Raw genomic sequence first — 144,179 nt, forward strand, 5'->3', positions numbered from 1 at the left:
ATAATAATATTTTTTCAGATCGATTTGATTACTTTCTTTTCCCTCGTGGATTGTTTCTTCCGTTTGAGCGGCTGCTCGGAGCTGTAACCTTGATGAGAAGCCTGTGTTGCTGCTGCTCCTGCGGTCTCCTCCTCCGTCTCCTCCGTCTCCTCTCCTCGCTCGACAGCGTGGATTCCCAGCGGCTTCCATAGGACCGCGGCCACGCTTGGATTTTAAACCGCGACCGGATTTCACTTCGCCTCACGGATTAAACCAGTAAAGGAACGGAGGAAAGAGATGCTCCTCTCCAAACTCAACTCGTTCGCCCATATTTCTGCCGTGGACATGCCTGCGAAAATCCAGCTCCAAGTTCATCAAGGTTAGCGGGCGGATTTTCTGGTGTGCTTCAGTCGGCGGATGTGATAGCCTAGCCTAGCCTAGCATAGCCGAGCCGAGCGAGCTAACTGGCTAACGGACAAGGGCGGCGGGGAATGCCGGCTGGCTGGCTTGCTTTATTTATTTATTTATTTAATTATTTATATTTTCCATGTTATTTAGCTATCTTCATTTACTCATATTTATTTCCCTGCTTGTGATTTTCTTTCCAGTGAAGGAGAAGGAGCCGTTTGAGAAGGTCTACCAGGTCGGCTCGGTGTTGGGAAGCGGCGGGTTCGGCACTGTTTACGCCGGCTTGCGGTTAGCCGACGGCGCGCCGGTAGGTTACTTGCTAGCTAGCTTCAACATTTACGAATTATTTTGCTTCGTCGGGGTATCCGCGCACTTAATGTATTCGCTACCGTGAGATTTTGTTCGCTTCTATCCGATCCAGTCGTGTTTTGAGCGTTTAAGTGGACTGTGGAGTTGTACAGCTGTCTAATGTTTCTACCTCCGCTGTTCCAGGTCGCTATCAAGCATGTGGCGAAGGACCGTGTGACTGAATGGGGGGAATTGGTAAGCTTGCCCTGAAGTTTTGTCCCAGTGCAAGTTGTTTTGGTCCTGGTTTATCGTGGCTAATCTGTATTTTGACCCTCTTCAGCCGAGTGGAGCCCGCGTCCCGATGGAGGTCGTCCTCCTCAAGAAGGTGAGCACCGGCTTCAGGGGTGTGATCAAGATGCTGGACTGGTACGAGCGTCCGGACAGCTTCATCATCGTGATGGAAAGGCCGGAGAGCGCTAAAGACCTCTTCGACTTCATCACGGAGAAAGGCGCCCTGCCCGAGGAGCTTGCCCGCAGCTTTTTCCGCCAGGTCCTGGAGGCGGTCCGGCACTGCCACAGCAGCGGCGTCGTGCACCGAGACATCAAGGACGAGAACATCCTGATTGACCTCCGGAGCGGGGAGCTCAAGCTCATCGACTTTGGGTCCGGAGCCCTGCTCAAGGACACCGTGTACACCGACTTCGACGGTAAGAGCCTACGCATTTCTGTGGCTCATATGTAATTAGCTTGCTTATTACCTGGGCTAGACTGGAGGGGGGTGGGGGGGTGCCTTCCCAAATCTATCTATCTATCTATCTATTTATCTATCAATCCCCATATTCCCCCTCCTGTAAAATCTACTGGTTCAGATCCAGTTTGGTTCCGATTTGATGCCTCAGTGGGGTTGACCTTCAAGCTTGGAAGTGAGGAGCTTATTGATTGTGGGAATTAATGTTTACAAACAAATGACGCGTGATTTGGGGCTATCTTGCTATTTTTCCGGGCAAACTGACAGGCATTTGTTTTCGTGGGAAGAATTGACAGGCAACAAACCCGTATTTGTAGTGGGTTGTGGTGCCTAGGCTCGGTGGGGAGGGTGCTGGAGCTTTGTTGTCATTCTTTGGCGCCCCTTGTGGCCACAAGCGGGAGTGTTACAACTCAAAGTTTGTAAACACAAGTCACATGGCAACCAGTCTGCACACACACACACTCGCTCACACACACACACCCCTACCTACTGTCACGCTACTGAGCACATGACCGCACAGATTAACTGAGCTGAACTGTGCTATAGTGATATTTTGTAAACACAGCCATACAACTCTTCCTGCCCCACCTACTTTCTTTTATTAGGGTTTATCCTTTTCAGAGGACTCCAAGCCCCAGATTTCAGTTAATGCTCTGATGTTAAATGTAACTTGTGGTTTTTATTTGATCTCCAGACCAAATCTTAGTCTTGTGCTTTTTTTTTTTCTCTCTCTCTCTCCTGTAGGTACACGTGTGTACAGTCCTCCAGAGTGGATCAAATACCATCGGTACCACGGAAGATCAGCGACCGTGTGGTCTCTGGGAATCCTGCTGTACGACATGGTTTGCGGGGACATCCCCTTTGAGCAGGACGAGGAGATCGTCCGTGGTCAGGTGCTGTTCAGGCGCAGGATCTCAGCAGGTGAGGCCTTTTTTTTTTTTTTTTTTTTTTTTTTTTTTTTTTGGAGGATGCAGTGGCTACTCCACTGGTTGACTAACATTAATCATTTTAGTGGCTTTGATCACTTTGGCTCACAGTTGTCTTGTCTTGGCTCTTTTACAGAATGCCAGCAGCTCATTAAATGGTGTCTGTCCCTGCGGCCTGCCGACCGGCCCTCTTTCGAAGACCTGATCAATCACCCGTGGATGCAGAGCACAAGCACAACGCCCCCTACTGATGGAGCAGAGATCCGGCTGCACAGTCTGAGCCATGAGTCCGCTGCCTTCACCCCGGTCGCAGTGTGCAAATGACTCTCGCGCAAATGACAACGCACTACATCAGTTAGCCTTGCGGCTGCCCTCTGGACTGAGCAGGGCAGAAAACGAACATTTTAATAATGTGAAATGTAAGGGTTTTTAAGCAAAGGCAGCTGCTAATTGGTGGGACAGGCGAGCATGGGCTGTGAGCCTGTATCTCTGCGACGGGACAACTGACGTTCCCGTCCAGAGACTTCTTGCCTGTCCTCCTGGAGAAGGTCAGGCCCAGGACCCCAGTCTGGCCCTGCAGGAACTGATCAACTCTCCGGGGGTAGAAACCGAAGGTCCGGCCAAGGGTCACCTCTGCAAACTTGAAGCGGTTCTTGTGATGAAGAGAAAAGGCATGCCTGTGAACAGACTGAAAGAAAGTAGCTTTCCTCCTCGGGCTGTGTTGGAGGCAGTTTGGGAGGAGCTATTGTTTAGTGCCTTCTGTATGAGTTGCGGAAATATACTTGAATTAAGTAATAGCCACTGTACCACTCTGCTCCTTAACCAGATGTCATTTCTCTCTTGCTTCCATCTCTCCTGCATGCTGTGGCTTTCCGCCCAGTGTCGCGGAGAGTAACCAAAACAACCTCAGAAAACCTGTGCAGAACGACGGTCTTACCTCCTTTTTCTTTCTGTCTCTAATTCTGTCACATACTGACTCGGTAACCTTCACAGCCACTCATTTGTCACAGATGCACACAGCAATGCAAGTACAGCACGAAAATTACTACTTTTTTTGTGAATACTGTAAATATTGTCTAATGACTCTAAATTCCAAGACAAGGCCTATGTAAATAATATTTATTTGAATGTCTTGAAAGAAGATCGAAGTGGAATTATTTATTTATTTATGGCGAAGCAATTTTGTTCAGCATTCTCATTCCACATTGAAGGGCCCACAACCTATTTAAATATTTTTACCATATTTAAGGCCATTTTGAGCAGATGTGTACATATGTAAATAAACTTTATAAGCACTTCCTTTTTTTTTTTTTTTTTTTTTTTCTCCTCAAAAGCATGGAGTTCTGAGAAGTCTACTGATCCCTACTTTTTTGTTTTGGGTTTTTTTTTTTTTTTTTTTTTTTTTTTTTTTCCTCCCCATCAAAAAGATGAGTCTGCTGTGCATTGTTTAGAGGAATGTAATTGTTACCAACAAACATCTACATGCTCTTTTGGAGTTAACCTCTAGTTGCATGGCTGCAGCTTGAATTGGTTGTTTATGGTTTAGCAAATGTAAATTATGTTTTTGGATTTTTTTTTTTTTTTTTTTTTTTACACAATTCCAATAAATATTTTTTTAAACAATGAATTTTTGTCTCTGGGTTTGAATCTTCATGGGGGGAGGAGCTGTCCGCTTCTGTAAAAGGGTGGGATATTCTTTAAAGGGGGGGGGGGTGGAAAAACTCCTAAATACCCTTGATTTCAGAAGAAACAATGAATGTGCAGGTGTCCCAATACTTTTGTCAAGTGTCTTTCTGGTCTTGAATCCAGTGGAGCAACCTAAGGTTGCAGTGGAGCATGTCCGTGGCTTGTCTACCTTATAAGCAGGTAGATCAGGGATGTCCAGGTCTGGTCTCACCTGAGTCAGCTCAGTCCAGTTTAAACAGGCTGCACAAATCTCCTAAATATGCTGGACTTCAGCCCGTCAGGACTGGAATGGGTCACCCCTGAGGTAGATGGACTATAATATGCTGTTGATGCCTTCTCAGTTGTTAAGAAGGTCTTCTCTCCATCATGTATCGTGACTTTCAGAGCTGATTCACATTGCAAAATGTGAGGCATCCTGTTAGTCTACACAGACATTAAGCAGATGTCGGGGATGATGGTGCAACATGGTAACAGATTGGAATAGTATTAACTCTAAATCCAGCTACCTAGCTTTGATTTGGCTCTTATCTGCTTATCTTGATAGAAGTGTATGTATAATCCCCCACTGATTATACCATGGGGGTCCAAACCTCTGATGTTGGTCTTCTAACAGTAACAAATATCAGCCTGGATTCATGCTGGGACGCTTGTGATGCAGTTAAAGCCTCTGGGCTCAACAAAATGCACTCATCAGACCTCTGTGTGAACGGTTTGGGCAGGGTCTTAATATTCGAATGAACTTGCATGACTGACAGGCCTCTATCACTGGTGACCTATCTATACCTCTCTCTATATCTCTCTCCATATATCACTCTAATTCACTTCACAGATCTTTAGGGTTTTTCTGAGGTCAGCCAATACTTACACACAAGCTCGAGTCCCACATGCCCCGTCGTCCCTCCTGTCCAGCACCCATCACCTGTCTGCTTTGGCAGCCGGCCACATGCCGTGTCAGTAGGGCAGGGAATGGGCAGCAGATCCCTCCAGCTACTACACTGCGTCGTTCCTCCCATCAGACATAAGGAGCGACCGGGCACATGGGGCAGCCATTCCCCCAGTCATGACTGGAGCTTTAGCTTTAGCTGGCATTAACCTGACCCACCTTTAGGGCCACCCATTATAAAGTATAGTAAAGGTGCATGTATTAGGTCACTGTTCTATGTACAGTGAAATGTGTCCTCCGCATTTAACCCATCTGTGGTAGTGAACACACACACACACACTAATGAACTAGGGGCAGTGAGCACACACACCCAGAGCAGTGGGCAGCCAACTCCAGCGCCCGGGGAGCAGAGAGGGTGAAGGGCCTTGCTCAAGGGCCCAACAGTGGCAGCTTGCCGAGCCACTATACACGGAGAGGAGAGCAATAGTGGTGAAATTTAGCAGATGTTTATTAGACTTTAGGAAGGAAGACCTTTATAAGACATACTTGGTACATTTACACTGGGGGTCCTGAGGGGCCAAATTAACTTCATCAGACAGATCATTCAGATTTAGGTTCCCAGGGGCTTTAATATATACTGTATATCATAAAGGAGATATACTGTCCTATATCGCATGGTAGATTTAGTCTTTCTACTAGATTTTGGGTTTGCATTGCAGTCAGGATTTGATTGCATTCAGTGACAATAGCATTAGTGAGGTCAGGCTGTTGAATGATCACCACCCCACCACATCTCCAAGTCCCCAACTCGTTCAATAAGCCCACCAGAGAACACAGTTCTTCCACTGCTTCACAGCTCAATGCTAGTGGCCTTATACCCCTCTAGCCCACACGTGACATTAGGCATGGAGTCAACAGGTTCTATTGTATTGGCAATACTTCTCTACAGGGACTAGACAAGCTGTATGTGTTTGTCAGCAATGCGTGCAACCTAAAGTAGCTGAATGCATTCATTAGAAGGGGTGTCCACAAACATTTGGACACATAGTGGATATATGCATAAATATGGCCATATATCAAATTTCTGGATTGACTGAATTTTTAGCCTGGTTATAAAATCAGATGGGTTTTATCCATCAAGGCCACCTCCAGCGAGATATTTTTATGTGTGTGTGTGTGTGTGTCACAAGGTTACTGCTACAGCTAGTGTAAGGGTGGGCGATCTGAACTGTATGAAATCTGAAGCTCTATCTGCTGCCAAGGCTCTTGCTTACGGAAAGAAATCAGCGTGACTTCTGATCTGGTATTTTTGACATCACAGTACAAGTCAGAGCCGTCCTACGCGTCCGGGAAGGCTCTGGTCTTTTGCTTCACGTGCTATGAGCTACACTCAAAAAATATATAGTTGCCAAATAGAACCGAAAATAGTTCCCTGGAGTGAAACTACAGACCAGCCTGTAGCGTTTTTCAGCTAAGCAGAGATTAGATTGGGTTTTAGTGCAGAAAGGGGAACCACTTCAGTCCACCACAGTGTCAAAGTGCTCATGTTAGCAGTGCATGTGTTAGCCTGCGCCACAAGTTCAATATTTACTGTGAGAACTGCACTCCGCCTCACGCGAGCGGCTGACTTTTGCTGTGTACGGCGAGATCCCTGCCACTGGGATCGTGTCCATAAGAATGCCCTTTCCCAGTAACATTTCCCAGTGAAAGGAATGGCGAAAACAAGGCTGATCAAATGAAGAGTGTTTGACTGACCCAGGCTCAGTTTCTCTAGGTGTTAAGATCATTAACATCCAGCTGTTTTAGCCTTGGAGCTGCCATGCAAAAGTAAGGTCTGCTTGCTTGGTCTACTTCAGAACGTTTGGTCAAGTAGTTTTGAGCCTGGCGTGGTCCAGAGCACTGATCTCTTGTCCTCCTGAAATCTGTGGTCTGAGGTTCGCTTCAGGTGGTTTCTGGTGAGGTCCGGTATCTGCTCCCTGTGTTGCGGGTGGGGGCTTTGTAGGAGATGGGGTGGAGGGTGGTGTCAGTAATAGGCCCTGTCTTACCTTCACGTCTGCAGTTTTGCCTCTCTATGCTCATCCATGTGTCCTCTGTCTCCTCCTCGTTTCCCATCTTATTGTATCCAGTTGTTCTCAGTATCTAGCTCCGCCCCTCTTGTTATTGTTGCCAGGTGTTCATTGTTCTGTCTCCAACTCTCTGTAGCTCTTTGTTTTGGTCAGTCCTTGTCGAGTCTTGTGCTTGACAGCCACACGCCCTCACGGACAGGCCTGTTGCCGCTTTGCCATCAGCAGCTGAAGTCAGATAGAGCACAATTGGCTGAGCTCTCTCAGGGTGTATAGATGGCACTCTCTCTCCTCATCACTCTTAATGCGATGTTGGCTGGTAAATCCATAGTTTCCTAGTGTCCAGACCATTGCTAGTGATAGGGGGAGATTCAAAGGGTACTAAAGTGGGATATTTAAAAAAAAATCACATTTGGTGTAAATAGGCCTGGTGGTGACAGCCCTGGAAGCTTGAGGTATGAGGAGCAGGGGAATCTAAGAATAGCACTCTTCTGACTGCACTAATGCAGTTACTAAAACCAGTCACCAGTCTTTTCTTTTCGCTAAAGAGGGGGTTCGCCTAGGGCACAATACAAGCTAGAACCGCCACTGTGGGGAGACGTCATGGAAGCCTCCGCTGCCTTTGATTTCTGCGCTCTTAGCCATGTCTCAGTCTAATCAGATGCTTGTCATTCTTTATATGGCAATGCTTCATAGTCATTTCCTTTTTAAATTTTTTTTTGAATAGTTGATACCGAGGTGGTCAGCGAGAGGCGGCTCTCATGACAGCAGACAGGTCGAGCCTGTCATGCAAACTGGTTTTCTGAAATGAGAGTCAAATAGGAGCGTAGGTTTTGCATGGCTGGGCTCCGTGACAGATCCTCTGCGGCTACTGAGAGACAGCATGTGAATGCTGAATCATAGCAGTTACATAATCACCACCACAAGACAGTTTGTGCTGGCAGAAGTCTCTGGAGGGTCTTTCAGTCGGTGCATCTGATTCTCTTACTCAACCGTTTATGAATGCACGTGAAATGGAAAGCTTTTAATGTGCTCATCGCAGAATTCACTGCACATGTCAAGCTGGAGATGCTAAACCAGCAATGGAAAATCAACCTGTGTCGCATTAGAGTTAGAGCAAGTCGATCAGGAACACTCTGGCATTGCACAACCGAATGTGGCTCTGCTGCATCTGCGTCCCAACAGTCCTACAGAAAACCTGTAGACTCGGAATTCACCTAGAATAGAAGCAACAGGCAGGTGCTTCCCATTAGCTTCTGTTATGTGCGAAATTGTTGTCTGCAGTAATTCACTGCAGGCTGCAGAGGCTTCTGTTTTGCAAAAGAAATTACATTCATTACAATAAGCATTTTCACGTTGTCGTACTTCCAGAGCGGAGAAATTCAGCTCCAAGGACCCAACATGGAGGAAATGCTAATGGACCTGTGTCTAAGCACGGCCATTTCTTCACCACTGGCTCTAAATACACCAATATAAAGAGAGAGTGCACACACAGGCAGTCTGGAGACTGTATTATCATCTTCCTGTGATTTTACTCTGTATTGATGGCGAGTTAGCCAGCATGCTAATTGCTGCATCACCACGTCTGGCACACAAATCGACCCCTGCCCCGACCTCTACACTTACGAATACAGTTCCGGCCTAAAACTCAGTGTGCCGCACTGTACTGTATTGTCTGTGGTCACCAAATTAGACAGCACACTAATCTCTGCATCACCAAGTCTGGCACACAAATCACCCACTGCCCCGACCAAGGTACTTAGCTATCGCTGCTGTCCAATGAAAACCATGTATTTCCATTTTTGTAGTTTTTTAGTTTTCTCATTGGTTTGAACCCTGTGGCTGCTTCTGTACACTGCGTAAATAATTCACGATGAATGGACCAATAGAAATGCTCTACATTACGTGGAAGAAACTCTTATTTTACATTGACTTCCATTCAAAGTTAGGATCATTTTTGCCTTCTCCTGTAAAGTCACCATTTTGGAGATACAAGGATATGCAGTTCTGTTCAAAAACTCATTGTGCCGTACTGTACTGTGGCCATAATGGCTTAATTATTAATTGCTTTTGTACTTCATTGTTTGTGGTCACTAAGTTAGCTAGCATGGTAATTGCTAAGTTAGCACCTCTGCTTAGCAAAGCTGAACCCTTAGCTACCTTAAGTTTACACTGAAACACCAGCTGCTTCTGTGCTGTGGTGAGTGTGTATGAGGGCCTGGCATGTATGGGATGGTATGGTAGGCCCGTTACCCAGCCTGCAAATGGCTTTGGTAGCTCTAAGCTCAGCACAGATCCACACAGAGATCCAACCATGGCAGTTTTACACTTTTTTTGCTTTGCTTTGACTGGAAGTGAAACTCCCTGCCCTCGTCCAAATCAAGCTGGTATTGGATGTGATTGTTTACTTGGTGGTTTTACTCTTTGTCGCTGGCAAGTTGGCTAATGTTAGTGAGTTTTTAGTACCCAGACTTGTGGTTCAGCCAAAGATGTCAAAAGTATTCACATTCATGGGTTTAAAAGACTTCTATAGAAGTTGAAGTATCAACTTATGCTTTTTACTCCAGTAAAAGTGTAAAAGTACTGGTTTCAAAGGTACAAAAGTAAAAGTAATGGAAGGAAAACAAAGGCCAGAAGCTTAGGCCGCACCACAGAGGCCTACAGTGCACTACCCCCCTCCCCAAAAACCCATTTCTCTAAAAGCTGTAATGACCATAATGTTCTATTAAAATGTTGATGTTGAAAAATGTTGGGCTGCACTAGGCTCCTGTTTCAGCTGCAGATCTGCCCATTGAAAATGAAGCATTTCAGTAATATCAGCTCTATTAAAGGAGCGTCTCTGTGCTCTACTGAGCATTAACATGAGCTTCATGGAGGAAAATATGAGGAGTCGTTGTCTAGAAGTTCTGTAAAGCTGCAGAAAGTCAGACTTCAGAGGCGTGTGATCAATAAGCTTTATTGGAATGTAAATGTGGGGCTCAGTCGGGACGTCTCACTGCAGCTCTCTTGAGTCTCTGCCACGGACACAGTCTTCATACTAGACTACAGACGTCTGCTGTGAGCTCGCTGGAGAGTGACGTGATGAGTGCAGGTGTGATGGATCGCTTACAAACCAATAGGGAGTCAGAATGGAGTCTGTTTATACTTCTCATCCAATCACGATCAGACTCACACTTTCTGGATGGTGCGATTTATCTGGAGAGGGCTTTGTTTTGTTTTTTGTTTTTTAACGATGACAAGCTGGAATGAAAACAAATAAAATGAAATAGAAGTAACAAGGCTATAGTAGAAAGTTTCTAGCTCCGCCCCTCTTGTTATTGTTACCAGTTGTTCATTGTTCTGTCTGCAACTCTCTGTAGCTCTTTGTTTCAGTCAGTCTTTGTCGAGATAATTGGGTGAAAATGTAAGAAGTAGAAGTAAAAAGTCGGCTGAGAAATAAATAATTACTCCAGGTAACAGTAAAGTATTTGTACTTTGTTACTTGACACTTCTGGGTTCAGCCCCAGGCATGCTTATTTCTCAAGGCGATGTGAACGGCGAATGTCTAGTGTGACCACAGCTTTAGGTTGCAAAGTGCTGGCTGGACAAGTTCAGTGACAAACCTATGCCTGTTTTTATCGTCGCCTTTACATGGTAGACAAGTTCCTCAGCCTCTGATCGGTCACAGCCGACAGTAACAAGCAAGTTGTTCTGCCATATGGGTTTTTCACATATCCTACTTTTCTCTGTTAACTGCTTTTTACTACTGAGTAAAGTTTTACTGCAGTGCAGTGGAGATCAGACGTCTCTGTGTGAATGTGCCAGCTTGAGACTTTTGGTTTCCGTTCCGTCCTGTGCTCTCTCACCCTCCTCACAACACTGGAAACTCCAGCTGGGGCTCCACACACACTTCTTCATCTCAAGGAACAGCTTCTTCTTTTGAGCAATCTTGCCGTCTTCTCTCCCCACACGTAAAATGCTGTATAAGTGTTCATGAATGTATACAGTAATTTACAGTTCTGTGCAAAAGTGTTTATCATCTCAGTACAACACTGATATTAGAATAAACACTAATAATAACATTCCTACAGAAAGTGCTGGTGGTGGTTCTCCATCACTGTGTTCATCATTAGAACATCTCCAAAGTTCTCCTCTCTCATGGAGTCTAGTATTATTCAGAGTTCTCCTCAAATCAACACCTGGTTTGGTGGTAAATCAGGGCTTAATGATGGTAAATCAGGTGAGCTGCTGCTGCTGCTGCTGTTGATGATGATGATGGAGTTGAACACATCCTCCACGCTGTGCTGGCTGGACTGGGGGGCGTCCAGGAGAAACCTGGAGGAACCGAGCTCTGTTCTTCAGACTAGCTCACCAACAAGATCTCACTACTTTCTTCAGAATGAGAAGCTCTTGTTTCTCCTTTTTCACTGATTATTATTTATTACTATTCATTACTTATTGCTAATACCTCTTCCAAACAGTTGCTATGTGGTTACTAGGGTGAACCTGTTTGGTGCTTGGTGGTTGCTATGGTATTCCAGGTGGTTGCTATTGTATTGCAAGGCGGTAGCTGTAGTGTTGCTATGTGGTCACTATGGTGTTGCTAGATGATTGCTCTGGATTTGCTAACTGGTTGCTATGGTGTTGTTAGCAGGCTGCTATGATATCCCAGGTGGTTGCTATGGCATTGCTTAAGTGGTTTCTAAAGTATCCCAGATGATTGGAATGACATTGCTAAATGATTGCTCTGGTTTTGCTAACTGGTTGCTATGGTGTGGTTAGCAAGCTGCTATGGTATCCCAGGTGGTTGCTATGGCGTTGCTTAAGTGGTTTCTAAAGTATCCCAGATGATTGGAATGGCATTGCTAGATGATTGCTCTGGTTTTGCTAACTAATTGCTATGGTGTGGTTAGCAAGCTGCTATGGTATCCCAGGTGGTTGCTATGGTGTTGCTAAGTGGTTGTTAGGTGGGTGTTATAATGTTGCAAGGTGAGAGAAATGCTTGTAAGTAATGTGCTTAAGTGCCTAAAACACACACATATGTACATGTACATCAAAGTAATGACTCATCCACGCACACACACACACACACACACACACACACACACACACTCACTCACTCACTGCAGACTAACAGGTTTCAGATGCGTCAGGCGGCAATCAAAAGGGTCCTGCCCAAATTCTGCAGTTGTGCGTCATCCCTCCAGACATATTTCATCTGTCACTGAAAAATGATGGACATTTGCTTCTGAAGCACACTCTGCTTTTCCTAAAGTGCCACAGTGGCACAACATGTTCTGCCAATGTTGGTCCCTGGGAATGTAAGCAATGAACTCAGTGACATCCGCACACACACACGCACACACACACACACACACACACACACACACATATGCAGGTGTGGTGCTGTTTTGGCACATGGCACTCCCATGTAATTAGTCCCATTGAGCCTCATTGTCTGCTCGAGTCTACTATCAGTGCTCCATGTACTTGGCAAGGTCATCAGGCACCACTACCTGATTAAGCTGTCCTTCATGCATGTGTGTGTGTTTGTGTGTTAGAGAGAGAGAGAGAACCTTCTACCAGTACTTTTACAGGCAGTTGCTAAGCTGTTGCTATGTGGTTACTAGAGTGAAACGGTTGCTTGGTGGTTGCTGTGGTATTTCAAGGTGCTAGATGGTCACTGCATTGTAGTATTGCAAAGTTTGCACTATGGTGTTGCTAAGTGGTTTCTAATGTATTCCAGTTGAAACGAATGGCATTGCTAGATGGTTGCTATGGTAACCCAGGTGGTTGCTAAGTGGTTGTTTGATGGGTGCTGTAGTGTTGCAACCTGTTTTCTACAGTATCCCTGGTGACTGGTATGGCATTACTAGATGGTTGCTGTGGTGTTGCTAACTGGTTGCTATGATGTTAGGAGATTGCTATGGTGTCCCAGGTGGTTGCTATGGTGCTGCTAAGTGGTTGCTAGATGAGTGTTATGGTGTTGCAAGGTGGCTGCTATGGCGTTGCTTAGTGGTGGCTAGGGACTTTATGGGTGGCTGCTAGGCAGTTGCAATGGTATCCCAGGTGGTAGCATTGGTGTCACAGATGTTGTCTAGTGTGTTGCCAAGTAGTTACTTCGGTACTCCATGTGGTTGTCTGGGTGTCACTATTGGGAAGGTGCCCAAGCCTTCGCACCCCATTCGTTCCTAAGGGGGAAAAATAGAGAAGGTCAATTGCTCTATTGGTTCTAGCATGTACACTACATGTCCAAATGTTTGTGGACGCCCCTTCTAAAAAATGCCTTTTGCTACTTTTAGTTGCACCAATTACTGACATAGATGTACACATGCACACACACACACACACACAGTTTGTCTAGTCCCTGTAGATAAGTACTGCCAATAGATTAGGACTCTCTGGAGCAGATAAACATGAATCCATTGGCACCAAGAATAATACCAGGTGTGCACTAGAGGGGCACAAAGCCCCCCAGCATTGGGCTGTGGAGCAGTGGAAGAACTGTGTTCTCTGAAACGATGATGGTGTTCCATCTAATACTTTCAGGATGAGTTGGGGAGTTGGTAATTATGAGGTGGGGTGGTGATCATCCAACATCCTGACCTCACTAACTCTCTTGTCTCTGAATGCAATCAAATCCTCACAGCAATGCTCCTCCTCAATCTTGTAGAAATCCTTCTTTCCTGGACAGTAGAGACAGTTGCTCCAACACAAGCAGGATCATCCCTTTTTGTAATACCCTTGATTTGTGGAGAACCTATGAATGAGCAGGTGTCCCAATACTTTTGTCACAATAGGGTATGCAGCACTATAGTAGGCTTTATATCCTTAAATGGCCACAGTGTGAATAGTGAAGCTTAATGGTCATGTTCTCACTTAAACACAGGGAACAGAAATCCTACTTCTTGATGCTCTGGCTACTTGTTAAAGGGGAATTGTGTTTGTTTATGTTTATGTGTGTGTGTACGTATGTGTGTGTGTGTGAATGCTAAGAGCATCGTGAGAAAGTGCTCAGCGATTGCTTCCTGGCCGCTCTTGTGGGGTTTCCCGGGCTGTGTGATGCTAGGAGGAACGGAATGTGTTTCTGAGGCTGACCCTGGCTCTCCCTCCGTCTCTACCTGCTAACACTCTTCCGCCCAGAACCAATCGGCCCTTTGTGAGTACACACAAATACACACACACACACACACACACACACACATTCACATCCCACCCCCACCCCCAACCTCCTTTGCATTCCTTAGTCTGTGACTCAGTCGCTCCTTTCTCAGCGGTGCGCTGCACTGACCGTGGATCAGTCGTTAAAGCTAAAGGTCATTTCTCTCTCACTTGTCAGTGAACTGTCTGGCGTGGGCCACCGCTGACTCCGGATCAGATCCCCGGAATGAAGGTCTTCACTCTCGGAGAGTTGGAGAGCGGGCAAACATGAGCCGCTGCTGATCGCGGGTCAGTCCCAGAGTCTAAAGGTCACCTCTCTCTCAGGCTGAGTCGCAGACTGAGCGCTTTCTTAGTGTACCGGACTTGTTAAGCGTGAGTGAGATGTTCACACTGGGAATGGGACTGGGATGCTGATGATCCCATGAAATAGTGAGCTGCCATACACTGCCGAGGTCACGTCATTATTACTCTGTAGTCCACATTACGCTCAAATCTGAGCTAGGGTGGCCTGGGTATACATGGAAGACCACTGTAGTGGGATGTTGTGGTCAGTGGGGGCTTCAAGTAGGCCTAAGCAGGCAATTTTAGATGTTTACAGACTTCTGCAGTACCTGCTTCTGATGCCCCTTTGCATGCAGGTACAGTAGGTGCATGTGTGTCAGTGCTGCGGAAGGTGATCGTCAGTAGGCCTTAGCTAGTGCTAGTTTATCTTTACCAGCTTGGAAACTAGGCATGTCTGGTTGTAACCACCTTTACCACTAACCTGAAATCAGATTTTTTGGCCTTAATGTGACACGGATCTCATTTTTTCAGGGCTGTGTGGACTTGTCAAATCCAACCATTTTTAAATAAGGTTCTTCAGAGTCACAATCTTACGTTTCAAGTTTCAGGTTTATTAGTCATTTGCACAACATGTCAGGACATTTATGCATTGAAATGCTTGTGGTGAGGCTCAGGTTGATGTTCTACAGGAGGACAAAACTATATACATACTAAACATATTAAAATAAAGTTATATAAAAAAATTATATTAAATAAATACAAAATACACAAAATACAGAATATACAAAGACAGGAGGGATCAGTAGGAATTCTCTGATATGTACATTTATGAGACAGGTATAGTCTGAGAGAGAGTGGAGCTAAATATAAATATATGTATGTTTATGTCTATTCCTGTTGTATAAAGTGACTTAGTGATGTTGTCCATAGCAGTGATATATCGAGTATTAATAATAAAGTGTCCAGGAACCTGATGGCTTGTGGGTAGAAACTGTTCATTAGCCGGTTTGTTCTGGCCTGGATGCTGCTGTACCTCCTGCCTGATGGCAGTAAGGTGAACAGGCCATGTGCTGGGTGGCTATAGTCCAACCGGACTGTATACGTAGTCCTAGATCGAATACGTATTCAATTTGTGGGAATGCAACAATTATAGGAGCAGTCAGATCGGATTCCTGTGCCTTTTTGCCTGTATGCATGTGCTTAGTGCTGCCGTCATCAGCCAGCATCGGCAGCACGGCACAACAACATTGGCCCCTAAGCATCCAAATAGTTCTTTGAGTTGTCTTGGTTAGGAAATCTGATCTAATTTGTCATTTCCGCAGTAATTCTGCTATATATAGCGAAAAGGAATGATGCCAGTACACCTGGATAATTTCATAAAAACTGGAATATCTAATGAGACCAACCATAAACACAAAATAGGAGAAAACTCAGCAGCTTTTTGACTATTCAGTCACGATTCACCTACTTATACACCTGCGTTTAACTGGACACTATGCGTCCCCTTTAAAACCCACACTGTAGGTAGTAACAGCGTCTAGTGTAGGAGTATGCATGGTCTGTGAATTGAGACGCAGGGTCACTCTCAAGTGGACGGGGTTAGTGAGGACAGAGGGAGTGGTCGTCTCACACGCATTCCTCTGCCTTCTCAACGGGAGGCCACGGAAGACAATATCTCGCCCTGCCACGGCAAACACACCACTGTTGACAAACCCTCGTGATTCATCTACTCAGTAAACACCAGTGTGGCAACAGTCAAGTTTGGCCTCTGATGAGCCTCTGGAAGAGTCTGAAGGGTGCCGCCCACCTCACCCCCTCCCAGTGGGATTAGTCATTACTGTGTGAGTGACTTGAGAACTCCCGCCGTGTGTGTTCCCATGGAGCTTCAAGGGCCTGAACCCGGCCGAGAGGAAATGAGGATGGCACCCAGAAATAAACACATCGCGCATAACGTCTCCAGTGTGGAATTAACACTCGCAGCGTGGAATTAACACTCGCAGTGCCGGGTGTAATTTAGTCATGTGCAGTTCTGAGTATAATATATGAATATGTGTGCATAATTTAGCTCGAACCCTTGATTTTTTCAACTTTTGCACGACCCAACCGACAACAAGAGACTATTATTCTGAAAGGTTTTGGAAAAAGAGTGGGCATGACATTGCACTGGGGAAGACCCCCAAATGACCTTCAGGGTGCAATGGCAAGGCCAGTAGCTCTTTAACTGTAAATATATTTGAGGTTAAGCTGCTTCAGTTTACCATGTGAGGTGGTATGACCCCAGGAAACCAATGAAAAGGTGTCATTGTTGTACTACTGACTTATAAAAGACAATGGTTGTATACAGGTGTCCAAGTCCAAAGGCTAAAGGCTAATTCCTGCTAATGTCAGTCTGAATAATACTTAATACTCAATAAATGGATTCAATGGCATCTTTCATATGTTTTGAATGCTTGTCAGCAGTCAGTGTGCTTGTCTGGTCTGTGTGGGTGTTCATCCCAGGTCTGATCACTCTAGTGGTCACTTCGCTCCACTCAGAACGTGCCGTCCACAAAGAACAGAGATTTTATGCACAAGCTGAGCATCTACCTCCGCATACCTGTCCCTCAAAAAGAAAAAAATTGGAGCTAAACACAAATCAGAAGAGAAAGCAGCTGGTCAGACTCCAGAAAGTCCAACCTGGGACAGCAAGAGGGTCTGGTGCTAGGCTAAAATCTAACCTAGCTATACTATTTTGAGCTGTTTGAGCTAATTACATACTGAGCTGAGAGGACGTGTAAGTCTCCGGATTAAGAATGGAGTCGGACTGACGGACTGCGGCGCTACATAATTTTCTCAGTTAAAACCTGCTCTCGTTTCTGTACAAATGTGTGAAAATCAGGCTGACAGATCAAAGCTCTGTTGTCATGGTTGCAGACCAAACAAATAAGGATCAAGTACGATCAGTACGAACTTCACAGAGAGACTTTAAGTAGCCGTTTTTTTTTTAAGTTTTTAAGTTTTTTAAGCCACATCCTGGTCTTTTCATGTCCGCAGAGAACCGAGAACTATAGCTTCCCTCGCTAATGAGCGCTCGTGTGGAGGAGAGAGGTTCAGGAGAGTAAAGCAGAGAAAAGAAAGAGTTTCTTGCCCTGTTTCTCGAGCACAGAAGGCAAAAATGTGTCAGGCTTGGTGCGAAGGTTCAACTACGTTAAAAATCACCTCCGTTTTCGACGTCCAAAAACATTGTTTTGGTTACAGTGTCGACGCTATGCTTTGCCATGCGGCTCCTGTGAGTCGCTGCCGTAACCAGCCAATAGACCAGTCAATAAAGCGAAGATCACGAGCCAATGATAAAGTAGTAACTTAATTTTTTTCACTCAGCAGGGTGAGCAAAAGATTTTGTGCACAAACTGAACATCTACCTCCACACACACTCACACACCTGTCCTGAAGCCCCTCTCCCCCAGTCGCCTTCCCATCTGCCCCTCCTCCTGCCGCTTTCCCGTAAAGCCCGGCTTCACTTCCTCATTCCTCCTTGTGTGGTGTGTCCCACACAGACATGCAAGTGCTTGCTTTTGCTTCCCCTTCTCCACAAACACACACACACACACACATATAACACACACACACACACACATTCCTCACAGGTGGCCTCTTAACACAAATTACACCCGGCATGTGTCCACATTCATTCATGACCTGCAGAAACGTTTCAATTCCTCTTCAGGCGAAAACAGGAATTTACGAGAGCTTCAACATCGTCCTCCTGTTTCAGGCCGAGCAAAATAAGCCAACTGCTCTACAAACCTCTGTTTACCGTGAACGCATTTTCAGCTCATCTCCTTTCTGACCAGCAGTTTACTATTGCATTTAAAAACAACCGTCCAGCTCAGTCATCATGGGCTTACTGCTGTTATTACTATTTCTACTACTGGTAGTAGTACTGAGACTGTAAATATACATGTAAATGTACTACTACATCTACTACTGCTACTATTGCTACTACAACAACTACTACTACTACTATTGCAACGCTACTACTGATACTATTACTACATCTACTACTGCTACTATTGCTACTACAACAACAACTACTACTACTATTGCAACGCTACTACTGATACTATTACTACATCTACTACTGCTACTATTGCTACTACAACAACAACTACTACTACTACTATTGCAATGCTACTACTGCTACTATTACTACATCTACTACTGCTACTATTACTACATCTATGACTGCTACTATTGCTACTACAACAACTACTACTACTACTACTATTGCAATGCTACTACTGCTACTATTACTACATCTATGACAGCTGCTACTGCTACTATTGCTGATACTACTACTACTATATCTACTACTACTACTATTGCTGATACTACTACTACTACTACTATATCTACTACTACTACTGCTACTATTGTAGCAGTAGTGGGGCAGTGGTGGCTCAGCGGTTAGAGCGCCGGGATATCGATAACAGAGTTGTGGGTTCGATTCCCGGGCTCGGCAAGCTGCCACTGTTGGGCCCTTGAGCAAGGCCCTTTACCCTCTCTGCTCCCCAGGCGCTGGAGTTGGCTGCCCACCGCTCTGGGTGTGTGTGTGTACTCACTGCCCCTAACACATGTGTGTGTGTGAGTGTGTGTTCACTACCAGATGGGTTAAATGCGGAGGACACATTTCGCTGTACAGTGTACAGTGACAAATATGTGCACCTTTACCTATATTGCTGATACTACTACTACTACTACATCTACTACTGCTACTACTACTACTACATCTACTACTACTACTGCTACTATTGATGATACTACTACTACTACTATATCTACTACTACTACTGCTACTATTGCTGATACTACTACTACTACTACATCTACTACTACTACTGCTACTATTGCTGATACTACTACTACAACTATATCTACTACTACTACTGCTACTATTGCTACTACTACTACTATATCTACTACTACTGCTACTATTGATGATACTACTACTACTACTATATCTACTACTACTACTGCTACTATTGCTGATACTACTACTACTACTACATCTACTACTACTACTGCTACTATTGCTGATACTACTACTACTACTATATCTACTACTACTACTGCTACTATTGCTACTACTACTATTACATCTACTACTACTGCTACTATTGCTGATACTACTACTACTACTACATCTACTACTACTACTGCTACTATTGCTGATACTACTACTACTACTATATCTACTACTACTACTGCTACTATTGCTACTACTACTACTATATCTACTACTACTACTGCTACTATTGCTGATACTACTACTACTACTATATCTACTACTACTACTGCTACTATTGCTGATACTACTACTACAACTATATCTACTACTACTACTGCTACTATTGCTACTACTACTACTACATCTACTACTACTACTGCTACTATTGATGATACTACTACTACTACATTTACTACTACTACTGCTACTATTGCTACATCTATTACTGTTACTACTACTATTACTGCTACTATTGCTACTACTACTACTACATTTGCTACTACTACTGCTACTATTGCTACTACCACTACTACTACTACATCTACTACTACTACTGCTACTATTGCTACTACTATTTCTACTACATCTACTACTACTATTACTACTATTACTACTTCTACTATTACTGCTGCTACTACTACTACGTCTACTACTACTATTACTGCGGCTAATATTACTACTACTTCTACTGCTTCTATTACTATTTTAACCGCTACATCTACTGCAACTGCTACTACTACTACTGATGCTACTTCCACTGTTACTACTACTGCTACTGCTACTACTGTTAGTGGTAGATGTACTGCTACTAGTAGAAGTCTGGTCTTTACCACTACCACCACTACTCCTACTACTACTACTACTACTCCTACTGCTACCGCCACTGCTCCTACTACTCCTACTGCTACCACTACTTCTACTACCACCACTACTCCTACTGCTACCACCACTACTCCTTCTACTCCTACTACTCCTACTGCTACCGCCACTGCTCCTACTACTCCTACTGCTACCACCACTACTTCTACTACCACCACTACTCCTACTACTCCTACTGCTACCACCACTACTCTTACTACTACTACTACTAATCCTACTGCTACCGCCACTGCTCCTACTACTCCTACTGCTACCACCACTACTCTTACTACTACTACTACTACTCCTACTGCTACCGCCACTACTCCTTCTACTCCTACTGCTACCACCACTACTTCTGCTACCACCACTACTCCTACTACTCCTACCACCACTACTCCTACTACTCCTACTGCTACCACCACTACTTCTACTACCACCACTACTCCTACTACTACTACTGCTACCACCACTACTCCTACTACGCCTACTGCTACCACCACTACTCCTACTACTCCTACTGCTACCACCACTACTTCTACTACCACCACTACTCCTACTACTCCAACTGCTACCACCACTACTCCTCCTACTACTACTACTACTCCTACTGCTACCGCCACTGCTCCTACTACTCCTACTGCTACCACCACTACTCCTACTACCACCACTACTCCTACTGCTACCACCACTACTTCTACTACCATCACTACTCCTACTGCTACCACCACTACTTCTACTACTCCTGCTGCTACCACCACTACTCCTACTACTGCTACTACTACTCCTACTGCTACCACCACTACGTCTACTACTACTCCTACTACTACTACTACTTCTACAACTACTACTACTACTACTTTTCATACTGCTACTACTGCTACTATTAATTTTCCAAACTAAAAAAAGATTATTTGAATACAGGCAGTAGTCCAGGCAGAGTTCCAATAAAAGCAAAAACACTGAAATGTATTTATATGATAAACTAAAGACATGTTCTCAATTACTTCTTAAAAAGTGTACCGGACGCCAATGAAATATTGCACAAATCAGAAGCACAATTTATCTTTTTTTTTTATTTAATTCAGAAGTATAAAGTTACTGCGTTGCTTAACTGATGAAATACAATATTAATTCAAAGAAACATCCCACTACAACCAACAGTGCTTTGTGCAGCTGACAAAAGCAAGTAATAATAACAGTAATAAAAATGCTTCTGCTCATGTTTTGACCTTTGTACATCCGGGTCATGCAGAGTTCCCCCGTGTGTGGCACCATGGAAAAGTTCAGCTCATTTCTAGACAGAGCTCGAGTGTATGAGGAGAAGCTGATGGTAAAAAAGCCTCATTTCATAACGAAGCAGAACTTGAGTAAGCGAAGTGTCCTGTGCCTCACTTCCCTTACGGTCAGTGAGGGCACTGGCGAGTATTTAAGGAGGGGACTTCCTCTCTGTCCTCATATGTTCTATTTTGAATTATTGACACATTACTGTGCAACTGTGGAACGACTCAGAGCGAGGAAGGAGGAGCTGTAATCCAAAAATCCAGGTCAGCGCTTGCCTGAAACCCAGAGGACACTGTCTTTGTTTGTAAACAAAAACACCTGTGCCCGCCCTGCTGTTGCACAAACTGACCTTAATAGCTTTCTGAGGTTGGGAGGATGCAGGCTGGTGGAAATTTTGTAAATCGATGACCCTTATTCTGCACAATTGGTGTGTTTTGCTTCACAATATAAGCTATAAAAGCACACAGAGGCCCAAAATTGACACACTGATCCAGATCCAATCGTTGTTACTGTGTCAACAAGAACATTTGATTGTTTTCTGAAAAACGTCCCGTGTTATAGTTTTAATGCTATCAGTTTGGGGACAGCTTGTGATTTTAGAGTTTATTTACAGTTAAGAAAAAAAGTGTGAATGTTTTGTTAGCATGAAACTAATGCTTTTGCTAAAGCTTTCGGTGTGCAGGGTTTAGCTTAATCACTTAGCTTGGTATAAAAGCTTGGTACCTAAATAAAGACTTGACAGTTTTCATTATTGCTAAATGCTTATATTAAAACTCTTTTGGCCCAAAGCTGTAGAGGTCATTCTGCCAGCAGAACAAAAAAATTACCTTAATATTAATTTATTATTTAATAAATATCATAATCAAACAAAAAATGAGAACTCTTGTGGAAATGGGTTCAACAAAGACAGCTGTGCCAACTCTGAAACCTTCTTAAAATGGGGAAAAGGCCAATAAAGGTGTCTTCACTTCACTCTACTACAGTTACTGCTACTACTACTACCATAACTACTATATTTGCTACTAATTACTACTACTACGACTATTACTACCACCATTACTACTATTACTCTAACTATTACTACTTTTGCTATTATTAATACGACTAACGCTTCTAATACTACTACTATTACTACTACTACTACATTACAATTACTATTACTACTCATATTACTACTACACTCATTACTACTACTATAGCTGCTGCTGCTACTACTATTATAACTCTTACTGTTACTACATTTTCTACTACTATAACTAATAATGCTACTAATGCTACTGCTACTACTGCTAGCGAACTGCACAACTCAGCAACGGGACACAGAGAGGACAGAAACACTATCTGTGCCAGGCTAGGCAAGGCAAAACTAAGCTATGCCGCTCTTGTAAGTGGTTTCTGTGAAGCCAATAAAAGCAGAGAGTAGTGTGTCTAATTCTGAGGCAAAATAACGGGGTGGTAATTGGGCGTACCAATTTCCAAAGATTTCCAAGAATTTGGAATAGCACATCTTGTCCCCTTCAACACATGAAATCAGCCACGCCTTTTTTTTTAACTGCCGCTGATGCAGCATTACTAGGTAGCCAGCAAGCTCCCCAGCTCTGATACAACAGCTAACAGACACCTGTGCTAAGCAACATCGCTCTAGGAGTGATGTGGGGAGGAAGTGCCATCAACACACCACTGATAGAGCAAGGCCAATTGTGCACTCTGAGACTCCGGCTGCTGATGGCAAACAGCGATCCTTGAATCATAGTGGCAGAGTGTTCGGATCCCCTGTCTGCCACCAATCTTTACATGTAACCATTAATTCAAAATCAATAGTGTGTTTTTAAGAACCGATACAGTGCGATACAATGATACAAACATAAGCTCAGGATACTTCAATATATCAATATTTTCTTACACCTCTAGTACTAACATACCAATACTACTGTACCTTACACACTGCTGCGTGTCCATACACTCATAGGTCAGTGAACATGTGGCCAGCACAGAGCGGATGTGTCAGACGCACGCTAGTGTAATAAACCGCACCATAAAAACCCTGACCCATAAAAACATAAACAGAGAAAACCTAACAACCTTTGGCCAAGACGACTGTCCGCCGGACACCCGAGTGCTGAACTTTAAGCCTGCTTCTCTTTGAAGTGTGAGTGGGACTGGAGTGGACATATGTCCACATGATTCTGTTCAGAGTCTGTGTGTGTGCCTCTGTGTGTGTGAGAGAGTGTATATATGTATGCATGTGTGTTCATATGATTCAGTCTGGAATGTATGCTGGGCATGTGTGTGTGTGTGTGTGTGTTCAGTTCAAATGTGTGTCTATGAGAATGTCTGCAGTTGTGTTGGTGTATAGGCCTGTTCATAAACCATGAGTGAGTGAGTGGGTGAGTGAGTGTGTGTACACGTGATTCAGTTCAAAATGTGTATGTATGTATGTGTGTGTGTGTGTGTGTGTGTTCTTCGGGGAAGGTGTGTCATCTTAATCTCCGATTAGTCACAGCATTAGCAGCTGCATTCCACATGCCCACACAGAGATTTTGCAGGATATGGAGGACTGTGTCAAAGGGCAGGTTAAGCAGTTTAGGGTGTCACACATACCTTACTTGGTCTTCAGAATTTTCAGATTGGTGAAAAACCAAAATCGCAGGTGTGAAAGACCGCCCCCCCCTCCTGGCCCAGCAATTGACCAAAAATGGAGTTATGTAATAACTAAAGGTTTAGGAGAAGGACCACACCCAAACTCCCCCTCTCCATTACTATGCACACTATAAACCCGCCCCTCTCCCCTCTCCTTCTCATGATGAAATTCACACCCCATCACCACCCCTGCTCCTCCTGATGGTCCAAATTATGCTCAACCAAAGGGGTGCTGGCTTTTCTTGGCCAGCTTGAAGCCCCTCAGAACTCCAGCCCTTCCTTGCCTCAACCAAGCGAGCAGGGTCCATACTTCATAAAATGTGTATGACCAAAAGTAGGTGGTCTCGGACTGGATCAAACTGAGCCGTGGTTGGGTTTGTTTGGACGCTTAGACTGAAGAACAGGAGAAGAAAAAGAACTGGCAAATTGCCAACATGCAGACATCCTCACACGGCCTTCTGCAAACCAATCATTGTCCAGAAGGAGATTACGTACCAATGTAGGTGACGATGACGACTTATAGATATATCATACAGAGTTAAACTGCAGTGTGAAACCAAAACTGACCGGATCAAACGGATACAACGTAATAAAACCATGAACCTTCTTCATCTGGACCTTCGTCCAAACTTTCAGACGCCCATCAAACACGTAGCTCACAGCTGCAGACAAAACCCCTGCGATAAACCTCTGCGCTTGGGTCCCTGCACCTCGGAGCGAGAGCTGTAATGGGCTCAGATCAGACAGTTTTTGTCAATACCATTAACAGACAGGGCAGACACTCTGAGAATGGTTGCTGCCCCCCCTCCCCTCTCAAATCCTGTCTGAACACACTGAGTACACACACTCGCAGGGTTTAACCAGCAATAATGTAATGACTGTCCAGCCATGTTCATTCGCTTGTCAATCAGGGCTTGGCTGTGTGTGTTCTCATAACATAAATGACATTTTGCATAAGGCCAAAACACCAGGCAGCAGCATTTTTGAGTTTCTTACAGGCCTTCAGATCTGTAATGATTTCTGAGGCCTATAACTAGCATGGTTCCAGGTTTCTCCTGGACGCCCCAGTCCAGCCAGCACAGCGTGGATTTGTGCGGATCAGTACCATCACCAGCTCACCTGATTAAACATCATGAAGCAAAGTGGACGAGTGCATTTCAACTCTGTTATATAAGAACAGCACACTATTAAAGTGTCAGTTCTAGCACTAGCAGTTCTAGTGAGCAGCACTGTCATCTCACATGTAGCAGAAAAACTGCAGCCTCAGTTTTCTGTTCTTGTCGGACAGAAGTGGAACCCATTTAATCAAATCAAATCAAATAGATTTGTATAGCGCTTTTTACAAGTGCCGTTGTCACAAAGCAGCTCCACAGAATCAGAAATCAGTAATAAGACAAGAAATCAACAACATAATAAGACATGAAAACCTAAGACCCCTAGTGATCAGCCAGAGGCGACAGTGGTGAGGGAAAACTCCCTCAGAGCTGGAGGAAGAAACCTTGGGAGGAACCAAGACTCACAAGGGGGACCCGACCCATCCTCCTCTGGTGTTCCTCATACTGCTTAGGTGTGCAACATAATCATAATATGATAATTACAATAATCATGATACAGTATAAATGAATATAATCATAGTAGTGATGTAAGAGTCGCGAGAGTAATGGTGGTAATGGTGGTAATAATAAGAATAGTAGCAGATAGCTAAAGTCCATGTAAATTTCAATATAGTCATTAGGCAGGTAGCAGTAGGTAGTGGGCAGCTGGTCTGACATGGGTGGTAGATGAGCCTAGTGGTCAGTCTGGTGGGTGGCAGCTGGTCTGACACAGGTAAAGGGGACCCCCAGCGGTCAATATTCTACTGGCGGTCAGTCTTAGTTTTTTTTTTAAGACCTCATAATTCAGACCGTATAAACCCACAGGTGTTGTAGTAATAGTCTTATCTCTTATCTTTGCGTCATTCTGTAGTCAACGCCATGCCCATATTAGGAATTCCACGTCTGGTCTGGAAACTGGATTCTGTATGACAGAAATGAAAGGAATTTTCACTTTCACACCCTGGGGTGAACAAAGGTGTTCAAAACTCGATTAGTTCGTCCTTTGTACGTTTTTCTCTGCGGGTGCCATTGGTTACTCTGAGTTATGAGGTCTTAAATGAGATTATACACAAATTCTGCTACATGTGAGCTAACAGTGCTGCTCAGTGAACTGGCGTTCTAAGATCGGCAACCTCAATAAAACACCCCAAACAAAACAGCAAGCTTTCTCGAAGGAGGTTAGTTCTTATATAAAAGAGTTGAAATGCAGCCGTCCACTTAGTTACAGTGTCGTTTCAGTGTGCAGGGGGGTTAGCCTGCTTGTAGCATGGAGGTAACAATCTTTATATACAGTATATCCCAGTATATTTACAATAGATGCATTACATTTACATGTGTGGCATTTGGCTGATACATTTGGCTAGACATAAAGGTGGTTCAAATGGTTCTTTGGGTGAAACCATAGAAGAACCACTTTTGATTTCATAAAGAACCATGTTTATAATAGAGATTTGAGGGTGTGGTGAATTGAAGGTTGTTTAGACCTTTAAACATATATGTATGTTCTTTATTAGGGATGTACCAGTACTAGGATTGGATATCAGTCCCGATACTAACAAAATTAGCTGGATCAGGTACCGGATAATTAGTCTAATCCAAAGGGCCGATCCATTCATGGCACCTCCGGTATTCTAGGCTTCACAACCCAGGATCAGAGTAACCTACAGACATCATACACGGATCACAGCAGCAAACAGCAAGACTCCTCTATCCCCTATCTAACCAGTATGGTGCCCTCGACCTGTCATCAGCTATCAGCGAGTAATCCAGAGCATCTTCCATTTAAGCAGAGCTGGGAAGGGAGGAGCTGCTCGCTCCTCTTTAGTCTCATAGACTTCAAATTTCAGAAGAAGTCCTGAGCCCAGACAGCACTGTGCCGAGGTCCAGCACAGTTATTGATTATAGTGACCAATAAACAGAAACTGGTTTAATTTATATCTGTGTTTGTTTGTTATAGGTTGTTTTAAGTTAGTAAAGTAATGTTTACGTCAATCCTGATGCCTTTAGTCTCTCGCAGATGGTCAGGTATATGGTTTATTAAATCAATAACGGTATCGTATTGATATCAGCAGATATGCAAAGTTCCTGTATCGGTATCTGTAACAGAAAAATATGGATCGGTGCATCCCTAGTCTTTATGGAATCAAATGGCACTATATGGTTCTTAAATGGCATCATTTCAATAACCCCCTTTATGTTTAAGAGTGTATTATTAGGAGTCAAGGATCCAAGGGCCCATCTTTTTAGTGTAGCGTGGCAGGCTTGCCCAACTAGGGAAATAAACTCTAGTCTGCCACAGGGAGGGCAGTGTTGTTGCCCCACTACACTACACCAAATGTTTACCACAGATTATCTCATTCATTTCTATTACACAGAAGTCCCAGATTAGAGCTTCTAATATGGGCGTGACGCTGATTATTGCATGACGACTCGGCTTCAGACATCTATTGTTAAGTTGGGGAATAAACAATAGAGTCAATTTCTGGAAACACACACACACAAGGAAAACTGTCCAATATAGTTGTTTTCCAGATACAGCTAAGCAAGCTTTCTCATTGGTTAGGCCTTCAGGAGCTGAACAGAAGACACACCAGTACAGATTAACCTCTAATATAATTGAAAAGGGACCATGGAATCAGCAATCGTGGTTTTATTTCTAGTGTAAGGGACAGATTCTGAGGGGGAAAACCTCACCTTATGGATTCTGGAAGGTCTAAATATAGTACGTCACTGACTGTGAATATGAGTGGCAGCCTACAAGCTAAAATATACATTAATATCTGTTACAAATCTTCCAAATTAATATGCAATGCCTCAGACAAGCTACCAACTTTTGTGTTTACCATATGATGCCCATGTGCACCAGTGCTAGCTTGGCGCTAACATACTATTAGAAATCCCATATGGATGCTAAAAGAATTTAGCATTATTGTACAGCTTCTCCAGTACCTGCCAATGGAATAGGACTATCTGGAGCACCTAAACATGAAGCTGCTGACACCATGGTTAATGCCAAGCATGGGCTAGAGGGGTATATTCTCTATATTCTTTTGGGATGAGTTGGAGAGTTGGGGATGAAATGGGGTGGTGACCATCCTACCCCACTAACTCTGAATGCAATCAAATCCTCACAGCAATGCTCCCAAATCTGTACTCTGGACAGTACAGACAGTTATTTCAACAAAAGTAGGATAAACTAATTTTTAAGTCTCTTGATGTCAAAGGAAACTAGGAATGAGCAGGTGTCCCAATACTTTTGTCTATATAGTATCTGGTTGTTGTTGGTCCTATGGTGTTCTCGCGCCATTGGGGTGAGAGTGTGTGTGTGTGTGTGTTTGGGGGGGGGGGGGGGGGTAAACAGTCCGTGTGTAAGGAAGGCGAGGAGAGGAGAATGCTCTGTCTACCCCTCGCGGGCAGAGCGCTTCCATCATGACCCACTTCCTCTCGGAGTGACCTGCTTCCCGCGCTTCCTCCCTGAGCCGCAGCACTCTGAAATCTGGGCCGCTTGTGTAATCCGGGCACCTGTGGGCACAGAACCTGCCCAAAAGCTTAGCCAGGCCTCTCCCTGCCAGGCCGAGCCTCTGACTATCCTTCCCTCCCCCTTCTGCGGCCCGTGGGCGGTTGAGCCGGAGACTGCATGTCCTTGGCGTGGAGATGCTGTATTAGCGCTCCGTATGGAGGAGGATGTCTATGTGTCAGACCTTGAGTTATAACAGGATGCCTCTATCTCTGAGCAGACTAGAGCTGCCATTCAGGAGTGCTCATTCATTTAACTGCACTGAATAGATGAATGAGTCTCTACATGACGTCTCCACTCACATTGTGGACATAGTTCTCTTTCGGGTTTAGCGTTTTAGCAGAGCTTTGGACATAATACATGGTCAATAGGTCTACGGGCCTATAGGCATAGTCTGTGTGTATATTAAGGTAAAGGCAGGACCCTCATTCTGAAATTCTCTAGGTCACTCTATTAACTTTTGCCCATCACCCTTTGTTGTAATCTTGCGGTCAATAAAGAACTGATCATTTGAGAATACTGTATAAACCTTATACCTTCATTTGCTTCATGGTGTGTTGAGTGACTTGAGTAACAGAATAGGCAATATTTTACATAGTATTATCATATCCTAACCAAAATAGGATATTAAATGCGTACACATTTACATTTACATTTACATACTTACCCAGAGCGACTTACAAGGTAACTCGTATTACAGAGGTGGCCCAATGTAGTGTTAGGAGTCTGGCCCAAGGACTCTTATTGGTGTAGCGCAGCACAGTCACCCAGACCGGGAATCAACCCCAGTCTTCCATGTGGTGTGGTAGCTCACTGGCAGGTAGTGGTGTTATCTATTGCGCCACACCAACCACTAATATACTGACACTGGGTAAGGCCTCCCTATGCTTGGCATAGATTCCATGAGATTCTGGTCCACGTTGACATAATTCCTGCAATTCTCCTGTTGTACCACATCCCAAAGCGGCCTATTGGGTTCCAGTCTATTGGACTCAGATCCAAGACCACTGTAGAGCACTGTATGACTTTTGCTTTGTGACCTGGTGCATTATCATGCTGGAAGTAGCTGTTAAAAGATGGGTCAATTGTGGTCATGAAGCAACAACACATGGTCAGCAACAATACTCAGATAGGTGGTGGCCTTCAAGTGATGATTCATTAGTAGTAAAGGGCCCAGAGTGTGCCAAAAACATTCCCCACACCAATACACCACCACCACCACCTCCACTATCCGAGGACAAGTGACACAAAGCAGGTTGGGTTCAGGGTTCAGAGTGCCTAAGCAGGAACTGAGATTCATCAGACCAGGCCAAGTTTCTCCAGTCTTCAACAGCCCAGTTTTGGTGAGCCACGGCAGACTCACTCAGCTTTCTGTTCTTGGCTGAGAGAAGTGGAAATCCAACAAGGTCCTCTGCTGTTGAAGCCCAACCATGGTTAACTGGGTTACAGTAGCCTTGCTGTCAGTCTGGCCATTCTCAGTTGACCTCTTTCAAAAACAAGGTGTTTCTGTCTGCAGATCTGCCGCTCGCTGGCTCACTGTGTTTTCTTTAGTACACAGTTCTGAGAAAACTCTAGAGACTGTTGTGCTGAAAATCCCAGGAGATCTGCAGTTCTAAAAATACGCACACAAGCCTGTCTGGCACCTACAATTATGCCACCCACCATCATTGTGATCACATTTTCTCCCATTCTCTCTGATTGTGGATGTTACCTAAAGCTGCATGATTTTGAATGCATTATACTGCAGCAACGTAATTGGCTGATTTTCAGAAATGAGAAGTCCAGATATACAGGCCTTCCTGATCAACTGATTATATATATATATAGGACTCTATATATATATCTCATTTTTGAAAATCAGCCAATTACATTATGCAGTATAATGCATTCAAAATCATGTAGCTTTAGGTAACATCCACAAACAGAGAGAATTTGTATATATTTGTATATTTGAATATATATATATATTCATGTGTGTATGTGTTCTAAAGAGTGGGTTTGGCTGTCTCAAATAATTAATAATTAAGTAATAAGTAATAGTAATTAGCTCAAATTATGGCAAATTTGGTAAAAATTGGATGAAAAAAGACACTTTGATGGCTGTTCGATTGGATCAGAGCAAAAGTGCTACAGGAAAGGATCCATGGAGGTCATACTTCACAATTTACAGGACTTACAGGACCTTCTGCTAATGTCTTGCTGCCATATACCATAGGACAGAGACCTTCAGAGGTGGTTGTGGAGTTCATGGAGTCCTCTAATGGTCAGATCCACGGCTGTGGTGGCACAAGGGGGCCTACTCAATATTGTTGCACTGGCAATAAACTTCCTAAAATGACTTAATATCTATGAATGCAGTGAGGAATATCAGCTATACACAGTCTACTTATGAGATGCTTTCACTTTCGCATGTCAGTCGCAGCACATTCTGTACACATGACTCGTCCCTACACTGTTTTGGTAACATTTCCAAAGAAATCCCAGCGAAAACATCAACTGCCACCATTCCAATTCATCCATCGCCTGTATTGGAGTGTTTACTCCTTTTGGTCCACTTCTCTGTATGGAGAAAGGTAAGGTCAGTGCAGTCCAGGGAGGTTGTTTTCCAGGCCTTCCTGTCCAGGCTTGCTGACAAAAGCAGTCAAAGTTGAGTTTTTGATCCCCCCCTCCCTCCTTCCTCCAGGAATGTGTCCACTCCACACACACACACACACACACACACACACACACACAGAGAGAGAACATGCACTGGGCTGAAACACAAGCACAAACACAAACACCATGGGGGAATTAGCAGGAAAAGAAAGAAACATTCCAGACATGCTTGAGCCTCGTGAAGGACACACACACACACACATGGCCTTGTGCCCCCACCTTCCTCCAGGCACACACAAACACATAGCACCCCCAGGCCTGAGCACATGCATCCATTGAGAGATAATCTGGGAGGGGGGCTCATTAACAGCCGAGGCTCAGAATGAAACAGTGGGGAAAATGCACCCTAGACTCTCTAGGAATTCACTCATGCAGGAGGTCCCGTCTGTCCGAGAAGAGGAACCCGGTTTGGTAAAAACAGTGCTGGCTCATCCCGCTGAGTCCTTCCCATCAGTGGAGCGCGAGTGAGCTGCATCAGCTTATCAGTTAGAGACCAGAGTGGTGGATAACAGTAAATGTATTGTGTAAGAGCTGTTCCTGTGAAGAGTGCTTTAGAATAACAATAGCACAGCTAAAGCCCTCTGGGTCAACGCTCTCTCTCTCTCTCTCTCTCTCTCTCTCTCTCTCTAAGAGTCATTAGCTTTATTTCTAGGAAATCCTGCTTCCTAATGTTCCATTACAGTTCACCGGACATGTTTCCCCAACAGCTCTTCAGCTCTTCCCTCTCTGAATGGAATGTTTTGTCTCTTAATTTCTTGCTATTATTGATTTCATTATTGCAGCACTACGGCCCTACGTACCCCCCTTCACCCCACCCAACCACCACTTACTATGTGCTCAAGGTGTGAGCACATAATTGGCCTATTCACACTTAGCCCCCGAGGCTTGACAAGCTTTAAAGGTGCCCTAGAATCAAAACAAAACTGTAGTTATTTATCTATCTATATATCAGCCATAACATTAACACCACTGACAGGTGAAGTGGATCACACTGATTATCTGGCTCCAATGGCACATGTCAAGGGGTGGGAGCTACATCAGGCAGCAGGTGAACACTCACCTACGTTACATTTGAGGTCTCTCGCAGACGCTCTTCTCTCGCTGTTTATTCGGAAAATACCTTTAGCTAGTTTTTATTGGCCAGGATCCAGAAGATCCCTCTGAGCTTAGACACAACTAAATACAGAAGTCGATATGGAGACCACGATACTGGACAAGCGAGCGACTCTGCCGTTCGGGCACCCAGCCGAAGTCCGTTCCACCACTTCGGTGCCGGGTCAGACAAAAAGCCTGGACGCTTCTCATCCGTGGATCTTAAAGGATGGCGGGTCGAGCCGAGCCGTACTTGAAGCTCGAAGGGCTCTTGGTGAAGATCGTCTTTTGACCATCGCCATCCAGTATGAAAGGGCTGGTCCAGTCTTAGCTTTGTAGGCCAGAGTCAGGGGTTTGCATCAGGAGCTGAACATGGCTGAACTTAGAACCAACTTGTGAGGGCTGGATGACTGGACTGGGTCAGAACATCTCCAAAACATCAGGCAGGACTTGTGGAGGTGTTCCTGGGTTATGCAGTGTTCAGTACTTCAGTACCAGTCATCCAGAGACAAGGTCATGGGTGCCCAGGATCAAGGCTCACTGATGCTCATGGAGGCCCCACCGTACAAGAGGCTCATTTATGCTCAACGTTGAATACAGATCCGGAGTCTTCTGTCCGTACTCTGAAAGCTTGCAGATTCTTTGTACTGACACTTTTGGCTTTGTAGGGTTTTATACTTTTGGTTTTATATCTGATGCGGGCTGCTACAGGAAGCAGCCAGGATAAGATAAGATAATCCTTTATTAGTCCCGCAGTGGGGAAATTCACAAGTGACATGGGGGAACTTTGGAGGGCTAAGTTGAGCTGCTGCAGCGGCCTGATGGCACACATAGGAAGAGCGGCCTGGAGTGAGCTGCAGTAGTCAAGTCTTGAGATGACGAGAGACTGAAAAGCACCTGCGTGGCCTCATTAGAGGGAAATGGTTGAACTCTCTGAAAGCGCCAGGTTTGCAGTGTGAGCCGAGAAGGTTAACCGGTCTGCTTCTGCAGAGGCAGTGGTTAAGGAGTTCTCAAAGGACATTAGGAGATCACCGTAAAGACCTGTAGCTCTTCACAACCCTCCTGTTATGTACACTAACTACTCCACCCAGATAACCCTGCCTCCATTCACTTTAGTTCATTTGTCTAATCAGTTTGGACCAATTTTGTGGACAGCGGCAAACATTCGAATGCCCTGCAACTGAAGACCAGTGTTAGGATGCCATGTGTTAGAGCAGGGGAAATACTAGCAGCCATAGACTGGATGGAGAACACTGATATACAGCACCACACACCACCGGCTTTAGTGTTTTTCTGCAAAGCCTGTGCTGCCATCTAGTGTTAAATTGCTGAACTACATCCACATCAGTTTCATTGTCAGGGATTGTCCTTTTTACCCTCCTGCTCCTGTACTGTCCAAAAGTAAGGTACAGCAATAATTCCCAGGTGACACTGACCCATATTTAACCATGTTTTTCATAAACATTATATTTAGCTTAATTAGAATAAATATAATGAAAAATCCCCCCTTCCAAATCATGCTTTACTTATCATAATTCACAATTTCCCCAAAATTGACCTTAATTTTGGTCTAAATTCAATATTTTCACTCTTTAAAGCCTCTGTTGTCACTACTGGATTAAACTGACCAGATTAGTATGTTTGCAATTTAGACATACAGATACCGATCAGCCATAACATTAATACCACCACTGTTTCTACACTCATACTTACTACTTACCGTATAGGAGCACCCTGTAGGTCTAAAATTCCCGTATCCATCAGTTTCTGTGCTTACTTTGTTAGTTAGCCTCCTTTCACCCTGCGCTTCAACGATCAGGACCTCACAGGACTGACCACCACAGGTAGCAGGTAGGTAGTATTTGGGTGGTGTGTCATTCTCGAGTGGATCAGATACAGCAGTGCTGCTGGAGTTTTTAAACCCCTCAGCATCACTGCTGGACTAAGAACACAGCTGTTTTACATTGGAACCACAAACCCATGAAAACAGACCGTAACATCTGACCCTATCTAAAACTACCACTGAAACGCTCGGTTTTACCAGCGGGAGAACCGCTTGCCTTACTGTGTTTTCACACCAGCGCTGAAGACCACATTCAGAGCCGAGTAGAGGCTAACGCTAATGCTAACACACACATGCTATTCACCTTATTTTGCAATGGCAGCTTTCATGAAAACGGCCACATCGAACAGCAGCTTTCAGCGTATTTGAGGTCTGACGGATCATTAAATAGCTCACCATGCTAGTTTCACATGCCAGCATGCAGAGCAGCGCTAACTTTCAACTAGCATTCAAACACAACACGAAAAGATCGACTGCTACAGGGCACCATATCCAATGAAGAGGACCTGCGTCTGTGGTTGAAGGCGCTGAATTTAAAACACCCACCCAAACCTTCATACATCTGCTCGTACCGTTTTTGTGGAGGGGAAACCAACACCAGAACTAATAGGTAAGTCGTTAGCCTAAGCGCTAACCTACCTCAGAGCCTACAAACAAACCGAGCTGCCCACGTCACCGGAGCTCCACAAAATGGTAAGATCGGACGTATGGACGTTCGGGTGGGTGAATGTTCTTTAGCTAACACAGGCTAAAGGAACTAGCTCGATAGCGGATAGCAAGTGCGCAATAGCTAGCTAGCTTTACCTGTTGGTAGCAGCTTGATATGCCAGCTTAGCAACAACAATATTATATCGTTAAACTTGCGTTTAATAAATAACGTTAAATAGCGACATTTTATCCAGATAAAAGTGTCTCAGTACTGATCAGTAAATATCTTTCAATAATTTTAATCTGGCGTATAAGTATGACAGCCCAAATATGCCCCCCCCCATTGTTTAACGCAAAGATAGGAAGCTATAAACCCAAATGACAGCAAATTCACCCACTATAAACTATAAACTATGGTTATTTCACACCAATAATCGACAGACAACAACAGATATCAGTCCAGAGTGTGTACCACTACACACACACACACACACACACATAGGGGGTGATTAGACTGCAGTGTTGCAAAGAAGCTGCGAGCTGATTGGTCAGGGAGGAGAGTCAGACTGGATTATTAGATATTAAACACTATAAAACGTATTAGTTATTTTAGGAAAAGTCTCGACTAAACTAAATCAGTCAGTCCAGAATGTCTGATTATAGTGATTTTACTGAACCGATTAATCAGCAGCTCGTCTGATCTAAACTGTGGGGCTGGTTTATTTATATAAGCACAAAGATCGGATCGGTATCGGCTGATACTCATAGGATTAAGAGACTCGGATTTGGTCGGGGGCCAAAATACTGGATCAGGACATGTCTAGCCTCAACACAGCACATATTTAAACAAACCACAGGATTTACCCCAAAGTCCATGTATGAAGAGTTCTAAGGGGGCATTGCTCATTATTCCAGACCATAATTCCAGATAACGGATGTCCAACAGGGTATGGAGCCAGTGATGTGTGGATAGGGTATGATGGGGTAACCAACATTGGACGATTGCTTTTTTTTTTTTTTTTTGGTGCAGTTAAGCTAGCCAGTCATGTTTTCTGGGGTCCTTCCATGATGTAGCATCTTAGGGCATCATTGAGCAGATGAGGTTCAGGGACCATGGGGAGGTACAACCTAATCAGACACGAGATAGATTCAACTACCTCCTCCCAAAGGCCGTAGACTTGTGGGCAGTCCCATATTATAAACCTAAATGTCCCAGAGCCGGCCCAAGGCATACTGGAATTGTGTGGCCGCTTAGGGCCCCAAAGCCACCAGGGGGCCCCAAAGAGCACCAAGATATCATGCTAAAAAATACATATTTTAAAAATATCATTGAATAATAAAACAAAATGGTATTACATGGTTAAAGATGATTTTTATATTAATTTAAATTTTGTTTTTTTGTATCATAGTTGGCACCCTAATACTAGGTTAATCAATTCCTGCTGTTGGCTGCTGCAACTGTTGGGCAAATGCAGGACAATATGAGCCTCTTGGGTGGTGGATAAAGGCCCCGGCGCGTCAGCGTATTGCACAATATCTCTCTCCCTATGAAATGAGGAAGCATCTGGTGCTGAGGTGGTGGTATATGGGGCCCCAAATGAACATCTGCTTAAGGCTTGGGCCGGCCCTGAAATGTCCTCAAAGTCCTGTATGAGCAGAACGTGCAGTGGGGGTGTAGGACTTTAGGACCCATTAAGTGACCCATTAAGTGCCCTGGATGTCAGACAAGCTCTACTTGTGTGAGCTTTTAACATCTTAATGTTTAATTGATTTTGGAAATTTGGAAAGTCTTTCATTCTAATTTCCAGCCACAAGGGGGCAGCAGGACGTTTATTTATTTGTAGAAGCTTTTCATTTGGGTTCATCTCAATGACTGTGCCATTTACTGTATCTACAGATCTACAGAGTCCCAAGCAGGGTCATCAGACAGCTAAACGCCAGGGACAAAAGTATTGGGACACCTCAGAAACAATCTTTGTTTCTTCCAAAATCAAGCATCATGAAAAGATTTGTATCGCGCTTCAGTTGGAGTAACTGTCTCTGTCTTTTGCAGCATTGCTGTGAGGATTTGATTGCATTCAGTGACAAGAGCATTAGTCAGGTCAGATTGTTGAATGATCACCACCCCACTTCATTCCCAGCTCCCCAACTCATGGAGCACCACCATTATTCCAGATATCACAGTTCCACTGCCCCACAGCTCAATGCTGGGGGGCTTTATGGCCTTCCAGCTCACACCAATAGAAGAAAGCTCTTGCTCCCATAGGTGTTCAACTGCCAACTGCTCAACAGCATGGTCTAAAAAGGATGGAACGTCTCTGCAGTACTTACACTATATACACATGTCCAAATGTTTGTGGACACCCCTTACAATCAATGCATTCCCGAGTATGAGCACACACACACACACACACACACACACACACATTCTAGTCCCTGTAGACTAGTTTTACCAATAGAGTAGGACTCTCTGGAGTCTCATGAACCTATTGGCACCATGCTGCCTAATGCCAGGCGTGGCCTACAGAGGGGTATAAAGCCCCCCAGCATTGAGCTGTGGAGCAGTGGAACAACGGTCAGTGCTCCAACGGAATGACGGTCAGTGCTCCATCCAGTACTTTTGGGATGAGTTGTGGGTCCAGTTTCCAGGTCTCCAACTAATTTAGAAGCCATTTTAACATTTTAACTTGTCTTAATACACATTTTTATGGTGACAAAATGATTTTGTACATTTTTATTATTGTTAAAAACATAAAAAAAATGACACATGAATGAAATATGACAAACAATATCTCTCTGTGTACTGTAAACATATCTAATTTGCCTGATGTATCATTTTGTTTACATGAAAAACAACTAAATCCAGTGTCAGTGCATGAATCAGCAAAGACAGACAGACAGACAGACAGACAGACAGACAGACTTCGTAAGACTCATTTCTTCTCCTTTTGGAGACGATTTTATCAAGAAGAAAAAAACGTAACTTTTCAGGTAAAGGTGAAATGTGTCCTCCGCATTTAACCCATCTGTGGTAGTGAACACACACACACACACACACACACACACACACACACTAGTGAACTAGGGGCAGTGAGTACACACACACCCAGAGCGGTGGGCAGCCAACTCCAGCGCCCGGGGAGCAGAGAGGGTAAAGGGTCTTGCTCAAGGGCCCAACAGTGGCAGCTTGCTGAGCCCGGGAATCGAACCCACAACCCTGTTATCGATAGCCCGTCGCTCTAACCGCTGAGTCCAGATAAGTCATTTCGGGTCATTTCTATTGGTCCGTTCATCATGAATTTCTGACGCAATCTAAAAAACAACTGTCAGGATTCACATTGTGTCACAAATGGCAGAAATGAACATGCAAGGTTTCATGTGATCCTGAGAATGAGTCCCACAGGGTTCAGTTTTGGGACCTATGAAACTGATAAACGGTTAATTTGGACAGTAACGCAAGCCTTTGTTACCAGTGTCAGTGCATGAATCACACCAGAAGCCACGTCGAAACAACGTTTATTAATTATTTATTCATACTTCTCACGCATAGGTTACAACACCTCACCTGAACCTCCTAACATCCTACCTGCCCGCTTACACCTGCTGGAGTCCACAGCTCAGCACATCCGCGCATGCCCCGCCTCCTATTACAATCCCGCCTCTTCCATTGGCTGCTCTCACTGCACCTGTTTGACACTTCATCCAATCACATTGGCGGAGGACCGTCCCAAGATGGCGGCGTCCATCGCGAAGTAGCATTCTCTCACTTTCTGCTGATAAAACCAGAGAAACTCGCCGCTTTAAACGCGGTAAACCGCCTCAAAACGCAGAAGGACCGCACGATAAAGCCGGGGGGAGGTTAAATCGCTGGAGTCTGATGTGTGTCTCCGGCTGAGGGTGGGCTTCCGTGTGTTTTCAGAGCACAGCTCGGGGCTCTCCAGCCATGGCCACCGAAAACAAACTTCAGTTCTGGAGGAGGAACACGAAGGGTCCCGGAAGGTGAGCAGAGTCTGTTCACACGGTTTATTATTAATGTGTAACTCTAGTTTTCCTGTCCAAGTCATCCAGCCCTGGTGGAGACTGAGCACCAGACTGGGTGGTCTGCCCCTCTGCCTGTTCAGTCTGAGCCTGACATGCAGCTGACATAGAGGGGTGTTCATAAGAGCTGCATGAGGAGAAGCTCAAGTGGAAACATGACCTCAAGCCCTGTGCAGAGCCTACTTTGCAAGCTGAGGTGGAGAGGATAGGCAGACACATGCTCAGGTGGTGGTGGTGGTGGTGGTGGTGGTGGTGTTTCAGTGGAGGACAGACCCCAGTAGAAGTAGAAGCAGTGTTGGACCTTGTCCAGGGGTGAAACGTCTCTATATACTACTGCGGTTGGTCTCATTTCTTCTCCTTTTGGAGATGATTTTATCAAGAAGAAAAAAACGTAACTTAACTTTTCAGGTAAAGGTGAAATGTGTCCTCCGCATTTAACCCATCTGTGGTAGTGAACACACACACACACACACACTAGTGAACTAGGGGCAGTGAGTACACACACACCCAGAGCGGTGGGCAGCCAACTCCAGCGCCCGGGGAGCAGAGAGGGTAAAGGGTCTTGCTCAAGGGCCCAACAGTGGCAGCTTGCCGAGCCCGGGAATCGAACCCACAACCCTGTTATCGACAGCCCGTCGCTCTAACCGCTGAGTCCAGATAAGTCATTTCGGGTCATTTCTATTGGTCCGTTCATCATGAATTTCTGACGCAATCGAAAAAACAACTGTCAGGATTCACATTGTGTCACAAATGGTAGAAATGAACATGCAAGGTTTCATGTGATCCTGAAAATGAGTCCCACAGGGTTCAGTTTTGGGACCTATGAAACTGATAAATGGTTAATTTGGACAGTAACATAAGCCTTTGTTACAAAACTGTGGGCTTAAATTCGGTGTACGTATGTTAGTGTTGCAAATACTATACTGTCCAATACTGGCACTTGCACACAGTGTCGGGATAGAGAGCATTGATACCATGAAGCTTACTGATGCCCTACTTTTATTACTGTATTTATTTGTTTGTTTATTTATTTATTTATTTATTTTAAATGTTGAACAAGTAATAGCCAGTCATAAATATTTATCATTTATCATTTTATCATTTGTTATCTATCGTTATTCAGACATTTAATGGAATTTTTGCATTTACAACACTTTGTTTTAGTTTATTTATTTATTTATTTTGCTTCTGAAAAACCAAAAGTTGAGTTTCTGAAGCACTTTTTGTTTCTAAACTGGCTTAAACTTTTTTCACTGCTCTGAAACTTGAGTTATTAACCCCAGTTAAAAGCTGGTTGGTCGAGTTTAGCAAGAATAATCTTTTAAAGATTATGCTTTTACTACTTACAATTCTTTTTGCATTGTGGCAATTAAAATGTTTTCATAGCTCTGAAACTTTTCAGATGTTCAGTCCAAGATAGAACCCTGTGGGACTCCACAAGATGGTGTCACTGTCACCCAAAAACCTTGTATCCTTCTGACTTATAACTTATAAACTAATCTGAATCTGGCAGTTCTTCACATTGTGTGAAACTGTCATGCTGAGTGGACCAATAGAAGTGCTCCAAAATGTCTTTAAATAAAAAAAATAATAACATTATTAAATGTTTTACATTACATTTTTTCTACCTAAATTGGCCTTATCTTAAACCAAATAATTGCCAAATAATTTACATTTAATGTATTTTATGCATTTGGAGTATTAACTGAGTAATAAACATGGGGTGAAAGGGGTTGCATGAGGTTAAGGTCCTTCACACTAAGGAACTCTAATAAAAAACAAATGTTTTAATTACTATGTAACACATTTTTCAATCTCTTTAACATTAAAGATCTGTCTGCTCTAAAACATAAACACAGTACTAGAATCAGCATTTTTTTAGGCCTGGAAAATCTCCCTGTTCCTCAATGTTCAAGGTTCACAAGTCTGCATATCTGAGTATCGTGCTATCAGAGTTACACTGCAGCCCAGATAAGAGTTTCAGTTGCTCATTCGAGCAAACATGAAGGAATCCGTTCCTCTGCTGGTTGTAATGGCAGTGACTTGCACTCATAAAGTGTGATGTGATGTGAAGATTAAGCTCTGTGGTTTTTCAATTGTCTTACTCAGCCTTTTCTCAAAGGGGAAGTCCAACCCGCCATGCTAAAAACCACTGACATTTGTGCTACCAGGTACTTCCCATACTGAGTGAATAGTACTTTCATACGTCTCCCCACAAATGTTTTAGAAGCTTTCTGTTATTTTCAGTAATCCTGTATTTGAAGGGTTCGTTATTAGACCGTTTTTAGAGTCCTGGGATGTTTGGACAACAGAGGTCCAAGAGCTCAACATTATACACTTCATCTGAGAGTGGTCATAATGTTTTGGATCATCGGTGTAAAGGAAAAAAAAAAATTACTGGCTATCGACGTTGGCCAGCAGTTCCTATATTGGTGCATCCTATATGCAAATAAGCACTCGACCAGTCGGAACCACCACCTTGAATATTAAGCATGCTAACCAATCGCGGGCATGGGTAGGCCTGAGGTGTCTGGCAGTAATATCCGGAATCGTAGGGGGATCTGTGGTGATGGCCATCAAGTTGGGCCTAAGGTATGCTGTCCGCCCGTTTTAGGGTCCCTTATAGTTTGTATTGCATGTTGCATTGCAGCCCTAATGCAGCTAGGTTTATATGTTTATATGGTCATTAGATGATCTCATCATGTATGTAATGTGCATATATCAGTTTTAATATCTGGAGGGATGACTGCAGTACAAGCACTTTATCTGGATCATGTGACCTTAATCCAGGTCTTTGTGGTGAGGGGCTCATGAAGTGATGAAGGGAAGCAGGCGTGTTGCACCACACTCGTGTCCACATGTGGAGATGCTTCTTGCAGGCGGAATAGCTGGATTAGGAGCTTACTCTTTTGCAATGGCTTAAATGTGTAGGCCTACCGGAGGATCGCTAGCATGAGTCAGTACTGTGTCTGAAGAGGTGGAGAGTCAACAAATCTGAGCCCCTTAACCCCTTAAAATCTAGACTGTTATTCAGGTGTTAAGCTTAAGGCTTATTATTTAGTAACAACTGCTATGAATTGATAGGCTAACGTGAAGCTAACATCACGTGTGTAACTGAGCGCAACCAAGGAAACGATGAATCACTAATGAGTTCGTCAATGAACAGTTGATTAGTTGACCCCTTAGACCCTGTATTTAAACCTACACTTTGTCAGTCTTGTAATTGCATTGCTGTCATAATTAACATCAGTTTCATAGGTCCCAAGATAGAACCCTGTGGGACTCCACAAGATCACTGTCACGCGAAAACCTTGTAACCTTCTGACCTTGTAACTGTTTGAACAAATCTGAATTTGGCAGTTCTTTACATTGTGTGTGTGTGTATGTGTGTATATATATATATATATATATATATATATATATATATATATATATATATATATATATATATGTGTATATATATATATATATATGTATTATTATTATTATTACTATTATATATATTATATAATATTATATACATTGTTTTTTTTGTTTTTTTTTTACTTACAGTGGCTGTATCTTAAACCAAATGATTGCCAAATAATTTACATTTAATGTATTCTTTGCATTAGTCAAGTCAAGTCAAATGTATTTGTATGGCGCTTTTTACAACTGTTCATCACAAAGCAGCTTTACATAATTAGTAATTAGTAAAAGTCAGAGACAAAAAATAAATAATGTAAGAAGACATGAAGGATCCAAGAATCCCCAGTGAGGAAGCCAACGGCAACAGTTACAGGCATTTTTGCTATATGGCAAATATACAAAAGTATTGAGACAACTGCTTAGGCAGCATGGTGCCAATAGGTTCATGTTGATCTGCTCCAGAGAGTCTAGATTAACGGTGTGTGTGTGCATTTTCACACCTGTGTCAGCAATGGGAGAAACCTGAAGTGGCTGAATGCATGAATTAGAAATGGGCGTCCACAAACATTTGGACATTTGGAGTGTATTTTATCTTACTATATGTTTTGGCTGTTAAAATAAGGGGCAGGTTGCTGCATTGCGCTCACTGGTGCGGCTGCGCTTGTCCTGTTGATGTTCCCTGAAATCAAGGCCGGTCCTCTGATATCCGACAAGGGCACTCGGGACTGTTGTGTGACTTTTCCTCATATACAGTAAACAGAGAATAAGGGATAACCTGCGGAGGCCCTTATTGTCGAGCCTGTGTGTAATCAGAGGGTGTTTGAAAACCGTGTGTGTTTGCTGTGCAGGATCCTTTGCCGCCTGAGGGCAGCGGGTGGGGTTCTGCTGTAACGTGAGTGGTCACAGAACTCGTGATCAGTCCTCAAGGGAGATTAGCCACTGAGAAAATGACACTCAGTGCGATTGAGCAAACTTCAGCACCTCAGCCTAACTGTGTTTGTGTGTATGTATGTGGTGGGGTAGCTAAGGGACAGTGGTGTATGTTAGGGGGGGCTTTTCAGTGGTCAGCTTGTTCTGGCTGACGTGAATTATATCACTAGGATTCGTACTGAGACTTTTTAATTAGTGCAACAGAATATGCATGCTGTTCAGAGTTGGTGCTGAAGCAGAATGAAAACTATGCAGAGTGGAGAACAGGTGGTGTTTACTGATGGTGTCGTTTGCAGCTTCACTGAGCCAACCCTGCACCTTTTTTGCAATGTGTTTAGTTGAATTTCTTGTGTTTGTTTGTTTGTTTGTTTCAGTTGAAGTCTTGCTGAACCCAGCTGTCATGAGTTTCAGTGATGTGTGGATTTGCTACATTATACTTGTGGATTGGCGTATATGCTAAAAACAATGCTTTAATTAGGCCTGTCACAATAACTTGTAATGAAAAGCTGTCCCAGAAATAATTACAATAAATAATGTTAGTCATTTTAAGGACATTTGATGCCACTGATTTAATGCTATTATATCATAATAGTGTAATTACACCCTTTCCAGGAGCAATGACCTTTAGATAAGTAGGATAATATATATATATACATTGGAAATTTTAAAATAAAAATGTTTAAAAATGAAAAAAATAAAATTAAACTCAAAGCTCAATCTGCTGGGGGGGGGGGCTCTTGCTTGAAACTTTGCTCTCCACTGAAACACCACTGCGATACACTGTCCCAGAAAGAATTGCAATAAATGATTTTATTTTCATTTTAAGACCATTTAATGCCACTGATATGATGATATTTTTTAAAAAGCTTCTTAATATTAGATAATAGGAATGTTTGACATTGTAATTTTAATATAAAAAAAAAGTTTATCATTAATAAAACATGAAAAAAAGTCAACATCCCGTCTCTCCTTGCTCATTTTGCTTAAAGCCAAAATGCTCTCACACCGGAGAGTGTGACCAGAGGGTCCTATTCTATTAGCAATACTTCTCTGCAGGGACTTGACAGGCTGTGTGAGTGTGCAGTTGCACATCTGTCTGTCAGCAATGGGTGCAACTTAAAGTGGCTGAATGCATTCATAAGAAGGGGTGTCCACAAACTTTTGGATATCGTGTATATTAAGTACAGCTCAAGGGCCCAACAGTGGCAGCTTGCCAAGCCCGGGAATCGAACCCACAACCCTGTTATCGATATCCTGGCGCTCTAACTGCTGAGCCACCACTGCCCCCACTGAAGGGGTGTCCACAAACTTTTGGATATTGTGTATATTAAGTACCGCTGTGGATGCATTCATAAGAAGGGGTGTCCACAAACTTTTGGATATTGTGTATATTAAGTACTGCTGTGGATGCATTGATAAGAAGGGGTGTCCACAAACTTTTGGATATCGTGTATATTAAGTACCGCTGTGGATGCATTGATAAGAAGGGGTGTGCACAAACACTCTGGCACCAGTGATCATGCCATGCTCAGAATCGCTGTGATCACGTTTTCCCCTCCTTTCTGATGGGTGATGTGAGCATTACCTGAAGCTGCTGACCCGTGTCTGCATGGCTTTATCCCGCAGCTGGCTGCGGAGTTTGCCTCAGTGTTGATATGCAGATTCAGTCTGTTAAAAGTCACCGCCGTTCAGAAAGCTGCCAGAAAGGGAACTGGTCCACCAACCATGGATCCGGGCCACCGGTGAAAGTAATTGAGTTTTAGATTTGAACAGTCCTCCTTGTCCAAGAGGTGAGAGCTGCAGCCAGCCTGGCACGGCCGACCCAGACGAGAGGGATGAAAGCATTTCTAATGTAATTATTATGTTAGACTCACGTTCGAATGGGACTTGGGACAGTGCGGTGGGGCAACTATAGCACAACAATGGTGTTTGCTAATTGCTCTGTAGTGTGTGTTGTGTGTGGAACAGGATGGCTGCACACCATGTGGTGAAGATAACAGTTGCCTCTGGCAGGCTGCTAGAGGCCAGTTCATTTGCTGCTTGCATATCCCTGTGTAAATATACGGTGAATGAGGGCTGGGGAGGTAGGCCGCTTGTGCCAATTTACATATTTAGAGGATTAATCGTCTTTGTTCGCGTTTAAATTTGATGAGAGCCTTATTACAAAGCGTTTTGGCAAGGGCAGAGTGTGTTGTACGCCAAGACTCTTTGTGGTCTTTGTGCAGAATTTGCAGAAATATTACTGTATGCAAGTTTTATTTAGCGCTGTGATGTGGAGCCACGATGCCGCATTTATCTTCTGGTTAGGTGGAGAGCTCCGTGAAGTCCAAGCTATTCATTCCTCTTTAGAGAGATCGTTGATGGCTCGGAATAAATAGCTCAGGTTGTGGAGTCGTTACCGCTGTGCCAAAAGTGCATTAGCGTGCAGCCTGAGCTGAGCCAAAAGACCGCAATTAAAGATATTCCTATAGATTCCAGTAAGCAGTGTCTGTATGCTTACTGTGTGTGTGTGTGTGTGTGTGTGTGTGTGTGTGTGTGTGTGTGTGTGTGTGTGTGTGTGTGTGTGTGAGAGAGAGAGAGAGAGAGAGGGGTGTGTGAGGGTGGGAAAAGTGCTCATTAGAGTCTTATTCTTTCTCCTTCTTTGCTGTTCGTTCTTCTGCCTCTCTTATCTTACTTGAGCAGGTCAGAGGGAAGAACTGATCTAAAAAGTGACCTCCTGTCTCTCTCGCCCTCTCTCTCTCTCTCTCTCTCTCTCTCTCTCTCTCTCTCTCTTAACATTTGTTCTCTCCCAGTTTGCAGCCTATCTATGGAGCGCAGTACCCTCCGCTGGACCCGCGGGTACTCCGCTCGTAAGTCCTGCTATCTGCCCAGCTGTCTGCATGGATAATGGCATCGTCATCTTTTTGATGAGCTCTTCTTTTTTGTGTATTATTCATTTATTTTATTCGCCTGTTTCATTCGGTTCAGTTGTCGCTTTGATGGGAGTCCAGTGTCTTGCCTATTGAATGCAGCTACTCTCTGAGTCCAGAGCGTTTTAGTTGCATCTCCCGTTTGTTAGAGTTTGGTTGAACGCTGGTCTACAGTTTCCCAAAGCAACTGCACACAAAGGCAATTCTAAAAGGTGAGGTTGGGGGATATTTTTTTATTTATTGATTATTTTCCCTCCCAATTCGGTTCTGCCAACTAACCCACCCATACAAAGCTTCCCCGTAGCACTAGCCAATCTCCGAAACCCTAGAAGGGTCAGGAATTCTCAGAAACATGCAAAACCAGCCGCCGCCAAAACCAGAGCACCGGGTCCCCAGCTCCATCGCACCAACTTACAACAGATGCCTGTGCCGGGCAACATCACTTTAAGAGTGATGAGGGGAGAGAGCACCATCTACCCACCCGGAGTTGTGCTCTCTCAGACTCCGGCCGCTGATGGCAAACGTAAAAGTGGTGTTTAAGCTTTTCTAAGTAGTAAGTAGTTAATAAGTGATTTCTAGGGATCTCTGAACTGACCCTCTCTGACCCTCTCTCTTGGTGCTATAGAATGGATTTTATGAAGATATTTAGGTGTAAATAAGTATGGGACTTGGGGTGGGGTGGAAAAGGCTCCATTTACCACCCTGTTATTTTGTACCAGAATGAAACGCGCTTTCGTTTATGACATTTTATGCTTTTATTGGCTGGTTAATGGCCGTGCGAATGCTCACAGGAGCTGCATAGCATAGTCTAGCCTAGCATAGCTTGGAACTGTAACAAAAAGAACACTGTAAATATTTATTTCTTTTTATTATTATTCACCAAGTCTTGCCAAACAGTCCTGCTGTCCTCTCTGGGTCTCCTCGGGACAGTGAGCTGTTAACAAGCTGAAGAGATTGTAGCCGGTCAGCTGGGTCAGCTGGGTCAGCTCACCGGACTTCCATGCATGAATACCTGCAGTGGCTCATTCGCTCCAGTCGGGCCTTCTCCCTTTCTGGCCGACCCTTCTCCCTTTCCAGCTTTAGCTTTTGCTTCCATATTCTCCCACAGTCGCTGTTGCATTTAGCCTCAAAAGACTTTCTGTAGTGGGCGGGGTTTATGTAAATATATTGAGTCAAGAATCAAACTCTCATTATTCAGCTACACCAAGTTAAATAAAGGTTTCCATTCTGGGGCACCTTTAAGATGATCGTGACACTGAGATGCTTTTGGGAAACTGGGCCCTGTTTGTGAATCTCTGTTTTAATTTATTGTAGTTTGTATGATTATTATTATTATTATTATTATTATTAATCTCACAATGGTTTGTTTCCAAATTTTCTAGGTTTTTAAAAGACGCTCCAAAGACAAACGCAATGAATATTAAATCTAAGAAGCCATCCACATTCCACGAGTTTGCACGCAGCACCAACGACGCCTGGGACATCGACGATGAAGAAGACAATGATTTCTTCCCTCCAGCTCCCCCCTCATCCGTTCCCACACAGTCGCACTCCAAACCCCAGACGCCTCGGCTCAAAGTGTCCAAACACTCCACTCCCACGGAGCCTCAGCCTCCGCCTCAGCCTCAGCCCCAGCCGGCGGACAGGCTGGAGCCAGTTCAGAGCACAGAGCTCTGCCAGGATCAACTGAAGATCGACAGTGGACCCACTAATGGCAGGGTGGTGAAGTCCAGTAGTGACGCCCATCTGAACAGCAGTACAGGTGTGATCCGGGATTGAACCACATTGTGCCCTGTTTGTGTTTAGATGCATGCATCGATCAGCCATAACATTAGTACCACCGACAGGCAGTGTGAAAAGCATTGGTCTTTTTCATCTACAGTGGCGTCCGCAAAAGGGGTGGTATATTAGGCAGCTAGTCAGTTCTGGAAGGTGATGTGTCGGAAGCAGGTAAATGGGCGAGCATAAGAACATAAGCCGCTTGGACGGGGTCTTGTGAGTTTTTTTTTTTCTGGTGTGCAGTGGTCAGTACTTACCAAAAGTGCTCCAAGAAAGGACAACCATGAACTGATGGCCCATGTACCCCTAAGGCTCCTTGATGTGATTCTTGGAGACCCTATCTCACAACTTACAGGACTTAAGGGATCTGCTGCTAACGACTTGGTGCCAGATACCAATCGACAAGGGGGAGGGGGGTACTAATGTTATGGCTGATTGGTGTATATATGATGGGGTGTGTGTTTTAACCTTTAGAGCTAGTGTTGCTTTCTTTGTGTAGTGTATTAATGTGTGTGTGTGTGTGTGTTGTGTGCAGCACGTGGCACACTGCAGAAACAGCAGTCTCTCCCTGTACGGCCCATCATCCCCCTGGTCGCCCGCATTTCGGACCAGAATGCATCAGGAGCCCCACCCATGACCGTCCGGGAGAAGACCCGGTTGGATAAGTTCAAGCAGCTGCTGGCCAGTCCCTACACAGACCTGGGTGAGTGTGCAAGTTGTTACATCCGCACTGTGATATGGAGACCTCTCTCCATATCCAATATGTCATATCAAGCTACGTGCAGAAGAGCAACCCCCCACCCCCTGTTGTTGACCCTGTGTCCACTTCTGTGTCAGTTGGGGGGGTTGTGGGACAGCAGAAATTGAAACTCTGAGGCAGAACCAATGAGTTTAGCACCACTTTAACATGTTACTTTAATTATCAGATTAAGAGCTTAATGGGTCAAGTCAGAGAAAGCGTACATCCTGACATGCACAGGTTCCCCACGGACTACAGTTGAGGAACCCTGTTACAGAAAGCAGCAGGAGAACCAACCAGAATCACAATTATAGTTGGTGGGCGGGCAACAAAACGTTAAAACTCAAATGCAGAACCAGTCAGACTCTTCATTTTAGCCGCTCCTGCGTCCACTTCTTTACATTTACATTTAAGGCATTTAGTGGGCGCTCTTATCCAGAGCGACTTACAGCAGTGCTTCACTGCTAGAATCCAAAAGATCCCTCTAAGCTTAGACAAATCTGAATACAAAGGTCAGCACCAACAATGCTCAACATGTGCTACACTTTACTCGCCCAAGTACTCTCGGAAGAGGTGGTCTTCAGTCAGCATTTAAAGACAGCTAACGACTCTGCCATTCGGACACCCTGGGGAAGTTCGTCCCACCACTTCCCACAGGGGAAGTTCGTTGCACAGAGAATTAAAAGGTAGCTTGATTTCTGTAAATCCACGGTAAAGGTGCACGTATTTGTTTCTGTACTATGTACAGCGGAATGTGTCCTCCGCATTTTACCCATCTGTGGTAGTGAAAACACACACACACACACACACACACCCAGAGTGGTGGGCAGCCAACCCTAGCTGGAAGCAGAGAAGGTGAAGGGCCTTGCTCAATGGCCCAACAGTGGCAGCTTGCTGAGCCCAGGTATCGAACCAATAGCCCGGAGCTCTAACCTCTGAGCCACCGCTGCCCTGTCTGTTGCAGATCATACAAGTGTACGAGAGGAATGATGACTGGATGACCGACAAACGACAACTTTCTCTAAGCAATTAAAGACAGCTGGACCGCTGACTGACCTACATTTTACCTTCACCTCCACATTATAGCTCTGACAGAAGCTGTATAGCGGTTTCATAAAGTGAGTCAGCGTGCAGTGCCTGTTTCTCCCCTTCTGGTTCACAGTGCTGTCTGACGGTGCTAGATAACATTTCTGAAGAACATCGGGACCTGTTTTAGAGCGGCAGCTGCCAAAATCCAAAAAATCCCACCCCTGCCTGAAATGGAGTTTCTTATTGGTTCTGCCTTGGAGTTTAATTGACTGTTGTCCCGCCCCCTGCTAAAATGAAGAGTCTGATTGGTTCTGCTGCTGAGTTTGACTGTCCGTCTATTCTGTATGGTTCAGAGAGAGTCGGTTGAGAATACAGATTCTACATTTTATTTGGCAGACTGGATTAGAACCTTTATTGGGTCGGTTTTGGCCTGCGGGATGCATGTTCGAGACCCATGCATTACAGGATGACTCACAGAAGCATCAGAGAACTTTTTTGTAATATTCATCAGGACCAGAACTTCTGTTAAGTATATAAGGTCACTAATGGTTGTTCTCCAGCAAAATCCCCAACATCTGCCTGTCTAGGAGCTGTGTGCTCTTAAAGACCTGCTAAACATTTCTGAACTGAACTTCTGCTGCATCTGAAGTAGGGTTCCTCAGCTCTAGTCCTCGGGGAACCTGCGTATGCCAGGATGTACTGGTTTCCCTGATTTGGCTCATTAAGCTCTTGATAATTAAAGTAAGGTGTTAAAGTGGTGCTAAACTGTGCAGTGCAGAGGTCCCCCAGGACTCCGGCTCAGAAACTCATCTTTAAGGTGTTTCCTCTGGGACCTGCTGACAGAACCGACAGCAGAAAGTAACAAAAGTGTTCAGAGCTTGTTCACTTGAAGTTTTTTTTTATTTTTTTATTTTTTATTTTTTTATTTTTCCCTCTCTCTTCCCTTCTTCCTCCCTGCAGTATGTGTGTGTGCCAGGTACGGGCGTGTGTGATGGTAGGAGTGCTGAAGCAGACAAGTGTGTTATTTCAGACTTCCTGAGGTCATGCTGAGAGAGCCTTCTGTTCTCCGAGTCTGCCTGGGAGACTGTGTAGCGATCAGGCTTTTTAAACGCACCTCCGAGCTGTCGAGAAAGCTGAAACGACTCGTCTGCAGGCTTTCGTTCAATGAGGCGCAGAAGCTGTAATGATTCCATTAAAGAAAGGTGTGCTTTCATTATACCATAGAAGTGACTACAGAAGGGGGAACAAATCGGGCGTCTCTGGAAAGCAGTTGACGTGTGTGTGTGTGTGTGTGTGTGTGTGTGTGTGTGTGTGTGTGTGTGTGTGTGTGTGTGTGTGTGTGTGTGTGTGTGTGTGTGTGTGGATGTATATTAGTGCTGGGCCTGACCAGTATTTCTCCAATGCTGGTTTCAGAGGAGAATTTTACCAATATTTCCCACAAATCATTCTCCTTTATAGCTGGGCAATATGATGATATTTTATCGAATCGTGATCAATTTTGTTCTTGTGATGCACAGTGTGCTTTTCTAAGCATATGGAGGAGACTGTTAGTGCTTAATAAACACTGATCAGCTGCAGGATTCGTTATTAACAGTGCAATTAGACTGGTTTAATTAGATGAAGAGCAGTAGATGTTAAATAAAAATCACTGTATTCAGTACACGAGAGTCTCTAAATATTATCAATATCAACCCCCTGAGCTAGCCATAATAATAATAATAATAATATTACAATATATACAGATATATATTGTGTATCGTGAAAAGAAAAATCTTTAAATATCATGATCTAGTATTTTTACCATACCCCCCCACCCCAATTCTCCAATACTCTAAATCTGAATTGTAAACAATCATTCAGCAAAGTCAGAAGGGCGTTTGGTGTGAAATGGTTCATTGTAGAGAAACTACAATGGCTGTGTTCCCATTACCAGGCTGAAGAGACATTAGAAATTAGATTATTATTGCATTAATGGGTCACTGATCTGATTTTTTTTCAGGGCAGTGTGGACATGTCAAATCTGATCTTCTCGAATGAGATTTGAGTCATTTTCAGATCTGGTTCTAGATCTGATATGTATCTGATATGTATCTGATTGATGGGTATGTTGAAAATCTCAGTACGACATGGTGCTGAGCATGCCTGCCGTGTTGTGAGCTCCGTCTTACTTTGCTGGAACTGTGACCTCTGCTCAGTCTCACTGCACCCACTAAGACTTCTCCCCACTCATGCTACACCTGAATTCACACCTTATCCAGTGTCCATATGTAAATAGTAGTGTAGCTACTGTGTGTGTGTGTGTGTGTGTGTGTGTGTGTGTGTGTGCGCGCATGTGTATATAGGATGTAGAGTGTATGTGTGTGCGTGTGTGTAAGATGTTTAGTGATTGACCACAGCTGGGCATTAGTGTGGTCAGTATGCTGGACGGTCACTACCCCACCTCAACTCCCCGTCTCCCAAAGTTATCCCAAAAGTATTGGAAGGAGCACCATCAATCATTCCTGAGATCACAGTTAGTTCCACTGCTCCAACAGCTCAATGCTGTGGGATTGGGTTGGGGATGAGATGGGGGGTATACCCCTCCAACCCATGCCTGGCATTAGTCATGGTGCCAGTAGGTTCATTTTTATCTGCTCCCTTTGGAGAGTCCCGTTAAAGCAGCTGAATGCATTCATTAGAAAGGGGTGTCCACAAATATTTGGACGCATTTATTGCGTATGAGTGTCATTGTGTCCGTATCTCTGCAGCTGAATGGGGTTTATTTTACTGAGAATGTTTGATTCCAAACTTTTGAACAATAGCATGACTATTGCATGCATCAGTCGGGCCGTTCGTGTATTTTCTTGGCGGCTGAAACCCTGAACACACAGTTGCTTTTACAGACCCGTCTAACAGACTGTTCAGCAGTTTTGTCTTTGTCTGGCGCGTGCCCAACACCGTCCGTGTCGTGGGAGGGGTTTCTGATACCTTCTTTCTGATTGTTGCAACTGAAAGTTCCCCAAGAGCAATGTTACCATATGCTGCTCCGGCAGTCCAACAGTGTCCACAGAGGGAGGAAAAAAAACCCGAACCTTTTACATAATTGGTTGCGCTAACCCTGAGGGTTCCTTTGGAGTTTTTAAAAGATGCCACTCCCGCAGCGGCTGCCTACTAATTAGCTCAATTAATTAATTAAATCACCCACCTGTCATCGTTTGAGAATAATGCATCTCATCTGAAACGGCACAGAAAACCAAAGCTTCCAGAACAGCAGATGGAATGAATGTGGGTTTCGGAGGCGTAATGCTGGTGAGAGGAAAGCCCTGGCCTGTGTGGTGATGGTGGTGTTGTTTCCTTGAGCTCCAGAAGGGGGAGCAGGAAACACAGAAATGAACAGGTTGTGTTTTGATATGGCAGGTTTGCACTAATATATATATATATATATATATATATATATATATATATATATATATATAAATATAAATATAAAGCAATGGTCGTCTTAGAGGTGTGTTTGGGGTCATTATCATGCTGGAACACTGCCCTGCGACCGAGGGGATCATGAGGGGATCATGCTCTGCTTCAGTATTTTACAGTACATATTGGAGTTCATGTGTCCCTCAATGAAATGTAACTCCCCAACACCTGCTGCACTCATGTAGCCCCAGACCATGGCATTCCCACCACCATGCTTGACTGTAGGCATGACACACTTATCTTTGTACTCCTCACCTAATTGCCGCCACACATGCTTGAGACCATCTGAACCAAACAAATTAATCTTGGTCTCATCAGACCATAGGACATGGTTCCAGTAAACCATGTCCTTTGTTGACATGTCTTCAGCAAACTGTTTGCAGGCTTTCTTGTGTACAGACTTCAGAAGAGGCTTCCTTCTGGGGTGACAGCCATGCAGACCAAATTGATGTAGTGTGCGGCGTATGGTCTGAGCACTGACAGGCTGACTCCCCACCTGTTCAATCTCTGCAGCAATGCTGACAGCACTTCTGTGCCTATCTTTCAAAGACCGCATTTGGATGTGACGCTGAGCACGTGCACTTAGTGACTGAAATATTCTCATTGAATACTTTGTTTTGAATACTTTGTTCTGTACCACTGAATGTGCTGACAACAAAATCACACAAAAATCATCAACGGAAATCAAATTTATTAACCAATGGAGGCCTGGATTTGGAGTCACACAAAATTAAAGTGGAAAAACACACTACAGGCTGATCCAACTTTGATGTAATGTCCTTAAACAAGTCAAAATGAGGCTCAGTATTGTGTGTGTGGCCTCCACATGCCTGTATGACCTCCCTACAACGCCTGGGCATGCTCCTAATGAGGTGGTGGATGGTCTCCTGAGGGATCTCCTCCCAGACCTGGACTAAAGCATCTGCCAACTCCTGGACAGTCTGTGGTGCAACGTGACGTTGGAGGATAGAGCGAGACATGATGTCTATCTTGCAGGAACTGCTGACACACTCCAGCCACATGAGGTCTAGCATTGTCCTGCATTAGGAGGAACCCAGGGCCAACCGCACCAGCATATGGTCTCACAAGAGGATCTCATCTCGGTACCTAATGGCAGTCAGGCTACCTCTGGCGAGCACATGGAGGGCTGTGCGGCCCTCCAAAGAAATGCCACCCCACACCATTACTGACCCCCTGCCAAACTGGTCATGCTGAAGGATGTTGCAGGCAGCAGATCGCTCTCCACAGCGCCTCCAGACTCTGTCACGTCCGTCACATGTGCTCAGTGTGAACCTGCTTTCATCTGTGAAGAGCACAGGGTGCCAGTGGCGAATTTGCCAATCCTGGTGTTCTCTGGCAAATGCCAAGCGTCCTGCACGGTGTTGGGCTGTGAGCACAACCCCCATCTGTGGACGTCGGGCCCTCATACCATCCTCATGGAGTCGGTTTCTAACCGTTTGTGCAGACACATGCACATTTGTGGCCTGCTGGAGGTCATTTTGCAGGGCTCTGGCAGTGCTCCTCCTGTTCCTCCTTGCACAAAGGCGGAGGTAGCGGTCCTGCTGCTGGGTTGTTGCCCTCCTACGGCCTCCTCCACGTCTCCTGGTGTACTGGCCTGTCTCCTGGTAGCGCCTCCAGCCTCTGAACACTACGCTGACAGACACAGCAAACCTTCTTGCCACAGCTTGCATTGATGTGCCATCCTGGATGAGCTGCACTACCTGAGCCGCTTGCGTGGGTTGTAGAGTCCGTCTCATGTTACCACAAGTGTGAAAGCACCACCAACATTCAAAAGTGATCAAAACATCAGCCAGAAAGCCTAGGTACTGAAAAGTGGTCTGTGGTCCCCACCTGCAGAACCACTCCTTTATTGAGTGTGTCTTGCTAATTGCATTTGCACAACAGCATGTGAAATTGATTGTCAATCAGTGTTGCTTCATAAGTGGATTTTTTATATTGTGTTGTTGTTGTTGTTCCCTTTATTTTTTTTGAGCAGCGTATATATATACACACACTGAAGAGCCTCTGCCTTATTAGAAGATTGTAAGTTCTTTCATTATTATTATTATTATTATTATTATTAGTTTAGGGGGTTGATATATGGATTTTATTGTTATGAGCTCTGTAGGAGGAATTATTATTTTGTACTGTGCAGTGTTGTGCAAATGTGGCAGCTGGGAAGATCAGAAACCTCAGCAAAAAACATTAATATTAGAATAAATGCTAATAACTTTCATACAAAAAGTTGCAATTTTCCATCACTGTGTTCATTAAAAACATCCCTAAAGTTCTCCTCGTGGCAGTCTTGTGTTATTATAGTCCTCATTAAACACCTGGTTTAGTAAATCAGTGTTTAATGATGTTAAATCAGCAGAGCTGGTGATTGGATTGAACACATCGAGGCACAGGTTGGGGGCGTCCAGGAGAAATTGCTTTATTAATATTAATTATATTTAAAAAAAGGTGTGTGTGTGTTTGTTGTTCTGTAGATGAATTAATAATGAATATTCTTTGGTTCGTTTGTGATTAGACTGCAGCTGACTGCATCTTCACTGCATTACCTAAATAGCAATACTTCCCTGAAATGGACTTGTGTATTCATTAACCTGTTTGTCTTGGGTTCTTATGTCTGGTCATATTAGGCATGGTTCATCGTATTACCTTGAAAGTGAAATTGGACTTTTGCCGTAATCTTCCATTACATCACCATGCACCAGTGGGCAGGGCAAATACAATCGAAAATATCATGTTTTACCTCCTCCTCGCACCAATCACTGAGAGAAGCGCTCAGCTAGACCCTCATTATGCCAGGGTTACACTGCACAATCATTCCCCCCCCCATTCTCAGTCTGGCAGAGTCTCTGCTGATTGGCTCTCGTCTGCAGTTGTTTTGTTAGTTGGAGTCAACAGTTTGAGAGGGAGTGGAGTAGTGTGTGTGCATGAGGTGCTTGTTTCAGACCAGTTGGACCACACTCCACATTTCAGAGCAGGCTTATTTATTTGTTTATTTATTTATTAATCTAGGACAGTCTAGTGAAGTCCTTATAGGCATGTCCGGTCACTCAGTGACCATCTTTGCAACGGGCTTTGCAAGACCAGGCTTCTATCTCTGTGAATGAAGATTGACCAAAATACTCGAGGTCAGATTCCTGTTTCAGAAACATATTTTAAATAACTGATGAAATCTGATATAAACTTCATTAATAGTTTGTAGCGTTCGGCTTAAAAATGCACTAAAAACCTTTCAGGATTTTTTGGGGGTTGTTCTGGCTACTGCAGCTGCACAGATCTCTACGTCGGAAGGAGGGGCAAGATTGGCTCGTTGTGTTGAAAGGTGCGACTTTATTCGCGACTTTATTCGAGGCATGTGTGTTTCGGGACAGCTGCAACAAACTATTATTACAAACAATTTATTTAGTTGAATAAATGTATCGATTATTGAATTGAATGCTTAGTTATTCAGATTATGAATCGCTCAGTTATTAAATAATATTTCGTACATTCATTATTCTTTTACATTTAGCTTGCAGTTTTTTGTATTCTTGCTGAAAAATAAAGCAATTAAGATGAATAACTTTAATAATTCAAATTAGTTTTAAAGAACTGTTAAGATCAGGGATGAACTTTTTTTCCATGTGCAAAGAAGCAGCAATAAAATATAATAAAAGTATTTTTATTATACAATTTTTTCATCATTTTTCAGATCAGCAAAAAAGACAAAAGGAAGACAAATGTGAGGCAGTAATTTTAGCTTTTCAGTTTTCTGTCACTGTTTCTTCCCTCTCCGGTCGCGGCGTAACCTGCAAGCTGATTGGCTATTTTTTTTAAAGAATGTATAAACAGACGCCATGTTGAGCGTTATGAGAACTCCCATTCATTCTGGCTCTGTAATGCTTTTAACCACATGGTCCATTCATGCTAGAAACTACACCTAGTGACCATCAGATCACACTACATTTTCACACGTTAACCAACGTAATATTTATCAGAGCGATGTTGGCCGACACAGGCGTCCGTTAGCTTGTGAGGTGGAGCCCGGGACCCAGCACTTTCCTCCAAGCGTGTTGGCTGCCCGGCGATGCAGCGGTTCTAAAAGAGGTGGTGGCTGGCTTTGCATGTATTGAGGGAGACATAGTGCTCCTAGTGCCGGGAGCATTGCTGGTGCTAAGGGTAGGTGCTATGCACCGGTGGGTTCATTGCCAGGACCAAATTGGGAGAAAATGTGAGAACTTTGACAAATGAAATACATTCATATAGAGCTGGGCAATATGCCAATTTGCTTTTATGAGTGTATCGTGATCAATGTTGTTGTCGTGATACACAGTATGCTTTTATGAGTGTATCGTGAAAGTCGTCAGTGCTTAAAGAGCGCTGGTTAACTGCAAGTTTCAATAAAAAGAGTGTAATCAGTCTTATTTAATTTAATAATGGAGTGCAGCATATTTTTTTGTAAAAATCAAAGTATTGGACTGTTGGTGCATTTTGTATTCATGGCAAAATATTGAGAAATATTATATATTGAAATAAAACAAATCTTTAAATATCATGATATACAATTTTTGCCCAGCTCCAAATAAATAAATAAATAAATAAATAAAAATCATCAAAAACTGGGCTATATTGGGAAAATATTGCAGTACTGAACTGTGTCAACATCACCCAGCACTGAACACACCTCTAGAGGTTTTTCCTTGGTGCTTTATCTCAGTCCATCTGTGTTCAGCTAGCTCAGACTTATCAGAGTGACCCTCATATGCACACCTTTTCAGTCCCAACACAGCGTTCAACATGTCACAACAATAATAACGCTTCACCACCTGCCGCTTCACACTTCCTGCTCGCAGTATGTTGTTTGCAGTTCTCCTCCACAGACGAGGAAGGAAATCCTCCATAAAGCGGATTTCGACCTTTTTTCACTCCCATTTCAGGCTCCAGCCGTCACGGCTGAATTTTGATTGGTGGCTTAATTGTCAACAGCTCGGCAATTACGGTTGAAATCGATGCGCGTTTGTCTCGCATCTTTCTCAGCAGAGTTATCATAGATCAAACTGGCAAGCCGGTGCACGGTGAGATTGCCTTTACTAATTAAAAGTAATTGTTTATTGACGATGAAATGAAACGATGAAGGACGTCGTAAATACGCAGGGCCATCTACGCCCGAAGTGGCTGAGTGGCCTGTTTTACTTTGATCACCGTGCAAATATTTTTGTCAGGCCCGATCGAATGAGTCGCGCTGATTTACTGGGGATTATTATAAGCTATTGATTTCTGCATGTTGGTAATAATCAGGGTGGTTTGCCGGTGCTCTGCGATGCATATGCTCAGGTGATAAATAAGTTTTGTGTGTGTGTGTGTGTGTGTTGTACAGATGACTTGCGGAAGCACAGCTGGTCAGGAATCCCACGAGAAGTGCGGCCGATCACTTGGAGGCTTCTGTCGGTAAGTATCCCGCTACAACCTGCTAACAAACTGTGGCCGGAGTTCTGTCCATCTGTCCAAATAAATTCAGCCTAATAAGGGAAATGTTGCCAGCAATTGATGCGAATTATGCATGTTTTATTTGATGGCTGTATTTTACTTCAGAAGAGCAGAGAGAGGGAGTAAGAGAGAGAGAGAGAACACACTCAAGTCTGTGTTATAATTTGAAGGAACCCTGTGTTATAATTTGGCCTCCGCTTTTTACCCATCCATGCCAACAGTGGCAGCTTGCTGAGCCCGGGTATCGAACCCACAACCCTGTCCACAGTCCACTCACAGCTGCTGTTGTTGTGGGTTTTTTGTTTTCCAACTTAAGCAAGGCTGCAAAGGTTTAAGTGAAGTTCAGTTCTATATTATATGGGCAAAAGTATTGGGACACTGCCTGTTTTTAATTAAAGAGTTTCTCCTGCTTTTGTAGGAGTAACTGTCTCTACTGTCCAGGGAAGAAGGCTTTCTGCTACATTTTGGAGGAGCATTACTGTAATGATTTGATTGCATTCACAGTCAGGAGCATTGGTGAGGTCATGTGATGGACGATCACCACCCCACCTCATCCCCAACTTCCCAACTGATCCCAAAAACAGTTCTATAGCTCAAATCTGGGGGCTTTATACCCCTCTAGCCCACCCCTGGCATTAGGCAGCATGGTGCCAACAGGTTCATGTTTATCGGCTCCAGAGAGTCCTATTCTTTTGGCAATAGGCAGCTTGCAGGCACTAGACAAGCTGTATGTGTGCATTAACTTAAAGCAGCTGAATGCATTCATTACAAGGGGTGTCTACAAACATTTATACATACAGTATAGTGTGAATGACCCATGGGGGAAAAGTAATTGCCCCCCCTAAATCTAATAACTGTTTGGCCCACCCATGGCAGTTCTTCTACACATCGCTGTGGTGGATTATGGGTCTGCTCTTCTTTGCAGGATTGTTGTAATCCAGCTTAATTGGGGTTTTTTTCCGAACTTCAACTGCCAGTTTTAAGGTCTTCCCACAGCATCTCGATGGGATTCAAGTCAGGACTTTGACCTGGTCACTCCAAAACCTGCCTCTCTGCTGGGCTGGTCAGACGTGGACCTTCCTGTGTGCTTCAGATCTAGGTTAAAAGTGCTTCAAAACAGTGTGAACTAGAGCTGAGCAATATGATGATATTTTATCATATCGTGATTAATTTTTGTTATGCTTATTCATGTCATTTTTGGAGACACAGATGGAATTTGGCTTCTGCCTTTAACCCCTCCGTGCAGTGAACACACACATACAGTACACACCAGTGAAACGCACACAGTGGACAGTGAACACACATGCCCTGAGCGGTGGGCAGCAGAGAGGGTGAATGGCCTTGCTGAAGGGCCCAACACTGGCAGCTTGCCAAGCTTACCCTACCCCATGCTTTTCTAAGCATATGGAGGAGACGGTTAGTGCTTAATAAACCTTGATCAGCTGCAGGTTTCGTTACTAACAGTGTGATCAGACTGGTTTAATTAGATGAAGTTCAGCAGATCACTATATTCTGAATAGTAGTTTTTAAGAATCTGTTGCTACTGATGTTTTTAGTCCCTGATTACATGTATTGTGATAAATATCGTGATACAGTATTTTTACCATATCGCCCAGCCCTAGTGTAAACATGATCCAGATCATTAGAAGAAAGAGAACAGTCTTGAGTGCATATGTGTGTTTTGGAAAGCGATTCTACAAGCCTTGTCTGCACCTCGGGAGTTTGCTCATATTGTCAATAACACACAGCTCCAGGCAGCGCTGTAAAGCGAATCTCCACCCATGCTTAAACAGTGCAGCTAGCTAGCCTCCTTAAGCCTTCCTTGCTTCATGCAGCATTTGCAAGAGGATTAGACACGAAAGCCTAATTCCACATTTATAAGCTTAAGGAAGAAGCCATGAGGCTTTTAAACTGTACTGTTTTTTTTTTTTTTTTTTTTTGCCCTCCATGCCGTGCCTTCCAGTTTAGTGTCATGCCGACGCGAGTAACCCTTTTGTCGTATTTACATGTTTACACCAATGATTTGCATTTAATTTGCGTTTCTATCTGCGTGAAACGCTCAATAGCCATCGGAAGAGCCCACACGGAGCCATGCAAATGAGTCGTGAGTGCGTGCGCTCATCACGCGCACTCGAGGCATCAGAGGAGAGGCGATGGAGTGTTGGCTAAGTGATTCCCAATCACAGTCATTATTTATACATCTCCAGTGCTTGGCAACAGTGCATTTGTTCCTGCGGACAACTCATTAAAGCAAGTGCTGGAGTGGAGAACAGAAAGAGGCAGAGGGGGAGAGAGGAAGGAGGCGAGTAGAGAGTCATGAGGAAGAGGAGGTGAAGAAATCAAGAAGTTTCTTTGGAGTCATGGCGACCGTCTCTTGTCCGCAGCTTTGCTTTTCCTTGCTGGAGCAACAGGACTGAAGCTCATGCTGGCGCTGTTTTTAGAAAGCGTTCCTAAAACTAAAGGTGCTCTGAAAGGTTCCTTAAGCGAGGCCATCGAAGAACCAGCTTTGGTTCTGTGAAGAACCCGTTTTGTAGAAGAGATTTACCAGAATATGTTTTTTTGTTTTGTTTTTTAAACCATGTGTGACTCCAATTCAGCCAATGCTGCAGTAAACTGTGTAAAGCTAACGAGCCTCATGGGAAAGCAGAGTAAAGATGTACCACTAAGAGCCAGATACTCAGCCCAATACAGAGAGCATCAGAGCAGAGCTAACAAAAAGATCAGAAAAAGATCTGTTCTGAACTGTGGGGTTTATTTTATTTATGCTTTATGTTTTACAATATTTCAGCATTTTTAGACTTTTCCAGTCTCTGAATGTTTGCTCTTTGAAAGGGTGGGATTGCATTAATATGCTATTATATTTTCATTAAATCAGTGGAATAAAATTAAAACAGTAATTTTTGATTATCACAGTTATATCTGGGACAATGTAGCATCTAAAAAAAAAAGTAGTGATAGACCTAGACATGCGCAAAAGTCACTTCACAGGACGTGCAATTCCAGGTGCAATGTTTAATATATTACATATTTTTTTTCTTGCTTTCTTGCAGATCTACTAGAAGCAGGCTATATCTGCCCAATATTGTTTATTTTACTCTGATATTGAATCACCAGTCGTTACTATTATTACAACAATCTGGATTATTGACTTCTGGTAAAATTGTTTGTTTTCATTTAGGATTTGTTTATATGTTTAGTGTATATATATATATAAACAAATAATATATTTAAAAATATATATTAACATGTATTGATATATTTTAAAAAAAATATATACATAAATGTATTTTTTTTATATATATATAATATAAATATATAATATAAATAGAATATAAAAATCTTTATTTGTAAATGAGGCCAAGTGTTCAGACGTTTTTGTAAGGCTTGATGGTGCACTGATATCTATAAAAAAAAAATACAAAAGTGCATCACACCCAAAACCAGTAGTTGAGGTCCTCTTTAAGCTTGCATTGTTTACTCTCTCCATGATATATTGTCTTAAACCCTGTAAGTAACCTTTTATTTATATGTCTCAACCCATAATCAGATTTCTGAATTAATTACAGAAAACACAGCAAAACAGCATCAGGACACCAAACAGTCTAAAACCCACAAAGAAACCATAACATTTAAGAAAAAATATTAACTAGTAGATAATGAGCTTTTATTATTTGTTAGTTATATTAGCCTCATGGCTCCAGTACAAAGCTAAGCAAACTACACACAGCAGTTATTTTTAATTTTTTATATATATAATGTTAATTATTTTCTAATCTACTCTTATAAAGATAAGTGATCAAGCCTATGTTTAGTTTCTCAACAAGCTTAACAAGCAGTGTGGGCATTGAGCCTGGATGGGCATTGAATTTGAAGAGCAACAAGAGAACAAATGCATTTTTAACAACGTGCCTCGTTTACTTTACTCTCCCTCTCTCTCTCTCTCTCTCTCTCTCTCTCTCTCTCTCTCTCTCTCTCTCTCTCTCTCTCTCTCCCTCTCTCTCCCTCTCTCAGGGCTACCTCCCTGCTAATATGGAGCGTAGGGAGCTGGTTCTCCAAAGGAAGCGAAAGGAGTATTTTGGCTTCATTGAGCAGTATTACCACTCCAGAACAGATGAGCACCACAGAGACACCTACAGACAGGTAACGCTCCACACCGCTCCAGGCTGCCAGCACAAAAAGAGCTGTACTGATGAGCGCGTACAAAGAAACCTCAGCCGGACATCGCGAACACTAATGATGACTGGTGTTTCTGCAGCGTGTCCAGGTCTGAGTAGCTAAAGCCTAGTCACTGACCGTGTTAGTCACGCTCTATAATCTGTTAGGAAAAGACCATCAAATATTAATGAAGTCTTTGGTTTAACAGACTTCATAAATCTTCAGGTGCAAGCACATATTCCTCAGATGGCTTTATTATTGTACCTTCAGACCTTCATATTGTTCAGGCATGTCATTTTCAGACGTGTTAAGGGTTGAGGTACAGCAACAACAGATTATTTATAAGAATCTTTTATCTCTCTATAAATAGATGTTTTTTATAACCTTTTGAGTGGGGGTGTAAGAAAATATTGTGTATTGAAGTATGGTGATATTATTTTTAGCAATACTGTAATGATTCTCTAAGCAGTTTTAATAGTTTACTTGTAAAGATTGGTGCCAGACAGTGGTATATTTTTATGTAGTTTGAACCTCGACCGTGAGATAGCAGTGTTGTGGTCTTCAGATCCCATTGTTCTAATTTTTTGTATTATTTTATTTGTTCTATATTTTTTTCCAAAAAAAAAAACAATTATATATATATATAAATAATTGACAAAATATAAAAAATTATAAAAATAATAATAAAAATATAATATATTGAACCATAACCCTGTATCGTTAATACAGTACATACCATATTGCCAGGTACTGCTGGCATGCATACTGTATTGCTATTTTAATAATGTTTAATAAATATAATTTTGTATTCACGTTAATTAAACAGAACATTAACATTCACATTATCATAATATGTAGCCTTTTTCTGGATGGAGTAAGTGACCTCTAAGGCTTTCCATAAATTCCCAGTCTATAACTGGTTTATTAAGTTTTTAAATAGTAAGCATGTGACTGTGATCTGTTTACGGACTGTGGCGGCTCATGGAAGCCACATAGCATAGATTTGTATGCTAACTGTAACAAGAACATTCATTTGTTTTGTAATAATTTCAGAGTCTCACTAGAGAGTGTTGCTGTCCTCTCAGTGCTCCCTCAGCTCGATGTGTGGTTAGCTAGCTGAAGAGATCGTAGAGGTCTAGCTTTTAGACTAGCACCTGCTTTTACCAGGTCTGGTTCTATCTCACAACGCTGACCTCTCCAGTATATGTTTAGGTCCAGTTTGGTTCAGTTGAGGTAGCCCAGTTTGTTTTCGAGGGAGCAGACGATAGAGAGAAGAAATGGTAAAAGCTGGCTTAGCACACGCACCCACCTCATCCCAAAATTTTTGATTTGTCACATGCCAAGTTTGAGCTCCCTCTTCTGGGGACAGAGGCATGATATAAGCCATGGCCATGTGGCCTGGAACTACCAGAGTCTGGAAGTGATGTGCTGCTCTCCAGTATCAACAACCCCATATACACTGTTAAGTAGTCAAACACAGCGGCGACTTCAGGACTACACCGTTAAAAGTATGAGGTGCTTGAGGAAGTTTTGGAGGTTCTTCAGCTTGAAACTGTGGAGGAACCGCTTAAGGTGCTTTAAGGATCCTTCAAGAAACCCTTTTCTTTTAAAATCCTTTTCTTGAAGGTTCCTTAAAGCACCTTAAGAGATTCCTCCACAAGACATTTGATAGTGGGCTGCCTGGGCTTAAATATATTGAGTCAAGATGATTCTGTGACAGTTTTGGGGTTTTGGAATTGACCCATTTCTAGCTCTAGGCTGGATTTTTTGGTTCCCAGTAAAGAGACAACAGTGTTTCAGGTTCATGGTTTGTCATTTCTATGTACTGAACTCTCATTATTCACCCATGCCAAGATAAATACAGCTTTCCGTTCTAGGGCATCTTTTAAGAATAGTTAACTGTCGCTGTACTCCGGGTAGAAGCCAGTTGAGGATGAGCCCTGCCATGGAAAACGCACTGTACTTTTGTGTTATATATTTATTAAACAGGCCACAATGACAAAATTGCTCATTTTGTACCCTTTCTGAGCTGTGTATTTATTTATTTATTTATTTATTTATTTACTTACTTACTTATTATAAGTATTTAAACGGGATGCAATTTTTAAATTATTCATTTATTTGATTGAATATGTCTTTATTATTAATGTTTAAATAGTTCTGACCAGAGGAGGATGGGTCGGGTCCCCCTTGTGAGTCTTGGTTCCTCCTGAGGTTTTTTCCTCCAGCTCTGAGGGTGTTTTTCCTTGCCACTGTCGCTGTTGGCTGCTCACTGGGGGTCTTTGATCCATCATGTCTTACGTTATTTCTTCTTTCTTCTTTGTCTCTGTCTTTTATTAATTACTAATTATGTAAAGCTGCTTTGTGACAACAACAGTTGTAAAAAACGCTATACAAATAAATCTGACTTGACTTTTTAATTCCATGAATATTCAGGTATCAGCTATCCCATCTAGTATTTTCTGCTGCTATCAGCCCAATACCCACCCATACCAGTTTGCCTTTGCAAATTCAAATAAGGCCATTGTTCCCTCTAAGCGTTAAATCCATCTATCCATCTAATGCAGACTGTTTTGGCCAGTTTTTTTTTTTTGGTTTGGTGCCAGGAAGGGAATTGTTCCCTGCTCTTGAAAAATGGTTTTGAATTATTAAGATAGTTGGAATATTTCATGGCGCTCTAAAAGTGTTGTGATGTTGCGTGCAGTGTAATTTGGAGACGTTTGGCAACGTCGGAAGGCTGAGTACTAAGAAGTTTCTCGGGCTAAGTCAACAAATGAGGACAAGGTCGCGGAAAATAAGCGCCGTAACTTTTCTTGTGGCTCCAGCCAGGCTTTGCGGGAGCCTGGAAAAAAGTCGTTAATAAACGGAGCTTATATAGCGAGTGTTATTAATGGAGGGGGCTGAGATCGATAAGCTTATGGGTTGTAAAAGTCGGGTTAATGGTGCAGGACTAGGACTGGACAGCCATTTGCTATATTCCTTGCTTTCCGCTCTGCCATTCGGTCGGGCCAGGCTGGCCAGCGTCCGCTGGGCACCTCATTTCCTCGTAGCAAATGAGTAGCGGACCTTTTAGGGCTTTTTATGAGGTTGTACCGGGGTGTTTGAATGGCCCCTGGCTGTCTGTGCCGAGACACTAAATGACCTCTTAGTGTTGACACTGGCTCAACAGCAGGAGCACTGCCACGGACATGAGCGCACACACACGCCGGACTCCGCTGGACTCCACTGACCTCTCTCTGACCTGACCATATGCAGGCATTTCCATTCCAGTTGCGCTCAGGGAGAGTGCCTCTCTCCAAAATGACCCATTTTCTGAAGTGTCATTATAGAAGCGAAAGCTGGAGCTAATGTGCTCATCATATTTACATTTTTTACCTCAGTTTTCTTGCCTGAAGATTTGCATCGATGGCAGTGAGGAGTTTTCTGTAGCCGAATAAGAAAACCGCCTCTAGGTGTAGAGCTTTCACTGTTTGTGATTATATTCCTTATCAAATAACCTGTCAGTTATTTTGATGATTAATGACGTAATCAGAGTTTTTCCAAAAGTTCCAAAAATGCACATTTACATTCAGGATATTTGTCTGATGCTCTTTTCCAGAACTGCTTTTGTGAATAAGACCCACCGGTCATCTTCTGCTCACTTTCTCTCATTATTCATATTAACAGAGGTGTGTTTTGTCTGGGGTGCCCATATTTTGGGCCTAGAAGAGGCAATTTCTCTTACTGACTGACAGACTGGCTGAGTGAGTGACTGACTGACTAACACACCAGTGTAAGAACTGTGTGGCGTTTGCCAATGTTATTGTAAAGGGAAGTGGTGTGAAGACATACTGTGTCATTAATGTGTGTGTGTCAAAGTCCGTAGCGTTAGCATGTCTATGCCCCATCGCTACCACCACCTCGTCCCACATCGCTACGGCACCTTTAGCATCCCTATCGCAGCGTTAGATTGCAGCATAGATACTGTGATGGTGCCGATGTCGTGACCCATCCAATCCCCCCGGACACATCCTATCTCCTCGACTGCTCCATTGGTTAAAATCGCACACGTGATAAATCATACTTCATACTTATATACTTCATACTTCATACTTATATACTTCATACTTCATACTTATTTACTTCATACTTATATACTTCATACTTATTTACTTATATACTTCATACTTATATACTTATATACTTCATACTTATATACTTCATACTTCATACTTATATACTTCATACTTATATACTATATACTTCATACTTATATACTTATATACTTCATACTTATATACTTCATACTTATATACTTATATACTTCATACTTATATACTTCATACTTATATACTTATATACTTCATACTTATATACTTCATACTTCATACTTATATACTTCATACTTATATACTTCATACTTATATACTTCATACTTATATACTTATATACTTCATACTTATATACTTCATACTTATATACTTCATACTTATATACTTCATACTTATATACTTATATACTTATATATACTTATATACTGTCGCTAATTAGCTTTATTAATTAAATGTGAGTCACATGTTAGCAAGTTCAACAAAATAATATTTTTGCTACGCTGGCATTTAAAGCTGCTACCAACAGGTAACGCTGGCTATTCTGCAATTGCTATTGAGCTAACCTTGTGCAAGATCAGCAGATAATTCAGATCCAGATAAAATAATAAAGCTAATGCAATCGAAGGGGGAACAGCTTGACTGGCTAACCAATAGCATGCTAGCTAATACAATCGAAGGGGGAACAGCTCGACTGGCTAACTAGTAGCATCCTAGCTAATGCAATCGAAGGGGGAACAGCTCGACTGGCCAACTAGTAGCATGCTAGCTAATACAGTCGAAGCAGGATCAGCTCGACTGTCTATCCAGTAGCATGCTAGCTAATACAATCGAAGGGGGAACTGCTTGACTGGCTAACCAATAGCATGCTAGCTAATACAGTCGAAGGGGGAACAGCTCGACTGGCTAACTAGTAGCATGCTAGCTAATACAGTCGAAGGGGGGCAACTCGACTGTCTATCCAGTAGCATGCTAGCTAATACAATAAAAGGGGGAACAGCTCGGCTGGCTAACCAGTAGCATGCTAGCTAATACAATCAAAGGGGGAACAGCTCGGCTGGCTAACCAGTAGGATGCTAGCTAATGCAATCGAAGGGGGGCAACTCGGCTGGCTAACCAGTAGCATGCTAGCTAATGCAATCGAAGGGGGAACAGCTTGACTGGCTAACCAATAGCATGCTAGCTAATGCAATCGAAGGGGGAACAGCTTGACTGGCTAACCAATAGCATGCTAGCTAATGCAATCAAAGGGGGAACAGCTCGACTGGCTAACCAGTAGGATGCTAGCTAATGCAATCGAAGGGGGAGCAGCACAACTGGCTAACCAATAGCATGCTAGCTAATGCAATCGAAAGGGGGAACAGCTCGACTGGCTAACCAGTAGCATGCTAGCTAATACAATCGAAAGGGGGAGCAGCTCGACTGGCTAACCAGTAGCATGCTAGCTAATACAATCGAAAGGGGGAACAGCTCGACTGGCTAACCAGTAGCATGCTAGCTAATACAATCGAAAGGGGGAACAGCTCGACTGGCTAACCAGTAGCATGCTAGCTAATACAATCGAAAGGGGGAACAGCTCGACTGGCTAACCAGTAGCATGCTATCTACATTGACTAGCTAAGGTGTTTGGTCCTACATGGTCCTTCTGTAAGATAGCGTCAGAGGGGATGGGATGTATCCGGGGGGATAGGATGTGTCGCGACACCGGCCTCACCCAACAACGCTCCCACAGTGTTCGCCTCGCTAACGCACCAGCTGTCGGCCTCACCCAGCATCGCTTCTGCAGCATTAGTCACAAGCCATGTTCAGGAGATCCTGGGCCCTTCCCATCTTAAGGCTCTGAGGGCAAGGCATGGGTCTTTTACCATGCAGGGTCACCTGAAACGGTACATGAAACATCATGAAGGTCATTTTATGCTTCAGCACCTGAATATTTCGATCCCAAATATTTCATTGTTGGAATTCCTTTTATGCAGCCAATAGCGGTCCACCAAAACCAGGCTTTTTGTTAGGATGCCGCTGTATAAATGGGTGTGTCCGACTTCCTTCTTCCTGTAAACGAGAGCAGTATGAGAGTGTGATGTATGCTTTCTCATCTGCAGATTGTGAACTAATCATTAGCAGCTGGTTAAAAAGCTTCATTTTTAAAAATTGAGACTAGTCACTGCTGTGGTTTAGTGGTGGGAATACAGTCGTAGTGAGGGGAAAGCTAGATGAACAGAATTACAGAAAAGAAGCAGGTTGATTAGTGGATGGGGGTTAGGATGAATGTGTGTGCGCAGAGCTGTGTGTGTTTTCTTGAGCAGTCGAATGCTCGGAGTGGCTTTGCCTCGTTATGAAAGCCAGTCGATACTGCGCTGTTTGGGCCTGATTGATTTCCTGAGCTTACTGTAAAGGACAAAGACATGTAACGCTATTTAGCACTTTCTGGGTCTCATTGATTCAGACCCCAAATTTGACCACAAATGCTTTTAGATTTGATACACTGAATTGAGTGTGTGTCTGTGTTTGTGTGTTTTCCCCAGATACATATTGATATTCCCAGGACAAATCCACTGATCCCATTGTTCCAGCAGCCACTGGTACAGGAGGTAAGCTTTTCCACTTTGCTCTGAACACATTCGTGCACATTGACATTAAGGCTGGGCGATATGACGATATGACCGAAATCTTCCTGCATAATACTTTTTTTATGACATTTTCATGGGACACATACATCACAATACACTGTTTGCTATTCATGGGAAGTATGCAAGGAGGAAACCTTTGCTATTTTAGAAAAAACGCCATGGCAAGACTGAGGTTTGCCAGAGGGCGCCCCCTAGACAAAGACCAGGAACTTCTGGAGCAATGTGTATTGGACGGAAGGGCTTCCTCCTTGCACACCTCCCTGAAAATCAAGCTTGCTTGGTCTCTTTCTGATGGGAGATGCTGCACTTTAGCATCTGCTGTGGCAAGAGCCTGAACCTGTAGATCCTGTGATGACATTTTAGGTTCGTTGGAGACTTGTTTATGCATCTTGTGGTCTGCTTTTGGGATGAACTTGCTAGGACGTCCTGACCTGGCCATGTTGGCAGTTGTTTTACATGTTTTCCACTTGTAAATGATTTAACGGACAGCGTCTGATTTCTAATTGTTCTGAGATCTTTTTAAACCCCTTCCCAAACTCCTCTGCATCTACAGTCTTCTTTCTGAAGGCCTCAGAGAGCTTATTGGATCTGAACATGATGATGGTAACATTTTACCAAACAAGAGCAAACCAGGCTAGATATCTGAGGTTTAAATAAGACAGGCTTCTCCAGAATCCTCTCTAACCATGCTCTGATCATCTGCAGCTGATGTTCTGCACCTGATCCTAATGTTAGGCAATTTTTGGGATATTTATTATATTTATTAGGTTTTTAACATAAAACATTAATCACAAAACAAAAAAATAACAAAACTTGCATTGTTTTACATTTGTACAGTAAGTTATGGAAATGCGCTGACCCAAAATGTAACAAAATGGGTTCTCAGATCATGAAAGATATTTGTATAAAAATGCAATAAGCATGTCAAATAGTCTAGAAACACGTGTCCAAAAGCAACTGTTATGTCTGTTATGGTGTTCAAACTTCTTCCTCACAAGAAAACTGTATTTCTATTAAATATATTTTACTTTTTTTTTTTTATGAATTTGGTTATATTACCTCCATCTGTCAGTGTTATTCACATGAAGGTCAAATCTCCAGATATTTAATTATGTTCAAAACGACAAAGGTTTTAATGGGGTGTCCTCATTTCTTCACATCACTCCATACTGTAAAAACAGAAAAGCGTTAAAAGCACAACTCGAAAAGCGCCACTCCAAATGCCTGGTGGAAGTGCGGTATGGCAGACATCCTGACATCCTGAAGCTTGAAATGATGTTCTTAGTTAGCAACAAATGATGTGTAGTCTACATCTCTTAATGAATGAGGTGAGAACTGTGTGGAAAATGCCTTTAGCTTAAGATTTGTGATATGGTAATTGGAGGCTCCCAAATGTCACTTCTCATTAGCGGCGTTGGCTTCATTGCTCCGGCGCATCGGACCAATTTCACACTTGTAAGCAGCACTTCTGTCTGCGGTTTCATCATCTCTGCCGGCTTCAGTTCAGCAGTTCATTCTATCAGTCTTCCGCACATTTTCAGCACTTCGCAGAAGCCTGAATGCAGCACATTTAGCTACACAACTGCAAGAGAAGACTTTGGAGAGACGGGTGATGCTGGAGGCTATGTGCTGATCCAAGAACTTGACATTAAAAGAGTGGCATGCAAACATTTGCGCACCTCTGGTCAATATTCCTGTCACTGTAAAAAGCTAAGCGAGATGAACTGATCTCCAAAAGGCATGAAGTGAAAGAGCAAACATTCTTTTCAGCATTTCAAGCAAGGTTAGTGTATCGCTTTTGTTCTGTTTGAAAAGGGAAAGGAGCACCATGCAAACTTGTGGATTTGAGCTGACGTACTGTGTCTCAGACCGTAATTAAATTGTAAAGAACCTTCGGTACCTCTTTACTTGGACGGTCCACTGTAGACGCCTCTTAGGTTCTTACCATTACCACTAAGTTGACTATCCATTGAATGTAACCCTGCACCCAACACTAACCCTAACTTTAACCTTACCCTTGAATCAACCCTAAAACCTAACTCTAACCTTACCCTTGAATCAACCCTAAAACCTAACTCTAACCTTAACCTTAAGTCTAACCCTGATCTTTACCTAAACTTTAAATCTAACCCAAAACCTAACCCTGACCTAACCTAAAGTCTAACCCTAAAATGCCATAACCTTACCCTCAAATCAACCCAAAACCTATCCTTAACCTAAACCTTAAATCTAACCCTAAACCTAACCCTGACCTTAACCTAAACCTTAAATCTAACCCTAAATGGCCTTAACCTTACCTTCGAATCAACCCTTAAACCTAACTCTAAAAGGGTAATGTTAAGGTAAGGTTTAGGTGTAGGTGTAGGGTTGCATTGAATAGACATCATCATTTACATTCAGTTAGGATTCAGCCTGGAACATTATTGCTATTATTATTATTATTATTATTATTATTGTTGTTGTTGTTGTTGTTGTTGTTTTATTTCTGGTGTGTTTTTTTGTTTGTTTGTTTTTTAATATGCAAAGGCTCTTGTCTAACAGGCTTACTGTGATGTGCTGATGTATAGCGTCCAACAGGGGGTGCTATGGCTGTGTCACCACATTTCAAGACATTGAAACTTCCATCCACTCAGCAAAGCACAAGTGAATGGACCATCACAAATGTGATAGCCTGCTATAAAAAAACGGATTAACCTGCTAGGAAATATGCTGCCTTATCTTTTTGGTGTTATTAAATGCTGGCTCATAAAGGGGTTGATGTAAGTTATGTTAATAAGCGGCCCTGTATCAGTGTCATTGTACACTACACTACACTACTTGATACAGGTTTGGATGCAGGATTTTCCTTTATGATCATTGAAACTGGGGTTTGGTCGCAGCTGGATAGAGGTTTTACTCCAAGCAATAGGTGTTTTGAGGGCCTCCCTCCCTAGTCTCCTTCTTGCACGGTCACTCAGTTGGTGAGGACGGCCTGCAAAATTACAGATGTGCCAGGTTCCCTCCGTTTCTCAATTTAACTGAACTGCAGGGGATGTTTACTGACTTGGACATTTATTTGTATGCTTCCCTTAGAATTATAATCTACAGTAACCTTTTTCCAGAGTTGTGTGGAGTGTTGTTCTGTCTTTTTGGTTTATTTGTAGTCAGGAATACAGATTAACCAGTGACTGGACCCTCCAGACATGTGTCCTTATACTACAGTCCCTTGAGGCACCTTCACTGCACTCAGGTGACCTAAATCACACTAATTGTGCAAATACTAGCACCAGTTACCACCTGGGCCTCTGTTACATTAGGTCATATATATATAAAACTAGCAGAGACCAAGCTCAAATGCTATGGCATACAAATGTCTTAATCCTCTTTTTAAACAACTCCTAAGAAGAATTTATCCTTGAGGCCAGTGAGCCAAGCTGCTTCTGTACGCCACTGGCAACCCTCTTTGAGTGCCCAAACCAGTACCTGTGTTTTCCATTAATTTAGCTTAAGGAAATTACAGGCCATCCAGTATTATAACTTGAATGCATTCAGTTAGACCTTCCAGTCTATTGAAATGACTTTTTACAAAGAGATAATGCTGTGTATCGTCAGCATAGAAGTGATAAGATATATTAAAACAAGAAATCAAATTTCCCAAGGGAAGCATGTATAGTAAAAATGAAATAGGACCAAGGATTGACCTTTGTGGAACCCCCCAGGAAATATCAGCACATAAAGGCACCCTCTCTCCAATAGACACCATAAACGTCCTATTTGATAAATACTACTCAAAACTGAATCTAAAACTGTCCCTGATATTCCAACCAATTGACACAACCTATCTAATCAAAATATTATGATTTAATGTAATACTTTTTATTAGATTTTTTTTTTTTTTTTTTTACTGACATTAAGGAGCTTTTCTTTGTAAATTCGTATAGTAAAACAAGTTAGTTAAGTGATATTGACCACAATTCCATTTATAATAGCAATAAAAGGGGAAATATCCAAGGGGTGATTTATTATGTTTTTAATAGGCCCTGTATATTAGTGGGTCCTAGCCTATATCCTACATGTAACACGTATTTTCCTTTTACTATGTTACCATAAAGACACATGCCTGTTTTCCATCCTCTCTTGATCTCCTAAAATAAACAGGCTATTTTTATTTATTTTTCTACTGCTCCTTTAGAACTGATATGTAAATGTAATATGGAAGTGCTTTTTTGGCTGCCCTGTAATGTGGGCTCAAAAAGCTCTTTATAATGTCATCATGAATGGGTGGGGCTAAACTGCTATCGACTGAAAAGGTGGACATATGGAAATGCACTTGTTTTTGTGACTAATTCAAAACGGGTTGAATTTGCAGCTTAATTGACATGTATGGACTGTGAGCTGATGTAGGGTAGTGGATAACAACACTGCCTTCCCTGTGGCAGACTAGGGGTTGATTCCCCAGCTACACAGGCTAACTACACTACACCACGCAATACACCCTTTGGCAAGACTCCTAACACTACTTTTACTGTATGTTTACTGTATATCAGGATTCAAATGTAGCTAAATCACTGTGGATAAGAGCGTCAGACACATTCTGGTGGACTGAGGTTTGATTCCCAGACTAATACCATTCTACACCAATGACCTTGGGCAAGACTCTTTGCAGTTACCAACTTCGATTTATGATCAGGGCTGTTTAGCGTCTTGTGAATTGAGCTGGTTTGATTTCAAGCTCTAATACGTGCTTTGGCATTTTTATTGATTATATATTTGTGTGCACAGGTGTTTGAAAGGATTCTTTTTATCTGGGCCATCCGTCATCCTGCCAGCGGCTACGTTCAGGGCATCAACGACCTCGTCACGCCATTCTTCGTGGTCTTCCTCTCCGAGTTTGTGGGTGAGTTGGGTCTTTTTAGTCTTTTGAACCCAGGAAAAGGAGAGGAGACAAATGCTTGGGCCTTCCACTGTTTGCCTAATTATCACACAACATCAATATGTTTTAAGATGGTGCCTTTTTTTTTTTTTTTTTTGAGTGTGTCTTGTCCTTTTTTTTTTTTTTACGAATACGCCTGGTGGGTATGAAGAAGTCTGCCAGCTCTTCTGCCTATAGGCATTCATTTTTTCTTTGCTGCACCACAACACCTGCCACCTGCTCTCACTAATTAGGTTCTTTTCTTTGTAAAAGAGGAAAGCTCATTAGTGTGCAAGTTTGGAAGAACTACCTGCAGACACCACAGCCTTCGCAGGGTTTAGTTAACTGCCTGAAGAAACCAGCAATGTCCTTCACTTCCGTTCCCTCGGAGGCGCAGTGCTGCACACTGCACACTCCTTCTTATCTCCAATGTCGTTGGTCAGCAGAGACATGTTTGTTTTGTTAAAGCTTTGAACCGAAGCTACAAGGCTAATGTAGATAAGCTGTATGGCTTTGTTTACTAGAGCCAGGCCGGTATGTGAGCTGGGCGATAATATTGGCCGATATTGACGACATTGAGTTTAAATTTAAGTGGCTGGTCTTCCTCTATGCAACATCAGGCCCCTGCCATTGATCCAGGATGCAGCTGCACGGGTCGTCCTCAATGTTTCTAAGTTCAGCCATGTTCCATGCTCCTCCTCTGCTGCGCTCTCTCCCCTCACTGGCTTCCTGTAGCTGCTACCTGCATCAGATTCAAAACACTGATGCTGGCCTACAAAACTAAGACTGGACCAGCCAGCCCCTCCGTACTTGATTGCAATGGTCAAAAGCCGATCTGCACCAAGAGCACTTCCAGCTTCAAGCACGGCTCGGCTCGACCCGCCATCCCTTAAGATCCATGGATGAGAAGCATCCAGGCTTTTTTCTCCCCTGGCACCAAAGTGGTGGAACAAATTTCCCCTGGGTGTCTGAACGGCAGAGTCGCTCGCTGTCTTCAAACGCAGACTGAAGACCCTCCTCTTCCAAGAGCACTTGGGCGGGCAAAGTGCAGTGCAGAGCATTGTGGTCTATAAACTGGCTTTTAGTTGTGTCTAAGCTTAGAGGGATCTTTAATATTCTAGGCGATACAAACTAGCTAAGGGTATTTTCTGAGTAAACAGTGAAGCAGTGCTGTAAGTCGCTCTGGATAAGAGCGTCTGCTAAATGCCTTCAATAAAAATGTAAATGAATATCAGCGATAAAGCCTTAGTGATCAGTAAACTGTAAAAATCCGGCAGGTTTCATTCTTCCACTACTTCCATGTAAACATTAGCGAGTTTAGCATTTTTAATCAGAAACGTGACTGAATCTGTCCCACCCTTCAGTCCTGCGTTCACTCTGCTTCAGTTTAACGCTCATTTTATAACGCTCACTTTTGGCTTATTATAACAATGGCCAAAAGAAGCGGTTTAACAGTATTTATTTATTTATTTATTTGTTTGTTTGTTTGTTTGTATTAATGAGAAGTTAAACAAAATGTTTCTGTATGCTGTCATGTTTTTCATTTTTAGTAAATTAGTTTTAGTACATTTTTTTACTAAATGAAATAAATGAAAAATCGTTAATCAGCCAAAATCGTTACAATCTGTGTATCTCAAGGAAAACCAGTCTGTGGTACCGGAAATAAGCAAGCAGCGTTTGCCACAGCACCCGAGAGACGCCGACATGTGAGCTGGGCGATAATATTGGCCGATATCCAATCAGAAATACTTTATTGATCCCTGAAGGGAAATTGCAGTTGCTACAGTTGCAACCGTATGTGTCAGAATAAACACACTATAAAATAAACACTCTATATACAAAAAAAATAAACAAACAAAAAAATACATTTGAACAATGAGAGAAAAGAAAATTTAAAAACTTGAAAAATGTACTTAAATATAAATGATATGAATATAGTAAAGTGGCATATTGGTAATAACTGTGATATATGTAAATATGGAAAATTATTGCACACATTAATTTGAAGGACAGTACTATTATTAGTACTGTCTCGGTTGGCTTGCTCACTGGGGGTCTTTGATCCTTCATGTCTTACGTTATTTCTTCTTTTTGTCTCTGTCTTTTATTAATTACTGATTAAGTAAAGCTGCTTTGTGACGACAACAGTTGTAAAAAGCTATACAAATAAATCTGACTTGACTATTATTGCACATATAAACAGTATAATTTAAATGTTGCACAGCTGAACCATAGTGTCACACCCTGATATTGACAACCGACAAAACGCTACATAGTCCTCGTTTTTAATTATATACATTCAGTTTGTGGCTTGTTGTGCTTAAAAATAAATACATAAATAAAAAGCATTTAAATAGCTGTGACATGTATTTATGGTTTTTACACCACGTTTGTGGCACGTCTTACTCTGAGATTTTTTACTGGTTGCTAAGCAAAACGCCGGGTCTGAATGAGTCAGGCAGGAATCTGAATTTGTCGTTAACTGATTACGGATTACTGACACCTGACGCAACGAGTGTTCAGAGGAATACGTGCATGTAAAAACACTCCCTGTGAAACAGCTATGACCATTAGTCTGGTGGTGTTGATGGGTGGGTGTGCTCTGGCCTTTACGCTGAGCCGTGTTCTGCTGCAGAGGGGTGAAGTTGGAGCTTTCTCTCATTGCTATTCTCCAGCCTTCCTCCCTCCCCTCCCTATTTATTTCCTCTCCTCTGCTGTGAAGGTTAATTACTTCTAGATAGTTAAGGATTACAGGAGAACAAAAAGCTGTGCATTGATCTCTTCCCGCATGTGCCAACCTTGCAATGTCACCAGTCCACACACGCCGGGACATACCCTCAGATTACCTGGAGCACTGATCGATTCCTGCTCTCAGCCCCCCCCCCCCCCCCCCCCTTCTCACTAACTCTCTTTCTTTAATCTCTCTCTCTCTCTCTCTCTCTCTCCTTCTTATACTCTCTCTCGCTCTCTGTTCTCCCCAAAGCTCATTACTGAAAAGCAAGTTTTTCATCCCGATGCTTTACTCCATTCTGTTTGGTCTTTTATGCTGCTAATTTGTTTGTTTGTGTGTGTGTGTGTGTGTGTGTGTGTGTGTGTGTGTGTGTGTGTGTGTGTGTGTGTGTATGTATGTGTGTAAGTGTATGCGCACACCCTTGTGTGTAAGGCTGTAAGAGAGACAGAAGCAATAGCTCAAGTTGAATGAGCTTCATTGATCTGCGAGGTTTAAAAGTTTACCCAGGCTAGAGGTGCTGCTGCATTTGCGTGTGTCTGGCACTTCGACGGCCAATCAGATCGCCTAATCAAAGCATGCAGAGATCGTTGAGGGCTCGTCTGTGCAGTGTTCTGGTAATAGCAGGCTGGTCCCTTTCAGATACATGCGCGGAGGTCTCCAAAGACGCTTTGCAGCTGATGCCGATGCCAATAAATTGGGCTACGAGGCATGTCCTGCGTTGAAGCTGAGCTTTTTTTTATTTTTTTATTTATAAATTTTTTCCAGTTGATAGATCGACTCTTTCTGTTCATAAAAAAAATGTTGCATTCTTACCTTAAAATAACAGCTGCTAAATCATTGTGGTGCTCCGCTGACTGTAATAAGTAGAATAGCGTCTCTGTCGTTGCTGCACTGGGCTCTGCACGCTGCTAACTGCGCTATATAACTCTGGTGAAACAGGCAGGACAACGCTCAGAAGATCGGTGTGTAACCAGATTCATGTTGGTGTAAAATCCTGGAGTGTTACTCTGCCTTTTAGCTTGTCCAGAAATGCACATGTACAAATGTCCATTAGGACTGTACTCATCCTGACTGTAGGTGGAGCCCAGGAGCAAGACCTACCAATTCTTGCAGAGTGCTGCTTTAACAGAGCTATTTTGAAAAGGGTGTAATCTTGCATAGTCCAAAAAAAAAAAGCTTAAAAAAAGCTTAATGTCTTAGTGATGACCTAGTGATAAGGCATTAGGCCTTATCTGAAGGCCTAGAAGGTTCCCCACTGAAGGCCTAGTTGGTTCCTCACTAATTAGTAAGTAGATGTGTGATATTTTTGAAGGTGTCTAATTTGTTTATTCTTACTCTCCAACTCAGCGGCAGCTCGGCCGTCCTCTGCTGAAATCATAAACACTTCCACTTAATTTTTTTATTTTATAGGAGAATAAGATTAAGTTATAATTATCAGCCATATTTAAAAAAATTTTTTTTTTTAAATCAGGCTGATCAGGCTGATGCTTTTTCCACTTATCAATGGCCTCTTTTCCTATGCGGGGCCTAATAGTTTGTAAGGCTGCGCTGTACCGATCCGGGCCGAAGCGCAAAGCGGACCTGTTAGCAAACAGACTAAGAACCCGTAACCGGTCTGTGTTGCTGTATCAGGACCAGGAACTGCACACACAGCGTCTCGTAATAATTATGCTGTAGTTTCGTTTTTTTTACTTCTAGGCTAATATAGCTAGCTAACTCACTTAGGCCGTAATTCATCTTTTAGCATTTTTATAACCTGCATGCATAAATCACACTCATCTCCAACCAACCCAAGGAGGTCATTTCCTAGATATAGTGTGTAATAACATTGGGAGTCTGTTTGAAACTAAGTCAATGGGGTTTGATGCAAGTGTGTGATGACTTGCATGACGTGGTTGGTGTGGCGCAGCGGTTAACACCACTACCTGCCAGTGAGCTACCACACCATGTGGGAGACTAGGGTTCGATTTCCAGTCTGGGTGACTGTGCTGTGCTACACCAATAAGAGTCCTTGGGCAAGACTCCCAACACTACATTGGCCCTGCGCTGTAATACGGGTCGTATAACCTTGATGAATACTTGCACACGGCCAAATGTTTGAGGACACCTGGCTATTCAAATTGGTTGCAATACAAATGAGCAGTAAATGACGTTTAAGGGTTTGCCTCGCGAAGCAAGCTGGGCTACGATAACGCTGCAGTACTGAGGTTCAGGTTGGAGTATGCTAATCTTTATTATGCTACAGTGCACTAAAGCGTACTTGTCGCCACACTAAGGATCAGTTCAGTTGATGAGCGCTAAACTGGAACAGCTATTCCTGAACTTATTAGATACCGTCTTCACCATTTCCTGCACTGGAAATATAAAGACCCAGGACCTGCGACACAAAAGTGATGCAAATATGGAGCAATCACCGGATCCCTACGCCATTAAGCTCTCCCACTGAACTGTTTTGTGGCCCCAAGTCTGCCCCAAGTTAGCTAACCGCTCTGAGAAACCCGGCTCAGCCCGGTTTGTAAGCGCTCCCTGCCAAACCGTGTCCGTGTGGGGAAAAGCCACCACAGCGATTACCTTCCATGCTCGGAACCGTTCAGCCCTGCAGTGGAAAAGCAGCCATTGAGTCATATATATTAGCAGCCCTAGTGCTCATGTGCTCTATTACTCTGCTATGGTTAACGTCACTGTTCTTCTGGGTAACGTGGGCTGCATGGATGAATGGCTTTCTAGGACTGCATGGCGTGATTCTGCCTTCCCAGAGAACCTACACAGAGGAGAAAAAAGTGTGTGTGTGTGTGTGTATGTATGTGTGTGAGGGTGAGAAAGAGATAGAGAGGAGTATTGGCTCTCCTGAGCCAGCTCAATAGCAGGCAGTGAAGTGTTTTAAAAGAGAGCCGGCGAGCTCAGGAGTCACAATGCCCTTTGCTTTAAAGTATTGGTATTGATAAGCTAAAGCATTTGAAGTAGTGTGTGTGTCTGTGTGTCTCTCTCTCTCTCTGTGTGTGTGTGTGTGTGTGCGTGCGTGTGCGTGCGTGTGCGTGCGTGTGCGTGCGTGTGCGTGCGTGTGTGTGTGTGTGCGCGCGCTCCAAAGGGCATATCAACGTACACTGACAGGAGTGGATAGGCCTATGGAGAATACACTTTGGTGGCACGTCTCACACACACACACACACTACGCACAGTTGCACGCCACTTCAGTAAATGACGGCTTCATTTCAGCTGTGGAAACACAGTTGCTGCGGTGGTTTGATCAGTTGAAGGGTCGTCTAGCCTTGGTGAATACTTGCACACTGCCTGTCAAATGTTTGAGGACACCTGGCTATTCAAATTGGTTGCACTATCAAAGGCAGGCCTGAGCTGGCTGCAGGGTGCTCTTATTTGGAAGACGTGTGTGTGTGTGTGTGTGTGTGTGTGTGTGTGTGTGTGTGTGTGTGTGGTGAGCAGTTAAACTTATTGGTGTCTTAAGAAAATTACTGTCACTATTATTATTAATGTTTTGGTGGTACACTAGCTGATGCTTCCAGGAAAATCAGAGATCCTCCTACTACTACTATTATTATTATTAGTAGTAGTATTAATAGTCCTGCCACCACTATACGTTCTACTGCTACTTACTATTCTTACTGCTACTATTACTACTGCTCCTCCTCCTCCTCCTCCTCTTACTACCACTACTCATTTTGCTAATACCACTGCTACTCCACCTTCTCCTACTACTATTCCTCCTCCTATTGCTAATACCACTGCTACTCCACCTTCTCCTACTACTATTCCTCCTCCTATTGCTAATACCACTGCTACTCCACCTTCTCCTACTACTATTCCTCCTCCTATTGCTAATACCACTGCTACTCCACCTTCTCCTACTACTATTCCTCCTCCTATTGCTAATACCACTGCTACTCCACCTTCTCCTACTGCTATTCCTACTCCTATTGCTAATACCACTGCTACTCCACCTTCTCCTACTACTATTCCTCCTCCTATTGCTAATACCACTGCTACTCCTCCTATTGCTAATACCACTGCTACTCCACCTTCTCCTACTACTATTCCTCCTCCTATTGCTAATACCACTGCTACTCCACCTTCTCCTACTGCTATTCCTACTCCTATTGCTAATACCACTGCTACTCCACCTTCTCCTACTGCTATTCCTACTCCTATTGCTAATACCACTGCTACTCCTCCTATTGCTAATACCACTGCTACTCCACCTTCTCCTACTACTATTCCTCCTCCTATTGCTAATACCACTGCTACTCCACCTTCTCCTACTACTATTCCTCCTCCTATTGCTAATACCACTGCTACTCCACCTTCTCCTACTGCTATTCCTACTCCTATTGCTAATACCACTGCTACTCCACCTTCTCCTACTACTATTCCTACTCCTATTGCTAATACTACTGCTACTACTCACTGCTCCCACTGCTACTATTGCTTTTACTCCTATTGCTAATATCACTGCTACTCCACCTTCTCCTACTACTATTCCTACTCCTATTGCTAATACCACTGCTACTCCACCTTCTCCTACTGCTATTCCTCCTCCTATTGCTAATACCACTGCTACTCCACCTTCTCCTACTACTATTCCTACTCCTATTGCTAATACCACTGCTACTCCACCTTCTCCTACTACTATTCCTCCTCCTATTGCTAATACCACTGCTACTCCTCCTCCTCTTACTACCACTCCTCCTTTTGCTTTTGCTAATACTACTTTTAATCCTCCTCCTCCTCCAATTTCTAATACTACTGCTATTACTGCTGCTGCTACTCTCACTGCTCCCACTGCTACTATTGCTTTTACTCCTACTGCTAATACCACTGCTACTCCACCTTCTCCTACTACTATTCCTACTCCTATTGCTAATACCACTGCTACTCCTCCTATTGCTAATACCACTGCTACTCCACCTTCTCCTACTACTATTCCTCCTCCTATTGCTAATACCACTGCTACTCCTCCTATTGCTAATACCACTGCTACTCCACCTTCTCCTACTACTATTCCTCCTCCTATTGCTAATACCACTGCTACTCCACCTTCTCCTACTGCTATTCCTACTCCTATTGCTAATACCACTGCTACTCCACCTTCTCCTACTGCTATACCTACTCCTATTGCTAATACCACTGCTACTCCACCTTCTCCTACTGCTATACCTACTCCTATTGCTAATACCACTGCTACTCCACCTTCTCCTACTACTATTCCTACTCCTATTGCTAATACTACTGCTACTACTCACTGCTCCCACTGCTACTATTGCTTTTACTCCTATTGCTAATATCACTGCTACTCCACCTTCTCCTACTACTATTCCTCCTCCTATTGCTAATACCACTGCTACTCCACCTTCTCCTACTACTATTCCTACTCATATTGCTAATACCACTGCTACTCCACCTTCTCCTACTACTATTCCTACTCCTATTGCTAATACCACTGCTACTCCACCTTCTCCTACTACTATTCCTACTCCAATTGCTAATACCACTGCTACTCCACCTTCTCCTACTACTATTCCTCCTCCTATTGCTAATACCACTGCTACTCCACCTTCTCCTACTACTATTCCTCCTCCTATTGCTAATACCACTGCTACTCCACCTTCTCCTACTGCTATTCCTCCTCCTATTGCTAATACCACTGCAACTCCTCCTCCTCTTACTACCACTCCTCCTTTTGCTTTTGCTAATACTACTTTTAATCCTCCTCCAATTTCTAATACTACTGCTATTACTGCTGCTGCTACTCTCACTGCTCCCACTGCTACTATTGCTTTTACTCCTACTGCTGCTATGGCGGTTATAAATGATAATAATTGTATTGTAGCTTTGATACATTACTGGTAATGAAGCAAATGTGGAAGCAAACGCCGAGCTGAAGCATATGAGCTTGAAGCATATGAGCTTGAAGCATATGAGCTGAAGCTTTAGTCTTTGTTAAATAAAAGGACACATTAACCCTGCACTTGTGACTGTTGTGGTGGTAGTATAGTGTTCTCTTTCATTTCACAACAGAACTGCCCTTTACTAGTTTAGGAATAAAGAGTTCCAGTGAATCCATTGTGAATTCCAGTCTTGCCAGTGCCAGTCCATAGAAGTTTATGTAATTTAAGGTTGTAATGTTCTAATTCCAAAATGTAAAATTAGAATTGTACTTTCATTAACCTTTTAGAGCAATTAAAGTTGGCAGTATCCAAGTATCCAAACTTACGAAGGTTGTCTACGAATGAATGTAGAAACAACTTTTATGTATTTTTTTTATCCCCCGATATTTTTATCACAGCAAGTCAGTTTGGTAGAAACGAGCCGCTGAGCAGCAGAAATCACAAACATTGTCATTTAAGCGGGTGTAATTTGTGCAGAAGGTCGAGGGTTGTAGTGTACATGGCAAGTGAGACGGCAACTGCTCATTATTTGTGATGAGCTAGCGCTTAGCTTAAAGGCTGGCTTGTTTTTATTTATTTATTTATTTATTTATTTATTTATTTATTCATTCATTTATTTGCCATAAACTAGGGGAAATGTCTAGAATTTTTCTATTTAGTAATAACCCCCCCCCTTCACTCATAAAGGCCCTACAAAGGGTTCTGCAAGCGACGCCATAGAAGAACCTTTTTTAGTTCCATAAAGAACCCTTTTTGTGAATGAGCTGTGAGTGTGAAGAACTTTTGATTAGTTCAGGATCCTTTACATTGACTTCCTAAACCGTATATTTTGTATATCTTTTTTTAACCATATTAATATGGTTCCTTATGTGGCACCGCTCAAGGAACCACTTTGTTCTTCTGTTCTTGCCTTGCAGATTCAGTGTGCAGTTTGCTGGCTGCTGTGGTTTGTTATGGGTCTAGTTAAGTGGAGCATGACACAATGACCCCATTGCTGTGTGGGTTTAGGGCATTGTGGGTACCAAAACCTCTCTTTGTACCCTCAAACAGGATTTCATCTGCATGGTCCAGAGCTTCATGGTATTCTCTATGTGTGTGTGTCAGTCCAGGCCAGAGCGGTAGGGTTTTGTGGTGCAGAGTGTGAATATTAGAGGCTAAAGCTAAGGGGATCAGGAGTAATAGCCTGAGTGTACATCTCCGTGACATCCGGTCATCCAGCCTAGCCCTGCTCTCGCCCCACTGTGTGGCCAGGCAGGCAAGCAGGCAGGCAGGCAGACAGGCCCATTCGTTTACTCTTCCGTTTAGTCTCCCTCTCTTTCTGCTTTTTCCATAATCCCCTGCTTTTCCCCCCTCCTTCCTCCCTCTCTCTCTTCTGCCCAAACACCTGTTTGGCCTCACCTCTGGTGCTTCAGCTGCTGGTGCTGCAATGCAGGGATATCACTGCTCTCTGTGTTAAAAGGGGATGGAGGGGTGAGTGGGGGGGTGCAAGGCAGAGCGGATCTCCTCAAACGTGCACACACACATTCTCCGAGATGAATGTGTTCCAGTCCAGCCCTTAGCCCTCGGAACAAGGCTGAGAAGCATATAACAGGGGTTTGAGGTGGTACTTTGGTGACGTTTGAGGTGATCCTTTGGCCAAGAAGTTTGCTTCTGTAGTTTTGCACTGGAGCTACGAGGCTAAAACGTAGCTTTGGAGTAATGGATGCACCAGTTTGGGTTGCGCAGGTCATCACACACTTGTCTTACACACAGCATTAACGAGTACATCCACTCTCAATATCAGCTGGTCTCACTCAATTGAAAAATGCACGTAACAGGGCTGATAACGAGTGTGTAGAGGAGGCGGGGCTTAGTGAACAGTGGAAAGGGTGGAAAGGAGCCAATTAGATTAGCTTTTCTGCTTTGTATGTGGCTATGGTGAGCAGGTAGGTGAGAGTCTGTGTTCGGAAGGTTGCTGCCCATCGCTGTGTAAAATGAGGAAAAAATCCTTACTGGGGTTCAACCTCCAGGGGGCGCACTAGCCAGGGTTGGAGCAGGTGTAAATTAGCTCTGTATGACAGAAGGTATTTAACGAAGTGCTGTAGTTTAGTCTTTAATACATAGTGCATCTTTTGTTATACACTGTATGGACAAAAGTATTGGGACACACCTTGTGATCATTGAATTCAGGTGTATCATTCAGTCCCATTGTGACAGGTGTGTAAAATGAAGCCCCTAGCCATGCAGTCTGCCTTTTCACACATTAGTGAGAGAATGGGTCATTCTACCCATGATTCATCTACCCATGACAGTGGCAATGAAACGTGAATTTAAGGATTGTGAGGTGTGTCCCAGTACTTTTGTCCATGTTGTGTGGTTCTGTAATAGGAGACACCGCTGCAACAACAACAAGTCAGTTGGTAAAATTTCCTCCCTCCTAGATCTTCTCCATCCGCTGTGAGTGGTATTATTATTGAGGAGTGGAAGAGTTTAGGAGGAACCACAGAGAGCAGCTCAGCCACCAAGTGTCAGACCACGTAAAGGTACAGAGTGGGGTCAGGGCTGAGTGCTGAGATCAGAGCATAGTGCAGAAAAGCCCCCAACGCTGCAGAGCTCCAGACCTGCTGCTGTTAGAGCTTAGAGCAAAGGGGGACCAGCTCCATATTAATGCCTATGGATCGAGAATGGGAGGTAATGAAAGCTCCTGTAGGTGTCCCAATATTTTTGTCCATATAGTGTAGTAGTGTGTGGTGATGCAGGAGTGCAGTTCACAGCAGCCTTCTCTGCCTCCTCAGTCTTCTCAGTCTGTTGTTCGACACTTGAACTTTAGTTTTGACCTTCAGGTTGGTTCCGGCTCACCTTTGGTTAACTGCAGCTCTGCTGACTGACTGACTGACTGACTGACTGACTGACTGACTGAACTGCCTCCCAATCACACAACCTGCATACAAACACACACACACACACACACACACAGCCCTTCTCTCTTCTTCTGTTTTTTTTATTCTCACTCTGGCCCTCTTTTTCTTTCATCCATTGATCTTCCTTATCTTCTCTGTCTGTCTCCCCCAGTCCCTCTTTTTCAGACATCACTCTTTATTCCTGCTTCAGTCTAGGGCTGCGCGATATTGTAAAAAACTGACATTGCGATATTTCTCTTTTTCTGCATTTAAAAAAAAAAAAATATATATATATATATATATATATATATATATTAAAAATAAAATATTGAAAAATAAATGATGACCGGCAGTAATTTGCCTTTGGTAGACAAAAGTATTGGGACACCTGCATCTTCATTGTTTTTTTTTCCCAAATCAAGGGTATTAAAAGAGTTTTTCCAGCTTTTGTTGGAGTAACTGTTTCTACTGTCCAGGGAAGAAGGGCTTTCTGCTAGATTTTGGAGTAGCATTGCTGTAAGGATTTGATTGCATTCAGTGACAAGAGAGAGAGACAAGAGAGTTAGTGGTTGGTGTTGCACAACAGATAACACCACTACCTGCCAGTGAGCTCCCACACCACGTGGGAGACTGGGGTTCGATTCCCGGTCTGGGTGCTCCACTACACCAATAAGACTCCTAACACTACATTGGCCCTCCTCTGTAATATGAGTAACCTTGTAAGACGCTCTGGATAAGAGCGTCAGCTAAATGCCATAAATGTAAATGTAAGTTAGTCAGGACAGGATGTTGGATGATCACCTCCCCACCTCATCCCAAAAATATTGGATGGAGCACCAACCATCATTCCAGACAACAGTTCCACTGCTCCACAGCTCAGTGCATGGCATCATGGTGCCAATAGGTTCATGTTTATCTGCCCCCAGAGAGTCCTATTCTGCTGGCGGCTTTTCTCTACAGGGACTAGACAAGCTGTGTGTATGTGTGCATTTGCACATCTGTGTCAGCAATGTGTGCAATTCTTCTTTTTCATGAAGTTGCTTGTCCTCTCTCTCTCTCTCTCTCTCTCTCTCTCTCTCTCTCTCTCTCTCTCTCTCTCTCTCTCTCTCGCGCTCTCTCTCTCTCGCTCTCTCTCTGTTTTCGTTATATATTTTTTTCTATTCCTCTCTCTCTATATCTATTCTCTGTATCTCTGTCTGTCTCTACATTATAAACTAGAACTGCACGATATTGGAAAATTTGACATTGCAATGTTTGATGTTTTTCTGAGTTGTGTGTTGCTATATTAAACAATACAGGAGTTTTCACCAGATTTCACCAGAAGTCAATGATCCGGCATGTTGTGATATTAATAATGCACTCGATCTATCCAATATCGGAGTGAACTAAATAATATTGGGCAGATAGAACCTGCCTCTGGTCAATATTTAATGATGAATGAGAGCAATGTGGAATTTCTTTTGCATCAAGCAGCAAAAAACTTGTAGCGTGATGTTTGATTTCATTCTACATGGCACTTGACATCTAGCACGTCCTGCCATGTGACTGTTGCACATGTTCACATACGGATCCAATCTTTGTGTTTTATTGAATATTTTGATTTGACGCAATCATAACTTGTTTAAAAGGAATTCATTATTAAATGTGAAACTCCAGACACTGTTGGTACAGTCCTGTGGTAGCACAAGGGTGAACACTGTAGCACACAGCCAGCACAGGGTTATAGCAGCACCGAAATTGGAAGCTTTCTCTTACAGCCTATAGCACGGAGGCCAGGCAGGCAACCATTATAAGACATACATGTATACCTAGGGGAAGGTAGCCCAGGGGAAACGACAACACACAGACAGGGAGTGTGAGTGATTTGGAGGACATGCACAGTATGCAAATGAACAGTGCCATGCGAATAGAGCCAATAGAAAAGATGCTTGGTTTACTCAGGTTGTATTGCATAAACAAACCCTACAGGTCAGTGTGTGTTATTAGGACAGAACCGCTGATTCAGTTCAATTGAACTGGGTCAGAAAGGGTTAGAGTTTCCTGTCCAACACAAAGAAGTGGGCCGAGACTGTCTGAGCAGGTGGGTCTTGGCCCGTTTCTAAACCAGCTGGGGTGCGGTTTGTGCTCACTCACGTGTGTATGTGTATGTATGTATGTATGTGTATATATATATATATATATATATATATATATATATATATATATATATATATATATATATATATGTGTGTGTGTGTATTTTTTGTATATGTGTAATGTATGTATGTGTATATATATATATATGTGTGTGTGTGTGTGTGTATTTTTTGTATATGTGTAATGTATGTATATATATAATGTATGTGTGAAAGGGTGATCTAGAGATAGAATGAGTGTGTGTGAGAGAGAGAGAGATAGAGAGATCAGATGGTGAAGGAGTGTGTGCTGTTACTCCTGCAGTGAAGTGAACGGGGGGCGTGTTTTTGGGGCCACGGTTGAATCTCGAGGGTGCAGTGTGCATAACAGCACCATTTAACACACACTGTTTAAGGAATGGGAAAAGGTCACGGCAGTTAGGAGGGTGTGTATATGAAAGAGAGAGAGTGCTGTGTGTGAGAGAGAGAGAGACAGTGTATTAATGAATGAGAGGGGGAGAAAGAGAGAAGAGTAGAGGGAGTAATGAATGAGGAGGATGAAGACGTGTTAGCAGTGTTAGTTAGCGCTCTGACAGCCGTGTGTTGTTTGAGCACACAGCCATGAAGCCGTACCCTGAGGAAATGCTAACTAGAACACGTGAGGGAGGAGTGTGTCTGTGATCTCTTCAATGACTCTGTGACTGTGATTGTGTGTGTGTGTGTGTGTGTGTGTGTGTGTGTGTGTGTTTTCTTTTGCAGAGGAAGATGTGGAGAACTTTGAAATGGCCGCATTGCCTTTGGAAACGCAGCGTAACATCGAAGCTGACAGCTTCTGGTGTATGAGCAAGCTGCTGGATGGAATACAGGTGTGTGTGCTTGTGTCTGTGCTTGTTTTCCTACATTTTCAGGACCAACTTAGAGATCTGTGAGGTTTCTCGATGCTACACTGTCGCTGTCTCACAAAAACCTCTCAAAACGGCGGCTTTACAGGAGAAGGAAAAACCCCTCTTAACTTTCAAAGAGAGTCGATGTAAAAAGTTTTTATTCCAGGTTATATTGGAGCATTTCTATTGGTCCATTCATTATGAAATTAAGGAACAACTGCAGATTCACATTATCTCAAGAAAGTGGAAAACAGCCAAAAAAAAAGTGTGTGACGTCGACAATAACCTGACATAAAACATAAACTTTATGGACAAAAGTATTGGGACACCTGCTCGTGTGATCATGGTTTCTTCCAAAAACAATGCTATTAAATCCTGCTTTTCTTGGAGTAATTGTCTTTACTGTCTAGGGAAAAGGATTTCTACTAGTTTATGAAGCATTGCTGTGAGGATTTGATTGCATTGGTTGCATTTAGCAGTAGAAATAGCGTAAGTGAGGTCAGGATGTTGGATGATTACCACCTCACCTCATCCTCAACTCACCAACTCATCCTAAAAGTATTGGATAGAGCAGCAACCATCGTTCCAGAGGACACAGTTCTTCCACTGCTCCACAGCTCAATGCTGGGGGCTTTAGGCTTTTTATGTTTATCTGCTCCAGAGAGTCCTATTCTATAGGTCCTAGTCCTATTCTCCGCAATATGTGCAACTTAAAGTGCCTGAATGCATTCATTACAAGGGGTGTCCATATATTTTTGGACATATAGTGCATTTTTTCATACGTTTTAGATGAGTGTCTGCTCTGTATTTTTCCCACTGTCACTTGCTCACTGCTTCAGAAGCTGTGTGGATCTTCTCGTGTTTTCTATGTCGTGATAAAGCACAGAGGCTATCAGAAGGTCCATGCAGAGAACCGTCTTCCAGTGAGTGCGGCTCACTCAGCAGATTGATCATGAGGAAGCTGAGGGAGTAGGCTTTTGCCTTTTGCCTCCAGGACTTGGACATTTCAGCAGGGGAAACGGGGAGATGGAGCTGCGTGCATGTGTGCATGTTCTCTCTCATACACACAGCGGGGTCAGGGCAGCCCCCTGTAGGCAGGGCCAGTCAAAGCATGTGACCATGTCGCCACTCGGCTGGATTTACTGATCTGAGCCGCAGGCTAACGCGCACACTCTGCATGCTCCGTCAGTCAGTCTGTCTGTGCATTCATTCATTCACTTGTCCACCCAGCCCTCGATTACCTAGGCCCAAGACATGATCTGTAGCCCGACAGATGGCCTCTGGTCCTCGCTGACCCGCACCGGCCTCTACGGCCAGAGAATCAGATACACAGTCCCTCTTAATTAGCAGCATTTGTTGCTCGTCTGTAGTTATTCAGCATCGTTCATCAGAGACCAGCTCTTATGGGGTGTACACGCAAACAGCGGGAGATATACTAGAGCAGATAGACACTATGTGGACAAAAGTATTGGGACACCCGCCCATTCATTTTTCATTCTTGGAGCATTGCTGTGAGGAAACTGCCCAACTCATCCCAAAAGAACCATCATTCCAGAGGATACCGTTCCTCCACTGCTCCACGGCTTAATGCTGGGGGGCTTTATACCCCTCTAGCCCACGTCTGGCATTAGGCAGCATAGTGCCAATAGGTTCATTTTTATCTGCTCCAGGGGGTTCTTCTGTCAGCAGTGGGTGTTTATATAAATAAGTGTGTTCTCAATCTGTTCTTACATAAACTATGTCCAAATGTTTGTGGACACCCCTTCTAATTTCAGTAGATTGTTCTTTAGAAAACCCTTTTATTTTATTGTATGTAAGAACCCTTCTAAAGTGTAAGGAATTTGGAAGGAACCCAAATTCTGGAATAGAAACTTCTTCACACTCGAAAACCTGCATTCCTGCCTTGGTTCCTTGGAGAACCAGAAGTGACTCAAAAATTAAGATGCTACAACTGGTTCTTAGAGAGATGCCATATAAGAACCCCATTTTTGGTTCCGTAAAGAACCATGTTTGTAATAGACAAGACAATAAACCATATTTACCATTTATGACAGACACAGATGGAATTTGGCCTGTTTTTATCCCAGCCTTGCAGTCAACACATACACACCAGTGAAACACAAACACAGTAACAGTGAGCACACGTGCCCGGAGCGGTGGGCAGCCTGCTCGTATGATCATGATTTCTTCCAAAATCAAGGCTATTAAAAAAGAGTTGATCCTGCTTTTCTTGGAGTAATTGTCTTTACTGTCTAGAGAAGAGGATTTCTACTAGATTATGAAGAAGCATTGCTATGAGGATTTGATTGCAATGGTTGCATTTAGCAATAGAAATAGCGTAAGTGAGGTCATATTGGATGATTACCACCCCACCTCATCCTCAACTCCCCACCTCATCCTAAAAGTATTGGCACCTGGGAAGCAGAGAGGGTGAAGGGCTCAAGGGCCCAACAGTGGCAACTTGCCGAGCCCGGGTATCAAACCCACAAAGCTCTAACCACTGCCCCACATAATAGAGAGGTTTGTGTGAGTGTGAAGAACATTTTAAAGGTCTAAGGAACCATCACTTACAGATGTACAGATTCTAAACCACACATGTCAATTACAAAAATTGTTGGCTGGTCGATATGGTAAAAATACTGTATCATGATATTTAAAGACTTATTCGCAATACACAATATTACAATATTATATAATACACAATAATTCTCATCTAATTAAAGCAGTCTGATCACACTGTAAGTAATGGAACCTGCAGCTGATCAGTGTTTATTAAGCACCAACAGTCTCCTCCATATGCTCAGAAAAGCTTATTGTTATCACGATAACAAAATTTATCACAATACGATAACATATCGTCATATTGCCCAGCTCTACTTCTGTGTGCATAAATCAAAGTTCTCCGTCTTATTAAGCTCATCTTAAAGTAATCTTAATCTTAAAAAATTTATCTCAGGTGGTGACCCTCAGTCCGACACAGCAGTTTGGCATTAAGAGCAGTCTATCAGTTTCTGAGAGTGTGTTTGTGTTTGTGTTTGTGTTTGTGTTTGTGTGTGTGTGTGTGTGTGTGTGTGTGTGTGTGTGTGTGTGTGTGTGTGTGTTTTTTTTGCTCTTGCAGGATAACTACACATTTGCTCAGCCTGGTATTCAGACCAAAGTGAAGGCACTGGAGGAGCTCATCAGCAGGATAGATGGTGAGACCCGCATCCTTACAGCACCCTCCCCTCCTCAGGTCTAATTATACTTGTGAGTCTGTGAATTAGCGGATATGTGCAATCCAGTCAAAACAAATAAATACACTACAGACCTGTCGGCTAATAGCTCCAGACGTGAGCTGCAAACCGTGATTGTGTCTTAGGCCTTTACATTTTAAAATAAGCACATTTTTCCCAACACAGTGTGAGTAGCTTAGAGAAGTTAAGAACAGCAATGTTGATATACTACCTGAACCATTCACTTACTCCTGAGCTGTATGAGGTGGGACCTCACCAGGGAGTGTTTTAATTTTTGCAGATTTTTGCTCACGCCATTATTGATTATTAGCAAAGTCAGTCTATGAAACAAGTGGCATTTACAGTCTCCAAACCTTAAATCTATTCATTCCATTGTTCATGTTAATGTGCTATAAGAAAAAATACTATTTTTAAAGGATTTTTAAAACTTTCCAATAGTAAATGTGACCATTTTCACATGTTCGAATTGACAAATGTGTCATTTGCATCTAAAATATCACCTATTATTTATTTATATTTTAATTAATTTATTTATTTATTTTTATAAAACCCTGTATTCTTCAGGACACTGCAAACATTCAGTAACTGACAAACATGGCCTACATCTAAACTATCACCCTTTTTTTTAATCAAATCTTTGTAAATTTCAGGAATTGACAAACATTGCATTTAAAAATATCACCAATTTATTATTATAATTTTTTTATCAAACCTTTGTCATTTTCAGGACATTACATTCACCGTTGTGTCCCTGTTGGCAAAAAATAATTATTTGAAAAAACGACTTATAAAAGTGGTTAATTATTCAGAAATATTCGATAGGAATATTCAATATGTCGATATGAAGTGCACTCGAAAAAGGTGGGTCCTCACACCTTTGACGATAGCAAGTAATTCTACTGTCCTGAGAGATTCTGAGTCAGGGCGAGCCATACTTGAAGCACGAAGGGCTCTTGATACAGGTCTGTTTTTGACCATTGCCATCAGGTGTAAAGGAGCTGGACCATTCTTAACCTTTTGTTTAATTTTATACATTATTTTTTATATTTTGATGAACAAGTCTTTCATGTTGTAGCTTTAAATAAGTAGATTGCAACATAGAAATGGCACCTGTTTCGTAGAATGGCTCAGCAACTTCCATTGGAATTCCATTGGAACCCAGGCATCTTTAAACACATACAGTGCTTGATGCCATCCTACAGGTTGGTTCATGTATATCAGGAAAAATAAATCTACTCAAATCAAAAGGCCTTTAATCCTGGGTGGATAAATTAACAATTGCAACACTTTCCTTTTTTTAAAAAAAGCATCCGCTGCAAATCCACCAGCTCAATAAGACACTGGTACAGATATATGCCATTTTCTTAATAATACCATACACGCCTCCTTTACTGTTCCTTTACTCCTTAACAGCTCGCTCCACTTTTAACAGCAGAAACCGCCGCTGTAATTGACACCCATTCAAATTTGCGTTTCTTTAGAAAATAAATAAAGAAAGAAAGAAAGAAAACGGTACAAATATAAATCAGACAGAGTTGAAGAAAGTGCATTGACATTTGAAAAGCTTTCTATTTAAATGCCTTTGATTTGGCTAACCTAAATAAGTGAGGCTTTCCTTTTCCCTTTTTTCTTTTCTACAGTAGTTTCAACAGCGGCGATGGTGAACCTGGCATTCGGAAACAGTTCTAAGAATATCATTAACATCACTTCTGAGTATCAGTTCAGCTGCAATTAAGCCAGCCATTAGAACAACTGCCTACTGTTCTCCTCTTTGTAAAGGTTGGCCCTTTTCTCAGTTTGCATGACTCTGCTCGGTGAGTGCGGGCTGAGCTGCAGTGTACCATGTGCAATTACTCCAGAGTGCCAATTTTAGATCAGTCCCAACCCTCCGTACCTTAATGAACACTAAGTGAAATCAAGTACTTTGAAACTGGATCACAAAGGAACCCGAACTCAACATGCCGAGTCTAAAAGGGCTGTTGGACCCAAAAACCTTCAGAGATCCGTGAACACCAGAACAGAATAGTCCTGTTTTGATCACAGGAGGCCACTTAATTGTTTCATGATTTCCCTGCTTTATCACACCTTGTTTAAAGCAGCATTAGGCACAGAAGTTTGGGATTTTGCTCCTGGGCTCCCCCCACAGGCAGGGAGTGTAATGCACTTTTACTCCATTGCAGTAAATACAAATCATGCTTTGAGCTCCCCCTAATGGACATGCATATTAAACATGCATTTGTTGACAAGCTGAGAGATACAAAAATGGTATCTGACGGTAGAGAAGCATGTGGACCAAGGTGGGAGAGTAATACTACAGGATTTTACACATGACTCGGGGTATGCAGCATGACGCAGTTGTTGAGGGAGGTCTCTCTCGTGCAGCTTTATCACAGGTCCATAGTGCTGCCGCTGCGTTCCAGCCTGGAGTGACAATGGCCGAGACGCGAAATTGCTGTGAGGTGAAATTGCTGTGAAATGCAGCAATTTTACTGTAAGTGCTTAATGCAGCAGTGCTCTGTGTCAGACCAGATCTCTTTTTTCCCTCCCCTTGTGAAGACTCACCGCTAATCTGTTTTATTCTTAAAAATTGAATAAATATATATATAATTATATAAATATGATTTACTCCAGCTTGTGCTATACTGTGTGTACCCAGTATTTTACAGTATAGCTAAACCTCTCCTGTAGTATTGCATAAATGTAAACAAGAATAATATTTAACTATAATAAATAATAAAGTATATAATGTATATAATAATTAAGTACTTAACTATAAAAAATATTAAATTTTTCTTTTTTTTAATGTTTACTTTTGTACTATTCTGTTTACTGATGATCTTTAAAGTTTTTTTTCTTTGTCTACCCAAAGAAATGGATTTGTAGAGGTATCTAAGCCAGGTTTGAGAATTGTAATTAGATTTTTGCCATCGTCTTGGGCTCAAGTTTCCATGTTCTCCTCCAGTTCCAGTCCCTCCACAGTCATAAAACATGGTTTAATGCAGTCCTCCGGTTGGGAGTACACTGTCCACAACTAGCTGCTGCTTCTCGGGCGTGTGTGCTGTTTGAGTGCAGAGTGTAAAGGATTGTGAAAAGTGTTGGTTGTAAAGCGTCCTTTGGTGTTAGACAGCCTGGGTCTATAACAGAACAGTAACAGAGTTCTGTGCCAACAAGTGACCCAACGCTTTTGAGAATACTTGGGCGAATAGTAGAGTACTATGGTCAGCTTACTGACTTGTGTTTAGTAGTGTCTAAACTTAGAGGTATCTTTGAATTAGCCTATTCAAACTAGCTGACTTTTTCTTGGGTAAATAGCAAAGCACTTTCGTAAGTCTCTCTGGATAAGATTACATGTAAATGTAAATTTTTTTACCAGCTTAACTTGGTGCTAACTTATAGCTACACAAAAAAAGCATCACCACACCAGAAACCAATGTCTCAATGCCATTGTAGAAACCACATTTCTGAGAGATGTAAGAAAGTGAAGAATCCTTAAAGGTATAGAAAATCTTTACTTGAGGTGAAAATTTCTTCTTTATCAGTTCTGTGGTAAAAATTAAATGGTACACGTGAAAGTGTGATGGATCGTGGATACCAACTCCAAGATCCCTCTATTTAAAGGTTTGTCACACTCTGACATCTGTTGAACTTGAACAAACGTATTCGCCAACCCGTCTTAAGAAATTTCTTCTTTAGAATCCTGACATTCACTAGTGTTTTCTAAGGCTACGTTCACGCAGCAGGTCAGAGAGGCCCAAATCCAATCATGCGACGCAAATGCACGTCAGTTTAGGGGCGTGAACTGTTCAGACGATTGTCGATTATAGGTCACATTAAAAAAAGATAAGCCTGAACAGCCTGAAGAGAAAAAACATTTGGATTTGGAGAGAAAATCGGATTGTCCTCAATAAAGCCTTCGTCAGTGTGTTTTGTAAGAACATTTTTAGGGGCCACAGTCTGCTCCAACAGACCTGCCGAACCTGGCAACTAACAGGTGAGCTGAACCAGGTGTGCTTAAGCAGGAGCAGCACAAAACTATGCAGGAATCCAGCCCTCCAGGGCCGGAATTGCCCACCCCTGCTCTCAAGCAGGCCCTGGCGTTCAGTTTAGTGAGGGATGGCGGGCCTTAAAGGTTCCACCAGGGAGACGGACACCGAAATCAATTCCTTCATAAGTCTCGGCGATTAGGGTGTGAAAGCAAGCAAGAACACGGCGAGAAAGGGAGAAAAATGGAGAAGAAAGAGTGCGGGGAAACGACTGCCCTCTCGGAGGGGGAGAAGAAATATAAGGCATGAGAATGAGGCAATGTTGGAGAGGAAATTTCAAAGAGAATATCAATTTCAGATTAAATGTTAAAAGTCCTACTCGCTTTACGCATGCGACACACAGCTGACTGTTTGGGATCCCTTGTGATGCAAAGTTTGCGTAATACACTGAGAACACTTAATACTGAAAAGAGCTTTTTGCAATTTTAAGTAGTTGATATTTTTTCCTTTATTGGGAGTTTATATTGCTTTGGCTCTGTTAACGTGTCCATTATCATTCTGATAGATGCGGCTTCCATTATTCTCCTCTTGGGGCTGTTTCAGACCTCGGTGAAATCCATCATGAGCTCAGTCAATACGGGCTCGTTCTAAACGCCATCCTTATTCTTCCCTTCCCTTGCCGAATGGAAAGCTTTATATATTAAACATCCATATTCTCCGAGCTCCTGGCTCTGGGTCCTTTGCCTGCCACCTCTCTCTCTTTATTTCCAATTGAATGTAATTATGTGGAGCTCTGTGGGGGAAGAGTGTAATCTAAACTTGGTGGGACAGGTACGGATAGAATTTGATGGCTCCCGTAATTCAGTTCCAGAGTTCCAGAGACCCGCCGTTTTCCCTTTTCTCATAAAGGTCAGAATTGTGAGACAGCTAGAGGATTTTTTTTATAGCTAGCTTGATTAGTTTTTTATTGTCAGTATTGCAGATATTTGCTATATAGGCGTTATCATGATATTCTAATAAAATTTATAGTAAATTGTAAAACAAAATTCGGTGTAATGAATAGAGAGCTACAGATGATTCCATAATGAGCTGTATAATGCTGAATGCGTCCGTGTTCACTCTCTGTCCCACCCTAGAGGACGTTCATCTTCACTTTCAGAAGTGTGAGGTGGAGTACCTGCAGTTTGCCTTCCGCTGGATGAACAACCTGCTGATGAGGGAGCTGCCGCTGCGGTGCACTATTCGTCTGTGGGACACGTACCAGGTACACACACACCTGTACCACACCTATAACAGAAAGTTATACACTAAAAGATATTTTAGCTTTATTAGGGGTCCAAGCACCAAGTTCTGAAACACTATTGTAGCTGTTAATTATTTATTATAATATAATGATTCTTCTTCGTTCCCTATTTTTCTCTTCCATAAAACGACAGGCATCTAACTTTGAACCTGGTCGATCAACATTCGCCTTCAGGGGGCACTACAGTTGAGTCTACATCAATTAGAATGAACGTATTTCTACCTAAACTTAAATAACGGATTTTAATCAAATGCTAAAGCCTGTTATTATGAACAGCTTTACTAGCAATCGTTTTACTAAATAATATAAACACACAGGGTTGTACAGTGACAGAAATACATTATCCGATTGTCACCACACTTGGTAACCTTAGCCACGACCTAATGCTGAACCTTCCCACAAAGACTGGAGGACACGTTTTCATGAGAGATGACTCCAGTTGTTGGAATTATTTGGCCCCATTGTGTTGGTTAGTGCTTGTTAGTGCAGGAATTGCCACCTGTGGCGGTATTTGTTAATACAACATATATATTGCCAAAAATTTTATATTTATTGTTATTAGGTCATTGTGTATATAAAGTACGTCCTTTTCAATTCCTCTACATCAAGATTTCTAAGTACATATTATATATGAACTTTTCTGTCCGTCAATTTAATTAATACTGTTATTAAATGTTTTTTTTTGTTATTATGGAGCTTTGTTCTTCGTTCTGTTTATGCAGCTATAAATGTCTGCGTAGTTTTACTGCTTCCTTTGCAATAAAGTTGTGCATATCGTTCAGTTTAAGTTTGTGACATTTGGACCCTTGAGCAAAACCTGATGTTCCAGTAGCACACACTGTCTTTAATTATCATTTATAGACTGTCCATGGGGATTAAAGGCTTTGTGTCACGCTTTATTGTCCTACTTATTTAAATTCCTGCTTATCTGAAAATATGGTGTCTAAACTAGAAACGGTTAGACATTAATAATATAATGTCTATATATATATATATATATATATATATGTGTGTGTGTGTGTGTGTGTGTGTGTGTGTGTGTGTGTGTGTGTATATATATACATATACCATACAGAGGCTGCAGAATAAAGCAAAGAGGCCATGCAGTGGTTTCACAAAATACAACATTTTAATAATGATGATAATAATAATAATAAGGATGCTGTGGTTGCCTAGGAAACAAATGTTTCAGAACCAAAGCTGTCTGTTTCATCTGTTAAATGTTCTTGTTATGCAATGGAAATGATGATGATAAATGCATTGTTGCTTTTTTAAAAGCTAAATAAGTACATATTTTTATGGTCCAGAGATTTACATCATGGTGGAGGTCATTGGTTGGTTCAGACTGACGCATTGGCACAGCATTGTAGTGCTAAGGTGTCAGCCTCTAATGTTTGCTGTCCTCTAAGCAAGCAGTCCCTAAATTTAAAGTTAGCCCAAACCTCGGCTGTGGTTGGTTATGATCTCTGTGCTCCAGCTTGATCAGTCTTGCACTTTAAACTGAAATTGGCCCTCGGTATCTTTTGTAAGTCGCTCTGGATAAGAGTGTCTGCTAAATGCCTTAAATGTAAATGTATCATTTAATTTTGTTCTTTTCGTACAGCTGCTCGCAATGTAGAGTTCCTATAAATGACGTTTTTGCAGTTTAGAGAAACTATTGTACTTGGTAAAAAAAAAGTACCTAAACAGACGTAACGGAGACCCAGATAGTGATCAAATGCTGAAGTCTTTTTTTTTTGTCATTATGAACAGCTTTACTTGCAATTGTGCTTTGCTAAAAAAAAATTAATACTCAGGGTTATACAGTGACAGAAATACAGTGACCAATTGTTGACATTATCCAAATAAGTGGTTGAACTTGTGGTTGCCCCATTGTGCTGGTTAGTGCTTGGTCCCCAATAATTGCCACACGTGGTCATATTTGTTAATACAAAATTTATATTACTAAAAATATATTTATTGATATTAGTTCATTTTTTTATTGGAATTGGCCCTCAGTTTCATTTAATTGTGTTCTTTTTGCACAGATGCACATTGCACTCGCAATGTAGAGTTCCTATAAATTAAGTTTTTGGAGTTTAGAGAAACTATTGTACTTGGTAAAAAAAAAGGGGGCCTGACTTTGGGCCCAGTTTCTGTCTTCATCTGTATTCTTGTGGAAGAGATTGTAGCCCCTGATGGATGTTCTGACTGCTTCTTATCCTAGTGTCTCAGAGCTCTTTTGATATGTCTCTTTTCTTGTTATTCTGCCCTTTAAGTCTGTTATTCTGCTTTTGAATTTCCAATTTCTACATCTTACGCGCCGCCTTGGCCCCATGAAATGGGTGTCGTTGGACAAAGAAGCGTGTAAATATGATTTTCAGTATTTTTCTAGGGAGTCGCCCTGAGGTTTTGGTATCGCAAACATAGCCTGATACAATTCAGTCCCAGAGCACCAAGTCTAGAATATACACCTTACCCAAGCTTGTCTCATAAATTCGGACTGAATACAGCAGGAGATCAGAATAAAAAATGATAAATTAATTGAAATGTTGAGTTACCTTTCCACAATGATTGCTTTCATCATATATTGGTAAATAGCAAAAAAATAAATAAAGACAATAAGTAAAAAGAAAAGAACTAGCCTGATTATCATCTGTCCAAAAAAAGATTTAACAGCTAATTTAACAAATGTATTTGTTAATCAGTGGCTTTCAACAATATCCCAAACGTTTCTATGGTCACAGTGCCGGCAACCACAAGTAGCCATCGTAGCCATTACTGGTAAAGGGGCATTGTGTGCAATTGGGCAGGGGGGTTGCGTAAGGGTTGGGTATTTGGCAGTCCAAATAGGGTAGAAAATCAGATACATATAAAAAATAATAATAATACATGGTTTAACGTAATAAAAGGATGGGTGTAGAGAGAGAGGGAGAACTAAGGCATGAGTAAACAGAGCAAAAACAAATCTGCTGATGGTTGGAGATGACTTGACCTTACTATGAGATTGAAAACCACACAACCAGAACAAGCCAGTAGTATTAAAAAAAACAATGATGCATGAACCTGACAACCATGACATGACCAGTATTTCTCACATCATGACACTAGGGAGTTCTGGATCTACACTGGCTTCAGTTTCTGGCTGGGAAGCTTTGGAGAACTCGAGGAACTACACCACGTTCGTCAAACTCTGGTGCAAAGAAGACTTTTACTGTTTTCATAACTACATTTGCAGCAAACCAAAACATAACCTCAACCATTAACTTTAGTCTCTCCAGACAGGTTTCTCTTCTTCAGAAAGTCCTGGACACGTCCTCTGATTTTCCATGGCTGTATCTGATTAGGGGTGGAGCCCTGTAACTGTGATACTGGCCATAGTGCTGAATAACCTAGGCTATGTTCACACAGCAGGCAAAGTGGCCCAAATCTGATTTCAACGTTTTATTTTATTTATTTATTTATTTATTTCTGTAACCCATATCAATCTGAACAGTTCACGCATCCAAACTGACGTGCCTTCACTAAGAGTTTCATCTTCGTCAGCAGTGTTCCAGCTGTCTTTGAACACTGATTACTTTAGTGTGAACAGAGACATCGCTTCAAATATTGAGGTTTGTTACCTCGTTATCCCACCACTTAAAACCTTGCTCACTGCTGTCGTCCATTTTTCTCAGTGAATGTCGAGTTTGATTTCAGAGACCTCTTTAGAACCACCCATTATTTGAAAAGGCAGACTGCAGGGCTAGTGGCTTGATTGTATACACCTGTGGCAGTGGGGCTGAATGAAATCCTTAAATTCAGTGATTAAAAAGTGCGTCCCAATACTTTTGTCCATATGGTGTATACATAATATGCAGCTTCTTACAAATGTACGGCGAAGTCATGTGATGTAGTGCATCTGAATTTGACCTGGGCCGTACATCATGGAAGTAGTTGGCTACTGGAGGAGGAAATAAACCCTGTTCTTATCAAATAAATTAACCTCCTCCCGTGAATTGCTCATCCACTCAACCCTTAGGCGCAGACTTACCCACTTAGAAGGCATCCTCTGTGGATTTAAGCACTGACTAAGCAGCCAGAGAAGACAGCTTGCCTCATAAAAGACCACTCAGTATATATTCTAGCTATATTAGTAAATCTTTTGCATGAACAGTATTTACATTCATTAATAAATGCCTATTAAAAACATCAGATGTACATCTGGTCTTTGATCTAACCCGACTCACTTATAAAAGTGGGCTATAAAGACTGACCCCAGATGCCCAGCGTACTCTAATTCAATCAGAGTAATGCAGTGGGGGGGGGGGGGGTGGATTGCAACTGAAAATTGACCGTGAATGGTGTGACCGGCAATTAGATACAGCAGTGGAGTAAGTGGACCTGATAAATTTAGTAAAATACAACCAGATAGTTGGATAGAAGAAACCAGCCCAGCATTTAGAGCTGATTAAAAGTGCCCTGTCCTTGCACTCCGGACTGGACTGAGAGTGTACATTATGGCAGCAGCATACTTACAATTCAAAAACTTGTGCTGCTACACTATGTTTGAATGCTGAAATTTGTACAAACTTGAAATGGCTATATTTTTCCAATTTTTGCAACTACAGATGATTTATTTCATGGATTAATCTATCAGTTGTTTGTTTGTTTGTTTGTTTGTTTATTTAATAGTTATTTAAACCTTTTTGTTAGTTTTTTGGTCCATTTTTTCTCCCAGTTTGGTCCTGCCAATTAACCCACCCATTCCAAACCTATTTTTAAGCCACAAAAAAGAAAAATAGAAAAAAAGGACTTACTATTCAGAAACCTGCGCTGCTACACTGTTTCAATTTTTGCTCAATTAAAATGGCTATATTTGCCCTTTTTTACTTTTTTTTTTTACTTTATACTTTTTTTATCTTTATTTTTATTTATTTTATAGATTAATCTAACTATAATTAATTTATTAGTTATTTCAACTTTGTTTTTTTTGTTGTTTTTTTTTTTGTTTGTTTGTTTTTTGTTTTGGGTTTTCTCCCAGTGTGGTACTGCCAATTAACCCATCTGTTCATAGCTAGTCCTACCCGTTTTTGAGCCATTTATAAAAAGAATGTTAAACTCCATACTGGACTGAGAGTCTACATTCAGGCAGCGCAAAGTACTGACTAAGGGGCTGCACTGCTGCACTATTTGCATGCTGATTTTTTTTTGCTGATTTAAAACCAGTAAATGTTTTTTAACTTGCTTGGTTAACCCTGTCATAGGGCTGCACCTGCCGACTATTTCCTTTTTTTTATTATTTATTTTTTATTTTTTTTTTTTTTCTTTCATCACTCTGCCATGGAAACCCATAGCAAGAAGCTCCCAGTGCTCAGTTTTTGTGCTGATGTTAATGACAGAGGAGGTTTGGAATTGCTGAGATTGTTGCTTCTCAGCAGTCAGTGAGCCGACCCAGGAAAGTTGCATAGTCTGACACTTGGTGGCTAAGCTGCTGTGTCTCCTAAACGCTTCCACTGTTCAATAATACCCCTCACAGCTGAAGGTGGAGGATCTCTTTTACCCAGCTGTTGCTGCGGTGGCTCCTATTACAGAACCAAGCTGGAGGTCAGTGAGCTCTTTAGAACCTCCCAGTCTTTCACTAGTGTGTGGAAAGACAGACTGCTAGACGGCTAGAGGCTCGATTTTACAGACCTGTGGCAATGAGACATGTGAATTCAGTGTATCCTATATCCTATTAGGATACAGTGTATCAGTGTATCCTATCCTACTGTATTTAGTGAATTCAATACTTTTTTATACTTGTATAGTGTATCCTATAAAAAAAAGGTAAGAGCTCTTACTGAATGGTCTTTTTTTGGCTGGAAAGTGAATAAATGAAGGGGCGTCTGAGTTTTGCACAGAACTGCATGTTCTGTACTTTTTAAAATGCAGAATCTACGGAGCTGTTTTTTCAGCATGTAAATGAGTGTTTGTTTATCTTCTCCACTGTGTGTTCCAGTCCCAGTCGGCCTTGTCAAAACCTCGCTGTTTCTTGCTGTGACCTTGTCCGGTTGTAAGTGTGCTGAAGCTGGTGGAGTGAGTTTTAAACTTCCCCAGTTCCTTTGATTAGTTTGCGGAGCTGTTGAAACTGTGAACTCCAGGTTAGGGTAGAGAGTTTCCTTTAGGTTTTTGGTGAAGCAGTCGGTTGGTGTGGCCAAAGAACAGCTGTTTTCAAAGGCATTTGATGTGGAAAAAGACTGACCACAAGCTGTGACCTGTAGGGATGGCCGGTTTTCATGACGGTGCTGCAGTAAAAACAGGTCTGGGTGAAACAAAGAGATATGCATTGGCAAAAATTAGGACGTCACATTTACTAGCAGAGAGCAGCTTTTAATAGAACTCTTAATGACCCTTTTACAGGCACAATTCCACTAGTGGGATTTGCCATGGCTGGTCCCGGGTCAGTGTGGTCCCACCTGTGGGATTGGAGCATTCACTGTAAATTAACTAGTTCAGCTAATCTATCTGCTTCCCTGAGGAAACAGCATGTCCATGAATACTGCTGGTTATACAGACCATGCCGGTGTACGATCTGTATGTTTTAAGGATGCATGCTCAAAATTTAACCCTGTGGTGCCTTTCCATCATTTCCACCTCTCCTGATCTGGTCTTGTGTGCACAGTCACTGGTCTGTGATTCTCCACACTGCTCTGCTGAGCTGCTGTGTAATGGTCACACTGTAGAGCTGCAGCAGCATGCAGTGGGTAGTGGTGGCGCAACGGGTGACAGGGTTGTGGGTTCGATACCTGGGCTTGGCAAGCTGCCACTTTTGGGCCCTGAAGCAAGGCCCTTCACTGGGGCCCTTCTCTGCACATGTGCTCACTGTCACTGTGTGTGTTTGATCACTAGTGTGTATGTGTGTGTTCACTGTATTTTTTATCATCTCATCGGGTCTCTTTCATGCTCGTCTAGTCTCCTCTTGTCTCGTCTCCTCTGTTCTCATCTTTCATCTCTTCTTGTCTCATTTATTCCCATCTATTCTCATCTCTTTTTGTCTCTTCTTGTCTCCTCACCTCTGTTTTCATCTATTCTTATCATGTTTTTTTTTTTTTTTTTGTCATGTATTCTCTGCTCTGTTCTCATCTCTTCTCCTCACGTCTGCGCTAGTCTCATCCCTTCTCCTCACGTCTGCTCTGGTCTCATCCCTTCTCCTCACGTCTGCTCTGGTCTCATCCCTTCTCCTCACGTCTGCTCTGTTCTCATCTCTTCTCCTCACGTCTGCTCTGGTCTCATCCCTTCTCCTCACGTCTGCTCTGGTCTCATCTCTTCTCCTCACGTCTGCTCTGTTCTCATCTCCTTATCTCACGTCTGCTCTGGTCTCATCTCTTCTCCTCACGTCTGCTCTAGTCTCATCTTGTCTCTTTTGTTCTGATCTTGGATCCTCTTTTCTCATCTCATTTTGTATTGCCTCCTCTTGTCTCATTTTTCGCATCTCCTCCCATCTCTTTGACTCATCTTGTCTTAATTCCTCTGTTCTATTATATTCTGTCTCATTTATTTTAATTTCTTGTCTCACCTGTTCTCATCTATTGTCATCTGGTCTCGTCTTTTCTCACCTCACCTCCTCTGGTCTGTATCTGTATCTCTTCTTGTCTTTCATTCTAATCCCTTTATGTCTCCTCTTGTCTCCTCTCTTCTGTTCTCATCTATTAATGTCATGTTTTTTTTTTGGTCTCATTTCTTGTCTAGCCTTCTCTGTTCTCATCTGTTCTTGCCTCGTCTCGTCTTTTTTCTTTTATTCTCATCTCTTGTCCCCTCTGTTCTCATGTATTATCGTCTGGTCTGCTCTGGTCTCATCTCGCCTCCTCTGTTCTCAGCTTTTCTGATCTCTTGTCCAGTCTCTTCTCTTCCAAACTGTTGTTTCTGCACCTCTTCTTGTCTTACTACGTCCATTCTTTTTTGCTTGTCTCCTCGCGTCTCATATCTTCTCATCCCTTATCTGATGGTACAGAGATGGTTGCAGATAAATCCTGTGAGAAGACTCACAGATAATCTGACAGATAATAGGATTAAGAGATGAATTGACTTTCCTCGAATCCGGAAAGCGGTGGGAGGGAACTCGACTGGTAGAACGGTTGTCCGGTTTGAGATTTTGGCTACAGCTTATTGGTCAAAATTATTTTTCTCCTTTGCTTCAATTACTGTTGGGACAATGACAGTTTGGTATGAAATGGACGTGTCGGTTCACTGCACAAACTAACCACGTCCAATTCCTCCCTAAGTGTCATTGTCACAACAGTAATTTAGGCAAAGAAAAATACTCAGTGCCAAGCAAAGATATTACTCTGGGGGGAGCGACAGGGATGGTTTCATGCACTGACCGTGGAGCGTAGAGTCCAGACGTTTATCTCCTCTCTCTTTTATTCTCCCTGCCTTGTAATTGCATGTTAGGGCTAGAACACAAAAGGGCTGCCCCAGAAGATCAATTAGTTTCCACAAAGAGCTCAAATGCGAGAGAAGAGGAGAGAGAGAGAGAGAGAGAGAGAGAGAAGACAAAAAGGGAAGTCATGTTGGTGCACTAGAGCGCTACAGTGTCTGTACTGTGCTTCTGCTCCATTAGTGAGTTTGTTCAGTGCTGGTTCATCTGGCCTTCACTCTCACTGGGAGCTGAGGCTTTGGTGAACAGCTACTGTCTCTCTAAGCTCACTCTGCTAGTTTGTCTCATCTCTTCTTGGCTCATTTATTTGTCTCCTCTTCTCATCTCTTCTCTCTTCTCTACACGTCTCATCTGTCCTCCTGTCTTCTCATCTCACCCCTTCTCACCTCTGTTCGGCTCACATCCCTTCTCTTCTCTTCTCATCTCCTCTGTTCTCGTCTGTCTTCATCTCCTCTGTTCTCGTCTCTCTTCATCTCCTCTGTTCTCGTCTCTCTTCATCTCCTCTGTTCTCGTCTGTCTTCATCTCCTCTGTTCTCGTCTGTCTTCATCTCCTCTGTTCTCGTCTCTCTTCATCTCCCATGTTCTTGTCTCTTTTCATCTCCTCTGTTCTCGTCTCTCTTCATCTCCCATGTTCTTGTCTCTTTTCATCTCCTCTGTTCTCGTCTCTCTTCATCTCCCATGTTCTCGTCTCTTTTCATCTCCTCTGTTCTCGTCTCTCTTCATCTCCCATGTTCTTGTCTCTTTTCATCTCCTCTGTTCTCGTCTTTTGTTTTTCTTTTCTAGTCTCCTTTTCTCATCTCCTCTGTTCTCATCTGTTCTCATCTCCTCTGTTCTCATCTGTTCTCATCTCCTCTGTTCCCATCTGTTCTCATCTCCTCTGTTCTCATCTGTTCTCATCTCCTCTGTTCTCGGCTTTTGTTTTTTCTAGTCTCTTCTATTTTGTGTGGTCAACTCTGCAGGTCTCATCTCATCTGTTCTTGTCTCCTTTGGTCTCCTCTCTTCTCATCCCTTCTGGTCTCCTCCCTTCTTATCTTTCTTGTCTCTTCTTGTCTTCTCTATTTGCATCTTTTCTCATCTCCTCTATTCTCATCCCTTTTTGTCTCTTCTCATCTCTCATCTCCCTGCTTGTCTCCTCTGGTCTTATGTATTCTCATCTCTTTGTCTATGTCTCATCTCTGGTCTCATCTAGTTTCTCTTTTTATCTCTTCTTGTCTCTTTCTTCTTGTATTAATTTCTACTTGTCATTTTTCATATTTGCAGCCCTTCACCTTTTCTCCTTTTTCAGATCTTCTCATAATGTCTTATTTAATCTCATTGCTCTCTTGTGTTGGATCCTCTCTGTCTTATTTTCTTATTTGTGCTTATCTTATCTTTATTTCTTATCTCTCTCTTCTCCCTTCTTTTTGTTCATGTCTTTCTCCCAGTTTCAGAGTCTTTTCTTTTGCTCTTTCTTGGTCTTTGTCTTTCTTTTCTCTCATCATCCCTTTCTGCTGCTTTTCTGATTTCCTCCTGTTGGTTTCTGCTGTCCTGTTTCTTATTCTCTGTTTCTCTTGCTTGGTCTCTCTTCTCTTCAGTTGTTCTTTTCTTTCTATTTCACTTGCTCTTTGTTTCTTTTTCTTTTTCCATTTTCTTCTCCTTCTTCCTCACTCTCTCGTCCTCCTCTCTTTCTTCCTTTCCATCTTCCTCACTTTCTCCCCCTTCTTTCTTTTTCCTTTTTCCTCTCCTTTTCCCTCTCCTCCGTCTTTCTCTTTCTTTTTCTTCTCTCTCTTTCTCTCTCTCGCCTGTCTTTTTTCTGTATCTTTTACTCACTGCTTAGAGAAGCAAACAAAAAGTGAAAAGCAAACAGGAAAACAAGAACAGACCTATTTATAGCCAGACGCCTCGCCTCAAGTGGCTGAAAGTACTGCACTGTACCGAACACACAAGCAGTGATAGGACAGTATGTATGTGTGTGCGTGTATGTACGTGTGCGTGTATGTACGTGTGCGTGTATGTACGTGTGTGTGTGGGCGGGTGGGTGTGTGGGCGGGTGGGATGTTGTAGGGTGAGAAGGGGCGAGGGCATCTTGAGACACAGAAGAGACTGCATTAAAGCCTCTGTCATTACTGGTGGTGAGAACTGACGTGACTTTCTCTCGGCTGAATAAACAGCTGGATTGAGCTGAGGAGGCAGCTGTGCTGTTTCAGACAGTAAATACGCCACACAGGTTTACTTCATATACATTATGCTTACAGTGTGTGTGTGTGTGTGTGTGTGTGTGTGTTTTTCTGCAGGCTGAGTCCGAGGGGTTCTCGCATTTCCATCTATACGTCTGTGCAGCGTTCCTCATCAAGTGGCGCAAAGAGATTCTCTCCATGTCAGACTTCCAGGTACCTGTCTGTCCGTCTTTCTGTCTGTTCATTCTGTCCCTCTTTCTGTCCTTTGTCTTTCGTTCCGTCTGTCAGTCCATCTTTCTTCCTCTCTTTCAGTCTTTGTCTTTCTCTTTATTTCAGTTTCTTTGTTCTTTGTTTATTCCTTCTGTCCATCTGTCTGTCCTTTTGACTTGTCTGTCTAAATGTCTTTCTTTCTCTTTTATTCTTTGTCTTTCTGTCTCTCTTTTTTCTGTATCGTTTGATTTTGTTCTTTGTCTTTGTCCTCTCTTTTTGTCTGTCTGTCTTTCTTTTTTTTTCTATATCCTGTATTTCTGTCGTTCTTTCAGTCTGTCTGTCTTTCTTTACATCTTTATTTATTTATTAGTCTTCAGGGCCAATAAACTTTTTCACTGAATTCAGTGTCTGTGTGTGTGTGTGTGTGTGTGTGTGTGTGTGTGTGTCTTTGTGTGTGTGTGTGTGTGTGTGTGTGTGTGTTTGGGTTGCATATATGCACAATTGCTGCACATCACTGCTGCTGATGAGCTCAGTGTACTGAGTAAGTGTGTGCGGGCATGTTGCGGCTGCCTCTGTGTGTGTTAAGCATGTGTCATACTCCACACTGCGCTAGCTCGTCTGGGCCGTCACACACTCTGCGGCGATTGCAGTAATTGGGCCTGCAGTGGAGCAGCCTCGCTGTAACTGCATTTCACACACCAACGAACCAGCCCACCTCAAGAGACCAACAATCCACTCACAAACTCTCGTTTTCCCCTTCTTTCTCCTCCCTCTTTCTCTCTCTCTCTCTCTCTCTCCCTCTCCCTCTATCTCCTTGTTCTTCTCCTTTTATTTGCTCCATCCCTTCCTCTTGCTGTCTCCTGCACACCAGGCATAGAACACCAGTCTTAGTAGAGTAGGACAGTCCCCTCACTCTGTGTACTGTACTTCCTTACCCTTTTTGGCTTGGAGAGAGAAGGCTCAGTTGAAGTCCTGTAGTCAGTGGTGGGACGTTGGTAAAGCCCTGATTAAAGCCTGCATCTTCTTGAGTCAAGCATCTGAGGGGAATTTTACTGATGGTGTGGAACCTGCTGAGAATTTCAGTGAGGTGGAGTTAGGTGTTTAAAAAAATCCTACCAGAGATGAGAGGCCATGGAGCACTAATCCAGGCTCGGTTCACAAAATTCAATGAGCTGGATGCTTCCACATCCTCCTTCTTTGACCTAGAGAATAAGACTTGAGAGAAGGCGGCTCTCAGCAGTGAGAGAGTCCTTGATTAGACTTGCCTTGTGACATCTGGACTTGCCTTCCAGATGTGGACAGGAGTTACCTGGCTTATCAGAGCAAAGTAGAGACGACTGTCCAGCCAGAATGTCCATTTCCCCTTGTTAATGTCCACTGTGAATGAACTTGCTGCTGCTCTTACATGGTTTTCCTAGAATGCATAGACGTTGGTTGGCTGCAGAAGGGCAGTGGTCACACTATATGGACAAAAGTATAAGGACACCTGCTCATTCACTGTTTCTTCGAAATCAATGGTCTTATCCTGCTTTTGTTGGATTACCTGTCTCTACCGTCCAGTGAAGAAGGCATTCTTCTAGATTTTGGAGTAGCCTTACTGAGGTCAGAATGTTGAATGATCACCACCCCTCTTCATCTCCAGCTCCTCTACTTATCCCAAAAGTACTGGATGGTGCACAAACCTTAATTCCAGAGAGCACAGTTCTTCCACTGCTCCACAGCTCAATACTGAGGGGCTTTATAGCCCATGTTTAGCAATAGTTCTCTACAGGGACTAGACAAGCTGAGTGTGTGTATGTATGCATTCACACATCTGCGTCAGCAATGGGTGCAACTTTAAAGTAGCTGATTGCATTCATTAGAAGGGGTGTCCACAAATATTTGGACATATAGTGTATGCGATACAGATGTGTTGCTTGCATGGCAGTGTGAACAGAATAGGAGATGCTGAAGTCCGATACATATCCAACACTTGGTCATATTGTTCATGTGACCTCTTTGTCAATCCAGCTCATTTTCATGGGATCAAGCAAGCAACTCTTTAAAATCAGAGTTACTTCATAGAAGTTTGAAAAAGAGAGAAGCTTCTTCACACAGATCGAGTCTCTGTGTCCAGTATGTGTCTCCGTCCTCTGTGTGTGTTTATTATAGCATTCTTCTTCACGGCAGGTACACCACACTTCTATTTGATCGTCTTCCTTAGTGAAACATGGAGACTCCCCGTGTTTACTCGGGCCTGTGAGCTGGATTGAACACGGACGTTTCAGTTTTGACTGTTTGTTCTCCAACGGTAGTGGTTTGCTCTGCTGATTTTGGCGTTATGTGAATGCCGCATCAATAGAGGATGTGCATGTGACGTCACGGCAGCAGTTTTGTTTATTGTTCTTTTTGAAGCATTTTAAGCTTTTAGATTTCACCCAAAATTTGGTTATTAAAAAAAAAATCTCTTGCTTTCTCTCTCCTGCTGTTTCTCTCCCTTGCATTGTTGGTCTCTTTCTCGCCCTCATATTCTCCATCTCTCACTCTTCCTTTCATTTCTCTCTCTCTCTCTCTCTCCCCCTCCCTCTCTCACTCTCTCTCTCTCAAGATTCAAAGAAGCTTTATTGGCATGACTGTAATGACAACAATATTTCCAAAGCATTACAAAAATAACACCAAAAACACCAAAAATACAGTGCAATAAAAGTTATAATTACATAATAATAATAATAATAATTACAATAATTACACTCTCTCTTAATTTCATTCCTCTCCCCCCCCAATTCTCTCTCTCTCTCTCTCTCTCTCTCTGAATGTTTGCTCTTCCTCTCTCTCCCCCTTTCTTACTGTCGCTCCTTCCATCTGTCTTCTGTCTCATTTTGCTATTTATTATTCTTTAACTAATCTCTCAAAGCACACTGAAAGTGACACACACACACACAGCATCTCTGATCAAGACTGAAAACTGATCTTTCCGTTGTCATTTTGCTTCATTGAAAGGTGAAACTCATTAAGAGTGTGTCTGAAGAGAGCGTGATGTTGAGTGCATTAGAAGTTTTCTTGGGCTGAGAACTGTGGAGAGAACGCTGCTGAATTGGACATTCTCTGAACTCCCGGCCGACCCTGGCTGTGGACCGACCCGTTTTAATTATGCATAATCTCAAACTCCATAGAGATGACCGCATGCCCCTCTTTTCTGTTACGACACAAACACTGAAACATTGTCCAGAGCATCCAGTGACTGCTATAATAACCTCAAAACATCATACTTAATAATACATATTTTAATTGTTATTAATGTTATTTATTTATTTATTTATTTATTTATGTGGCCAAAAAATGCTTTTCCCATCTCTTCCAGGGGCTGCTCATGCTTCTGCAGAATTTACCCACAATACACTGGGGCAACGAGGAGGTGGGCTTACTCTTGGCTGAAGCCTACAGACTCAAATACATGTTTGCTGACGCTCCCAGCCACTACAAAAGATAAGGACTTCCTCACTCACTGATGAACACAATGACCCACACTCTCTCAAGGGGGGGGCGTGTGGGGAGGGCCTCCATGCTGCTGGGACCAAAAAAACAAAAAAAACAAAGCCCCCCCCTTTGCAGTACTGACACCGGGCTTCAGTAAGAGGCTTCACTCGATCATTTCAGCAGAGAAGAAAAGACCACCTCGACACCACCAAGGAAAGTTTTGTTTTTGTTTTTTTTTTTTTTATGTGAAATTTGATCAAACTAATCAGGAGCGATGGAGAAGGAGGCGTGGCCGATTCCCAGACGCATTATGAAAGTTTTTATTGCTTTTTTTATTTTTTGCTTTTTTTACTTCTTGAATTTTAACTGCTCAATGTTATGAGTTCCCCTTCTCCTTTGATTTTTACCGCTCTATAACGTGTGCCGTGATGTGTTTCCTTTCTTTACTACGCTGTTGACTGGACCAGCCGCTCATGCTGGAGGCTGAAGGTCCGTCAGCGCGGCTCTTCCTGCAGTGCTGCGGTACTACGGCAGCCATTCAGGGTCACTTCTGATGAGATGCAGCGGTACAAGTCTGTTGGCCCATAATGAAGAGCCTCTACGCTCAGGCTCTACACTTATTGAAGACTGTGAATTTTAACAATCAAGGACGACGTCCTACTTTCTGAAGGTGGCCTAGCTTCTTGTGAAGCCCCCAACATGTTGCACAAATGTTAGTGATTAAAACGTGTGTGTGGGGGGTGGGGGGGTGCTCTTTAGTGGAAACTGAGTTTACTACTGATGAGGCGATGCTGTGATTACAATAGCTTCAAACTGTTGAGAGATATTCCATTAATAATAGGTTTTAATAATATGAGGTGGCGTTATGCAACTGAGGACTGGCTTTGCACCAGTTGTGAAAATACTACTGAGTCAGTGATGCAACCTGAGCTGTGTGGATGTGGAAAGTCCTTGTGCAGCACAAACCGTCTGCTCTATGTTCGGTGATGCCCTAAAAAATGCTACTACAGGTTGTCCTTATACACAGATCCAGGATCAGCTCCTTCTGCCCAAAGCTTCCCCTTAATCATTGTGGGGAATAGCCGGAACTGATGCTAGATCAGTGTGAAGCTTCTGCTGCTTTCAAGTGGATTTACTGAGGGGAAAGCAGGTTTCTCTCCATGAGGCACCCCATTAACTGTTCAATTGGGCAAGTTCAGTCTGACCAATCAAAGATGTGAACAGTCCATTACCTGGAAGTAATGCAATTTGACAGATTTGTAAAAAAAAGTAAAAATGGTAATTCATGATCATGGTAAAGCCGTGTACCATTTTTACAATTCCCCCTGTTTTATTTCTGCTAGACTGGGGTTGAAAACCACTTCAAAAAAGCCTAATATGGCTTCTTATAGCAATGTCTCGCTACAAACTACAATGACCAGTCAGTGACCAGTCAGATGACTGAGTCATTCCTCAAAGATAACTACCGCTCAGGGCTCTGAGTGGTACAGTGCACTATGGCGCTGCCGCTATGATCCGAGGATTGCTGGTTCGAATTTCGGGTCATGCTGCTTGCCATCAGCAGCCGGGAATCTGAGGGAGCATAATTGGCCTTGCTCTCTTAGTGTGATGTTGGGGGAAATAAAGAGTGTTGGCAGCATTGCATGTGTATGAAACAGGATAAAATTAGAAATAGATTTTATATAAAATAACTACCACTCAATTTGCACTTGAAAGCAGCAAAGGACAAGGTGCCCCAGCTACTGTTAGCACACAGGCAAAATAATAGCTCTCCAGATGTGTTTTCTCTGTAGGTACAGGTGAATATTGCTTATTCCCTTGGCCTTTGAACCAGAGTAGTATGATACATTTTAAAGTGGAATTCCACCAATATTTCTAAATTTCTGGGGTTTTTTTTTTACACAAAGTCAATCAGAATAGTGTGATGAGGTTCTCCTTGCTATGGAAACCTACCAGGTCAGTAGTGGTGGTAATGGGAACCAGGGGCCGGATTCACAAAAGCTTTCCTAAGAAAAAGTTGAGAAGATAAACACGAGAAGCTCATAAGAACGTAAGAAAGGTCTTAAACTGACACTCGTTATTGTTTTCTTATCTAGGCCTTTTGTTACATAGTTTGTTGTTTTTACAGCAACAATGGAAAATAACATTTTTTTTTTTTTTTTTTTTTATTCAGTGAAATTATTGCAGTGGATGCAACATGTAGTAAACAGGAGCTAGAAGTGATATTTTTCTCATGTGGACACAAACAGTATTTTAAGAACAATCTCTACTTATAATCCGGTTTGATAAGACTTTAATTCTAGTAATTTAACCATTTAAACTGATCATTTGAGGCGTACTTTCTGAACGGTGTGAGGCGTTTGTAAGGTTAAGAAAATATTTAACATATTTATTCTTTTAAATTCCTATTGTTATTGGTACGTGTACCAAATAATGACATAAAAGTTCACGAATAGTTTTCTTTAGTGAAAAATTAAGATGAAACATTTTTCTTTTTCTCTTTAAAGAATAACAATTTCATATTTTTCTTAATTTTATCCAGAATTTCTTTCTTTAGAGACTTTTGTGAATCAGGCCTCAGATGTCTGAAGTGTATTAAAGTGCATCACAGACTTCGGCTTGTTAATGAGTACAATGTCTTGATGCTTGAACCATTGTTTTATGATGGAATTGAGGAAAGATTTTGACCATAAATGTACTTAACTTTAATGTGTAGAGGCAAAATAAAATAACCTAAAGAACCCACTCTCAAGTTTATAAGGCTCTATTAAATATCAGAAATCTGAATCACTTTACTCACATCTCTACCGTTCAGCATTATGCAGAGTTTTTGAATTTCAATGGAATTCCCCTTTAAAAACATAGTAATACTATAGATGATTTTCTTTTGCAGCTTTTTTTGCAGTTCAATTCAGTGATGATTCCCTCAGCATATGGAAATATGCTGTGAATAAATTGGGCATTGTAATATTACCATGCATTGTTCTGCTTTTGAGTTCTCATAATTCTGTTCAAAGTTCAGAAGGTCTTTTAAACTATAATGTTTTCACTGAGGGCTCAGTTCACCTCAACTAACCAAGCAATCAGTTTTCTAATCCCATTGATAGTTTTAATAATTAATCAATAAGTGTCTTTCTGCTTTAATTATTGAAGTAAATGGAGTGTATGTGAATGGAGAGAACTGTCAGGATTGGTTAAAAGTGAAGGCGTTCTATCGGCCTTGCTTCTGCAGAGAGATGGAGAGGGTGGAATGAGGCTACTGATATTGAAGGCTCTGACTAATACACTGTAGTTATATCCATGGCTCTGCACACAGCACAACAGTCATTGTGGCGGCTGTTGTGAACTTCGTGACTCTGAAATGTAACTTTAAAGGGGAGGAAGAAGCTTTTTAGGCTTAATGGAAGTTGGACGTTCTATTCCAAGTCATTTGGGCCATTTCTTTTAGTCCATGATGAAAAGCAAAAAGAATAAGTTGATAAAATAATCATGAGGTTTTATTTTGTTTTTGTTTTTTTTATATATGATGGCGATGATCTGTACCTCCAGCACTAGCTTTGGACAGCTGTTACAATGCCTTGCTTAGTAAGCTTTTACAGTGTACTTTTTGTAGGACTGAAATGTTTTCTTATTTTGATTTGCTTTTGTTTGTCGTTTATAGATTTCTGGGTTATTTCTGGGTCTTAAAGTGATCAGTAAAAATGTAATGTACATGATTTCCCCCCTTACCTCAAAAACATCGTTTTTCAGCCAGGTGTTTAAAAGTTACCTGTTAAATAAAAAAGTAAAATTGTCTATTTGGATTTTCATCAGGGCGCTGCAATGCGCCTGTTCATATTCGTTACAGTATAGGAGCTGCAAAACTGTAAATTATTCTGTAATCAGACTATAAAAATAATATTTACAACATTTTTCTGAAGCTTTCATCCAAAACCTGCTGGAATCAGGGGACATGTTCGGAGTCCAGTTGCCCAAGGACTAGTGCAGTGCAGCCCAGTCATGGAATCAAACCCTAGGCTGCCTTGGGGAAGCCAGTGATGTTACCCACTACACTGCACGACACAAACCACATATCAGACATGCTGACACACACTGGAATGGTTCTGTACTGTTCTGCTTGGAAATAAGAAAAAGAAATGCTTTATTTGGGGATTTTGGGATTAAATTCTTAGATTTTTTGGTGATGGGGGGTCTTAATTTTTTATATATATATATATATATATATATATATATATATATATATATATATATATATATATATATATATATATACAGAATGGCCAAGTCTTTTTTTTGTTTGTTTTATTTCGTTTTTTTTTTTTTTTCTCTCTTCCTCCTCCCCTTTCAGAAAATTCCAGATTTGTTTGTTTTTGGGTTTTTATTTGTTTCGATTTTTTTTTCTTCTGATTACTTTACTTAAACTACTGAATAACAATGTACTGTATGTAGTTCCTGAGCGCACGTATCCAAGATAGATAATAAACAATATCCAATCGTGAAAAGAAAACGGAAATGAAATCAAATTGTGACCATTAAAATGAATTGGGAGCCATTTGTACGATTGAACTGTTGTGAATTTGACCACCAGTTGCAAACCTAAAAAATATTCCATATTTCCAAACCAAAAAAAATTCAAAGTATTCTGATTCTATTCTAATCTGATCGGTGAAATACCATTATTTTTGGCAATTTGTTTGTTTATTTGTTTGTTGGTTTTTATTTATTTATTTGTTAATTTTCCTCCCCAGTCTTTGATTACCCAATTACCCAACTCACCTTTGTAGTACTCTTCCCCCACTCGCTTCTAATAATAAGCAACATTACCGGAAAACCATCACGCTCTGGTTCCCAGCTCTGATGCACTGGCTAGCCGACTGATGCCTGTGCCGGCCAGAATCACACTGAAGTGATGAGGGGCGAGAGAGCCATCGACCTAGCCGAAGAGAGCAAGGCCAATTGTGCTCTCTCAGGCTCCGGCTGCTGATGGCAGAAAGCTTAGGTAGGGGTTTCGAACAGCCATCATCGGTTCATACTGGCAGCACCTTAGTTTGCTATTTTGACCATTTCTGATAGAAAAATAAAAATGCTAAATAAATATTGCCATTTCTGTTTTTAATTTTTTTTAAACTATTTAAAGCGTATGATATTGTGCAAGACTGACATCATAGCATAAATGTATGTATTGTAACACCCCTACTTCTGACACTGTCATGCTGTTATCTACTGTAATTAGGGACAGAATTGGAGCTTTCAGTGTTTATTTTTGTTTGAACCACCGCTTTACGACTGACGACCACTTTGTGGAAAGCTTCTGATTGAGCTGTTGAAACTGCAGGACAGAAATGGCAGTGCTACCGTCGTGGAGCAGCGTGTTTGTGTTTTACCTCGGCATTCAGAGCCCCCTGCTTGTTAAATTATGGCGTTTATGTGATGAAGCGAAGACAACTGCTTTCAGATACGGCCTAAACTATACCTTTTAGACCTGCAGTCACGAAGCTGTCCGCACATCGCTGGAAAGCGTAGGAGGAGTTCTTCTATACTCTGATCTGTAGAGAAACAATAGGCAATGTGAGTGGGGCTGAGAGAAGGGCAATTTTCACTGAAAATTCCCACCAAATGAAGCGCTGTTGGCGAGCGTGAGCTCAGCTCCAAAAACAGGACATATTATTTTATCCTAGGAAAATTGCCCTAGATTGACAAAGTGATTTTTCTTTGTCTGAGCTTGTTGCTCCTCTGTGGGGCTTCTTAGAGTGTATTGGTATGACGCCATCTGAGAAAATTAAAGGTAAAGGTAAATGTAATGTAATATTGTGCTTTTCTGAACTCAGCCATGTCGTGTTTTTAATGCCGGTGTTTCTCTTTCAGTAAAGAACAAAAAAAAGCTCCATAGCAGGGTCGTCTAGCTCCAGTCCTGCAGGGATGCAGCTCTGCAGGGTGCATTGTTTTCTCCGCTTACACCAGATCCTATTTGATAATTTAACTGAGGAGCTGAATGAGGTGTATTGTGCTGTGGAGCAGGGAAAGAACTGGCAACCCAGCTGGAATAGTGTTTGATAAGCCTGGTTTTATTTTTTCGTTTAGACACCAAAGGATTTAGATTTGAAACACATTGCATGATCAGGGGCCTGTCTCACAAAGCACATTCCACTTCAGTAAGGGGCTCCTGGCGAAGTTCTTTCAGTTTCACAAGAAAGAGCAAATATGACTGGGTAATTTATTTTGTACGGGGGAAGATAAACATTAGATCCATGTCGTCCATTTACATTTACATTTACATTTACTTGTTCAGAGTGACTTACGTTTGAATCCTGTTCCACAGGATGGAGAATGTAGAGTTAGGACACTTGCCAAAAAACCTTTATTGGTGTAGTGCCAGGCAGTCGAACGGTAGTCGGCCATAGGGAAAGCAGTGTTACCCATTACACTACACTGTATCACCCCACTACACCAAGAACACCCTACTACTTTAAACGTGAGGAACGCCAGTTAACCACTGATGTGGTACTGCCAATTAACCCAAACGTCCCCTAGCTAGCAATGCTCCCATAAACCATCATGAGGGTAAGGATTTAACACGTCTCCTCCGATACATAAGAAGCCATTCCCCAAGATCCGGCATCATGAGACGGGCCCACTTTTTTATTATTTATTTATTTTTTGGTTTAAATATATGTCTAGACTTAAAATTGTCCCGTTTTGAGACTCTTCTTGCCTTGATGGTTAGTCCTTGCAGAATGTGTAATCGGCCTGATTTAGATTTTGACCTAGTGGTTGTTTAAACCTCACACACTTCTGCTTCTCCTTGTGTGTGTTAACTTCATTTAAAAGCACACTGCAATGTTTGGTTGAAGCTATTAAGCCTAGAGCAACATCAGTTCAGCTGTTCATTAAGTCCTCAGAGCGTTTTCTTGTGATTCCATTGTTTACACACAATAATGGGGGTAAACAAAGTAATTAGAGCTGCAAAACATGTTTCTTCGGGTAATTGACTGTGGGCTCCTGAGGTAGTTGGGTAAAGGGGGGGGCTTAGTTAATTTGTGATCATGTGACGGGGTACTTTGTGTGTCTCTTGTCTCTTAGTGCTGTTACAGTGCCTATAATGTAATCCGTAGACATGATTGTAGATCAGACAGTAACTGTTCATCACATTATAAAACACACAGTGCAGCTAAATACACTTAAAGAAATACCCCAGTCTTTCAGACGAATCCCTATCTAGAACATCTTAATCTGACCACAGATGATCACTTCAGCATATTCTCCTGTATTTACAGCAGAAAACCCACAGACTCAAACAGACCTGCCATATAAACCACTGAGCTCTTGTAGATGGCATTTGGAGATATATTAAATGGTTCTTTAAAGCACCAAAAGAGGGTTCCACTAGTACCTTTTTCTCAGTACTACACATTTCCAAAGGAGCAAAGAACTGTTTATGCATTTGAATGGTTGATTGAGTTGGCATGGCTCTATACAGTACCACTACCTTCACTACCCTTCAGGACCCTGGAAGAACCCTTTTTACAAAAATCTGTTCTTATGAATTTTGTATTAAACCACTGAACTGTAAGCAAACCTGGATGTGTGCCAGTGGAGCCCACTTTACTGCTATATAGAATTCTTATGTTTGGTTAAAATACTTCTTCATGGGTTTATATAGTAAAGGTGGTGGTACTAAATAGAACTATGACAACTCAATGAACCATTGAAATGCATAAATGGTTCCAAGCCTGGTTAGAAATACCATAATATAAAGCAGTGTGAGGCTCCTCAGTTCTGTAAATGAACTTTAGCAATACGTGACTGTATAGTGTGAGTGCGAAACTAGAACCGATGTACTAGAACAGTATGGATCTCTATGATTTTAAAGAAAATGCTAAGCAGAAAGGGGTTCTGTGTTGTACTAAACAGGGGTACCAGTGGGACACCTTTTGGTGCTATATATATATATATATATATATATATATATATATATATATATATATATATATATATATATATATATATATATATATATATATACCTAAAGAAGCATTGGTTCTGAATGCATAACTGGTTGCTTGCTTGATTAAAGGGTTCTTCATATACAAGAAGTAAAAGGGGTTCCTCTGACAGTAATTGTGTAGTACTAAAAAAAACTGCACGTTTTAACCAGGCAAAGAACCATTTATGCATCTAAATGGTTCCCTAAATTGTTGTGGTTCTATGTAGTTACCACTACCTTTACTATAGAACTTAAAGAACCCTTTAACTAAAATGTATATAGCACTAAAATGGGCTCCACTGGCACCTTGTTCAGTACTACACACAGCCAGGTTTGCTTACAGTTCAATGGTGTAAGAAAGAAAATTTGTGTAGTACTGAAAAAAGGTTCCAATGGGACACGTTTTGGTGCTATATAGAACCATTCTAAAAATGTTTTTAGTAGAAAGGGTTCCTCAAAGGTTCTATAGTGAAGGTAGTGGTACTGTATAGAGCCATGCCAACTCAATGAACCATTCAAATGCATAAACAGTTCTTTGCTCAGTTGGAAATGTGTAGTACTGAGAAAATGGTACTAGTGGAACCCTCTTTTGGTGCTTTAAAGAACCATTTAATATATCTCCAAATGACATCTACAAGAGCTCAGTGGTTTATATGGCAGGTCTGTTCGAGTCTGTGGGTTTTCTGCTGTAAATACAGGAGAACATGCTGAAGTGATCATCTGTGCTTGTTGATCAGGGATTACTCTGGAAGACTCTGTGATCTACAATTACGTCTACTATGGTTCTATATAGTACCTCTGCCTTTCACAGTAAAAAGTAGATCCGGCTGCTTTTGCTTTTACTGAGGTTTTCTGGTATCCAGCACAATCAGGAGCTGAAACCTCAGTCCATATCATTATTGGTTCTGATTTTCCCTGTATAAAATTATGATGTCTAAAGCTTCAATTACAATAAAAATCTTTATTGTAAAACATTTACTGACCGAATTCAGCAGCTGCCCGTTGCCTTTAATTATAAGTATGTTTCTATTCAACCATTTCTTTTGCCCTTTTCAACCACGGTAATTGACCACAAGCTGCAGATGTGCTTGACTGAGGTTAGTGATAATGCTAACAGCTGGTGGTCTAAAACCAAATGCTTCTCCTTTCTCTTTTTTCCTTTTTCTTTTTTTCTTTTTTTGTATTGTACAGTAAATGCTCCAGCAGCTCTGTGCAGTGGTACGATTGCGATTGAGCTGTTCTGAGGCGTGGAGACTGAAAAGGTCTCGGAATACTCCTGCGGTTCACGGCCGATCCGAGGAGACAGAACAAGGCCTTTCTGCTGGGCGGAGATGCCGAGAAAAAAAAAAGTACTAGTGGCCTACTGGTGCAGCCGCCACGTTTATTTATAGCCATGTCCTAGGTGTCCTAAGGTATTTGTCTCCTTCTTGTGACTTGTCCTGGGTTCCCCTGTTCTTTGTATGATGTCCCCCCCCCCCCCCCCCCTTCCTTGTTTATCTCCTCACCTCCTACCTCTTTTAAAACGACAGCCTGGTCAAACAGTGAATGTTGCTAGTAATGAATGAAGGCCAGCAGCCACCACTTAGCATGCTTATGTTCGCCACCTAGTCATTTTGGAGCATTTCTATTGGTCTGTTCATCATCATATTTCCATACAAAATAAAGAACAGCTGCTAGTTTCACATTCTGCCAATAATAGGGGTGTAACTGTGCACTGGTGTTGCAGTTTGGACCTCATGGATCAGTAGGAGTATACATTGGGGGTGGAGTCCAAGCCTTGGTTTCTGGACTGATCAGTGTATTTGGGGCCGATACCAATTGTGGAGTGGAGTACAACACTGGCTGTAATGGGATTCTGTCCCATCTGGCGGATAAACAAGGTACTGGAGTATCTGGTGAACGAGGAGCTTCATTCTGATCTGTTTAAAATGGTAGAGCGAGCATTACATAAAACACTCTCTCTCTCTCTCTCGACCTTTAGGATGACCTTAATATTACAAAGCTGTTGAGGAGCTGAGCTGGGGTCAGTCAGCTGCTCTGTATCTGATCATCCTTACTGTCAGCATTAGATCCACTGGTGTGCTAATAAGGAAATAACCAGTAATTGCAGATCTGTGATTCTAGCAGGACGGTTGCAGGACGTAGCAAACGTGGACTTTTACAATAGCATGCGCTTCAAGCATGATTGCACCCTCACTGCCAGGTACAGCCAACTGGTTTCTGGGATAAACTCACGTCCATCAGTCTTCACGCACAGTGACTGAGAATGGCAGTCTGACGTTACATACACCCCTAGTCAAAAAGGTTTTTGCATGACGGCAGAGATGCATTGCTGGCCATAGTTTATTTTTAATGGTAATGGTTTATCCCTCAGGGCTGTTTTTTGTTTTTTTTTTAATAATCAGTGGTTTCAGTGCTTTTATTTATTACTTTTTTTTTCTTCATACATTTGGATCATACATTTGCCTCAAGTCGTCAAATTGCTATGCTGCTTTATTCTGCATTATTCATCTGGGCCTGCTCCAGGTTGGCTCCGGGTTTCATCAGAACCGCGGTTCTTTGGGTTTTTGGGTGTGACTTTGATGCTAATGTTTGCCACTGTAGTGCGAGTGAACAGTACTGTAGGTTAAACAGCTCATAGCGCTCTGACTGAATGTGTTCGCAATTTGTAATGCAAATGTGAGAGTGTGTGTGTGTGTGTGTGTGTGTGTGTGTGTGTGTGTGTGTGTGTGTGGCCTACTCAGTCCTTTACCAAGGCTCCGTATGCGTTAGGCTTCTCAACATGAGCTTAACCTTTCATGTCCTCACCACCAGGTAGAAATTTGAGGAGTTGGAATGATCCTGGATCAGCAAGCTTGAGAATCCTGACCTGGTTTGAAGGGGTCCGGGGGGTGATTTTGTTGTTTTGTTTGCTTTTAGTTTCTTTGTTGTTGGTCAGTTCGGTGTGGAATTTGCCAAAACTCTTCTGGTCATTACTCTGGCCTGTGTCTCCTGTCATTACTCCCTGTGTCCTCAGTGCTTCAGTAGTCTTAATGAGTTTAGCCTTAAATGGAGAGATTACAGCTGCTTGCTGTTCATATACCTGTTTGTTTGATTGTTTGTTTGTTAGTTTATAATAAACTATTTGTACATAATTGTTTGTTTTTTCAGGGAGGGGGGGGGGTATAGATTTGTATGGCCCATTCTAGATGTGCCTGTACATTTCAAGTATACAAAGATCCGACTCATCTCTTACACTTATCATATTTCTGTATTTGTAGGATACCCCAAAACAACACTGCACAAAATCTTACAAAATTAAATACAATTAGTCAACTTTTAGTAAGCTTTTGAATATAATAATAATACCATTAAAAACTGAGTTTTTCCAGCTATTGTTGAACTAACTGTCTCTACTTTTCCAGGTGACTAGAGTGTTCCTGAGGTCTATGTTGGTCAGCACAAGCATCTGTTAGGTGGTACGGTGGAGCTGAGGGCCTGACCCTTTCCTCCGAATGTGTCGGCTGCCCGACAATGCTGCATTGAAAGGAGGCGGTGGCTGGCGTTGCATGTGTCAGAGGAAAAGTGTGTTAAGTCCTTACCCTCCTAGTGTCGGGAGAAGAAGGTTTTCTAGAAGCATTGCTGTGAGGATTGGATTGCACTCAGTGACTAGAGGGTTCCTGAGGTCAGGAAGTTGGATGATCATCATCTCACCTCATCCCCAACTTCTCAACTCATCACAAAAGTATTGGATAGAGCATCATCCATCAATCCAGAGAAAACGGTTCCACTGCTCCACAGCTCAATATGTAGTGTGCGTAAAAGGTAAAATGTCATGGTATAAGTTACATCTCCACTGCAAAAAAATGTATCTGTTCTCTTAAATCTAGGCTACTTTTTACATTGATGTACAAATATAATCAGATTATTCAGATTATTAGTAACGTTACTTGTTTGAAGTATTTTTTTACTGACATGCTAAAATGTTATTTCCTCAATTAAGCAAATTATCTGGAAATAGAATGACATTTGTAGTAGATAAAATCAGCTAAATCAAGTAAAAATACAAGAATTACTCATAATCTGACCACAGAAAAACCTAAAATCAGAAATATCAGATATTCAGACTTCATTCAAGAGGTCCTCACTTGCTAAGTATTTTTTTTTGCAATGTCGTAAACCCGTGTATCATCTTGAAGCCCGTTAAACTCCACTTCAGTGGCTGTTCGAGTGCAATGTACAAGTGCTACAAATGGTACTTCCCAGTTTCAGACAACACTCGAATGCAGCATAGCAAACAGGTATGAACATAAACACGCTGGTGAAGCTGTGGAGAATGAGACTCAAGAAGAAGTGAATGAAACTAGGCCTACAGAGTCACAGAGACACAACAATGAACAGCTGGCAATGATGAGGGGAGGGGCGGGGCTAGATACTGAGAACACCGGGACAGAATAAGAAGGCGACGAGAATGAATGCCTAGCTCTCGAACAAGAATCAGGGGGTCCAGACTGACACAATGTCATGATGATATCATTGAAGTCACATACATGGAGGTAATTCCACCATTGTATGAGTGTGTATGTGTGTGTACATATTCATAAAAGGGTCAGGTTTGTGCATGCTTTCTCTGGCCAGGGGCATTGCTATGTATGTGTGACTTGTGTTAGGTGAGCAACATGTCCTTTCTATTTTTGGCTGCTGGGGTGAGAAAGAGAGAATTGGCACTGAGTGACAGTTTCTGTCTCTGAGTGCTGTCAGCCCACCATCAGCCCTGAGGAAATGACAGCAGGAATTAGCGCTCATTAAGCAATTATAGCGTTTAGGGCAGGGTTAATGACCTCATGTTCTCTCCGCTCCCGGGCTCAGCCCCCCGGCACCTGTGTCTGCACCCTGCGTCACACGCTCTGAATTCCAGCACTTTCTCAACCATGTTAAAGCACCCATATGATGGTAATAGTTGAATTCTGGCCTATGTGTCTGTGGGGTCTGTACATGGATACTGACTGTTCAACTAAGCTGAAAAAAGAGCCTTTACTGAGATTGTGGATGTGATGTCACAGCCATGAGAACATTTACATACTACCACTCGGTCAGCCAATGACCCCAACCCCAACAGACGTCCAGGAGACTACTGAAAACAAAACCATGAACGCTTAATGTCTTAATAAGTGAAAGTGAAATATCTAACATTAATTAACTTACTATATCTATATGGACAAAAGTATTGGGACACCTGTTCATTCATTGTTTCTTCTGAAATCAAGCGTATTACAAAGAGCTTATCCTGCTTTTGTTGGAGTAACTGTCTCTAAAGTCCAGGGAAGACTTCTCACTAGATTTTGGGAGCATGACTGACTGTGAGGATTTGATTGCATTCAGTGACAAGACAGCATTAGTGAGGTCAGGAAGCTGAGGATCACCACCCCACCTCATCCGCAACTCATCCCAAAAATATTAGATGGAGCACCAACCATCATTCCAGAGAACACTGTAGCTGTTTTTCCGAGTTTGTTCCAAGTTTGAAAATGTCAGAAGGGATAAAAAGAGGCTGGAAAAGCTTTGAAGGGCTCAGCGGTCTAATGTGCGTCCACTATGGCCTGGGGATCGCAGGTTTGAATCCTGAGCCACACCGCTTTGCCATCAGCAGCCAGAGTCAAAGAGAGCACAATTGTCTGTCTCCCCTCATCACTCTTAAATCTATGTTGGTCGGCACAAGCATCTGTTAGCTGGTATGGCAGAGCTGGGGACCTGATGTTTTCCTCAGACTGCATCGGCAGCAGTTTGGAAAAAGGTGGTGGCTGGCTTTGCACGTGTTAGAGGAGTCCTTACCTTCCTAGTGTCGGGAGCATTGCTAGTGCTAGGGGGAGCTATGAACAGTGGGTTAATTAGCAGCACTGAGCTGGTAAGACAATAGGAAAAATTCAGTAAGCAAATCTATATTATATAGAGTAAGTAAATAGGCTGGAAAATGCTCCTGTAGAATGCGCTGCAGTTTTCAACTATGACTTGAAGGGAAGTTCAGCTGAAAAACATAGTCGATGAATCCTTTAATGTGTATCTTTAGCATCTGTTGGTTTCGCAGAATGACCGGGTGGCCAAGTTTAATTGCATCATCAACGTGAGATGAGGGTTATTTTTGTAGCTGCTGTGTTGGCCCTGAGGACACTTTCAGCACAGCGGGGGACATGAGGACACAGACAGATGATGTCACCATCATTCAGATGTGAAGTGACAGGGAGTCTATTGAGATTCTGGTACCGCCTAGAGAAGTTGAGATGAGCTGTCTGTGACTATATATATATATATACTGCGCTACGGGCCTTACTGTTATAAGTATAGGTACTTACAGAGTGTGTAGGACATATTACATATGTATGTAAGACCCTCACACCTCCTGAAAACTGATGTGTGTGAGTTCAGGCTTGACTGACAGTAGGAGTGTGTGGAACTTCTGGGTGCTTTCTATCTTGGGCAGTGGTGGCTCAGTGGTTAGAGCGCCGGGCTATTGTGGGTTCAATTCCCGGGCTCGGCAAGCTGCCACTGTTGGGCCCTTTACCCTCTCTGCTCCCCGTGCGCTGGAGTTGGCTGCCCACTGCTCTGGGTGTGTTTGTACTCACTGCCCCTAGTTCACTAGTGTGTGTGTGTGTGTGTGTGTGTGTGTGTTCACTACCACAGATGGGTTAAATGCGGAGGACACATTTCGCTGTACATAGTACAGTGACAAATACGTGCACCTTTACCTTTTCTTAACCACTGGTCTTGGCTGTGGGGAAGTGGTTCTGACAGAGCCACCACAGCACCACCCTACCATCCTCCGCCCTGATGCTCTTACTGGGGGGAAATTTTGTTGTCAGAGGGAAATGAAAAATAGTCCCACTGTCCCAGAGCTTTCCTAATTGAATGCGTCTATTCTCTCTCTCTCTATCTTTCTTTTCCCCCACTATCTCTTCCTTGTCCCAATCTCCACACCTCTCTGCTCTCTCATTCTCTCACACACACACCAGTGCTCTACTCACAGGTGGCCTGTTGTGATTTGTCTAAATACTATCGCTTCTGGTTTGTGCGATGTGTGGCTTTGCAGAGAGGATCTTTGTCATCAGTCTCCAGCAGCACACTCACACACTCATACACACACACACTCACACTTCCACATCCATCATAAAGAGGGCTCTGCAGAGGCCCATCCAGCTGAAATATTGATCAGCACTACCGGTAGAAAGAGCTTAAAAGCGGCTTCCTGAAAACTCAGCGGTGACAGAGAGCTGCTTTGAGGAGGTCAGTGAGAAAGAGGAAGAGGGTAGGTGGGCTCTTCAGGCTTGGACGTGCTGCCAGACAACCTCTCTTTATCCCTTAGAATGAAACAGGCTGTTTGTGTTGCCTGATGTATGGAAATCATCTGTGTTCTGATTGGCTGTCTTGCATTGTGCCTCATTCCAAAAACAGCCTGAAACACTCCTTGGAACTCCAGCATGAATGGGTGGGGCTGAACTGCTGCAGGCTTGGACTGGCAGATCTACTGTATGGAAAGGCGTCGTAAAATCAATTCATTCAAAACAATTTTTTAGTTTTTGCAGCTTAGTGTCAGTATATAGACTGAGGAGTGAATGATTTTTAGATTTGTAATGTTTATGTACTGTAATCTTATTTATTTAATTGGTATTTAGGGGGTGTGCTGTGATATGGGACCTTTCACATTCCAAAATCAAATTCTTGAAATGAGTTCATAGTTAAATTAAAAGGCCTACTTCTGTGAAACACATTTGCCCTTTGAACTTGTTTGATAAGATGTATTAAAGCTATTAATTCATTCATTCATTCATTCATTAGTTTTTTTATTTACATCTTCTTTGTCAACATTTTCCCCTTTTCCAATTTGTTCCTGCTAATTAACCCACCCGTTCATGGCTCCCCCTAGCCCCAAGGCCACAGTGGTAGTTCATTAGACATAGTAGAGTATAGTATAGTATACTCTACTATAGTATAGTAGTAGTTTTCACATTCCATATTAACCAACATAACATCTGCATCGAAAATATGTTTTTTTAACTTAAATAATAATGATGATGTGTGCATCCATAGGTGTGACACATCACCCCGTCACACTTCTTTTGTCTATAAATACTGTACTGTCACTTTAAATGACATCACAAAAGGGAAGTGACATCATTTAAGCCTTTAAAGCAGCCAGGAGCAACGAAAAATGCATGCTTTGTCGTCCTTTCGCACTGTTTATTTGTTCTTTTTTATGTTAGACAGGCCCGTCAAGCTCATCCCAACCACCCCGTCACGCAAAATAAAGAAGGAAAACTCTTTTTTTTTTTTATTAAAGTGTTTTTAAACTATTGATAGTGCTCAGACAGGAAGTTGAGGATCTGCAGCTGGGATTTACCAGCCCGTCACATACCACCCCGTTACCCTTGTTTTATTGTGAATATTGCTCTCATGTCTGAACAAAATGTCTAATATTAATACGAACGTTTTGCCTGAGGTGGGAAATCTTTCTGTTGGTGAAAATATTTGAAACTTGCAACAAGGAAACGGCACCTTTTTCCTCAAATGTCTTGCCGACCAGTGTCCTACCTGCTCATTTCCATACTGTCCCATACCTACTCTGCACCGCAGTGCCATTCAACCGAGCAGAATCAGACTCGGTAATGGATGAAACTCTTAGACATTACTGTTTTTCCTCTCTCTCTGTTTTTGATGAGAAGGAAAAGGTCACGGCTCTCTCGCTCTCTCGCTCTCTCTCTCGCTCTCTCTTTCTGTCTCCCTCCTGCTATTCCTGCCATTTAGCAGTAATTCAACAACGCTGGCACCAACATCCATCCAAGTCATTTATGGTATTTTATAGACACTCAGTGTCCAGCATTAGAAACTCCTACTCATTTCAACTCTCTGGCCACTCTGGGAAGTCCACCCACCTTATACGCACTGCCATTTGCCAGCTTGCAATCACTGTTTTCAATATTAATATAAAACAGTTTTCACCATCCAATATATCGAGCCCAGAGCCTCTCTGTGCTCAAACTTTGTGTGTGTGTGTGTGTGTGTGTGTGTGTGCAGTACTGTGCAAATTTATTCAAACTCTTCATTTATTCAATTTCCAGGCTAAACAACCATTAATACAAGTTTAGTTATACATTTTCAAAAGCAGAAAAGAAACATTTAGCATAAAAAAATGACACAGAAACCCCAGAATCTATAATATATAGGGGCAGTGGTGGCTCAGCGGTTAGAGCGCCGGGATATCGATAACAGGGTTGTGGGTTCGATTCCTAGGCTCGGCAAGCTGCCACTGTTGAGCCCTTGAGCAAGGCGCTGGAGTTGGCTGCCCACTGCTCTGGGTGTGTGTGTGTATTCACTGCCCCTAACACGTGTGTGTGTGTGTGTGTTCACTACCAGATGGGTTAAATGCGGAGGACACATTTTGCTGTACAGTGACAAATACGTGCACCTTTATAATATATATATATATATATATATCAGATTTAATACATATAATATCAGAGCTTTCAGCGTTTATTACGGCTTCAATTCTAATCAGGACACTCACTGTTAGTTTTTCAGCAGGGAGATTTTTCCACACCTCCACAATTCAGTTCAGACAGGTTGTGTGTATTTGGCAAAACAGCGCCACCACTGGACAGGAGCTGTAGTGTCAAATTTGTACGAAATATCTTGAAATATCTCTGAGGTATATGATGTATAGATGTACAGATTATATGGGATCTTGTTGCAGACATGGCTAACATTTTAAAATCACCTGCATTTTGGGTCTTCAGAGCGGGCCTTGGCCCCTTCAGAGGTCAGCGTTTCAGAGTAGGCGTAGGAAACCTATTGGCTTCCAATGCTGAATCGCCCACTGTGGAGAATCCCATTGAAATGAAGGAATTGCGGATAAAAGCTGGTGTGGGCATGGCTTTAGGAGTCAGAATACATTCAACAACGTTGAGGTCTGGACTCATCTGGTGGTGATCTGTAAGTCCATCACTCTGCTTCTGCAGTCTTTCTCAGTAAGAGCTTCACAATTCTTTTATGACCACAACATTGAGTCGTCATCTCACAGTAGATGGACCGACAGAACCGGTCCAATTTTCTCTCTCATTTTTAAAACTCCAGTTTTGGCAAACTGCTTTTCCACTGTTTTCCTTTGCTTTATCTAGAACAGTGTGTTTAAGGCTGAGAAGAGAGAGAAACAGGGTTTATATCATGTTTCACCAAGCAAGATAAAACATGTGGCAGATCCTCATCAATATCCAATGCGGTTGCTTTAGCGAGGGTTCTTGTGCACGGATGGAAAAGTGCTGTGTGTAACATATTGACTTGCTAAGTGCTAAACCATGTAGATGTCAAAGTAACAAGGCTAGAACCACATTAGGTCTTCAGGATGCGACCCCTCAGCCATTTTCATCGTCTTTTTCCAACGATGCAGCCCTGACTCTGTGCCTCGGGTGCTTATGGCTAACTACAACTTCTGCTGAATCTTTTATTGAACGGACAACCGAATGCGGATGCCGTTCTTCTGTTGCAATGAATGAGCGCCTGTGTGCATGTTAGCGTGTGTGTGTGTGTGTGTGTGTGTGTGGGTGCACATCTGCATCACTGGAGCTGGCACACAGCGTCTTCAATCCGGCTCAGTGAATCTTTCATGTCCCTGGGGGCCACTTTGCATCATTTAAAGGACAGCACGAAGGCTACAACACCCCTGTCACAACAAACAACATATATACAGGCAACGCCGGGCTCTCACGAACAGGCCAGCCATTATAACCCCAATTCCTATAGCTCTAAAGAGCACCATGGGAAACTGAAGCGTCCACACTTTTTTGGCACACTTTGATAGAGATTGTAAACAAGCAAGTTTACTATTTACCCTTTAGTCCATGTATGGGGAATTAAGCTGCAGAAAAGACCCCCTTAAATTCATTGTTTTTGTGATTTAGCTGCTAGCATGCAGCATCAGTTACAGCAAAGGGTTAATAAGCTTAATTGGGAATTAACCACTTGCAAGAATATTGACTGACAGACCTCTCAGCCAATCATAACCACCTCTGACCAAGCACTAAGTCCTCGGTTAAGTAAAGGAAAAAAGAGCTGCATATTATTTAGGCTCATGTTACGTAGCCTCACGTAGGAATGCATCACATATACTATATGGACAAAAGTATTGGGACACCTGCTCCTTTTTTTCTGAAATTAAGGGTATTGAAAAAGAGTTTATCCTGCTTTTGTTGGGGTAACTGTCTCTACTGTCCTGCGAGAAAGGCGCTCTACTAGATTTTGGAGCAAAGCTGTGAGGATTTGATTGCATTCAGTGACAAGAGTGTTAGTGAGATGAGGATGTTGGCTGATCCCAATTCCTCAACTCACCCAGAAAATATTGGATGGAGCACCATCCATCATTTTAGAGAACACAGTTCTTCCACTGCTCCACAGCTCAATGCTGGGGGGCTTTATACCCCTCTATAACCCACGCCTGGCATTAGGCAGCATGGTGCCAGTAGGTTCATATTTATCTGCTCCAGAGAGTCCTATTCTTTATTCTCATGGGTGCACCTTTAAGTAGCTGAATGCATTCATCACAAATCAGGTGTCCACAAACATTTAAACCTATAGTGTAACATCTGAGGTAACAGGTAAATATTTGTGTGCAGTAAAGCCTTTTTTTGATGTAACCTGTAAGCCACGTTGTCTGCTATCTGGTCGTGTTATGGGTCTAATGATATGCTGATAAGTGCATCTGTGAATTTTGACAGCATGTGGACAGATTCAGTTCTTTGTCCAGTTGTTACTTCTGATGTGGTTTTAGGAGGTCAGTGATTTGACATTTATTTAAATAATAAAACATTTTCAACTAATTAAAAAAAAATGCCGCACTAATCAGTGTGGTCACAGCTGTGTTTGCCCAAGGGGATTCATTTCTGGCTTGTGGCGTCCAGCTCAATCGATGAGTGTGTGCTTTTATGTTGTTCATTAGTTGGTTAATTGTGAAGTGGCTTTGAAGCAAACACTTAACTATTGGCGGAAAAAAAATAAATAAAATAAAAATAAAACATCAACAACAACAACATCGCTAATGCAGCGTGGAGGACGCAGCACTGACATGCACACTGTGCGCTGGTTTAAAAAAAAAAAATGCTGGAAATATGAGCACAGTGATTCACTGATCGACCCTGTGCTTCTGTGCTGTCATCAATAACCTTGCAGAAGAGATGCAGCGCTGAACCGAGAGACGTGCAGTGATTACAGAGATGCTAAGCTTTAGGGTTGTAATATGTGACCTGTGACCTGACATCACCTCAAGGGTGCATAGAGGAAGCTGCTTCATGCCTTAAGGGGCCCATCGCCTACATTTTGCTATTCCCACTTATGATGTTTGTGAAATTTCATGCACCGAAACTAGTAAAAAAAAATATTGTGACATTTTTGATGCTGCCCTTTTAAGATATTAAAATATATGTAAATGGCCTCTGTTCTAATTGGCTGCTCTGTAATGTGCCTCGTTAGAAAAAAAAGCAGTCCATGCTTTCTGTGAATGACAGCTCTGAATGCAAACGTATGAATCAGCCATAACATTAATACCACTGACAGGTGCAGAGAAAAAGTGGTGGATATGTTAGGCAGCAGATGAACAGTTCTTCAGTTCTTGCAGGTGATGAAGGTGTTAAAAGCAGGAAAAATGGACAGGGATAAGAATCTCAGACACTTTGACAAGAACCAAACTGTGATGTCTAGACATCTGGATGGGGTCAGAGCATCTCCATAACATCAGGCAGGGCTTGCAGGGTTTTTCTGGAATGCAATGGTCAGTACCTACCAAAAGAGCTCCAAAAAGGACAACCAGTGAACCAGTGGCAGGTTCACAGACACCTAAAGCTCACTGATGTGATCTATGGAGGCCCCACCCACCTCACAACTTCCAGGACTTGGAGAATCTGCTGCTAATGCTGAAGGTGTCCAGATACCACAGGGCATCTTCAGAGGTCTTGTGGAGTCCATGCCTCGAATGCTCAGCTCTGTTGTGGCGGCACAAGGTGGGCCTACTCAATGTTAGGCAAGTGGTAATAATGTTATGGCTGATCTGTGTATATTTGAGTTGATTTTTTTTACCCCGTTTTTCTCCCTGATTTTAGATTGCTAACAATTACCCAATCCACTCATTAGTACTCACTCCCCGTCACATGTAATGCTCCCGACACTGGGAGGGTCACAGGAGGAGGGGCACAGCAACCAGCCCCACCTCTTTAGGGGAAAGTACTGGGTATCTAGCTCTGATGCATCGGCTAGCAATGGCAGTGGCATTTTCCCTACTCTGTTTCCCAACACTGTCTGTATTTCCCCCGTCCATTGCAATTCATTGAATGTTAGTTTTTTAAGAGAAGGCCCACCTTCCACACAAGCCTTCTCGTCCCATCACTGTGTAGACTTTACATTCTGCCATCACTTCGCATAATTACACCAGCAAAATATTCTCCTAAAGCTGAAGCTCCTGATGAAAAGCTGAAGCAGCATTGGCTGATCTTACCTAAAGCTCTACCTTTAATGGTTTTCAGGCTCTCCTGAGCTCCTACCTTGCTCATATCAGTAAATTAAATATGAGCGAGTGGGAGCAGACATGGGTCAAATGCATATTTAAAACAGCTGTGGGGGTGGAGTGAGTTTAAGCTCCATTGTATTTGAGTTCATATCTGCATTTAACAACACTTATAAATCCATCCTCTCTGCTAGGCCTGGCTTTCAGGTGAAAAGTCTGGAGTTTAGGTTGAGTTTTCAGAAGCGAACTCTTCTGAGGAAGGGAGGAATGTGGTGGGTTTTGAAGTGAATTCCAGGTTTCTGGAAGTCAGGTTTACACAGCAAGTGCGAAATGAATGGCGGGAAAAAATAGAACATAATGGAGTGTCTTTCTTTGAATTTGTGTGACTGAGGAAGACTCCAGTATGTGGCTGCTTTCAGTGTGTTTGTGCGTAGGTGGCGAGGAGAGAGCGAGCACTGTGTGAATGTCTGAGAAAGAAGGAAAGAAAGAGGCACATGTAAGTACATGCATGAGCAATTATCTGTGTGTGTGTGTGTGTGTGTGTGTGTGTGTGTGTGTGTGTGTAAGAGTGCGTGTATGTGCATATGTCAGGAGCGTAGAAACATGGGGGGTGCATGGGGGGCCATAATAAAAAGACCAATATCACATTTAATAGCAGCAATGCAGTAAAACATGTTACTGGTGGTGTCGTGTCGGAAAGGCAGTAGAGGCTCAGCAGTTAGCCTCCAGGCTATTGATGACAGGGTTGTGGGTTTGATACAGTGACAAATTCCAAGGGCAGCGAACGGGGATCCACACTAGGCTAACAGCTAATATTAGAGAATGCTAGCTTTTACCATCCCTGCTCTCCAACGTCCCGACTTATTTTTCCTGAGGAATCAAGTGGGGGCAAGGCTAAAAGCTAACCAGTTACAATCTCTTTAGCTTGCAAACAGCACATCACACTGAGAGGACACAACCAGAGGACAGCAGCACTGTCTGATAAGATGCAGGAAAAATCACAGAGTTAAAACTATGCAATAATATGAGGCATAACATCATTTAAGAAGTTTTTGAAAAATCAGGCATAGTGTAGTGTGTCCAATAGTTGTGTCCAGCTGTCAAATACTGTGTCTATCTAGGTATCTAAGCTCAGAAATGCTAGAGCTACTTTCTGAGTGGACGTCTAAGCACTACTGGAAGTCACTCTGGATAACAGCTTCTGCTAATTGCCCTAAATGTGAAAGTAAATGTAAGTGTGCTATACTGTTGATGCTAATCTTTATAAATATATGTCATTTGATATTATTTTTAATGGCCTGGCATCACTTCAGACATTTTTCAACAGTATTAACATTAGCAGCTGGAAATGAGCCTATGTAGAAAGCTAGCGATCATCTAGACTTTCATTCTCCCCAGATAGCGAGCATATATCGGCCCGCTGGTTTGATAAGATCGGCACCCCACTGACCGCTTGCCACTGCTGGTCCCAGATAATTGTCATGTGACGAGATCTAACCTGTTTTAATCATCTTAAACAAATTTTAAATTCACAAAATAAAATAAAGGTGCACGTATTTGTCAAATGTGTCCTCCGCATTTAACCCATCTGTGGTAGTGAACACACACTCACACACACACTAGTGAACTAGGGGCAGTGAGTACACACACACCTAGAGCGGTGGGCAGCCAACTCCAGCACCCGGGGAGCAGAGAGGGTAAAGGGCCTTGCTCAAGGGCCCAACAGTGGCAGCTTGCCGAGCCCGGGAATCGAACCCACTACCCTGTTATCGATAGCCCGTCACTCTAACCGCTGAGCCCCCACTGCCCCAATTTAGTCATATTTATATGAAAAAGAAAATATTTACTAAACTCATTTATAAAGGATAACAGTAAGAAATAAAGAAATAATGTCAATTGGACTGTTGCTGGAAAACAATCAAAGAAAAGTGACCAGAGGACCACCCTGCAAAATGCCAGTGGACCGCCAGTTTTGCCTCTAGTGAGCCAGCAATGCTCCCACTATTCTCTTGCTATCAGGGTCCTCTGAGTGCTCCTAAACTTGGGTTTAACAAGCTGATTGGCTCTTTTTTACTGAAGGGCGGGACTTTAACCAGTGAGCGGTCTCCTTCTTTTATAATTACCGCTGTCCTCGGTTCTGAATTTTTGGGGTTAAATTGCTCCCCAGCATCCAGCTCTTTCCTACGCCCTTGACAGGTGTGTATGTGTGTGCTTGAGAAAGAAAAAAGTGTGTGTATGTACATGAACAAGAATGGTGTGTGTGTGTGTGTGAGAGATGTAATACAGAAGCATGTGCCTACTTTGTGTGTGTGTGTGTGTGTTTTTGTGTATATGAGTGTGGCTGTCAGGTGTGTGCAGATGAATGATGTGGCAGGTTTAAGTGAGGCTGTGTGTGTGTGTGTGTTAAAGAGAGAGAGAGTTTGTGTGTGTGTGTGTGTGTGTGTGTGTGTGTGTGAGGTAGCTCAGCCTGTCACTCTGATTGATTTCCTTTCTTCGAGCAGCACTAACGTCAGCAGCCAAGTCAAACAAGTGAGCGCTCTCTCTCTTCTCTTCCCTTTTGCTTTTGAAGAAAGTCTCTTAGCGCCGTTGCATCTTCACTACTTCTTCTTTCCATTAAACGCACTGGAGCTGACTCCACTGATATTCAGTCCGTTCTTAAACTCTGACCGCATTCCCGGCAGTAGAATAAGCTTTTCTGAGCCACTCTCACTCCTGATTAAACTCATGAAGCGCTTGAATAGATGACGAGTTGAGAGCAGAAAAAGAGAAAGAGAAAGGCGAAGGACAAACTTTCAGAAATATGAGCTCTGCCTCTGTGTGGATTAAATAATTGCTGTCCTTCAACAGCCTCATATCTCCAAAATGGTGACTTTGCTGGAGAAGGAGAACAACCTCCTTACCCTTCAATGGAAGTCAGTGTAAAAAAGATTTTATTTCAAGCCATTTTGGAGCGTTTCTATTGGCCCATTCATCAGGAATTGTTTCTTACTGTAATGAGGGGGGCTCAGGATCCAGTAGGTAGGTAGGCAGCAAACAGAGAGTGGGAACAAAAGCCAAAAATCAATAATGTCAAAAAAAAACAAAAAAAAAAACTGTTTACAAACAAAAAGCACCCAGACGTCCCCAAAAACATTAAAAACTCTAAAGGTCGTGATAGGAAGTCCATATAGGTCAAAAAGGAGACGAAGCAGGAGACACTTGTCTTGAAAGTCCACAAGTTTACGTTAGCATGGTGACCACAAGGTGACATTTACATCAACATTTAAGGCATTTATCAGATGCTCTTCTCCAGAGCGACTTACAAAGTGCTTTGCTATTTACCCAAGAAAAACCTCAGCTAGTTAGAATAGACTAATAGTTCAAAGATACCTCTAAGCTTTAGACATCACTAAACACAAGTCAATAAAGTGACCATAGTACTCTGCTATTCGTCCAAGTATTCTCTGAAGAGGAGGGTCTTCAGTCGGGGTTTGAAGACAGGGGAAGCTCGTTCCACTACTTTGGTGCCAGGACAGAAAAAAGCCTGGACGCTTATCTTCCGCTGATTTTGAGGGATGGCGGGTCGAGCCGAACCGTACTTGAAGGTCAAAGGGCTCTTGGTGCAGATCGGCTTTTGACCATTGCCATCAAGTATGGAGGGGCTGTCTGGTGCGTTCTGGGCTCTGTAGGCCAGCATCAGTGAACACAGAGAACGCAGCAGTGGAGAGACATGGCTGAATTTAGGAACGTTGAAGACGACCCGTGCCGCTGCATTCTGGATAAGTTGCAGGGGCCTGATGGTGCGCAGAGGGAGGCCAGCCAGAAGAGAGTTGCAGTAGTCAAGTCTCAAAGTGACGAGAGACTGAACAAGCACCTGGGCGACTCTCTAGAGAGGAAGGGTCGAATTCTCTGGATGTTGTACAGGAGAAATCTGCATGACATCTGTTAATGCTCCACAAAACTGAAGAGGATGGAAGGGCCTTTTAAAGGGAAGCTAATTGCAGGAAAATGGGATTCAGGTGAGGGGGACAGGAATGTGTTGTGTCCTGGGGCAGTTCCCTCTGAGAGACCCTAACACTTACATCAAATTGATTCAACGTAAAGATCAACGGTTAGTTTCAAATGAAGTGAAAAGGTAAAAACAATGAGAAAAATGGAGATACAAGTTATTTAACATAACAGTGCCAATATACCCAGGGGGGTAATCATCCTCCTTTTCCTGGACATGTCCTTGTTTTGGGATGTAAAGAATGTATCCAGTCTGGATTACTTAATTCTGCGTAAAACAGAATTTCTGAGGGATTTCGCAATGATTTCACGTCAGTGTTTGCTTATACCAGGGGTGGGCAACTCCAGTCCTGGAGGGATGGTCTCCAGCAAAGTCTGGTGGTTGCCGTACTTAAGGACACCCACTGGTTATTAACTGATGTGTTCAATCACATGTGTTTGAGTAGAGCAACTAACCAACCTGGCTGCAGACTGGCCTTCCAGAACTGTGCAGAGAGGTGCACAGAATATCCCATTATTACACACCACAATGTTTAACTCAGTAACTACACAGACTTTTGTACAAACTGGTGGGGCTATTCTTTGGTAATTGGAGTCTGTAATGACACTTTTGGCCCACCGGAAGATCATGCATAATTAGATTTTAGTCCTGGTTTGCTTTGTGTTCATACTGATATACAGCTCTGGAAAAAATAAGAGATCAGCTGAGTTAGCTGAATTTGCAGACCATGAACAACAGCAATGTGAAAGACTAGTGGAGAGCTTGCCGAGACATGAAAGCTGTGATTGGCAGTCAGGGTTATTCCACCATAGTGATTTCTGAATGCTCTCAAAGTTCAGATATTAGTACTGTGCTGTTTAAATTTGAGTAATACCTTCTTTGCATTGTAATTATTATAATAGTTTCTTTAGATTATTTGAGCAGTTGTTTTTTCTGATAATAAATAAATGATCTAAATAGCAACTATTTTTATGGAATTTAGGGGGAATGTTGTCCATGGTCTATGAAATACAACACAAATGTTAATTTCCCTAAACACATTGCTTATAAATAGTAAAATCAGAGAAACTGATAATGTAGGGTGGTCTCTTTATTTTTTCCAAAGCTGTATTTGCAACTGAAATTAGGGGGAAAATAAGACATACGACACACATATTACAGAAGGCTACATAGTCTGCATAAGGTGGGTGTGTCCATTGGTTCTGCGTGATCCAGGCAATAACTAGAGAGAAAATAAACTTAAAATCCAACCATTGGATCCTTTGATCAGTCTTATTAAACCGCATCGTCATTATATCAGTATTAAACCATTGTTTTGGGAACGTACATATGCTAATTTGGTCACCGAATGACGTGTGTTAAAGCTGTAAAATTTTACGTTACAGTGGCTGCAGCATAACTCACATCTTTACTGAGGCAGCTACTGGTGGCTAGTTTGGAAACACTGTGTGTTTGGTGTTTGGTGATGGTAGTGTGTGGTTTGGGATACAGCCCCGCTAAACTACACTGTCAGATGTTAAGAAGTTAAAGCACAGAAACATGGGCAGGTCTGCACGGAGACTCCCCTGTGATGGAGCCGGCAGATGTGGATGATGTGATGTTGGTGGAGCGAGCAGAGAAGGTTGATAGAGTTAGCAGGCAGGAGCGAACCCGTGCACAACTCGGCGCTTGGTTCATTTAGATGCCGTTGGTCTATATGTACCTACTTCTACAAGCAACCACCGGTCAAACTGCTTCCCACAGCTTCCCCACAGCCTAAAAATGTCTGCTTATTGCAAATAAGCCCCGCCTCATGGACAGCTCTACATGCACAGAGGTGCAGAGCCAGTATCTGAGGTGAAAAAAGCATGTGGATTCTCAGGGTAGAGTAATAGGACAGGATTTTACACTGATATGACGCAAGAGAGACGCAATTCCCCTTATTACAGTCAGTAGAGCATTAACATACTTCTGGAGCTGCTATTTTCTGAGGTCAAATTGCTACATAAGGTTGCTTAAACGCCTTGAAACAGCCTCTGGCCAATGAATAGCCCCACCAGTTTGTACAGACGTCCCTGTAGTTACTGAATAATATGGCTTAGTGTGTAATACGCCTTAGGGGGCGCCGTATAGAGGGACGTTAGGGCAATTCTAAGGGCCTGTGACTGACAGGGGCCCTAAAACATGTATTAATTGAGCATATAGGCAGGATTGTTAGAGCTGGGCCTAGTGTAAACTGGGCCTTGTACTGGTAGTAGATATAGCAGTGTGTATTTATCGGCCTGTGTACACACTGCAGGACTCCCATACTGTTAAAAGACCAGAATATGATGGCCACTAGCGTCCACTCTCTCTCTCTCTCTCTCTTTCTCTCCCTGCCCTCCCCAGCGGAAAGTTGGAGCGCAGCGGACGTGTCCGTCTCTGACGGCCCCCGTACACCAAGACGAATTCGCCGTCTCCGCGGCCTGAAACACTCCAGCCAAAACACGTAATTTGATTGCCCTGACTGCAAATTAAGTTAGCGTGATTCAATTTTCCAGCCGAGCGTCTCCGGCAACCATACATCACTGCAGACATATTTCATTACACGCCCCCGAGCTGGGCGGGGAGGGGGGCGTGGTCAGTAACCAGCTATCATGGGAGTTATTATTCAGTAGGATGTTTGTTGGGCAGCAGCGGACGATCCCAACAGCCTCTGCGTTTCGTCACGGCCACGGCTATTTATAACGAACACACACCGAACTGTCAGCACACACACACTCACTCACACACACAGAGGAGCAAACATGCGACTAAATCACAGGCAGCCAGATAACAGCGATTGCCCACTTGTCTCACTTTGTCTCTGTCCACACAGAGAGATGATGAGAACAGCTTCCTGTGTGTGTATGGTGGTGGTGGGGGCTGCGGAGCGTGTATTTAGCACCTCTTGAGGACCAAATGTCCTCAAATTGAATGGGATGGGAAAAGGGAAAATGGGTGGGGGGGGGTGGGGGTTTAGACAACGCTGGATCTTGTCCATTCAACATAAATTCTATATTCTACAAATTGAGTGAAATTTGATTAGAAGGAAATATTAAAATATATATATCAGGGTTGGATTTGATGCAAATACGAACTGTGCACGAGAGCGTATGTACAGTATGTGCACCAATTAGCCATAACATTAATACCTAATAATGCCTAATAATAGTAGGTCCCCCTTCTGCCACCACAACAGATCTGACCATTCCCTGCACTGTTACAACCCTATTAAAGCCATTAGAAGACGCTGCAGTTTAAAATGTCAAATGTGACCAATAATGTACTTCCATGTGACATTTTGGTGTTATTCTACTTGAACTAAAAATACAATGTGCAATACCCCCCCCCCCCCCCCCCCCATGTGCAAGAGTTAAGAGTCATTTGCAATTACCTGTAAATAATCTGTAAATAATATTGTCATTGTTTTTTACTTCTATTATTTATATTGTGTATATATTGGTAATTTATCTACGTTTTTGGCATCTGAATGTCTTGCTACACCTTTTCTGCTGTGACACTGAGCATTTCCCCACTGTGGGACTAATAAAGGATTATCCTATCTTATCTTGAACTATTAATTTTCTACAGCAACCACACACAGCACTGGAGCAGTTGCATATATCACTTATTGCAAGAAACTGCCCTGCCATTGAATCCTCGAAAAACAGAGGCTGCATTTCTTGGCCTCACTCAAAGGATGCAACACAATAGAGACAGCAGTCAAGCATTCAGTGGTGTAATGGCCGAATAATGCAGTCTCCTCCTGCTCCATCCTTGGCCTTGAGACAGGTCTGATATCTAGGGCTGTCAAATTAAGCTGCATTAATCACAAAAAAATATTAACACATTAAAGAAATGAACACAGATTAATCGCCTTCCTTGGCGCTCTTTGACCTGGCACATCAGCCAGTCACACTGGCGAATTTACCTTTAATAAATACCCAGACGGAGCTGGGAATCTGTGAGCAGAAGCACTGTGCTCTGCAGGGTATGCAACAAGGACGTTTCACACCACTGGAGGACTTGAAGCCTGAGATATCACCTCAACAGTATCTGACATATCACCTTATCTGCGAACCCGGTGGGTGGTCCAACCCAGCACAGGGCCTGGTGCTAGAGCTAGCAGCCGACCTCGTCAAGCCATACTGGATCAGGCCTTCAAACGCAGACCAATGAAGTCTATAGCTATGGACCCTAGACCTACAGTCCAGGGCTAGCTGAGGTTTGACAGATAGAAATAAATAAATACAATAAAGACCAGTTGATTTACTCATCTGCTGAAATTCATTCGAACTGTAAATGTAATTAGAGTTTTATTAGATTAATTTAATTAGATTTTTTCAATCACTCAACCGCATTACTGACATTGTGAGGAACAATGTGGCAACTTGCCATTTCTGTTCTGGCTTTTTGAGACAGTATGACCCTACAAACGTCCAAAAGCTCTTGACAGGGAAGTAACACAGTGTATAGTACCTGTGCTTTTTTTAAACAGTGGGTCTTATGTAAGTCTGTCTGTTTTTGAGAACTTTGCAATGTTTGCATCAATTACGACTGGGAAAGAGTGTGCTGCACTTAGATCACAGCTGAAGACGGTACGGACCACCCGGCATGATCTCAGCAGGTTCTGTGCATTTCTCATGCTTGGCACAAGGTAAGCCTAGCTGTGAGCTTCCATATCAGTCGATACTAAAGCGTTTAAATACAGCGTGAGTTTCCTATGGCTTTCTCACTGTGTAATTGGAAAGGCGTGGTATTGATTGTATTTGCAGGCTTGTGGCTAATGAATAGCACTCAGTACGGCATCACCCCTCTGGCCAGAGACCACGTTTACTGCGAAGCCCAGGCGAAGGCAGCCGTTGCAGTTGTGTTCTTTTAATGCTTTGTTATGTCTGCTAGCCCTCTTATTATGACATTTAGCCCGCTGACCCTTTGCCCTCAACATTATATCTGTTACCTCTTCAGTCTGGCATTTACTTCAGATTTATGGCTTCTTTTTTTTTTTTTATAATGGACATTTAAAGCCTCAGAGTTATGGAGCCCGCCATTGTATCGATTGTTTCGTAGACAAGTTTAGCTCCGGTGTGCTGCTGAACGGCAATCTAGAAGCTGTGTGTCCGTAAATCTGTTTGTTGTGTGAGATAATGATGGACAGGGTAAAAGTTAAACCTTATTGGATCCCCATGGAGAAGCTAAACTCAAACTAGTGGACTTCAGGTTGGAGTTAAGATCAGAACCGGTGTGAGGAATGAAAATGAAACCCGGAAATGAACCATGATTTGCTCTGATGTGGGTTTTTTTGTTGTTTTTTTGACAGCAAGGTTTTCCTCCTTGCACACCACCCCTCAAAATCAACATGTGCAGTTTCTGAAGGTAGATGCAGTACTTTCACATAAACTGTGGCGAGACCTACCTGTAGATCCCATGATGACATTTTTGAATTGTTGGAGACTTGGGCTGAACACGGTAACACGCTTACCGCCCTAATGCTGCGCAGCTGTGGCCGATCAGTACAACGAGCCTCAGGTGGAGCAGAACATGGTTAGCGCAGCACTCACACTAAGATATCTGCTCTGAGGGCAGAGGTGTAATGCCTGAATAATGCCTCCTTCTGCTCCATCCTTGGCTTTAAGACACATCTGATATCTAGGACTGTCAAATGAATGTGTTCATTGTGAATCATTAATCATACATATATATATACATAGACATGTTTATATATTATATATCATATATACTAAGTTTATTCCAAGTAATTTAGAGCATTTCTATTGGTCCATTTTTCCAGAGTTTTTTATTTACACAGTGTACAGAGCAGCTACAGGGTTCAAACCATGGATGCTGGAGATACAGGGTTTTCATTCGACAGCAGAGTTATATCAAACTTTGTTTCATGAACATGACCGTGAGCTCAGTGTTCTTCAGGGGCCTTCCCAGCCACCGGCCGGCTCCAACAGGACACCTTTGGGAAGTGGTAGAACGGAAGATTCACAGCATGAAAGTGTGATGCAATCATGTCAACATGGACCAGAATCACACCGAAATCTTCCCAGCAACTTGTGAAATTGTGAAAAGCCTCTGCCATGAAGAATCGAGGCAAGGGTAGAGCAGGAGGACATCTGAAAAGTCTTTCCATAGAAAGTTAAGGGTTATTTCTTCTTCTTTAAGGTTGGGGTGTGTGTGTGTGTGTGTCTGTATGTAAATATGAAAACTATGTGTGATAGTGACTGGGTGAATTCAGCAGCGGTTATTTAATGCTGTGTGTTTGGCCTGTAGTGTGATGAATGTGTTGGGCATGTGTGTGTGTGTGTTCTGTGTATGTGTGTGAGGGCTGCTGAGTTTTGCAGCAGCTGTTCCAGGCCTTTTTTCCTCCGGTGAGCGGCTCAGTGACTTTGCTGGGGATCATGATTGATGTCCAGTGTCCAAATGCACAGCAGAGAGAGTGCTAACGTTTCTGTGGATACTCGACACATTTCCAGCAAATGATGATTGCTGCGGCCGTGCTACTGAAGCGGGAGCTTTGGAATATCAAATGACATCCATTACATCTTATCTGAGCGCGCTCTCTCTCTCTCTCTCTCTCTCTCTCTCTCTCTCTCTCCCTCTTCTCTCTCCATCTCTGTCTTTTCTTTTCCCTCTCTCCTTCTAGCTCTCATTCTCTTTCTCAGTTTCGCTCTCTCCCCTCCTCTTTCTCTCTTGGCCTTTCCCTCTCTCTCTCTCTCTTCTCTACATCTTTCTCTCCTTCTCAATCTTTTCTCTCTTTCTCTGTAGCTAATCTCTCTCTCTGCCTCTCTCTCTCCCTATCCTTCTCTCTCTCCATCTTCGTCTCTTCCCCCTCAGACCCCCCCTTT

General features: G+C 42.6%; 2 protein-coding genes across 4 annotated transcripts in view; both read left to right on the forward strand.

Annotated features, from left to right (window-relative positions):
* pim1 (Pim-1 proto-oncogene, serine/threonine kinase) overlaps nucleotides 1–3,759 on the forward strand; it is a 3,827-nt gene extending 68 nt beyond the window's left edge. Inside the window, exons 1-6 of the mRNA XM_072680818.1 lie at nucleotides 1–358; nucleotides 588–694; nucleotides 880–930; nucleotides 1,016–1,382; nucleotides 2,168–2,344; nucleotides 2,486–3,759. The exon at nucleotides 1–358 is cut by the window's left edge and continues 68 nt beyond it. Coding sequence (XP_072536919.1) covers nucleotides 277–358; nucleotides 588–694; nucleotides 880–930; nucleotides 1,016–1,382; nucleotides 2,168–2,344; nucleotides 2,486–2,673 — 972 coding nt within the window. The 5' untranslated portion in view covers nucleotides 1–276 and the 3' untranslated portion in view covers nucleotides 2,674–3,759. The remainder of the gene's footprint in view (nucleotides 359–587; nucleotides 695–879; nucleotides 931–1,015; nucleotides 1,383–2,167; nucleotides 2,345–2,485) is intronic.
* A 35,050-nt stretch (nucleotides 3,760–38,809) lies between these two features.
* tbc1d22b (TBC1 domain family, member 22B) lies at nucleotides 38,810–116,019 on the forward strand. 3 transcript variants are annotated; one of them, XM_072681445.1, is made up of 13 exons: nucleotides 38,810–39,080; nucleotides 46,250–46,306; nucleotides 47,749–48,128; nucleotides 48,681–48,848; nucleotides 58,738–58,808; nucleotides 62,859–62,987; nucleotides 69,616–69,681; nucleotides 74,482–74,596; nucleotides 88,995–89,101; nucleotides 92,238–92,313; nucleotides 97,472–97,599; nucleotides 108,289–108,384; nucleotides 111,722–116,019. In XM_072681445.1, the coding sequence occupies exons 1-13, from the start codon at nucleotides 39,025–39,027 to the stop codon at nucleotides 111,848–111,850; spliced, it is 1,578 nt and encodes a 525-aa protein (XP_072537546.1). In that variant the 5' UTR covers nucleotides 38,810–39,024; the 3' UTR covers nucleotides 111,851–116,019. The 3 variants fall into 3 exon arrangements, with proteins under 3 accessions (XP_072537546.1, XP_072537547.1, XP_072537548.1); XM_072681446.1 differs by lacking the exon at nucleotides 46,250–46,306; XM_072681447.1 differs by lacking the exons at nucleotides 108,289–108,384; nucleotides 111,722–116,019 and adding an exon at nucleotides 97,772–98,250.
* The last annotated feature ends 28,160 nt before the right edge of the window (nucleotides 116,020–144,179 follow it).

Source organism: Salminus brasiliensis, chromosome 6 (genome assembly GCF_030463535.1).
Source record: "Salminus brasiliensis chromosome 6, fSalBra1.hap2, whole genome shotgun sequence".
Taxonomy (NCBI): domain Eukaryota; kingdom Metazoa; phylum Chordata; class Actinopteri; order Characiformes; family Bryconidae; genus Salminus; species Salminus brasiliensis.

Coding starts and splice junctions, on each gene's coding strand:
- tbc1d22b (XM_072681445.1), top strand. CDS start 39,025: ATGGCCACCGAAAACAAACTTCAGTTCTGGAGGAGGAACACGAAGGGT. Junction 46,307..47,748: donor GACCCGCGGGTACTCCGCTC/GTAAGTCCTGCT, acceptor CAAATTTTCTAG/GTTTTTAAAAGACGCTCCAA. Junction 97,600..108,288: donor GTCTGTGGGACACGTACCAG/GTACACACACAC, acceptor GTTTTTCTGCAG/GCTGAGTCCGAGGGGTTCTC.